The following is a 144179-nucleotide window of genomic DNA, read 5'->3' as shown; positions in this document are numbered from 1 at the left end:
CTTTTGACGTCATAGAGAAAAATCAGTTTCCCTCATTTACGGCAATCTATTTTTGGCATTGCATGTTTGTCGTTATACATACGCATATAACTCCATTTGGTATATAGTTATGTCGTTCAGATATTAGGCAGTATTTTGTTCGCTCACAGATTCCGTAAAGCTTGTAAATAAAAAAAGTCGTCGCACAGTACTTTTATCGGTGTACGATAAAAAGCGGAGATAATTACTGTTTTTCAAGGCAGAAAAAAATTCTCCGGCAACACTTAGAAGTGTAATTTTTTAAAACCGGTTCAATATTTGCAGTTAACTTTACACCATCAAATAGGAAATTTAATATTCCCCACGTCTGCGTAATTTTATAGCCAGAGGTAGATCCAGTGCCGCGTGAGCGCAATTCTCGCACAACCTTCACTTTTCCGATCTTAGGAAAATGTGCGTCAGAAAAAAAACTCGGCATCCAGAGGGTTAACGCGATATATTCATTGAACATGTATTTTAATGTATTATTAAATTTGTTTATTTTTCTTTTCAGCACGGGAAGACATGATCCGGTATCATGTCACTCCTGCTGCGAGTTTATGGCCGTCGCTGGATGAGGAATCCGACTGTGTATGTAGTTTATCTACATCTGTTTCGGATTTGGCCGCCGAATAGATCACTCAAGTGCTTTTGTCGATGTCCCCCACGCACACTATTGACATTGCAGATTTTCTCTGTGTGTTATTGTGTCCTGAAAAATAACTGCATGATCCCCCTCCTCCAATTGCATGATTCAAACAGTCGATCAGAATTTCTGTCTTGTTGTAGCGCCTTATTGCATGTGTAGCCTGTGTATCACACTGACTTTCTTTTCCACATTGTTATTTGATAACCGCCTATATACCTCGCCCACTGACCCTCCTTTCTCCCTCCCTCCCCACTCACTGATGTAGCGTCCCCAGGCTGCGTCCCCGACCCCCTCTCCCAACCCTCTGAGTGTTTTCACCCCCTTCTGGGCCCGCCCTGACCACGGTGAGACGCTCCCCGCCCCAGTCACCATCACCTACGTCGACCACTATCCTGCCCCTAGTGATGACGACAGTGACTACTGGGTCTACGAGGACGAGGATGACGACAGCTTCGTGGAGGACCGAGAGGTTCATCCTCTGAGGAAGGCGCTGAGGAGGGTGGCTGCCTTCTGGAGGAGAATCTTCTCGTAGATTTCTCATCCAGTGTGTGTGTGTATGAGTACAAGTGTAAATGTGTAAATGTGAGTGTGAGAGGATGTATTTTGCTTGTTTGACAGATAGTGTATGTGTGTATGTGTGTATGTGTGTTAGGATGTATTTTTGCATGTGTGATAGAGAGTGTATGTGTGAGATGGTGTGTTTTTGCATGTGTGGTTGAGTGTCAGTGTGTATGTGTGAAAGGATGTGTTTTTGCATGTGTGATAGAGAGTGTATGTGTGAGATGATGTGTTTCTGCATGTGTTGTTGAGTGTCAGTGTGTATGTGTGAGAGGATGTGTTTTAGCATGTGTGACAGAGAGTGAATGTGTGAGAGGATGTGTTTTTGCATGTGTGACAAAAAGTGCAAGTTTGTGATGTTGGTGAGTGTGTGTTTTGAATGTGTGATTGGGTTTAAGTGTGTATGTATGAGAGTGTTCGTTTCACATGTGTGTTAGGGTGAGTGTAATCATATGTGTATATGGTAGTTGGATTGATTTGCATCTAGTATTGTGTGTAAGTGTGTATGTGTTGTGCATGTGTGTTTGATTTTAAGAGTACATGTGCGACAGGATGTGTCTCGCGTGTGTTTTGAGTATATGCATAAGAGGATGTTGTTTGTATGTGTGTTTGTTAGAGAGGATGTGGTTTGGTGCCCCTGTAATAAAGCATTTCTCCTTTTTGGACTGTTTTGGCTACACCCTTTTGGTTTATGTTTGGACACACTCTATCGATCGTCTTTTCATTTTTTTAGGCTCACTCTTTGACTGACATTTCTAAGTTGATTCCGTTCTCTGATATAGGAGAACCGTTTTTGTGCTCACTTTTGGCCCTGCTTTAAATACTTTTTTTGGACACATACTATTCCATTTCTTAAATATATCTAAATAAAAATAGAATAATTGTATACACATAAGTCTGTTTTCCTTCCTTGGATCTAACAACGACTAGGTGACAGCAACACAGCAGTAAAGGCAGGTGACCCGAGTCTGGTGTTAATATAATTTGAAGTTGTAATAGCGAGAATATTTATTATCAAGCTAAGATATTAAGGGGACATTTGCCCTGAACCGTTGTGTTGCTGTCTTCTAGCCCAATTTACTAGAGGAATATCCCAATGGAAAGTCCGAACTCCATACGCATGGATAGTTGTTGTATAGTTTGGAAGCTGGTGTAGTAACGCTGGATATTTTACGATCACTTTTTCACTTACTGGTGGGTACATGTATGGATGAAAGATAGAGTTATCTCCCTTCGCCTTCTGCCGATGTTTCTCCTATCATCGATTCTTCAGATATATCTACAGATATTAACTTTCGTTTAGGGGTAGCTGGTTGGAAAGTAAATGTAGCAGGTTTAGGCACACATGATCACGATAAAAATGGTGACTAAAATTGAAGTTCCTTAGAAAACTAAGACTTAAAGGGCGACTGCGCTTCTGTGTCTGGTGCCAGTTTCAGTACAGGTCTACACGTTGTAAATAATGCCTAATGGACACCTGGGTCAATCAGAGTACTCGTGAACTCTTAGATTGTATAAATCATGAAATTGGAGTCAACAGACAAAGAAAGTTGTGTTTGAACGACTTGAGCCAAACTTACTAAAGTAGCCAATTTGCCCGGGGATAGTCGCCCTTTAAATATTTGAACTCGAAAATCGCATGGAACCCATATGACGGTGAAGGACACCATGAAGGAAGGGACTTTAAGATAAGCGTTTATATCTGGTATGGAACCTGGGCCTTAGGCCCGATGAGCCAACGCCTTAGCCACTCAGCTACATCCTCGCCCCCTTATGTCATCTATATGTGAGGCCCGTGAAGATCCGGGCTGGAATAGGCATTCAGCAACCCATGCTTGCTGTAAGAGGGATATATGCTTGTTGTAAGAGGTGAATACTGCATACCGAGTGCGGTGTTGAACAACAAACAACAAACAACAACATCTATGTGAAATATGATACTTAAATAAATCATCATTACTGCTACATGAACGGCCACCTTCATACCGATGCACAAGTACATTCATCAAAGTGTTCATTTCTCCACCCACACTGATTATATACACATTGTTTGTTTGTTTGTTGTTTAACGCCGCACTCAGCAATGTTCCAGCTGTATGACAGCGGTCTGTAAACAATCGTGTCTGAACCAAACAATCCAGTGATTGACATCATGAGCATCGATCCTCCCAACTGGGATACGATGACAAGCATCAAGCAAACGAGCGAGCCTGACCACCCGATCCCGTTAGTCGACTCTTATGACAAGGATGGGATGGTGAATACCTATTCTGACCCGGATCTTCACGGGTCGCCTTGACACGTGGATGAGCTGGGATGTATATGCTTTCTGACTTGTACATATTATATGTGTGTGCGTGATGTAATGATGTATATATGTTCTCTGCACGTGGCACTGTGTGTATTGTTTTAGAATAAAGTTCTGTTCTGTTCTGATATATAGATTGCGTTATACTGTAGGGCCGTCGTTAATTTCTTACTCACATCATTTACACTATAAACAAGCAAACACACTGAATGAACAAGCAGCCAAGACGGCTTTTATCTTCCATGTATGTGAGGGGAATGGGCTTCTTTTCTACCAATGAACAAAGGGAGACCACCCATGTCAGACTATTTCTTTGAGTGTATCAGTAGTGGCGATGCTTGCTTGGGATTTCCCAGGCGACTTGCTCAGTCTGTCGTTCCGCGGCAATAAAGTGCTGACGTCCCGCCAACCTTAAACACACATCGCGCATAACACCAGCAAACAGTCCCCAGTTAAGTCGAACGGTCTTTACCAGCAACCATTTTCATAATTTAGCCAGAGAATGCTCAGGGTCAAAACAAACTGAACCTGCCCTTCTTATTATCAACGACGGTAACCACGGCAACGGCCACCACAACTTTATCCGCTTCCCCTTTTAAAGTCTTTGGCTCCCATAGACATGCAGCCGTAGAGGTTTAGCTATGCCGGATATGGACGATGACGCCTCGTTCTGACTTCGTCTCGGTAACGTAGTTACCGTTGTCGTGGCCAACGTCCCTTCTGTTTTGAACAGATTCACTATCGCTCTTGCTCCCTATCGCTCTGCATTTCGTTGACTACAGCATCGTTTCAAGATCTTCTACTGACAAGATGTTTACAAGGCTGCATATTCAAGGTATTTAAGAATGCAATTATTGTATTTTAAAGTGTTTAGAACGTAGATAAGTACTGAAATTGGCCGTAGTTTGACAACAGTACCGATGGTGATGACACTGGCCGCCATTTGCAATTGATTTGATTCAGAAATGGGTGTCTTCTAAATCTCTTGTCTGCTCTGAAATGAGAGCGGTCCGGATAAAGATATATGACGGACGATGTTATTCAAACATTATAGATCAAATGTGTGACATTGTATAACTTTGATATCTATTTAAACGTAAACTACTCTTTCAAACGAACGGCCTTGGAATGACATGACTAAAACACATAAACACAATGATGAAATGCTCATAGTGTCGATAGTACTCTCTACTCCTAATCCACCTGTCCGTCCGTCCGTCCGTGCGTCCGTCCGTCAATCCATTCAGGTTCTGAAGAGTAAATAAGAGCTGTACAACTTTTTGTAGAGATGTGTTGCAAAATATCTAGATCTATATTTGTTGACTAGAGGCTGGGCAATGTCTTTTATCAAAGTTGTACAGTGTAACCTCGTTAACTCGAACTCCTTAACTCGATATATTCATTGAACATGTATTTTAATGTATTATTAAATTTGTTTATTATTCTTTTCAGCACGGGAAGACATGATCCGGTATCATGTCACTCCTGCTGCGAGTTTATGGCCGTCGCTGGATGAGGAATCCGACTGTGTGTGTAGTTTATCTACATCTGTTTCGGATTTGGCCGCCGAATAGATCACTTAAGTGCTTTTGTCGATGTCCCCCACGCACACTATTGACATTGCAGATTTTCTCTGTGTGTTATTGTGTCCTGAAAAATAACTGCATGATCCCCCTCCTCCAATTGCATGATTCAAACAGTCGATCAGAATTTCTGTCTTGTTGTAGCGCCTTATTGCATGTGTAGCCTGTGTATCACACTGACTTTCTTTTCCACATTGTTATTTGCAAACCGCCTATAATATACCTCGCCCACTGACCCTCCTTTCTCCCTCCCTCCCCACTCACTGATGTAGCGTCCCCAGGCTGCGTCCCCGACCCCCTCTCCCAACCCTCTGAGTGTTTTCACCCCCTTCTGGGCCCGCCCTGACCACGGTGAGACGCTCCCCGCCCCAGTCACCATCACCTACGTCGACCACTATCCTGCCCCTAGTGATGACGACAGTGACTACTGGGTCTACGAGGACGAGGATGACGACAGCTTCGTGGAGGACCGAGAGGTTCATCCTCTGAGGAAGGCGCTGAGGAGAGTGGCTGCCTTCTGGAGGAGAATCTTCTCGTAGATTTCTCATCCAGTGTGTGTGTGTGTATGAGTACAAGAATAAATGTGTAAATGTGAGTGTGAGAGGATGTATTTTGCTTGTTTGACAGATAGTGTAGGTGTGTATGTGTGTTAGGATGTATTTTTGCATGTGTGATAGAGAGTGTATGTGTGAGATGATGTGTTTCTGCATGTGTGACAGAGAGTGTATGTGTGAGATGATGTGTTTTTGCATGTGTGGTTGAGTGTCAGTGTGTATGTGTGAAAGGATGTGTTTTTGCATGTGTGACAGAGAGTGTATGTGTGATATGGTGTGTTTTTGCATGTGTGGTTGAGTGTCAGTGTGTATGTGTGAAAGGATGTGTTTTTGCATGTGTGACAGAGAGTGTATGTGTGAGATGATGTGTTTTCGCATGTGTAATAGAGAGTGTATGTGTGAGATGATGTGTTTTTGCATGTGTGACAGAGAGTGTATGTGTGAGAGGATGTGTTTTTGCATGTGTGACAGAGAGTGTATGTGTTAGATGATGTGTTTTTGCATGTGTGACAGAGAGTGTATGTGTGAGAGGATGTGTTTTTGCATGTGTTGTTGAGTGTCAGTGTGTATGTGTTAGAGGATGTGTTTTAGCATGTGTGACAGAGAGTGTATGTGTGAGAGGATGTGTTTTTGCATGTGTGACAAAAAGTGCAAGTTTGTGATGTTGGTGAGTGTGTGTTTTGAATGTGTGATTGGGTTTAAGTGTGTATGTATGAGAGTGTTCGTTTCACATGTGTGTTTGGGTGAGTGTAATCATATGTGTATATGGGAGTTAGTTGGATTGATTTGCATCTAGTATTGTGTGTAAGTGTGTATGTGTTGTGCATGTGTGTTTGATTTTAAGAGTACATGTGCGACAGGATGTGTCTCGCGTGTGTTTTGAGTATATGCATAAGAGGATGTGGTTTGTATGTGTGTTTGTGTGAGAGGATGTGGTATGGTGCCCCTGTAATAAAGCATTTCTCCTTTTTGGACTGTTTTGGCTACACCCTTTTGGTTTATGTTTGGACACACTCTTTCGATCTTCTTTTCATTTTTTTAGGCTCACCCTTTGACTGACATTTCTAAGTTGATTCCGTTCTCTGATATAGGAGAACCGTTTTTGTGCTCACTTTTGGCCCTGCTTTAAATACTTTTTTTGGACACATACTATTCCATTTCTTAAATATATCTAAATAAAAATAGAATAATTGTATACACATGAGTCTGTTTTCCTTCCTTGGATCTAACAACGACTAGGTGACAGCAACACAGCAGTAAAGGCAGGTGACCCGAGTCTGGTGTTAATATAATTTGAAGTTGTAATAGCGAGAATATTTATTATCAAGCTAAGATATTAAGGGGACATTTGCCCTGAACCGTTGTGTTGCTGTCTTCTAGCCCAATTTACTAGAGGAATATCCCAATGGAAAGTCCGAACTCCATACGCATGGATAGTTGTTGTATAGTTTGGAAGCTGGTGTAGTAACGCTGGATATTTTACGATCACTTTTTCACTTACTGGTGGGTACATGTATGGATGAAAGATAGAGTAATCTCCCTTCGCCTTCTGCCGATGTTTCTCCTATCATCGATTCTTCAGATATATCTACAGATATTAACTTTCGTTTAGGGGTAGCTGGTTGGAAAGTAAATGTAGCAGGTTTAGGCACACATGATCACGATAAAAATGGTGACTAAAATTGAAGTTCCTTAGAAAACTAAGACTTAAAGGGCGACTGCGCTTCTGTGTCTGGTGCCAGTTTCAGTACAGGTCTACACGTTGTAAATAATGCCTAATGGACACCTGGGTCAATCAGAGTACTCGTGAACTCTTAGATTGTATAAATCATGAAATTGGAGTCAACAGACAAAGAATGTTGTGTTTGAACGACTTGAGCCAAACTTACTAAAGCAGCCAATTTGCCCGGGGATAGTCGCCCTTTAAATATTTGAACTCGAAAATCGCATGGAACCCATATGACGGTGAAGGACACCATGAAGGAAGGGACTTTAAGATAAGCGTTTATATCTGGTATGGAACCTGGCCCTTAAGCCCGATGAGCCAACGCCTTAGCCACTCAGCTACATCCTCGCCCCCTTATGTCATCTATATGTGAGGCCCGTGAAGATCCGGGCTGGAATAGGCATTCAGCAACCCATGCTTGCTGTAAGAGGGATATATGCTTGTTGAAAGAGGTGAATACTGCATACCGAGTGCGGTGTTGAACAACAAACAACAAACAACAACATCTATGTGAAATATGATACTTAAATAAATCATCATTACTGCTACATGAATGGCCACCTTCATACCGATGCACAAGTACATTCATCAAAGTGTTCATTTCTCCACCCACACTGATTATATACACATTGTTTGTTTGTTTGTTGTTTAACGCCGCACTCAGCAATGTTCCAGCTGTATGACAGCGGTCTGTAAACAATCGAGTCTGAACCAGACAGTCCAGTGATTGACATCATGAGCATCGATCCTCCCAACTGGGATACGATGACAAGCATCAACCAAATCAGCGAGCCTGACCACCCGATCCCGTTAGTCGACTCTTACGACAAGCACGGGATGGTGAATACCTATTCTAACCCGGATCTTCACGGGTTGCCTTGACACGTGGATGAGCTGGGATGTATATGCTTTCTGACTTGTACATATTATATGTGTGTGTGTGATGTAATGATGTATATATGTTCTCTGCACGTGGCACTGTGTGTATTGTTTTAGAATAAAGTTCTGTTCTGTTCTGATATATAGCTTGCGTTATACTGTGGGGCCGCCGTTAATTTCTTACTCACATCATGTACACTATAAACAAGCAAACACACTGAATGAACAAGCAGCCAAGACGGCTTTTATCTTCCATGTATGTGAGGGGAATGGGCTTCTTTTCTACCAATGAACAAAGGGAGACCACCCATGTCAGACTATTTCTTTGAGTGTATCAGTAGTGGCGATGCTTGCTTGGGATTTCCCAGGCGACTTGCTCAGTCTGTCGTTCCGCGGCAATAAAGTGCTGACGTCCCGCCAACCTTAAACACACATCGCGCATAACACCAGCAAACAGTCCCCAGTTAAGTCGAACGGTCTTTACCAGCAAACATTTTCATAATTTAGCCAGAGAATGCTCAGGGTCAAAACAAACTGAACCTGCCCTTCTTATTATCAACGACGGTAACCACGGCAACGGCCACCACAACTTTATCCGCTTCCCCTTTTAAAGTCTTTGGCTCCCATAGACATGCAGCCGTAGAGGTTTAGCTATGCCGGAAATGGACGATGACGCCTCGTTCTGACTTCGTCTCGGTAACGTAGTTACCGTTGTCGTGGCCAACGTCCCTTCTGTTTTGAACAGATTCACTATCGCTCTTGCTCCCTATCGCTCAGCATTTCGTTGACTACAGCATCGTTTCAAGATCTTCTACTGACAAGATGTTTACAAGGCTGCATATTCAAGGTATTTAAGAATGCAATTATTGTATTTTAAAGTGTTTAGAACGTAGATAAGTACTGAAATTGGCCGTAGTTTGACAGCAGTACCGATGGTGATGACACTGGCCGCCATTTGCAATTGATTTGATTCAGAAATGGGTGTCTTCTAAATCTCTTGTCTGCTCTGAAATGAGAGCGGTCCGGATAAAGATATATGACGGACGATGTTATTCAAACATTATAGATCAAATGTGTGACATTGTATAACTTTGATATCTATTTAAACGTAAACTACTCTTTCAAACGAACGGCCTTGGAATGACATGACTAAAACACATAAACACAATGATGAAATGCTCATAGTGTCGATAGTACTCTCTACTCCTAATCCACCTGTCCGTCCGTCCGTCCGTGCGTCCGTCCGTCAATCCATTCAGGTTCTGAAGAGTAAATAAGAGCTGTACAACTTTTTGTAGAGATGTGTTGCAAAATATCTAGATCTATATTTGTTGTCTAGAGGCTGGGCGATGTCTTTTATCAAAGTTGTACAGTGTAACCTCGTTAACTCGAACTCCTTAACTCGATATATTCATTGAACATGTATTTTAATGTATTATTAAATTTGTTTATTATTCTTTTCAGCACGGGAAGACATGATCCGGTATCATGTCACTCCTGCTGCGAGTTTATGGCCGTCGCTGGATGAGGAATCCGACTGTGTATGTAGTTTATCTACATCTGTTTCGGATTTGGCCGCCGAATAGATCACTTAAGTGCTTTTGTCGATGTCCCCCACGCACACTATTGACATTGCAGATTTTCTCTGTGTGTAATTGTGTCCTGAAAAATAACTGCATGATCCCCCTCCTCCAATTGCATGATTCAAACAGTCGATCAGAATTTCTGTCTTGTTGTAGCGCCTTATTGCATGTGTAGCCTGTGTATCACACTGACTTTCTTTTCCACATTGTTATTTGAAAACCGCCTATATACCTCGCCCACTGACCCTCCTTTCTCCCTCCCTCCCCACTCACTGATGTAGCGTCCCCAGGCTGCGTCCCCGACCCCCTCTCCCAACCCTCTGAGTGTTTTCACCCCCTTCTGGGCCCGCCCTGACCACGGTGAGACGCTCCCCGCCCCAGTCACCATCACCTACGTCGACCACTATCCTGCCCCTAGTGATGACGACAGTGACTACTGGGTCTACGAGGACGAGGATGACGACAGCTTCGTGGAGGACCGAGAGGTTCATCCTCTGAGGAAGGCGCTGAGGAGAGTGGCTGCCTTCTGGAGGAGAATCTTCTCGTAGATTTCTCATCCAGTGTGTGTGTGTGTATGAGTACAAGTGTAAATGTGTAAATTGAGTGTGAGAGGATGTATTTTGCTTGTTTGACAGGTAGTGTAGGTGTGTATGTGTGTAAGGATGTATTTTTGCATGTGTTATAGAGAGTGTATGTGTGATATGGTGTGTTTTTGCATGTGTGGTTGAGTGTCAGTGTGTATGTGTGAAAGGATGTGTTTTTGCATGTGTGACAGAGAGTGTATGTGTGAGATGATGTGTTTTCGCATGTGTAATAGAGAGTGTATGTGTGAGAGGATGTGTTTTTGCATGTGTGACAGAGAGTGTATGTGTTAGATGATGTGTTTTTGCATGTGTGACAGAGAGTGTATGTGTGAGAGGATGTGTTTTTGCATGTGTTGTTGAGTGTCAGTGTGTATGTGTGAGAGGATGTGTTTTAGCATGTGTGACAGAGAGTGTATGTGTGAGAGGATGTGTTTTTGCATGTGTGACAAAAAGTGCAAGTTTGTGATGTTGGTGAGTGTGTGTTTTGAATGTGTGATTGGGTTTAAGTGTGTATGTATGAGAGTGTTCGTTTCACATGTGTGTTTGGGTGAGTGTAATCATATGTGTATATGGGAGTTAGTTGGATTGATTTGCATCTAGTATTGTGTGTAAGTGTGTATGTGTTGTGCATGTGTGTTTGATTTTAAGAGTACATGTGCGACAGGATGTGTCTCGCGTGTGTTTTGAGTATATGCATAAGAGGATGTGGTTTGTATGTGTGTTTGTGTGAGAGGATGTGGTATGGTGCCCCTGTAATAAAGCATTTCTCCTTTTTGGACTGTTTTGGCTACACCCTTTTGGTTTATGTTTGGACACACTCTTTCGATCTTCTTTTCATTTTTTTAGGCTCACCCTTTGACTGACATTTCTAAGTTGATTCCGTTCTCTGATATAGGAGAACCGTTTTTGTGCTCACTTTTGGCCCTGCTTTAAATACTTTTTTTGGACACATACTATTCCATTTCTTAAATATATCTAAATAAAAATAGAATAATTGTATACACATGAGTCTGTTTTCCTTCCTTGGATCTAACAACGACTAGGTGACAGCAACACAGCAGTAAAGGCAGGTGACCCGAGTCTGGTGTTAATATAATTTGAAGTTGTAATAGCGAGAATATTTATTATCAAGCTAAGATATTAAGGGGACATTTGCCCTGAACCGTTGTGTTGCTGTCTTCTAGCCCAATTTACTAGAGGAATATCCCAATGGAAAGTCCGAACTCCATACGCATGGATAGTTGTTGTATAGTTTGGAAGCTGGTGTAGTAACGCTGGATATTTTACGATCACTTTTTCACTTACTGGTGGGTACATGTATGGATGAAAGATAGAGTAATCTCCCTTCGCCTTCTGCCGATGTTTCTCCTATCATCGATTCTTCAGATATATCTACAGATATTAACTTTCGTTTAGGGGTAGCTGGTTGGAAAGTAAATGTAGCAGGTTTAGGCACACATGATCACGATAAAAATGGTGACTAAAATTGAAGTTCCTTAGAAAACTAAGACTTAAAGGGCGACTGCGCTTCTGTGTCTGGTGCCAGTTTCAGTCCAGGTCTACACGTTGTAAATAATGCCTAATGGACACCTGGGTCAATCAGAGTACTCGTGAACTCTTAGATTGTATAAATCATGAAATTGGAGTCAACAGACAAAGAAAGTTGTGTTTGAACGACTTGAGCCAAACTTACTAAAGCAGCCAATTTGCCCGGGGATAGTCGCCCTTTAAATATTTGAACTCGAAAATCGCATGGAACCCATATGACGGTGAAGGACACCATGAAGGAAGGGACTTTAAGATAAGCGTTTATATCTGGTATGGAACCTGGCCCTTAGGCCCGATGAGCCAACGCCTTAGCCACTCAGCTACATCCTCGCCCCCTTATGTCATCTATATGTGAGGCCCGTGAAGATCCGGGCTGGAATAGGCATTCAGCAACCCATGCTTGCTGTAAGAGGGATATATGCTTGTTGTAAGAGGTGAATACTGCATACCGAGTGCGGTGTTGAACAACAAACAACAAACAACAACATCTATGTGAAATATGATACTTAAATAAATCATCATTACTGCTACATGAACGGCCACCTTCATACCGATGCACAAGTACATTCATCAAAGTGTTCATTTCTCCACCCACACTGATTATATACACATTGTTTGTTTGTTTGTTGTTTAACGCCGCACTCAGCAATGTTCCAGCTGTATGACAGCGGTCTGTAAACAATCGAGTCTGAACCAGACAGTCCAGTGATTGACATCATGAGCATCGATCCTCCCAACTGGGATACGATGACAAGCATCAACCAAATCAGCGAGCCTGACCACCCGATCCCGTTAGTCGACTCTTACGACAAGCACGGGATGGTGAATACCTATTCTAACCCGGATCTTCACGGGTTGCCTTGACACGTGGATGAGCTGGGATGTATATGCTTTCTGACTTGTACATATTATATGTGTGTGTGTGATGTAATGATGTATATATGTTCTCTGCACGTGGCACTGTGTGTATTGTTTTAGAATAAAGTTCTGTTCTGTTCTGATATATAGCTTGCGTTATACTGTGGGGCCGCCGTTAATTTCTTACTCACATCATGTACACTATAAACAAGCAAACACACTGAATGAACAAGCAGCCAAGACGGCTTTTATCTTCCATATATGTGAGGGGAATGGGCTTCTTTTCTACCAATGAACAAAGGGAGACCACCCATGTTAGACTATTTCTTTGAGTGTATCAGTGGCGATGCTTCCCAGGCGACTTGCTCAGTCTGTCGTTCCGCGGCAATAAAGTGCTGACGTCCCGCCAACCTTAAACACACATCGCGCATAACACCAGCAAACAGTCCCCAGTTAAGTCGAACGGTCTTTAACAGCAACCATTTTCATAATTTAGCCAGAGAATGCTCAGGGTCAAAACAAACTGAACCTGCCCTTCTTATTATCAACGACGGTAACCACGGCAACGGCCACCACAACTTTATCTGCTTCCCCTTTTAAAGTCTTTGGCTCCCATAGACATGCAGCCGTAGAGGTTTAGCTATGCCGGAAATGGACGATGACGCCTCGTTCTGACTTCGTCTCGGTAACGTAGTTACCGTTGTCGTGGCCAACGTCCCTTCTGTTTTGAACAGATTCACTATCGCTCTTGCTCCCTATCGCTCTGCATTTCGTTGACTACAGCATCGTTTCAAGATCTTCTACTGACAAGATGTTTACAAGGCTGCATATTCAAGGTATTTAAGAATGCAATTATTGTATTTTAAAGTGTTTAGAACGTAGATAAGTACTGAAATTGGCCGTAGTTTGACAGCAGTACCGATGGTGATGACACTGGCCGCCATTTGCAATTGATTTGATTCAGAAATGGGTGTCTTCTAAATCTCTTGTCTGCTCTGAAGTGAGAGCGGTCCGGATAAAGATATATGACGGACGATGTTATTCAAACATTATAGATCAAATGTGTGACATTGTATAACTTTGATATCTATTTAAACGTAAACTACTCTTTCAAACGAACGGGCTTGGAATGACATGACTAAAACACATAAACACAATGATGAAATGCTCATAGTGTCGATAGTACTCTCTACTCCTAATCCACCTGTCCGTCCGTCCGTCCGTGCGTCCGTCCGTCAATCCATTCAGGTTCTGAAGAGTAAATAAGAGCTGTACAACTTTTTGTAGAGATGTGTTGCAAAATATCTAGATCTATATTTGTTGACTAGAGGCTGGGCGATGTCTTTTATCAAAGTTGTACAGTGTAACCTCGTTAACTCGAACTCCTTAACTCGATATATTCATTGAACATGTATTTTAATGTATTATTAAATTTGTTTATTTTTCTTTTCAGCACGGGAAGACATGATCCGGTATCATGTCACTCCTGCTGCGAGTTTATGGCCGTCGCTGGATGAGGAATCCGACTGTGTATGTAGTTTATCTACATCTGTTTCGGATTTGGCCGCCGAATAGATCACTTAAGTGCTTTTGTCGATGTCCCCCACGCACACTATTGCCATTGCAGATTTTCTCTGTGTTATTGTGTCCTGAAAAATAACTGCATGATCCCCCTCCTCCAATTGCATGATTCAAACAGTCGATCAGAATTTCTGTCTTGTTGTAGCGCCTTATTGCATGTGTAACCTGTGTATCACACTGACTTTCTTTTCCACATTGTTATTTGATAACCGCCTATATACCTCGCCCACTGACCCTCCTTTCTCCCTCCCTCCCCACTCACTGATGTAGCGTCCCCAGGCTGCGTCCCCGACCCCCTCTCCCAACCCTCTGAGTGTTTTCACCCCCTTCTGGGCCCGCCCTGACCACGGTGAGACGCTCCCCGCCCCAGTCACCATCACCTACGTCGACCACTATCCTGCCCCTAGTGATGACGACAGTGACTACTGGGTCTACGAGGACGAGGATGACGACAGCTTCGTGGAGGACCGAGAGGTTCATCCTCTGAGGAAGGCGCTGAGGAGAGTGGCTGCCTTCTGGAGGAGAATCTTCTCGTAGATTTCTCATCCAGTGTGTGTGTGTGTATGAGTACAAGTGTAAATGCGTAAATGTGAGTGTGAGAGGATGTATTTTGCTTGTTTGACAGATAGTGTAGGTGTGTATGTGTGTTAGGATGTATTTTTGCATGTGTGATAGAGAGTGTATGTGTGAGATGGTGTGTTTTTGCATGTGTGGTTGAGTGTCAGTGTGTATGTGTGAAAGGGTGTGTTTTTGCATGTGTGATAGAGAGTGTATGTGTGAAATGATGTGTTTCTGCATGTGTGACAGAGAGTGTATGTGTGAGAGGATGTGTTTCTGCATGTGTGACAGAGAGTGTATGTGTGAGATGATGTGTTTCTGCATGTGTGACAGAGAGTGTATGTGTGAGAGGATGTGTTTTTGCATGTGTGACAGAGAGTGTATGTGTGAGAGGATGTGTTTCTGCATGTGTGACAGAGAGTGTATGTGTGAGAGGATGTGTTTTTGCATGTGTGACAAAAAGTGCAAGTTTGTGATGTGGGTGAATGTGTGTTTTGAATGTGTGATTGGGTTTAAGTGTGTATGTATGAGAGTGTTCGTTTCACATGTGTGTTTGGGTATCTAGTATTGTGTGTACGTGTGTATGTGTTGTGCATGTGTGTTTGATTTTAAGAGTACATGTGCGACAGGATGTGTCTCGCGTGTGTTTTGAGTATATGCATAAGAGGATGTGGTTTGAATGTGTGTTTGTGTGAGAGGATGTGGTTTGGTGCCCCTGTAATAAAGCATTTCTCCTTTTTGGACTGTTTTGGCTACACCCTTTTGGTTTATGTTTGGGCACACTCTTTCGATCTTCTTTTCATTTTTTTAGGCTCACTCTTTGACTGACATTTCTAAGTTGATTCCGTTCTCTGATATAGGAGAACCGTTTTTGTGCTCACTTTTGGCCCTGCTTTAAATACTTTTTTTTGGACACATACTATTCCATATCTTAAATATATCTAAAAATAAAAATAGAATAATTGTATACACATGAGTCTGTTTTCCTTCCTTGGATCTAACAACGACTAGGTGACAGCAACACAGCAGTAAAGGCAGGTGACCCGAGTCTGGTGTTAATATAATTTGAAGTTGTAATAGCGAGAATATTTATTATCAAGTTAAGATATTAAGGGGGCATTTGCACTGAACCGTTGTGTTGCTGTCTTCTAGCCCAATTTGCTAGAGGAATATCCCATGAAAAGTCCGAACTCCATACCCATGGATAGCTGTTGTATGGCTTGGAAGCTGGTGTAGTAACGCTGGGTATTTTACGATCACTTTTTCACTTACTGGTGGGTACATGTATGGATGAAAGATAGAGTTATCTCCCTTCGCCTTCTGCCGATGTTTCTCCTATCATCGATTCTTCAGATATATCTACAGATATCAGCTTTCGTTTAGGGGTAGCAGGTTGGAAAGTAAATGTAGCAGGTTTAGGCACACATGATCACGATAAAAATGGTGACAAAAATTGAAACGTAAGTTCCTTAGAAAACTAAGACTTAAAGGGCGACTGCGCTTCTGTGTCTGGTGCCAGTTTCAGTCCAGGTCTACACGTTGTAAATAATGCCTAATGGACACCTGGGTCAATCAGAGTACTCGTGAACTCTTAGATTGTATAAATCATGAAATTGGAGTCAACAGACAAAGAATGTTGTGTTTGAACGACTTGAGCCAAACTTACTAAAGCAGCCAATTTGCCCGGGGATAGTCGCCCTTTAAATATTTGAACTCGAAAATCGCATGGAACCCATATGACGGTGAAGGACACCATGAAGGAAGGGACTTTAAGATAAGCGTTTATATCTGGTATGGAACCTGGGCCTTAGGCCGGATGAGCCAACGCCTTAGCCACTCAGCTACATCCTCGCCCCCTTATGTCATCTATATGCGAGGCCCGTGAAGATCCGGGCTGGAATAGGCATTCAGCAACCCATGCTTGCTGTAAGAGGGATATATGCTTGTCGTAAGAGGTGAATACTGCATGCCGAGTGCGGTGTTGAACAACAAACAACAAACAACAACATCTATGTGAAATATGATACTTAAATAAATCATCATTACTGCTACATGAACGGCCACCTTCATACCGATGCACAAGTACATTCATCAAAGTGTTCATTTCTCCACCCACACTGATAATATACACATTGTTTGTTTGTTTCTTGTTTAACGCCGCACTCAGCAATGTTCCAGCTGTATGACAGCGGTCTGTAAACAATCGAGTCTGAACCAGACAATCCAGTGATTGACATCATGAGCATCGATCCTCCCAACTGGGATACGATGACAAGCATCAAGCAAATCAGCGAGCCTGACCACCCGATCCCGTTAGTCGACTCTTACGACAAGGATGGGATGGTGAATACCTATTCTAACCCGGATCTTCAAGGGTTGCCTTGACACGTGGATGAGCTGGGATGTATATGCTTTCTGACTTGTACATATTATATGTGTGTGTGTGATGTAATGATGTATATATGTTCTCTACACGTGGCACTGTGTGTATTGTTTTAGAATAAAGTTATGTTCTGTTCTGTTATATAGCTTGCGTTATACTGTAGGGCCGTCGTTAATTTCTTACTCACATCATGTACACTATAAACAAGCAAACACACTGAATGAACAAGCAGCCAAGACGGCTTTTATCTTCCATGTATGTGAGGGGAATGGGCGTCTTTTCTACCAATGAACAAAGGGAGACCACCCATGTCAGACTATTTCTTTGAGTGTATCAGTGGCGATGCTTGCTTGGGATTTCCCAGGCGACTTGCTCAGCCTGTCGTTCCGCGGCAATAAAGTACGGACGTCCCGCCAACCTTAGACACACATCGCGCCTTACACACCAGCAAACAGTCCCCAGTTAAGTCGAACGGTCTTTACCAGCAAACATTTTCATAATTAAGCCAGAGAATACTCAGGGACAAAACAAACTGAACCTGCACTTCTTATTATCAACGACGGTAACCACGGCAACGGCCACCACAACTTTATCTGCTTCCCCTTTTTAAGTCTTTGGCTCCCATAGACATGCAGCCGTAGAGGTTTAGCTATGCCGGAAATGGACGATGACGCCTCGTTCTGACTTCGTCTCGGTAACGTAGTTACCGTTGTCGTGGCCAACGTCCCTTCTGTTTTAAACAGATTCACTATCGCTCTTGCTCCCTATCGCTCTGCATTTCGTTGACTACAGCATCGTTTCAAGATCTTCTACTGTAAAGATGTTTACAAGGCTGCATATTCAAGGTATTTAAGAATGCAATGATTGTATTTTAAAGTGTTTAGAACGTAGATAAGTACTGAAATTGGCCGTAGTTTGACAGCAGTACCGATGGTGATGACACTGGCCGCCATTTGCAATTGATTTGATTCAGAAATGGGTGTCTTCTAAATCTCTTGTCTGCTCTGAAATGAGAGCGGTCCGGATAAAGATATATGACGGACGATGTTATTCAAACATTATAGATCAAATGTGTGACATTGTATAACTTTGATATCTATTTAAACGTAAACTACTCTTTCAAACGAACGGGCTTGGAATGACATGACTAAAACACATAAACACAATGATGAAATGCTCATAGTGTCGATAGTACTCTCTACTCCTAATCCACCTGTCTGTCCATCCGTCCGATCGTCCGTCCGATCGTCCGTCCGTCCGTCCGTCCGTCAATCCATTCAGGTTCTGAAGAGTAAATAAGAGCTGTACAAGTTTTTGTAGAGATGTGTTGCAAAATATCTAGATCTATATTTGTTGTCTAGAGGCTGGGCGATGTCTTTTATCAAAGTTGTACAGTTTAACCTCGTTAACTCGAACTCCTTAACTCGATATATTCATTGAACATGTATTTTAATGTATTATTAAATTTGTTTATTTTTCTTTTCAGCACGGGAAGACATGATCCGGTATCATGTCACTCCTGCTGCGAGTTTATGGCCGTCGCTGGATGAGGAATCCGACTGTGTATGTAGTTTATCTACATCTGTTTCGGATTTGGCCGCCGAATAGATCACTTAAGTGCTTTTGTCGATGTCCCCCACGCACACTATTGCCATTGCAGATTTTCTCTGTGTTATTGTGTCCTGAAAAATAACTGCATGATCCCCCTCCTCCAATTGCATGATTCAAACAGTCGATCAGAATTTCTGTCTTGTTGTAGCGCCTTATTGCATGTGTAACCTGTGTATCACACTGACTTTCTTTTCCACATTGTTATTTGATAACCGCCTATATACCTCGCCCACTGACCCTCCTTTCTCCCTCCCTCCCCACTCACTGATGTAGCGTCCCCAGGCTGCGTCCCCGACCCCCTCTCCCAACCCTCTGAGTGTTTTCACCCCCTTCTGGGCCCGCCCTGACCACGGTGAGACGCTCCCCGCCCCAGTCACCATCACCTACGTCGACCACTATCCTGCCCCTAGTGATGACGACAGTGACTACTGGGTCTACGAGGACGAGGATGACGACAGCTTCGTGGAGGACCGAGAGGTTCATCCTCTGAGGAAGGCGCTGAGGAGAGTGGCTGCCTTCTGGAGGAGAATCTTCTCGTAGATTTCTCATCCAGTGTGTGTGTGTGTATGAGTACAAGTGTAAATGCGTAAATGTGAGTGTGAGAGGATGTATTTTGCTTGTTTGACAGATAGTGTAGGTGTGTATGTGTGTTAGGATGTATTTTTGCATGTGTGATAGAGAGTGTATGTGTGAGATGGTGTGTTTTTGCATGTGTGGTTGAGTGTCAGTGTGTATGTGTGAAAGGGTGTGTTTTTGCATGTGTGATAGAGAGTGTATGTGTGAAATGATGTGTTTCTGCATGTGTGACAGAGAGTGTATGTGTGAGAGGATGTGTTTCTGCATGTGTGACAGAGAGTGTATGTGTGAGATGATGTGTTTCTGCATGTGTGACAGAGAGTGTATGTGTGAGAGGATGTGTTTTTGCATGTGTGACAGAGAGTGTATGTGTGAGAGGATGTGTTTCTGCATGTGTGACAGAGAGTGTATGTGTGAGAGGATGTGTTTTTGCATGTGTGACAAAAAGTGCAAGTTTGTGATGTGGGTGAATGTGTGTTTTGAATGTGTGATTGGGTTTAAGTGTGTATGTATGAGAGTGTTCGTTTCACATGTGTGTTTGGGTATCTAGTATTGTGTGTACGTGTGTATGTGTTGTGCATGTGTGTTTGATTTTAAGAGTACATGTGCGACAGGATGTGTCTCGCGTGTGTTTTGAGTATATGCATAAGAGGATGTGGTTTGAATGTGTGTTTGTGTGAGAGGATGTGGTTTGGTGCCCCTGTAATAAAGCATTTCTCCTTTTTGGACTGTTTTGGCTACACCCTTTTGGTTTATGTTTGGGCACACTCTTTCGATCTTCTTTTCATTTTTTTAGGCTCACTCTTTGACTGACATTTCTAAGTTGATTCCGTTCTCTGATATAGGAGAACCGTTTTTGTGCTCACTTTTGGCCCTGCTTTAAATACTTTTTTTTGGACACATACTATTCCATATCTTAAATATATCTAAAAATAAAAATAGAATAATTGTATACACATGAGTCTGTTTTCCTTCCTTGGATCTAACAACGACTAGGTGACAGCAACACAGCAGTAAAGGCAGGTGACCCGAGTCTGGTGTTAATATAATTTGAAGTTGTAATAGCGAGAATATTTATTATCAAGTTAAGATATTAAGGGGGCATTTGCACTGAACCGTTGTGTTGCTGTCTTCTAGCCCAATTTGCTAGAGGAATATCCCATGAAAAGTCCGAACTCCATACCCATGGATAGCTGTTGTATGGCTTGGAAGCTGGTGTAGTAACGCTGGGTATTTTACGATCACTTTTTCACTTACTGGTGGGTACATGTATGGATGAAAGATAGAGTTATCTCCCTTCGCCTTCTGCCGATGTTTCTCCTATCATCGATTCTTCAGATATATCTACAGATATCAGCTTTCGTTTAGGGGTAGCAGGTTGGAAAGTAAATGTAGCAGGTTTAGGCACACATGATCACGATAAAAATGGTGACAAAAATTGAAACGTAAGTTCCTTAGAAAACTAAGACTTAAAGGGCGACTGCGCTTCTGTGTCTGGTGCCAGTTTCAGTCCAGGTCTACACGTTGTAAATAATGCCTAATGGACACCTGGGTCAATCAGAGTACTCGTGAACTCTTAGATTGTATAAATCATGAAATTGGAGTCAACAGACAAAGAATGTTGTGTTTGAACGACTTGAGCCAAACTTACTAAAGCAGCCAATTTGCCCGGGGATAGTCGCCCTTTAAATATTTGAACTCGAAAATCGCATGGAACCCATATGACGGTGAAGGACACCATGAAGGAAAGGACTTTAAGATAAGCGTTTATATCTGGTATGGAACCTGGGCCTTAGGCCGGATGAGCCAACGCCTTAGCCACTCAGCTACATCCTCGCCCCCTTATGTCATCTATATGCGAGGCCCGTGAAGATCCGGGCTGGAATAGGCATTCAGCAACCCATGCTTGCTGTAAGAGGGATATATGCTTGTCGTAAGAGGTGAATACTGCATGCCGAGTGCGGTGTTGAACAACAAACAACAAACAACAACATCTATGTGAAATATGATACTTAAATAAATCATCATTACTGCTACATGAACGGCCACCTTCATACCGATGCACAAGTACATTCATCAAAGTGTTCATTTCTCCACCCACACTGATAATATACACATTGTTTGTTTGTTTCTTGTTTAACGCCGCACTCAGCAATGTTCCAGCTGTATGACAGCGGTCTGTAAACAATCGAGTCTGAACCAGACAATCCAGTGATTGACATCATGAGCATCGATCCTCCCAACTGGGATACGATGACAAGCATCAAGCAAATCAGCGAGCCTGACCACCCGATCCCGTTAGTCGACTCTTACGACAAGGATGGGATGGTGAATACCTATTCTAACCCGGATCTTCAAGGGTTGCCTTGACACGTGGATGAGCTGGGATGTATATGCTTTCTGACTTGTACATATTATATGTGTGTGTGTGATGTAATGATGTATATATGTTCTCTACACGTGGCACTGTGTGTATTGTTTTAGAATAAAGTTATGTTCTGTTCTGTTATATAGCTTGCGTTATACTGTAGGGCCGTCGTTAATTTCTTACTCACATCATGTACACTATAAACAAGCAAACACACTGAATGAACAAGCAGCCAAGACGGCTTTTATCTTCCATGTATGTGAGGGGAATGGGCGTCTTTTCTACCAATGAACAAAGGGAGACCACCCATGTCAGACTATTTCTTTGAGTGTATCAGTGGCGATGCTTGCTTGGGATTTCCCAGGCGACTTGCTCAGCCTGTCGTTCCGCGGCAATAAAGTACGGACGTCCCGCCAACCTTAGACACACATCGCGCCTTACACACCAGCAAACAGTCCCCAGTTAAGTCGAACGGTCTTTACCAGCAAACATTTTCATAATTAAGCCAGAGAATACTCAGGGACAAAACAAACTGAACCTGCACTTCTTATTATCAACGACGGTAACCACGGCAACGGCCACCACAACTTTATCTGCTTCCCCTTTTTAAGTCTTTGGCTCCCATAGACATGCAGCCGTAGAGGTTTAGCTATGCCGGAAATGGACGATGACGCCTCGTTCTGACTTCGTCTCGGTAACGTAGTTACCGTTGTCGTGGCCAACGTCCCTTCTGTTTTAAACAGATTCACTATCGCTCTTGCTCCCTATCGCTCTGCATTTCGTTGACTACAGCATCGTTTCAAGATCTTCTACTGTAAAGATGTTTACAAGGCTGCATATTCAAGGTATTTAAGAATGCAATGATTGTATTTTAAAGTGTTTAGAACGTAGATAAGTACTGAAATTGGCCGTAGTTTGACAGCAGTACCGATGGTGATGACACTGGCCGCCATTTGCAATTGATTTGATTCAGAAATGGGTGTCTTCTAAATCTCTTGTCTGCTCTGAAATGAGAGCGGTCCGGATAAAGATATATGACGGACGATGTTATTCAAACATTATAGATCAAATGTGTGACATTGTATAACTTTGATATCTATTTAAACGTAAACTACTCTTTCAAACGAACGGGCTTGGAATGACATGACTAAAACACATAAACACAATGATGAAATGCTCATAGTGTCGATAGTACTCTCTACTCCTAATCCACCTGTCTGTCCATCCGTCCGATCGTCCGTCCGATCGTCCGTCCGTCCGTCCGTCCGTCAATCCATTCAGGTTCTGAAGAGTAAATAAGAGCTGTACAAGTTTTTGTAGAGATGTGTTGCAAAATATCTAGATCTATATTTGTTGTCTAGAGGCTGGGCGATGTCTTTTATCAAAGTTGTACAGTTTAACCTCGTTAACTCGAACTCCTTAACTCGATATATTCATTGAACATGTATTTTAATGTATTATTAAATTTGTTTATTTTTCTTTTCAGCACGGGAAGACATGATCCGGTATCATGTCACTCCTGCTGCGAGTTTATGGCCGTCGCTGGATGAGGAATCCGACTGTGTATGTAGTTTATCTACATCTGTTTCGGATTTGGCCGCCGAATAGATCACTTAAGTGCTTTTGTCGATGTCCCCCACGCACACTATTGCCATTGCAGATTTTCTCTGTGTTATTGTGTCCTGAAAAATAACTGCATGATCCCCCTCCTCCAATTGCATGATTCAAACAGTCGATCAGAATTTCTGTCTTGTTGTAGCGCCTTATTGCATGTGTAACCTGTGTATCACACTGACTTTCTTTTCCACATTGTTATTTGATAACCGCCTATATACCTCGCCCACTGACCCTCCTTTCTCCCTCCCTCCCCACTCACTGATGTAGCGTCCCCAGGCTGCGTCCCCGACCCCCTCTCCCAACCCTCTGAGTGTTTTCACCCCCTTCTGGGCCCGCCCTGACCACGGTGAGACGCTCCCCGCCCCAGTCACCATCACCTACGTCGACCACTATCCTGCCCCTAGTGATGACGACAGTGACTACTGGGTCTACGAGGACGAGGATGACGACAGCTTCGTGGAGGACCGAGAGGTTCATCCTCTGAGGAAGGCGCTGAGGAGAGTGGCTGCCTTCTGGAGGAGAATCTTCTCGTAGATTTCTCATCCAGTGTGTGTGTGTGTATGAGTACAAGTGTAAATGCGTAAATGTGAGTGTGAGAGGATGTATTTTGCTTGTTTGACAGATAGTGTAGGTGTGTATGTGTGTTAGGATGTATTTTTGCATGTGTGATAGAGAGTGTATGTGTGAGATGGTGTGTTTTTGCATGTGTGGTTGAGTGTCAGTGTGTATGTGTGAAAGGGTGTGTTTTTGCATGTGTGATAGAGAGTGTATGTGTGAAATGATGTGTTTCTGCATGTGTGACAGAGAGTGTATGTGTGAGAGGATGTGTTTCTGCATGTGTGACAGAGAGTGTATGTGTGAGATGATGTGTTTCTGCATGTGTGACAGAGAGTGTATGTGTGAGAGGATGTGTTTTTGCATGTGTGACAGAGAGTGTATGTGTGAGAGGATGTGTTTCTGCATGTGTGACAGAGAGTGTATGTGTGAGAGGATGTGTTTTTGCATGTGTGACAAAAAGTGCAAGTTTGTGATGTGGGTGAATGTGTGTTTTGAATGTGTGATTGGGTTTAAGTGTGTATGTATGAGAGTGTTCGTTTCACATGTGTGTTTGGGTATCTAGTATTGTGTGTACGTGTGTATGTGTTGTGCATGTGTGTTTGATTTTAAGAGTACATGTGCGACAGGATGTGTCTCGCGTGTGTTTTGAGTATATGCATAAGAGGATGTGGTTTGAATGTGTGTTTGTGTGAGAGGATGTGGTTTGGTGCCCCTGTAATAAAGCATTTCTCCTTTTTGGACTGTTTTGGCTACACCCTTTTGGTTTATGTTTGGGCACACTCTTTCGATCTTCTTTTCATTTTTTTAGGCTCACTCTTTGACTGACATTTCTAAGTTGATTCCGTTCTCTGATATAGGAGAACCGTTTTTGTGCTCACTTTTGGCCCTGCTTTAAATACTTTTTTTTGGACACATACTATTCCATATCTTAAATATATCTAAAAATAAAAATAGAATAATTGTATACACATGAGTCTGTTTTCCTTCCTTGGATCTAACAACGACTAGGTGACAGCAACACAGCAGTAAAGGCAGGTGACCCGAGTCTGGTGTTAATATAATTTGAAGTTGTAATAGCGAGAATATTTATTATCAAGTTAAGATATTAAGGGGGCATTTGCACTGAACCGTTGTGTTGCTGTCTTCTAGCCCAATTTGCTAGAGGAATATCCCATGAAAAGTCCGAACTCCATACCCATGGATAGCTGTTGTATGGCTTGGAAGCTGGTGTAGTAACGCTGGGTATTTTACGATCACTTTTTCACTTACTGGTGGGTACATGTATGGATGAAAGATAGAGTTATCTCCCTTCGCCTTCTGCCGATGTTTCTCCTATCATCGATTCTTCAGATATATCTACAGATATCAGCTTTCGTTTAGGGGTAGCAGGTTGGAAAGTAAATGTAGCAGGTTTAGGCACACATGATCACGATAAAAATGGTGACAAAAATTGAAACGTAAGTTCCTTAGAAAACTAAGACTTAAAGGGCGACTGCGCTTCTGTGTCTGGTGCCAGTTTCAGTCCAGGTCTACACGTTGTAAATAATGCCTAATGGACACCTGGGTCAATCAGAGTACTCGTGAACTCTTAGATTGTATAAATCATGAAATTGGAGTCAACAGACAAAGAATGTTGTGTTTGAACGACTTGAGCCAAACTTACTAAAGCAGCCAATTTGCCCGGGGATAGTCGCCCTTTAAATATTTGAACTCGAAAATCGCATGGAACCCATATGACGGTGAAGGACACCATGAAGGAAGGGACTTTAAGATAAGCGTTTATATCTGGTATGGAACCTGGGCCTTAGGCCGGATGAGCCAACGCCTTAGCCACTCAGCTACATCCTCGCCCCCTTATGTCATCTATATGCGAGGCCCGTGAAGATCCGGGCTGGAATAGGCATTCAGCAACCCATGCTTGCTGTAAGAGGGATATATGCTTGTCGTAAGAGGTGAATACTGCATGCCGAGTGCGGTGTTGAACAACAAACAACAAACAACAACATCTATGTGAAATATGATACTTAAATAAATCATCATTACTGCTACATGAACGGCCACCTTCATACCGATGCACAAGTACATTCATCAAAGTGTTCATTTCTCCACCCACACTGATAATATACACATTGTTTGTTTGTTTCTTGTTTAACGCCGCACTCAGCAATGTTCCAGCTGTATGACAGCGGTCTGTAAACAATCGAGTCTGAACCAGACAATCCAGTGATTGACATCATGAGCATCGATCCTCCCAACTGGGATACGATGACAAGCATCAAGCAAATCAGCGAGCCTGACCACCCGATCCCGTTAGTCGACTCTTACGACAAGGATGGGATGGTGAATACCTATTCTAACCCGGATCTTCAAGGGTTGCCTTGACACGTGGATGAGCTGGGATGTATATGCTTTCTGACTTGTACATATTATATGTGTGTGTGTGATGTAATGATGTATATATGTTCTCTACACGTGGCACTGTGTGTATTGTTTTAGAATAAAGTTATGTTCTGTTCTGTTATATAGCTTGCGTTATACTGTAGGGCCGTCGTTAATTTCTTACTCACATCATGTACACTATAAACAAGCAAACACACTGAATGAACAAGCAGCCAAGACGGCTTTTATCTTCCATGTATGTGAGGGGAATGGGCGTCTTTTCTACCAATGAACAAAGGGAGACCACCCATGTCAGACTATTTCTTTGAGTGTATCAGTGGCGATGCTTGCTTGGGATTTCCCAGGCGACTTGCTCAGCCTGTCGTTCCGCGGCAATAAAGTACGGACGTCCCGCCAACCTTAGACACACATCGCGCCTTACACACCAGCAAACAGTCCCCAGTTAAGTCGAACGGTCTTTACCAGCAAACATTTTCATAATTAAGCCAGAGAATACTCAGGGACAAAACAAACTGAACCTGCACTTCTTATTATCAACGACGGTAACCACGGCAACGGCCACCACAACTTTATCTGCTTCCCCTTTTTAAGTCTTTGGCTCCCATAGACATGCAGCCGTAGAGGTTTAGCTATGCCGGAAATGGACGATGACGCCTCGTTCTGACTTCGTCTCGGTAACGTAGTTACCGTTGTCGTGGCCAACGTCCCTTCTGTTTTAAACAGATTCACTATCGCTCTTGCTCCCTATCGCTCTGCATTTCGTTGACTACAGCATCGTTTCAAGATCTTCTACTGTAAAGATGTTTACAAGGCTGCATATTCAAGGTATTTAAGAATGCAATGATTGTATTTTAAAGTGTTTAGAACGTAGATAAGTACTGAAATTGGCCGTAGTTTGACAGCAGTACCGATGGTGATGACACTGGCCGCCATTTGCAATTGATTTGATTCAGAAATGGGTGTCTTCTAAATCTCTTGTCTGCTCTGAAATGAGAGCGGTCCGGATAAAGATATATGACGGACGATGTTATTCAAACATTATAGATCAAATGTGTGACATTGTATAACTTTGATATCTATTTAAACGTAAACTACTCTTTCAAACGAACGGGCTTGGAATGACATGACTAAAACACATAAACACAATGATGAAATGCTCATAGTGTCGATAGTACTCTCTACTCCTAATCCACCTGTCTGTCCATCCGTCCGATCGTCCGTCCGTCCGTCCGTCCGTCCGTCCGTCCGTCAATCCATTCAGGTTCTGAAGAGTAAATAAGAGCTGTACAAGTTTTTGTAGAGATGTGTTGCAAAATATCTAGATCTATATTTGTTGTCTAGAGGCTGGGCGATGTCTTTTATCAAAGTTGTACAGTTTAACCTCGTTAACTCGAACTCCTTAACTCGATATATTCATTGAACATGTATTTTAATGTATTATTAAATTTGTTTGTTTTTCTTTTCAGCACGGGAAGACATGATCCGGTATCATGTCACTCCTGCTGCGAGTTTATGGCCGTCGCTGGATGAGGAATCCGACTGTGTATGTAGTTTATCTACATCTGTTTCGGATTTGGCCGCCGAATAGATCACTTAAGTGCTTTTGTCGATGTCCCCCACGCACACTATTGCCATTGCAGATTTTCTCTGTGTGTTATTGTGTCCTGAAAAATAACTGCATGATCCTCCTCCTCCAATTGCATGATTCAAACAGTCGATCAGAATTTCTGTCTTGTTGTAGCGCCTTATTGCATGTGTAACCTGTGTATCACACTGACTTTCTTTTCCACATTGTTATTTGATAACCGCCTATATACCTCACCCACTGACCCTCCTTTCTCCCTCCCTCCCCACTCACTGATGTAGCGTCCCCAGGCTGCGTCCCCGACCCCCTCTCCCAACCCTCTGAGTGTTTTCACCCCCTTCTGGGCCCGCCCTGACCACGGTGAGACGCTCCCCGCCCCAGTCACCATCACCTACGTCGACCACTATCCCGCCCCTAGTGATGACGACAGTGACTACTGGGTCTACGAGGACGAGGATGACGACAGCTTCGTGGAGGACCGAGAGGTTCATCCTCTGAGGAAGGCGCTGAGGAGAGTGGCTGCCTTCTGGAGGAGAATCTTCTCGTAGATTTCTCATCCAGTGTGTGTGTGTGTATGAGTACAAGTGTAAATGTGTAAATGTGAGTGTGAGAGGATGTATTTTGCTTGTTTGACAGATAGCGTAGGTGTGTATGTGTGTTAGGATGTATTTTTGCATGTGTGATAGAGAGTGTATGTGTGAGATGGTGTGTTTTTGCATGTGTGGTTGAGTGTCAGTGTGTATGTGTGAAAGGGTGTGTTTTTGCATGTGTGATAGAGAGTGTATGTGTGAAATGATGTGTTTCTGCATGTGTGACAGAGAGTGTATGTGTGAGATGATGTGTTTCTGCATGTGTGACAGAGAGTGTATGTGTGAGATGATGTGTTTCTGCATGTGTGACAGAGAGTGTATGTGTGAGAGGATGTGTTTTTGCATGTGTGACAGAGAGTGTATGTGTGAGAGGATGTGTTTTTGCTTGTGTGACAAAAAGTGCAAGTTTGTGATGTGGGTGAATGTGTGTTTTGAATGTGTGATTGGGTTTAAGTGTGTATGTATGAGAGTGTTCGTTTCACATGTGTGTTTGGGTATCTAGTATTGTGTGTACGTGTGTATGTGTTGTGCATGTGTGTTTGATTTTAAGAGTACATGTGCGACAGGATGTGTCTCGCGTGTGTTTTGAGTATATGCATAAGAGGATGTGGTTTGTATGTGTGTTTGTGTGAGAGGATGTGGTTTGGTGCCCCTGTAATAAAGCATTTCTCCTTTTTGGACTGTTTTGGCTACACCCTTTTGGTTTATGTTTGGACACACTCTTTCGATCGTCTTTTCATTTTTTTAGGCTCACTCTTTGACTGACATTTCTAAGTTGATTCCGTTCTCTGATATAGGAGAACCGTTTTTGTGCTCACTTTTGGCCCTGCTTTAAATACTTTTTTTTGGACACATACTATTCCATATATTAAATATATCTAAATAAAAATAGAATAACTGTATACACATGAGTCTGTTTTCCTTCCTTGGATCTAACAACGACTAGGTGACAGCAACACAGCAGTAAAGGCAGGTGACCCGAGTCTGGTGTTAATGTAATTTGAAGTTGTAATAGCGAGAATATTTATTATCAAGTTAAGATATTAAGGGGAACATTTGCCCTGAACCGTTGTGTTGCTGTCTTCTAGTCTAACTTACTAGAGGAATAATCCATGGAAAGTCCGAACTCCATACCCATGGATAGCTGTTGTATAGCTTGGAAGCTGGTGTAGTAACGCTGGGTATTTTACGATCACTTTTTCACTTACTGGTGGGTACATGTATGGATGAAAGATAGAGTTATCTCCCTTCGCCTTCTGCCGATGTTTCTCCTATCATCGATTCTTCAGATATATCTACAGATATTAGCTTTCGTTTAGGGGTAGCTGGTTGGAAAGTAAATGTAGCAGGTTTAGGCACACATTATCACGATAAAAATGGTGACCAAAATTGAAACGTAAGTTCCTTATAAAACTAAGACTTAAAGGGCGACCTCGCTTTTGTGTCTAGTGCCAGTTTCAGTCCAGGTCTACACGTTGTAAATAATGCCTAATGGACACCTGAGTCAATCGGAGTACTCGTGAACTCTTAGATTGTATAAATCATGAAATTGGAGTCAACAGACAAAGAATGTTGTGTTTGAACGACTTGAGCCAAACTTACTAAAGCAGCCAATTTGCCCGGGGATAGCCGCCCTTTAAATATTTGAACTCGAAAATCGCATGGAACCCATATGACGGTGAAGGACACCATGAAGGAAAGGACTTTAAGATAAGCGTTTATATCTGGTATGGAACCTGGGCCTTAGGCGCGATGAGCCGACGCCTTAGCCACTCAGCTACATCCTCGCCCCCTTATGTCATCTATATGCGAGGCCCGTGAAGATCCGGGCTGGAATAGGCATTCAGCAACCCATGCTTGCTGTAAGAGGGATATATGCTTGTCGTAAGAGGTGAATACTGCATGCCGAGTGCGGTGTTGAACAACAAACAACAAACAACAACATCTATGTGAAATATGATACTTAAATAAATCATCATTACTGCTACATGAACGGCCACCTTCATACCGATGCACAAGTACATTCATCAAAGTGTTCATTTCTCCACCCACACTGATAAGATACACATTGTTTGTTTGTTTCTTGTTTAACGCCGCACTCAGCAATGTTCCAGCTGTATGACAGCGGTCTGTAAACAATCGTGTCTGAACCAGACAATCCAGTGATTGACATCATGAGCATCGACCCTCCCAACTGGGATACGATGACAAGCATCAACCAAACGAGCGAGCCTGACCACCCGATCCCGTTAGTCGACTCTTATGACAAGGATGGGATGGTGAATACCTATTCTAACCCGGATCTTCACGGGTTGCCTTGACACGTGGATGAGCAGGGATGTATATGCTTTCTGACGTACATATTATATGTGTGTGTGTGATGTAATGATGTATATATATGTTCTCTGCACGTGGCACTGTGTGTATTGTTTTAGAATAAAGTTCTGTTCTGTTCTGATATATAGCTTGCGTTATACTGTAGGGCCGTCGTTAATTTCTTACTCACATCATATACACTATTAACAAGCAAACACACTGAATGAACAAGCAGCCAAGACGGCTTTTATCTTCCATGTATGTGAGGGGAATGGGCTTCTTTTCTACCAATGAACAAAGGGAGACCACCCATGTCAGACTATTTCTTTGAGTGTATCAGTGGCGATGCTTGCATGGGATTTCCCAGGCGACTTGCTCAGCCCGTCGTTCCGCGGCAATAAAGTGCGGACGTCCCGCCAACCTTAAACACACATCGCGCCTTACACACCAGCAAACAGTCCCCAGTTAAGTCGAACGGTCTTTACTAGCAAACATTTTCATAATTAAGCCAGACAATGCTCAGGGACAAAACAAACTGAACCTGCCCTTCTTATTATCAACGACGGTAACCACGGCAACGGTCACCACAACTTTATCTGCTTCCCCTTTTAAAGTCTTTGGCTCCCATAGACATGCAGCCGTAGAGGTTTAAAATTAGCTATGCCGGAAATGGACGATGACGCCTCGATCTGACTTCGTCTCGGTAACGTAGTTACCGTTGTCGTGGCCAACGTCCCTTCTGTTTTGAACAGATTCACTATCGCTCTTGCTCCCTATCGCTCTGCATTTCGTTGACTACAGCATCGTTTCAAGATCTTCTACTGACAAGATGTTTACAAGGCTGCATATTCAAGGTATTTAAGAATGCAATGATTGTATTTTAAAGTGTTTAGAACGTAGATAAGTACTGACATTGGCCGTAGTTTGACAGCAGTACCGATGGTGATGACACTGGCCGCCATTTGCAATTGATTTGATTCAGAAATTGGTGTCTTCTAAATCTCTTGTCTGCTCTGAAATGAGAGCGGTCCGGATAAAGCTATATGACGGACGATGTTATTCAAACATTATAGATCAAATGTGTGACATTGTATAACTTTGATATCTATTTAAACGTAAACTACTCTTTCAAACGAACGGGCTTGGAATGACATGACTAAAACACATAAACACAATGATGAAATGCTCATAGTGTCGATAGTACTCTCTACTCCTAATCCACCTGTCTGTCCATCAGTCCGTCCGTCCGATCGTCCGTCCGTCCGCCAATCCATTCAGGTTCTGAAGAGTAAATAAGAGCTGTACAACTTTTCGTAGAGATGTGTAGCAAAATATCTAGATCTATATTTGTTGACTAGAGGCTGGGCGATGTCTTTTATCAAAGTTGTACAGTGTAACCTCGTTAACTCGAACTCCTTAACTCGATATATTCATTGAACATGTATTTTAATGTATTATTAAATTTGTTTATTTTTCTTTTCAGCACGGGAAGACATGATCCGGTATCATGTCACTCCTGCTGCGAGTTTATGGCCGTCGCTGGATGAGGAATCCGACTGTGTATGTAGTTTATCTACATCTGTTTCGGATTTGGCCGCCGAATAGATCACTTAAGTGCTTTTGTCGATGTCCCCCACGCACACTATTGCCATTGCAGATTTTCTCTGTGTGTTATTGTGTCCTGAAAAATAACTGCATGATCCCCCTCCTCCAATTGCATGATTCAAACAGTCGATCAGAATTTCTGTCTTGTTGTAGCGCCTTATTGCATGTGTAACCTGTGTATCACACTGACTTTCTTTTCCACATTGTTATTTGAAAACCTCCTATATACCTCGCCCACTGACCCTCCTTTCTCCCTCCCTCCCCACTCACTGATGTAGCGTCCCCAGGCTGCGTCCCCGACCCCCTCTCCCAACCCTCTGAATGTTTTCACCCCCTTCTGGGCCCGCCCTGACCACGGTGAGACGCTCCCCGCCCCAGTCACCATCACCTACGTCGACCACTATCCTGCCCCTAGTGATGACGACAGTGACTACTGGGTCTACGAGGACGAGGATGACGACAGCTTCGTGGAGGACCGAGAGGTTCATCCTCTGAGGAAGGCGCTGAGGAGAGTGGCTGCCTTCTGGAGGAGAATCTTCTCGTAGATTTCTCATCCAGTGTGTGTGTGTGTATGAGTACAAGTGTAAATGTGTAAATGTGAGTGTGAGAGGATGTATTTTGCTTGTTTGACAGATAGCGTAGGTGTGTATGTGTGTTAGGATGTATTTTTGCATGTGTGATAGAGAGTGTATGTGTGAGATGGTGTGTTTTTGCATGTGTGGTTGAGTGTCAGTGTGTATGTGTGAAAGGGTGTGTTTTTGCATGTGTGATAGAGAGTGTATGTGTGAAATGATGTGTTTCTGCATGTGTGACAGAGAGTGTATGTGTGAGAGGATGTGTTTCTGCATGTGTGACAGAGAGTGTATGTGTGAGATGATGTGTTTCTGCATGTGTGACAGAGAGTGTATGTGTGAGAGGATGTGTTTTTGCATGTGTGACAGAGAGTGTATGTGTGAGAGGATGTGTTTTTGCATGTGTGACAAAAAGTGCAAGTTTGTGATGTGGGTGAATGTGTGTTTTGAATGTGTGATTGGGTTTAAGTGTGTATGTATGAGAGTGTTCGTTTCACATGTGTGTTTGGGTATCTAGTATTGTGTGTACGTGTGTATGTGTTGTGCATGTGTGTTTGATTTTAAGAGTACATGTGCGACAGGATGTGTCTCGCGTGTGTTTTGAGTATATGCATAAGAGGATGTGGTTTGTATGTGTGTTTGTGTGAGAGGATGTGGTTTGGTGCCCCTGTAATAAAGCATTTCTCCTTTTTGGACTGTTTTGGCTACACCCTTTTGGTTTATGTTTGGACACACTCTTTCGATCGTCTTTTCATTTTTTTAGGCTCACTCTTTGACTGACATTTCTAAGTTGATTCCGTTCTCTGATATAGGAGAACCGTTTTTGTGCTCACTTTTGGCCCTGCTTTAAATACTTTTTTTTGGACACATACTATTCCATATATTAAATATATCTAAATAAAAATAGAATAACTGTATACACATGAGTCTGTTTTCCTTCCTTGGATCTAACAACGACTAGGTGACAGCAACACAGCAGTAAAGGCAGGTGACCCGAGTCTGGTGTTAATGTAATTTGAAGTTGTAATAGCGAGAATATTTATTATCAAGTTAAGATATTAAGGGGAACATTTGCCCTGAACCGTTGTGTTGCTGTCTTCTAGTCTAACTTACTAGAGGAATAATCCATGGAAAGTCCGAACTCCATACCCATGGATAGCTGTTGTATAGCTTGGAAGCTGGTGTAGTAACGCTGGGTATTTTACGATCACTTTTTCACTTACTGGTGGGTACATGTATGGATGAAAGATAGAGTTATCTCCCTTCGCCTTCTGCCGATGTTTCTCCTATCATCGATTCTTCAGATATATCTACAGATATTAGCTTTCGTTTAGGGGTAGCTGGTTGGAAAGTAAATGTAGCAGGTTTAGGCACACATTATCACGATAAAAATGGTGACCAAAATTGAAACGTAAGTTCCTTATAAAACTAAGACTTAAAGGGCGACCTCGCTTTTGTGTCTAGTGCCAGTTTCAGTCCAGGTCTACACGTTGTAAATAATGCCTAATGGACACCTGGGTCAATCGGAGTACTCGTGAACTCTTAGATTGTATAAATCATGAAATTGGAGTCAACAGACAAAGAATGTTGTGTTTGAACGACTTGAGCCAAACTTACTAAAGCAGCCAATTTGCCCGGGGATAGCCGCCCTTTAAATATTTGAACTCGAAAATCGCATGGAACCCATATGACGGTGAAGGACACCATGAAGGAAAGGACTTTAAGATAAGCGTTTATATCTGGTATGGAACCTGGGCCTTAGGCGCGATGAGCCGACGCCTTAGCCACTCAGCTACATCCTCGCCCCCTTATGTCATCTATATGCGAGGCCCGTGAAGATCCGGGCTGGAATAGGCATTCAGCAACCCATGCTTGCTGTAAGAGGGATATATGCTTGTCGTAAGAGGCGAATACTTCATGCCGAGTGCGGTGTTGAACAACAAACAACAAACAACAACATCTATGTGAAATATGATACTTAAATAAATCATCATTACTGCTACATGAACGGCCACCTTCATACCGATGCACAAGTACATTCATCAAAGTGTTCATTTCTCCACCCACACTGATAAGATACACATTGTTTGTTTGTTTCTTGTTTAACGCCGCACTCAGCAATGTTCCAGCTGTATGACAGCGGTCTGTAAACAATCGTGTCTGAACCAAACAATCCAGTGATTGACATCATGAGCATCGACCCTCCCAACTGGGATACGATGACAAGCATCAACCAAACGAGCGAGCCTGACCACCCGATCCCGTTAGTCGACTCTTATGACAAGGATGGGATGGTGAATACCTATTCTAACCCGGATCTTCACGGGTTGCCTTGACACGTGGATGAGCAGGGATGTATATGCTTTCTGACGTACATATTATATGTGTGTGTGTGATGTAATGATGTATATATATGTTCTCTGCACGTGGCACTGTGTGTATTGTTTTAGAATAAAGTTCTGTTCTGTTCTGATATATAGCTTGCGTTATACTGTAGGGCCGCCGTTAATTTCTTACTCACATCATATACACTATTAACAAGCAAACACACTGAATGAACAAGCAGTCAAGACGGCTTTTATCTTCCATGTATGTGAGGGGAATGGGCTTCTTTTCTACCAATGAACAAAGGGAGACCACCCATGTCAGACTATTTCTTTGAGTGTATCAGTGGCGATGCTTGCATGGGATTTCCCAGGCGACTTGCTCAGCCCGTCGTTCCGCGGCAATAAAGTGCGGACGTCCCGCCAACCTTAAACACACATCGCGCCTTACACACCAGCAAACAGTCCCCAGTTAAGTCGAACGGTCTTTACTAGCAAACATTTTCATAATTAAGCCAGACAATGCTCAGGGACAAAACAAACTGAACCTGCCCTTCTTATTATCAACGACGGTAACCACGGCAACGGTCACCACAACTTTATCTGCTTCCCCTTTTAAAGTCTTTGGCTCCCATAGACATGCAGCCGTAGAGGTTTAAAATTAGCTATGCCGGAAATGGACGATGACGCCTCGTTCTGACTTCGTCTCGGTAACGTAGTTACCGTTGTCGTGGCCAACGTCCCTTCTGTTTTGAACAGATTCACTATCGCTCTTGCTCCCTATCGCTCTGCATTTCGTTGACTACAGCATCGTTTCAAGATCTTCTACTGACAAGATGTTTACAAGGCTGCATATTCAAGGTATTTAAGAATGCAATTATTGTATTTTAAAGTGTTTAGAACGTAGATAAGTACTGACATTGGCCGTAGTTTGACAGCAGTACCGATGGTGATGACACTGGCCGCCATTTGCAATTGATTTGATTCAGAAATTGGTGTCTTCTAAATCTCTTGTCTGCTCTGAAATGAGAGCGGTCCGGATAAAGCTATATGACGGACGATGTTATTCAAACATTATAGATCAAATGTGTGACATTGTATAACTTTGATATCTATTTAAACGTAAACTACTCTTTCAAACGAACGGGCTTGGAATGACATGACTAAAACACATAAACACAATGATGAAATGCTCATAGTGTCGATAGTACTCTCTACTCCTAATCCACCTGTCTGTCCATCAGTCCGTCCGTCCGATCGTCCGTCCGTCCGCCAATCCATTCAGGTTCTGAAGAGTAAATAAGAGCTGTACAACTTTTCGTAGAGATGTGTAGCAAAATATCTAGATCTATATTTGTTGACTAGAGGCTGGGCGATGTCTTTTATCAAAGTTGTACAGTGTAACCTCGTTAACTCGAACTCCTTAACTCGATATATTCATTGAACATGTATTTTAATGTATTATTAAATTTGTTTATTTTTCTTTTCAGCACGGGAAGACATGATCCGGTATCATGTCACTCCTGCTGCGAGTTTATGGCCGTCGCTGGATGAGGAATCCGACTGTGTATGTAGTTTATCTACATCTGTTTCGGATTTGGCCGCCGAATAGATCACTTAAGTGCTTTTGTCGATGTCCCCCACGCACACTATTGCCATTGCAGATTTTCTCTGTGTGTTATTGTGTCCTGAAAAATAACTGCATGATCCCCCTCCTCCAATTGCATGATTCAAACAGTCGATCAGAATTTCTGTCTTGTTGTAGCGCCTTATTGCATGTGTAACCTGTGTATCACACTGACTTTCTTTTCCACATTGTTATTTGAAAACCTCCTATATACCTCGCCCACTGACCCTCCTTTCTCCCTCCCTCCCCACTCACTGATGTAGCGTCCCCAGGCTGCGTCCCCGACCCCCTCTCCCAACCCTCTGAATGTTTTCACCCCCTTCTGGGCCCGCCCTGACCACGGTGAGACGCTCCCCGCCCCAGTCACCATCACCTACGTCGACCACTATCCTGCCCCTAGTGATGACGACAGTGACTACTGGGTCTACGAGGACGAGGATGACGACAGCTTCGTGGAGGACCGAGAGGTTCATCCTCTGAGGAAGGCGCTGAGGAGAGTGGCTGCCTTCTGGAGGAGAATCTTCTCGTAGGTTTCTCATCCAGTGTGTGTGTGTGTATGAGTACAAGAATAAATGTGTAAATGTGAGTGTGAGAGGATGTATTTTGCTTGTTTGACAGATAGTGTAGGTGTGTATGTGTGAAAGGATGTATTTTTGCATGTGTGATAGAGAGTGTATGTGTGAGATGATGTGTTTCTGCATGTGTGACAGAGAGTGTATGTGTGAGAGGATGTGTTTTTGCATGTGTGACAGAGAGTGTATGTGTGAGAGGATGTGTTTTTGCATGTGTGACAGAGAGTGTATGTGTGAGAGGATGTGTTTTTGCATGTGTGACAAAAAGTGCAAGTTTGTGATGTGGGTGAGTGTGTGTTTTGAATGTGTGATTGGGTTTAAGTGTGTATGTATGAGAGTGTTCGTTTCACATGTGTGTTTGGGTGAGTGTAATCATATGTGTATATGGGAGTTGGAGTGATTTGCATCTAGTATTGTGTGTAAGTGTGTATGTGTTGTGCATGTGTGTTTGATTTTAAGAGTACATGTGCGACAGGATGTGTCTCGCGTGTGTTTTGAGTATATGCATAAGAGGATGTGGTTTGTATGTGTGTTTGTGTGAGAGGATGTGGTTTGGTGCCCCTGTAATAAAGCATTTCTCCTTTTTGGACTGTTTTGGCTACACCCTTTTGGTTTATGTTTGGACACACTCTTTCGATCGTCTTTTCATTTTTTTAGGCTCACTCTTTGACTGACATTTCTAAGTTGATTCCGTTCTCTGATATAGGAGAACCGTTTTTGTGCTCACTTTTGGCCCTGCTTTAAATACTTTTTTTTGGACACATACTATTCCATATCTTAAATATATCTAAATAAAAATAGAATAATCGTATACACATGAGTCTGTTTTCCTTCCTTGGATCTAGCAACGACTAGGTGACAGCAACACAGCAGTAAAGGCAGGTGACCCGAGTCTGGTGTTAATGTAATTTGAAGTTGTAATAGCGAGAATATTTATTATCAAGTTAAGATATTAAGGGGAACATTTGCCCTGAACCGTTGTGTTGCTGTCTTCTAGTCTAACTTACTAGAGGAATATCCCATGGAAAGTCCGAACTCCATACCCATGGATAGCTGTTGTATAGCTTGGAAGCTGGTGTAGTAACGCTGGGTATTTTACGATCACTTTTTCACTTACTGGTGGGTACATGTATGGATGAAAGATAGAGTTATCTCCCTTCGCCTTCTGCCGATGTTTCTCCTATCATCGATTCTTCAGATATATCTACAGATATATGCTTTCGTTTAGGGGTAGCTGGTTGGAAAGTAAATGTAGCAGGTTTAGGCACACATTATCACGATAAAAATGGTGACCAAAATTGAAACGTAAGTTCCTTATAAAACTAAGACTTAAAGGGCGACCTCGCTTCTGTGTCTAGTGCCAGTTTCAGTCCAGGTCTACACGTTGTAAATAATGCCTAATGGACACCTGGGTCAATCGGAGTACTCGTGAACTCTTAGATTGTATAAATCATGAAATTGGAGTCAACAGACAAAGAATGTTGTGTTTGAACGACTTGAGCCAAACTTACCAAAGCAGCCAATTTGCCCGGGGATAGCCGCCCTTTAAATATTTGAACTCGAAAATCGCATGGAACCCATATGACGGTGAAGGACACCATGAAGGAAAGGACTTTAAGATAAGCGTTTATATCTGGTATGGAACCTGGGCCTTAGGCGCGATGAGCCGACGCCTTAGCCACTCAGCTACATCCTCGCCCCCTTATGTCATCTATATGCGAGGCCCGTGAAGATCCGGGCTGGAATAGGCATTCAGCAACCCATGCTTGCTGTAAGAGGGATATATGCTTGTCGTAAGAGGCGAATACTTCATGCCGAGTGCGGTGTTGAACAACAAACAACAAACAACAACATCTATGTGAAATATGATACTTAAATAAATCATCATTACTGCTACATGAACGGCCACCTTCATACCGATGCACAAGTACATTCATCAAAGTGTTCATTTCTCCACCCACACTGATAAGATACACATTGTTTGTTTGTTTCTTGTTTAACGCCGCACTCAGCAATGTTCCAGCTGTATGACAGCGGTCTGTAAACAATCGTGTCTGAACCAAACAATCCAGTGATTGACATCATGAGCATCGATCCTCCCAACTGGGATACGATGACAAGCATCAACCAAACGAGCGAGCCTGACCACCCGATCCCGTTAGTCGACTCTTATGACAAGGATGGGATGGTGAATACCTATTCTAACCCGGATCTTCACGGGTTGCCTTGACACGTGGATGAGCTGGGATGTATATGCTTTCTGACTTGTACATATTATATGTGTGTGTGTGATGTAATGATGTATATATATGTTCTCTGCACGTGGCACTGTGTGTATTGTTTTAGAATAAAGTTCTGTTCTGTTCTGATATATAGCTTGCGTTATACTGTAGGGCCGTCGTTAATTTCTTACTCACATCATATACACTATTAACAAGCAAACACACTGAATGAACAAGCAGCCAAGACGGCTTTTATCTTCCATGTATGTGAGGGGAATGGGCTTCTTTTCTACCAATGAACAAAGGGAGACCACCCATGTCAGACTATTTCTTTGAGTGTATCAGTGGCGATGCTTGCATGGGATTTCCCAGGCGACTTGCTCAGCCCGTCGTTCCGCGGCAATAAAGTGCGGACGTCCCGCCAACCTTAAACACACATCGCGCCTTACACACCAGCAAACAGTCCCCAGTTAAGTCGAACGGTCTTTACTAGCAAACATTTTCATAATTAAGCCAGACAATGCTCAGGGACAAAACAAACTGAACCTGCCCTTCTTATTATCAACGACGGTAACCACGGCAACGGTCACCACAACTTTATCTGCTTCCCCTTTTAAAGTCTTTGGCTCCCATAGACATGCAGCCGTAGAGGTTTAGCTATGCCGGAAATGGACGATGACGCCTCGTTCTGACTTCGTCTCGGTAACGTAGTTACCGTTGTCGTGGCCAACGTCCCTTCTGTTTTGAACAGATTCACTATCGCTCTTGCTCCCTATCGCTCTGCATTTCGTTGACTACAGCATCGTTTCAAGATCTTCTACTGACAAGATGTTTACAAGGCTGCATATTCAAGGTATTTAAGAATGCAATTATTGTATTTTAAAGTGTTTAGAACGTAGATAAGTACTGACATTGGCCGTAGTTTGACAGCAGTACCGATGGTGATGACACTGGCCGCCATTTGCAATTGATTTGATTCAGAAATTGGTGTCTTCTAAATCTCTTGTCTGCTCTGAAATGAGAGCGGTCCTGATAAAGCTATATGACGGACGATGTTATTCAAACATTATAGATCAAATGTGTGACATTGTATAACTTTGATATCTATTTAAACGTAAACTACTCTTTCAAACGAACGGGCTTGGAATGACATGACTAAAACACATAAACACAATGATGAAATGCTCATAGTGTCGATAGTACTCTCTACTCCTAATCCACCTGTCTGTCCATCAGTCCGTCCGTCCGTCCGATCGTCCGTCCGCCAATCCATTCAGGTTCTGAAGAGTAAATAAGAGCTGTACAACTTTTCGTAGAGATGTGTAGCAAAATATCTAGATCTATATTTGTTGACTAGAGGCTGGGCGATGTCTTTTATCAAAGTTGTACAGTGTAACCTCGTTAACTCGAACTCCTTAACTCGATATATTCATTGAACATGTATTTTAATGTATTATTAAATTTGTTTGTTTTTCTTTTCAGCACGGGAAGACATGATCCGGTATCATGTCACTCCTGCTGCGAGTTTATGGCCGTCGCTGGATGAGGAATCCGACTGTGTATGTAGTTTATCTACATCTGTTTCGGATTTGGCCGCCGAATAGATCACTTAAGTGCTTTTGTCGATGTCCCCCACGCACACTATTGCCATTGCAGATTTTCTCTGTGTGTTATTGTGTCCTGAAAAATAACTGCATGATCCCCCTCCTCCAATTGCATGATTCAAACAGTCGATCAGAATTTCTGTCTTGTTGTAGCGCCTCATTGCATGTGTAACCTGTGTATCACACTGACTTTCTTTTCCACATTGTTATTTGAAAACCTCCTATATACCTCGCCCACTGACCCTCCTTTCTCCCTCCCTCCCCACTCACTGATGTAGCGTCCCCAGGCTGCGTCCCCGACCCCCTCTCCCAACCCTCTGAATGTTTTCACCCCCTTCTGGGCCCGCCCTGACCACGGTGAGACGCTCCCCGCCCCAGTCACCATCACCTACGTCGACCACTATCCTGCCCCTAGTGATGACGACAGTGACTACTGGGTCTACGAGGACGAGGATGACGACAGCTTCGTGGAGGACCGAGAGGTTCATCCTCTGAGGAAGGCGCTGAGGAGAGTGGCTGCCTTCTGGAGGAGAATCTTCTCGTAGATTTCTCATCCAGTGTGTGTGTGTGTATGAGTACAAGAATAAATGTGTAAATGTGAGTGTGAGAGGATGTATTTTGCTTGTTTGACAGATAGTGTAGGTGTGTATGTGTGTTAGGATGTATTTTTGCATGTGTGATAGAGAGTGTATGTGTGAGATGATGTGTTTCTGCATGTGTGACAGAGAGTGTATGTGTGAGATGATGTGTTTCTGCATGTGTGACAGAGAGTGTATGTGTGAGATGATGTGTTTCTGCATGTGTGACAGAGAGTGTATGTGTGAGATGATGTGTTTCTGCATGTGTGACAGAGAGTGTATGTGTGAGAGGATGTGTTTTTGCATGTGTGACAGAGAGTGTATGTGTGAGAGGATGTGTTTTTGCATGTGTGACAGAGAGTGTATGTGTGAGAGGATGTGTTTTTGCATGTGTGACAAAAAGTGCAAGTTTGTGATGTGGGTGAGTGTGTGTTTTGAATGTGTGATTGGGTTTAAGTGTGTATGTATGAGAGTGTTCGTTTCACATGTGTGTTTGGGTGAGTGTAATCATATGTGTATATGGGAGTTGGAGTGATTTGCATCTAGTATTGTGTGTAAGTGTGTATGTGTTGTGCATGTGTGTTTGATTTTAAGAGTACATGTGCGACAGGATGTGTCTCGCGTGTGTTTTGAGTATATGCATAAGAGGATGTGGTTTGTATGTGTGTTTGTGTGAGAGGATGTGGTTTGGTGCCCCTGTAATAAAGCATTTCTCCTTTTTGGACTGTTTTGGCTACACCCTTTTGGTTTATGTTTGGACACACTCTTTCGATCGTCTTTTCATTTTTTTAGGCTCACTCTTTGACTGACATTTCTAAGTTGATTCCGTTCTCTGATATAGGAGAACCGTTTTTGTGCTCACTTTTGGCCCTGCTTTAAATACTTTTTTTTGGACACATACTATTCCATATCTTAAATATATCTAAATAAAAATAGAATAATCGTATACACATGAGTCTGTTTTCCTTCCTTGGATCTAGCAACGACTAGGTGACAGCAACACAGCAGTAAAGGTAGGTGACCCGAGTCTGGTGTTAATATAATTTGAAGTTGTTATAGCGAGAATATTTATTATCAAGTTAAGATATTAAGGGGAACATTTGCCCTGAACCGTTGTGTTCTAGCCCAATTTACTAGAGGAATATCCAATGGAAAGTCCGAACTCCATACCCATGGATAGCTGTTGTATAGCTTGGAAGCTGGTGTAGTAACGCTGGATATTTTACGATCACTTTTTCACTTACTGGTGGGTACATGTATGGATGAAAGATAGAGTTATCTCCCTTCGCCTTCTGCCGATGTTTCTCCTATCATCGATTCTTCAGATATATCTACAGATATTAGCTTTCGTTTAGGGGTAGCTGGTTGGAAAGTAAATGTAGCAGGTTTAGGCACACATGATCACGACAAAAATGGTGACCAAAATTGAAACGTAAGTTTCTTAGAAAACTAAGACTTAAAGGGCGACTGCGCTTCTGTGTCTGGTGCCAGTTTCAGTCCAGGTCTACATGTTGTAAATAATGCCTAATGGACACCTGGGTCAATCAGAGTACTCTTAGATTGATATAAATCATGAAAATTGGAGTCAACAGACAAAGAATGTTGTGTTTGAACGACTTTAGCCAAACTTACTTAAACAACAATATGCCACCACGGCCATTTAAAATACCTCAATGTTATATGTATAACAATGTATGGGGTTTAATGAATTAAAAGTGCACCAAATGGTTGAATGTGTGACAATAGTGCTATGAATAAATTGTCATGAAAGTGGGAAAATGGATAGGTCCTGGGTATTGGTGAACCAAATCTACGTTCGAGTCAGCAAGATAAAGTACAAATGCTCCAAAACTGGTACGAACCTGATGTGAACTTTAGGTACGGGTTAACCATTTTCAGTGGGTACGAATCTCTTTGGCTATGGATCACCTACCGTATTTTCTTGAGTATAGTGCGCACCCATGTATAATGCGCACCCACCTCTAGCGGATTCAGTATTCTGGAGAAAAAAAAAGAATTCGCTTATCAAGCGCAGAAAAACATTACACCTTACCCCTTCAGCGAAGTCCGGTAAACGAACGGGCAATGAAAAACTTGGTCAGTACAAATTCGAAATTTGAGATAAAAAAATCACCAGACATGTTGATTTACCGTTTAAATTGTATTTTTTGTTCTGCTAGGCATTGTTTTCCATCCAGGGATTAAGATTACCTTGTGTAAAGAAAGCCGGAAACAGCAATCAGCTGTACACACGTTTTTTTTGGAATCTACCGGTGATTCGGTCAAGACACACCCAATGATATAACTTTACAGAATTTTAATGCAAGGTAGTATCCAAATCTCGTGGAATCACACTGTCATTGCAGGCATCACCTTCAAGCATGACTTCGGCCAGCACATCCTCAAGAACCCTCTGGTTGTTGTCAGCATGGTGGAGAAGGTCAGTCTACATTGGACATCATTTTGTTCTCAGCACTCAAAGAAATGGTTACTGGCTAGCGACCAGTTGACATCGCCAACTCCCTGTTATAGCACTTGGGCTGGGACGTGTAACTCGGGTACTTGGGTTGGGTGGGTACTGACAAGGACCCGGGTACCTACAGAACTACCCGGTCATGTGATATATATTGTTTAATGACAAAAATGATCTTGTACTATATGGTTACACTAAAAGTCACTAATGTTTGCATTTCTTTCTGACTATGCACCCAGACTTTTATATGTTTGAATAAAGATAAAACTTCAGTCAACGTCAGTGTATGCATGACCAGATCGATTTATACGTGTATCTCAATACATTTTGTCCAGGGCTACGGTCAAACTTTTCCCAATCGGACATTTTGTACCTATCTCTTGAGACCAACAGTGGGTACCTGGGTAGGGTCGGGAAATAGGTGCGTGGGTACCCCTGTAGTAAATTTGGACTCGTCCCAGCCCTGTATAGCATGTACATGATTGCATCTTGTTAGAAATATTTATCCAAAGATGATAAACAAAACTGACTCTTGTCAGGAAATATTAAAAAACACCATAAAATCACCTTGCTAAAATACAACTTTAGAAAAGACATGTGGACGATGTCATGTGACTCATTCACGTGTAAACTACAATCAAACAACACGATGATGCACTTTCAGTTGTGTCATTGCTTACCATCTGTCTGTCTTTCTTTCCCAAAATACAATTCTGAAACCTAATTAAGCTATTTCCCCAAAATGCGTAGCCAGTATATATCGCGAAATCCCTAGTACATAGTGTTAAGGATAAGCTTGTGTAAATCAAATTTGGGGAATATTGGTTCACGTCAATTTGCAAACAACTAATGGATACAGGCATATCTTATGAATATAAAAATTGAGTGCGAAACTAAAGAAAATAAAAAATGTAATTTGTATAACTGAAGCAGTGAGCGTAGTCAGGTGGCACCTGCTTTTTAGACAATGGCGATAACTGGTACAGTTGGTTGATGGGAATCTTCTATGTTCTCTGTTTTGATTCGCAATCCAACATTGTCATTTATGTTGGACTAGAGTTAACAATGTTAAAAAAAACAGACACAAAGATGTATATCTAAGGAAACTTCACAGAGAATAAGTCAATAGTTTACAAGTTGGTTGATGGAAGAAAGTGCGTGGCAGCTGATTGTTAAAGTCCCTGTGATGTTGCAGGCTGCGCTGCGGCCGACAGATGTGGTCCTGGAGGTCGGCCCTGGTACGGGCAACATGACGGTCAAGCTGCTGGAGAAGGTCAAGAAGGTCAGTCTGGACCAGCGGTCAATCATTCAAACTTTCTATGGTTGGGTTTAATATGATCTAAGATACTGGACCAGTACTTGACTGGAGTAAAGGTATACTTTGAACAAAAAGAAAATTATAAATACCCAATGAGTGAAAGAGAATGATTACATAGGAGTAAATACTCACTGAGAGTATTATCTAGAGCACTGGCGTCGGCTACTTGTGAGTGCTGCTTATTACTTAATAGCAACACTTTCTCTTTTCTACCAACTACATAATGGCCTGGCTTGCTGGAAGATCTTACAGTCATAACAATGTCAAATGTTTCAGGTGGGAGATATAGTGTCACATGTTTCAGGTGGTGGTTAACGATGTCACATGTTTCAGGTTGTAGATACCAATGTCATATGTTTCAAGTGGTGGTTAACATTGTCTCATGTTTCAGGTTGTGGCCTGTGAGATTGACCCCCGTCTGGTGGCGGAGCTGCACAAGAGAGTTCAAGGAACGTGAGTGCACCTCCTCTTAGATGTTGGGTCTTGTATTTATGGAGTTATTTCAGACAATGATAGGAGGTGTTGGAGGGTAAATATGCTTAGGTTTGAGTCTTATCAAGAGGTTCGATAAAAAAACAACCCAAGTTCAAATCAATGATAAAAAGAATGTTTTCAATGCTGTTTTTTTAGGAATAGCCCTATAGTCTGTATGCATATCACACTACACAAATGAATGCATGTTGTTTTCCGTCTCAGCCCCCAGGCCACCAAGCTGCAGGTAATGGTGGGGGGACGTCCTCAAGACAGAGCTGCCCTCGGATTCATTGTTCTGTCATAACATAGTAAGTACTGGCTTGTTGTTGCACTGCTCAGTGCTCAGATTCCACAACGGAAGTGTATTCTATTGATGTTGGACGTTCTATTTATTTTTCGTTTTCGTGATACATCTTAATGTGTCAAAAGGTGTTCATGATAGCGACTTGTCCATGTTTATTTCTAGACAATACCTGCAGATTTTGACATCAAGGAAAAAGTAGTGAAGATTCTTGAAGAGACCAGCTTTGACAAGAAGCGAGCCCGCACGATGGATATTGATGACTTCCTGGCGTCTGATCCCCTCCTCCCATACTTCCTCCTGTAGTCTCTACCTAACATTATCCAACTAGTGAGGGGTTGTCCGGTAGCCTAGTGGTTAAAGCGTTCGCTCATCACGCCAAAGACCCGGGTTCAATTCCAAAAATAGGTACTTGTGTGAAGCCCATTTCTGGTGTTCCCCGCCATGATGTTGCTGGAATATTGCTAAAACAAAACTCAATCACTACTGATTAGTGTTTGGTGTAACAGCCATTAAAGTAAACATTAATGGTATGAATCAATATTTTGTACTTAGTGTGCGACTAAGATCGATACTTGCATCAGGAAGTAAAATATAGGATCCACCGATGCATCGTCCCACCACTAGTAATAATTGTATAGCACTATGAGCATGTTTTAGGGCAAGTGAACACCTAAATTTAAATATGCATTTAGTAGTAGTAGTAGTAGTAGTAGTAGTAGTGATAATGTTATATGCATATTTAAATTGAGCAATTATTAATATCATGATTATCATGATTATTCATCTTCTTTCCAGGCTGTTGAACAGTTTCAACAAGGACGGCTTCCATTTCTCCTGATGCAAGATGTGGTTCCAGTATTGTCTGATGCAGTGTGGGAACTTTCGATGGACAACAGGCAGTGGGCTCTTCATGGACAGTGAAGCTTCATTTGTTTGTTTCTGTGAACACTGAACACTGTGACATCTCCGTAAAAGGCGACTATGCTTGTCGTAAGAGGCGACTAACGGGATTGGATGGTCAAACTCGCTGACTTGGTTGATGCATGTCATCAATCCCAATTGCGTGGATTGATGCTCATGATAATAATCACTGGATTGTCTAGTACAGACTGGGATAATTTACAGACCGCCTCATATAGCTGGAATATTGCTGAGTGCGGCGTTGAACACGAATCAACTGTGACATCTGAATGCATGAATGCCAGTTGTAGAGTACACATCGTCGTGAGGTGGAACACTCTGAAGTCTGTCATGAAGCTTGTGTCAAGGAATCACAGACACTGAATATCGTGGAACACTTTGACTGCCAACAGTGGTGGCTGTCAGTCTGACCAGATGACAGGTATTACATTAGTGCCAATACCTTGCGATACCTTGAGGTACATTGTGTGTACTGTATCGTGACCTATATCAGCAGCATGTCATATGGTATGCAATTGAATTTCATACTATTTGCTGACAGTGTGTATGTATGTGTGTGCAGGAGTTCTCAAGCCATTGTATATTTTAAAAGTTTTCACAACATGATGGGTGACGAGTGACGACAAGAATCGTTAAAAGAAAGACACGAAGCCTGTAAATCGATTCTATAAACACTTGTTTATTTGGTCAGTGCCAGAAAATAAATATGTATGTACATTTGGGTGTTCTCTGTCGAGACCGATGTGTGTGGCATGGTGGTTCAACACACCCATCTTGCAGACACTTGTTTCCCCGACACTGATGTCAAACGTTCAACGCCCAGTCTCACACACAGCCAGCCTCGCTCGCTCGCACGCTCACGCTCTCTCCAGCTTGCTCCACCTATATACAGGTGTGTGGTCCTAAGTACACAGGAACTGATGACAAGTACACATGCATCTGTATTGATGACATATCCTGGCAGAAATCACCTAATACCATCACCTGTTCCTGGAACATGATAAGAACTTTCGTCATTATGCTCCAACTTCAGATCTCAACAAATAGGTCGTTTCCTAATTGAAACCACTTACGATTTCAGAGTATGATTATTATTCCAAAGTAAACTTGGTGTTGGTTGAAATAAGGTTCCAGGTTTTTAATATTACCCGCCCACCATGAGCATGGCTGTTGTGTAATATTCCATTAGGAACAGGAGATGGTACATGAAGAGGCAATGGTTGCCATACTGTCAGTGAACTTGAACAGATAACAGCATAACCTTGCAATTATAAGAGGAAGATTTCCTTGCCTATACATAAAGTACACAGAAAGAAGTCCTAGTTAACAAAGACTGACATTAATGAATTAAGTATTGCCACTTTTCAGCAATTAAGTCCATGTCCCAGCTGGGGTCAACGGTACAACAATGTAACAGCTGATTAATATGTATCCCCCCCCCTCAGGCAAGACTGTTCTTAGTTTTCAGTTACTAATGCACTTACAAACCAAACTAATTTTTTTTAATGAAAATACATGATCAAATGTACCCTTCTGACAGAAATAAAAAACTAAAGTGAAACCCTCCTTCAGTTTAAACAGAATGTTTCACTTTGACTAAACCACGAAATATTATGCCAAAATAAAAAAATTAAAAATCGAATATTCTTATGTCAACCTGTACAAGCAAAAAATCCATTAACCATGAACTAAAAAAAGTGTGGTCTTACGTGAAACAGTACAAAGCGGCTACAGTCAAACTGTTTTAACAATGACTCACTCTATGGCATAATTAGGAGTACATTAAGGGTGGTAACGATATGGTGAAACAGTCGGTAGTTGATATGCATCGTATTGCATACCAACCATATTGTCATGGGAATTAGATGACATAATTTGTACTGCATAACCACTATATCATGTATATTAATACATACCGTATTGCATACCTACTATATTAATGGGAATACATATATTACATACTCACTATATTATTGGGAATACATTTATTGCATACCCACAATACATAATAGGAATACATACCGTATTGCATACCTAAAATATTAATGGGGAATACATGCCGTATTGCATACCTACCATATCGATGGGAATACATATCGTATTACATACTCACTTTATTATTGGGAATACATAGATTGCATACCTACTATGTTAGTTGGTATACATATCATATTGTGCTACCTGCAGCCACCATATCGCTTCGTCCCTAACAGACCAACATATTGCCTGCCTGGCTGCCTGTGTAGATGTAACTGGTCAACAATAACAGTCAGTGATTCATATGACTTGCTGTAGGCTGGAGCTACCAATAAGTTCATCCCTGAATGATTACATGACATATACTACTCAAAAGAAGTTAAGGATCACCTGATTCTTTCATATTACAATAGTTAATCTCTCATGCCATGACAGATTAACATTACCAATATGAAAGAATCGGGTGATCCTTAACTTCTTTTGAGTAGTATATTACAAAAGTGAACAGTGTGCCGCCAGTCCTATGCACGACGAGCTGATTGTTCCAAGATGAGGACATGCATACACCGATTATGGATTTCAAACTTTCTTCCGAAAATAATTATAATGTTGTTCAAACATGACCTCGTATTAGCAAATATTTAATTATTTACTGTTGCCGTGTCAAATTAAACCTTTCTTCCTTGAAACAATTACTCATTGTGTACTACACAAAACAAGTTAAAGAATACTCACAATGGAAGGCTGTGAGTTGCAATAATCACTAGCCATGACTAAGTATAGTCATATGGAAGCATTGAGAGTTCTTTAACTTCTTTTGATTTGTATATTTGAATAAAACATCAATGACACACTGAATGTCAAGCATTGTACTGGTGGTACATTGTGGCTATGTATAGTCAGACTACAGCCTGATGTTCCAGTGAGAGTCAACAAGTGATGTCTGGCTGGTATTACTGTAGAACAGATCAACAAATATCTTGAAAACAAGTTGAGCTAAATTTAAATATGTTAAATTCAACAGTAACAGCTGGGGCGTGTATACTGACAATGAACTGACCTGACCGATGCACAATTACTTATCTCCCTTTGAGAAACAATTTCCTAGCATTTCAAAATGCACATTTGTTTGTTGATTAAACACTGAACTTGGCAATATTCCAGCCATATTACAGCAGTCGGTAAATAACGAGTCTGGACCAGACAATCCAGTGATTGACATCATGAGCATCGATCCACGCAATTGGGATACGATGACATGCATCAATCAAGTCGGGGAGCCTGACCACTCTATCCCGTTCGTCGCCTCTTAGGAAATGTACGTGACTCCACCAAACTAACGATTCAGTAATACTGGAACATGAAGCAGCTTGTGGAGGAACCAACAGCTCAGTATGTTTCTTTCAGAGGGAGATAAAAGTTTTGATTAAAGAACCACTGCACGCAAGATATCATTACACATTGAAATGAATTCTATCCCAAAGATGGTAATGAGTCTATGAAATAGCTACATTTCCTAATTTGACTAAATTCAGTGGATTTGCCAGCATTTGTCCATACAACATTTTTCCTTGCCAAAAGACAACAAACTGCCACTTGTTTGACAGCACATAACATGTACCCAACCATCACAGCATTCAATGACAAGCCTATGATTCACAAGGTCAGGGTCAAGTCAGTTAAGAACATCATTCATAAGCTTGAGTGTTGGTTACCCATTGCGGAATAAAGACAAAAGAAGTCACTAGCAATGTGGGCCAGAAGTCAGACAATTACTGGCCCTGATGAACAAGAACTACTGTACAAATGGATCTTTTCCATGGGTGAGATGGCAACGTGAATGCATCTTATTTCTGATGCTAGAAAAACATCGTGGCAAGGTTGAAGGAAGTCTTGACTGCTATGAGATGATGCAGTGTGCTCATGTTAGTTTCTAATACTGCCTGCTGTGCAACATGACAGGATTGACACATCCAACCATGTTACCAGGTCCAGACATAGAAGTGCTCTGTGACAGAGTGTAGTGGGGGAGGTCCAGATATAGCAGTACTCCATGACAGAGTGTAGTCAGGTTGTGGGGGAGGTCCAGATATAGAAGTGCTCTGTGACAGAGTGTAGTCATGTAGTGGGGGAGGTCCAGATATAGAAGTGCTCTGTGACAGAGTGTAGTCATGTAGTGGGGGAGGTCCAGATATAGAAGTGCTCTGTGACAGAGTGTAGTCAGGTTGTGGGGGAGGTCCAGATATAGAAGTGCTCTGTGACGGAGTGTAGTCAGGTAGTGGGGGAGGTCCAGATATAGAAGTGCTCTGTGACGGAGTGTAGTCAGGTAGTGGGGGAGGTCCAGATATAGAAGTACTCCATGACAGAGTTGTAGTCAGGTTGTGGGGGAGGTCCAGATATAGAAGTGCTCTGTGACAGAGTGTAGTCAGGTAGTGGGGGAGGTCCAGACATAGAAGTGCTCTGTGACAGAGTGTAGTCAGGTTGTGGGGGAGGTCCAGATATAGAAGTGCTCTGTGACAGAGTGTAGTCAGGTTGTGGGGGAGGTCCAGATATAGAAGTGCTCTGTGACGGAGTGTAGTCAGGTAGTGGGGGAGGTCCAGATATAGAAGTACTCCATGACAGAGTTGTAGTCAGGTTGTGGGGGAGGTCCAGATATAGATACTCCATGACAGAGTGTAGTCAGGTAGTGGGGGAGGTCCAGATATAGATACTCCATGACAGAGTGTAGTCAGGTTGTGGGGGAGGTCCAGATATAGATACTCCATGACAGAGTGTAGTCAGGTTGTGGGGGAGGTCCAGATATAGATACTCCATGACAGAGTGTAGTCAGGTAGTGGGGGAGGTCCAGATATAGATACTCCATGACAGAGTGTAGTCAGGTAGTGGGGGAGGTCCAGATATAGAAGTGCTCTGTGACGGAGTGTAGTCAGGTTGTGGGGGAGGTCCAGATATAGAAGTGCTCTGTGACAGAGTAGTCCGGTTGTCGGGAGGTCCAGATATAGATACTCCATGACAGACTGGTAGTCAGGTAGTGGGGGAGGTCCAGATTTAGAAGTACTCCATGACAGAGTGTAGTCAGGTTAGTGGTAAGGTCCAGATATAGAAGTGCTCTGTGACGGAGTGTAGTCAGGTTAGTGGTAAGGTCCAGATATAGAAGTGCTCTGTGACGGAGTGTAGTCAGGTAGTGGGGGAGGTCCAGACATAGAAGTGCTCTGTGACAGAGTGTAGTCAGGTTGTGGGGGAGGTCCAGATATAGAAGTGCTGTGTGACGGAGTGTAGTCAGGTAGTGGGGGAGGTCCAGATATAGAAGTGCTCTGTGACAGAGTGTAGTCAGGTTGTGGGGGAGGTCCAGATATAGAAGTGCTGTGTGACGGAGTGTAGTCAGGTAGTGGGGGAGGTCCAGATATAGAAGTGCTGTGTGACGGAGTGTAGTCAGGTAGTGGGGGAGGTCCAGATATAGAAGTGCTCTGTGACAGAGTGTAGTCAGGCTATGGGTAAGGTCCAGATATAGAAGTGCTGTGTGACGGAGTGTAGTCAGGTAGTGGGGGAGGTCCAGACATAGAAGTGCTCTGTGACGGAGTGTAGTCAGGCTATGGGTAAGGTCCAGATATAGAAGTACTCCATGACAGAGTGTAGTCAGATTGTGGGGGAGTGACATGAACGGATGTGTGGGAAGGTAAGGATAAGCGTCCAGAAGACCATAAACACACTGAAAAATAACTCTCAAGGAAGAGGAGAAATACAAGATACAGACTTACTCATGAAAACCAACCTCTTAAAGGAATGTGCGATTATTATTAGTTCTTTTTTGAAAATGTATTGTTTTATGCTTAGGGAATTTGTAGTTTTTTGGGGGTGTATGGATCATGTGGATCGGGATGCTCCGCCAACTACATTGATATACACTGAAAAAGTCACAGCTGCAACACTCACTGAAGGATGTTAGTTCCATCCATCTCCTACCAATTGTGTCATGTTACAAAGACCTACCTCTTGAACTGGTTCTCTCCAAACCAGAAAGAACCAGTCTATTATGAAACATGCCAAGACATGTAGGGAATTAAAGTTATTCGTGGATAAGAAATGACATACTCATGTTATTGATGGTAATATAACATACAATTTGGTTAACATTCAATACAAATTATTTCACAAAGGAACTTTTACAAGTTTAATACTGTTGATCTCATTGCCATTAAATATGCAACATATCCTGTGCCTTATTTGGTATATTTTCTAACCATTATGTTACAAGATCTATCTTCTTGCCTGTTTGATACAAATTTGAACAGTCCACAGAGTCTGAGCTAGTAGCCTGGAGAACCATACTTTCACACATCACACACAGTTTCTCACATGTAGACCTACAGGGGAAACCCCAAACTTATTGTCACAAACATACAAAGGATGATCAGGTGCAACTCAATATACTGACAACAAACACGATAAAGCCCTATGAAATAAGATCTGTAAAGGATCTACATGCATTGATTGGAAATAATTGTCGATCACACGTCTACTCTACATGATGGCATGGTGCTACACTGAAGATGGGCAGTGGTTATGATGATGATGATGAGGATTTTGAGAGAGGGTAGGATTGAAGCTGCTATTGAAAACAGTATTGGAGCAAGGTCAGTACTACTGAGCCCCTTTGTGGAGTACTGAACCTGTTTAATGCTTGATAAACAACCCATCACCCACTAGGCCAGCCCACCGCCCCCAAGGTAATGATGACGATGATGATGATGATGATGAAATGCTTTTTAAAAGCTTCACAAATACAAGACTAACATACAATATTTACAGTAACACGTTTTGTCATGACCCACCCTCCAGTGTGACCGCACTACCATGCTTGGGCATGAGAAGACCATGGGAACAACAGATGGATAAACAGGACAAACAGATGGACCCAGGACACTTAGAGGACCAACAGATGGACACAAAGGACACTTAGAGGACCAACATATGGATAAAAAGAACATTAGAACAAACAGTTGAGTAAAAAGGACATTAGGACCAACAGATGGACAGATGGACACATGACACAGGGACCAACAAATGGACACATATGACACTAGGACCAACAGATGGACACACATAACCAACAGATGGACACTGGGACCATCAGATGGACACAGGGACCTACAGATGGACACTGGGACCAACAGATGGACACACAGGACACTGGGACCAACAGATGGACACTGGGACCAACAGATGGACACTGGGACCAACAGATGGACACACAGGACACTGGGACCAACAGATGGACACAGGGACCAACAGATGGACACTGGGACCAAAAGATGGACACAGGGACCAACAGATGGACACTGGGACCAACAGATGGACACTGGGACCAACAGATGGACACTGGGACCAACAGATGGACACTGGGACCAACAGATGGACACACAGGACACTGGGACCAACAGATGGACACAGGGACCAACAGATGGACACTGGGACCAAAAGATGGACACAGGGACCAACAGATGGACACTGGGACCAAAAGATGGACACTGGGACCAACAGATGGACACTGGGACCAACAGATGGACACAGGGACCAAAAGATGGACACTGGGACCAAAAGATGGACACAGGGACCAACAGATGGACACTGGGACCAAAAGATGGACACAGGGACCAACAGATGGACACTGGGACCAACAGATGGACACTGGGACCAAAAGATGGACACACAGGACACTGGGACCAACAGATGGACACAGGGACCAACAGATGGACACTGGGACCAACAGATGGACACAGGGACCAACAGATGGACACTGGGACCAACAGATGGACACAAAGGACACTGGGACCAACAGATGGGCACTGGGAACAACAGATGGGCACTGGGACCAACAGATGCATGAATACATAAGACACCGGGGCTGTCCCAAACCTTCTCCTTGCTCTTGGTAGTTAAACCTATTTCCTTTCACAGCCTGTCACTTGGCATCGTTGTTTTCCCCTCCTCTGGTCTAGCATAGGAGGCAACCTGAAGGTGAGGTAGTAGCCTGGTGAAGCCAGGATCACCGCTCAGGGCACCACTCAGGTTAAGTAACTCCATTCAAAACGATGGACCTGGTGTCCGTAATGGACCAGAGCCATGCACCTCACACGGGAGTGTCACACAGTTCACTCATGGGCAAAGACAAAGCCAAGGGTCAACCTGAAGCACTGCATCAATGAACTGGTCCATCACAGCACAGTCTGGAGAGGCTGTTAGTCTGGCACATACAATGCCATCAACAGAAATACTGAGCATTAAAGATTGAATCCAGTGACATGTTGAAGTTTGAGGTCCAGGGTACCGTTCCTCAAAGCGAAAGTAGCACTATGACAGTCGTAAACCTATGTTAAAGTATGGGAGTTACGATCACCTAAGCGCTAAGATCGCTTTGTGGAACGGGGTCCTGGACATGCTGGAGTCCTGACTCATCGTTCTGTCCACGAACACCACTGATTACATACGCCAACCTACCTACACTTACATAGTAGATACAAATTTGTACATGTCATTTACAGATCTGTGTCTTTGCAATAATATATTTCTCTCCAGAGTTTATAACAATCTGCCCACTATATAATAAATATAACAGTTTTCGTACACAATACACAACAATAATGCACAATATTCACAAAAAACCTTGTCTATTTGAGAGAATTTTCCAATACTTATTTCCTATTATTACATGGGCCGCATCATACATATAGAGTTTCAACACTATATACACAAATTATCTACAGTTAAAACTGAGCAATATTTACACTACAATGTCAGTCCACAGTCCAGCCACAACAAAACTTGGAAATTGGTTGATGAAAATGTAAGAGTTAGTAAGTTGGTTTTAATGCGACTTTAGTTTCAGCTTACTGTGGGAGGAAAACACTAAGTGACATCATCACCACTTACGACTTGGGTGAAATCAAGCAAGAATGGGTATGGTGCTGACAAACCAAGGATCATCAGAGTGATTCGTACCACGACCTGCAGATCCTGGTAGGGTAAGGTATGCAACTCTGCACAGCAAATTCTGATTTCTTGGACAACGGTCTTATCCACATCCCGACTGTCAATGGGCTATCACTGATATTACTGGTCTGATTTGTGTACTGTGTTTTATTAAAAAACATTATTAGTGCTGAGAGGATGATTAAAGAGAAAATGGAATATTCACAACGTTGCGGCTTCACACACCATACAGGACTATACATTCTCAGAGGTAACTGAAAAATTAAAACTGTGTCACAAATCCCCACTCTGTACACAGGGCAATGAAGTCTACATCAAATGTGCTTCATCTTAAAATATATCTGTTGCCCACTATAAGATGATCAAATATACCATACTGTAGTATCTCATTTCTAATCTTCATATCATCTTTAGAAGCACTTGCAATGAGCATGGATTTGAATATTTTTGTTCATGGCAGGAAGCAGCTAAAATCAACCTGTAATTGTTCAGTGTAGTCACTCTAGGACATAGAATACAAGCTCTAGGACAATAGGACCGTCCTGACTCTGTGACACTGCTCCATGAATCACCGGAATCAGACCACTGTCAAGGTCGTTCATGTAGAAGTCGGCCAGCTTCTCGCCATTGGATCCAATCTCGTACCCAACCTGCAAGTATACAAATCAGGCCACTTCAGTCTCTTTAGAGGACTGAATTTCTATTGGATTTATTGATTTGTTCCCCCCAAAACATATCTGAGTGTGAGAAACAGCTAAGGAAATTATCATTCCATACTTCATAATGATGCCTTGTACACTGAACAGTGATACATAGCATGTCTACTGAATGTGGTAGGAAAACCAAAAGTGAGGTGACGTGAAATGGGGTTTAATGTCGCCTCCAAGATTATTGCACTTATATAGCGACGTGCATGTACATGTGTGTTTGTGTGGCTGCTTGTACTAGTCCGGACTGATGCCGATTTATAGTGCTAGCTCACTGAGATACCATGCCCCAGTTTAACATGAATACCCCACTCAGACACAGTATACTGACTCCCGAGTATACTGACTCCCGAGTATACTGACTTTTAACCCCTTAATGCCGAGCGCCAGACAGGGTAACAACAAGTACCATCTTTTAGCGTCTTTTGGTATGACACGGCCGGGGATCGAACCCCGGACCTTCCACTCTCCGGTTGGACGCTCTACCACGATATCACGGAGGCGGTCACCAAAAGTAATGTAGGAGTCGCACACATACTGCTGACCTAACATAACAAGCATGAAATACTCATATCCCCCACCAATAAGACATGTCCGGTTGTGTGTAAGGCATTAGCCGTCCGGAAATGAGCACAACTGCCATTTCCAGTCAAAGTCAAAGTCATTGCTATGGAAACACGAAAAATATTTTTTTAAAATTCCCAAACTACAATTGCCAGTTCACCACTAGACCTATCAATGTGCCAAGTTTGGTTAAGATATCTCTCATAGTAATTGAGTTCTGCTCCAGAAATGAAACGTGATGGACGGACCGCACCCATTCCTATATCCCCCTTCAACTTCGTGGCAGGGGATAATCAACAGTGGATAATTCTACAGCGTCAATAATTTCAAAGAAGCGGGTCAAGGCGGATCAGGTTTGTCATCAATCAGAACAACGATGCAGGAAAGGCCTCAGAAATCACTCATGAGAAATAGCTTTAAAAAATATGGTTATTTTTGCAGAATTTATATGTTATCAACATGACAGTAATTTCCAAAATTGTACACAAAACATGAAACCTTTACGTCCAAATCATACCCGAAGTCTACCAAAGTGTGCTGCACCCACCTGTTCTGTGTCCAGCGTGACCCGGAGTCCTATCTTGATGGTCCCTGCCTCCTTCAATCGGTCCAGGTGTTGTGTGAGGCAGATGCACGTCGCTGATGCTAGCGTTTCCGCCAGTCGACTCAGGTCCACCGGCTCCCAGCGTGCTCCACTGTCCTCGTTCTGGATGAAGAAGACATCTGTCCAACGGATGGCGCGGTGCTCCCCTACGTAGTCGGTGGAGTTGTGGATGTGGATACTCTCGACTCCATCGAGGGACATCTTGTCAATAGGACTCTTCACACTGAAGGTGGATTAACAGACAAAATAACATGAGGATGGAGACTGTGAGTATAACAACAACAACAACAACAACAACAACAACAACAAAAACAACAACAACAACAATATTGGCGATCTTGTCCTGACATTTGTGATCTTGTCATGGTCCACCTACCCAACATTGGTATTCTTGTCGTCGTCCACCCATTGAAGGACCACCACCTCCTCCGGCTTGTCAATTGTGGCGCTGCCACAGCCGATGGTGTAGTCTGTCATGTCTTTGATGGCCTGTTTCACTGCCACCATACATTCTGGCAGGATCTGCACCATCAGGCCGTCCTCTACTATGCTCGACTTTGCTCGTAGTCCTGAGCTTGTCTTCAGTGCACCATTAAACACCACAAAACTAGCACCAGTCACTGCAAAGACAAGGTTTGCTTTCTAATGACAATTTGGTTTATTACATTGACAACACTATGATAAACCTGGTTAACAATGTGTGGCAGCAAAAATTATTACAACACAACCATAAAAGGTTAAAGCTGTGAGTGCTGTTGTACATAACAACCTTAGCCCTACGGCTGTAGTATGTAAGTCTATGTTAAAGTATGGGAGATATGATCACCTTAGTGCTACGATCGCTCTGTACAACAGCACCGTGATGATTAAACAGGGTGTGATACAGTGGATATAAGTTCCTACAGGGTCATAGGTCATAGGTCACAATGGTGGAGGTCGTGGACAGTTGGAGGAATGAAAACTGACCTTTGCGAGGTTTGTTCTGGATGTTGATGGCCTGTGTTTGATAGTTGCCCTCGTCGTTCTGAATACACACCAGGTGGGAGTCCGCATCCGCACTGAAGCTGGAGCCCAGGGCCATCACATGCTCATTACTGCTGTTCACCATCTTCATCAGCTGCAGCAAAAAGAGACATCATGGCCTTAATCCACAAGGCAATCTTTGCGCTGTCATAGGTCTATGCTAATGCATGGCAGTAACGATCATCTTAGCGCTGTCATAGGGCTATGCTAACGCATGGCAGTAACGATCATCTTAGCGCTGTCATAGGGCTATGCTAAAAAGCATGGCAGTTACGATCATTTTAGCGCTGTCATAGGTCTATACTAAATCATGGCAGTTATGATCGTCTTCGCGCTGTCACAGAGCAATGTTAAAGCATGGGAATTACGATCGTCTTCGCGCTGTCACAGAGCAATGCTAAATCATGGGAGTTACGATCATCTTAGCGCTGTCGCAGGTCAATGTTGAGGCATGGGAGTTACGATCATCTTAGCGAAAAGATCGCGATGTCAAACAGGGCCCAGATGGCAAGGTGACCCGACTTGATTTTTCTTTTTTCTTTATTGCACTGGTCTGACAATTATTCATCTCATGTCTACAGACCATACCCTTTTGGGAGGCTTTCTTTATTTATTGCAAGTTTCCTGAGTGAAACAACACTACCTTGAAACCACAATCAGCTTTACTCGTTCACATGGCTGAAGGGTAATATGTTATGTAGCTCACCTCATCGTATCTGTTGCGAGGGAAGTTGATGACGGTCTTCTTGTCCTCCATGTGTATGTGGACCCCTCGAATCTGTGGCAGCATGTACTGGTAGTTCCGGAAGTCGGCCAGCAGGTTCATGATGGTGTGGCCAATCTCGAAGAACACTGGCTTGCGGTTGCGGATACTCACCAGAGGGCAGGGGTAGTCTGTGGATTGAATTAAAGACTAAATACACATGGTGGACCTTTAGATGTGCCAGGTGACTCTCACCACCTGCAATTCTTCCATGTAAATATAATAAACTGTTAATTCAAATTAGTTCATTTCAATATAAAAAAAACAGCAAGTGACTCCGTGGCATTTGATTGGCTAACCAAACAATTTTGGGCTGAATGATGTCACTGGCATTGACTTACTTATATATAACAACCGATTTTGTGCAGACCGCTTTTTATGTTTATACCTCCATAAATGCAAAATAAAATTGAAGTCAGTACAGCAATAGAGCAGTGCTTACATCTGTATTCAGCCCCCAGTCGGAGCAGGAGTCGTAGGGGGAACACTTTGGCCCAGGGCGTCTCCCACTTCTGTAGCAGGACGCCAAACAGATGTGGTGGTGATGGCAGCAGCAGCTTCTGCAGACACTGGAAAGTTGGTCGCAGGTAGAGGAAGCCTCCGTGGTCTCGACTGTCCAGGAAACTCTGGTTGAAGATTGTGTGCCCCATGTCTGACACAGTGTTACCTGTAGCAAGCAGATGGGGATTAGTGGCAGCAAGTAGCAGAACGCCATCTACAACACTGTCATGCTGCATGACAATTACTGGGGCAAGATTTTTGTGCTGACACTAGTGATACACTTGGATATTGTCACTAGGCTGTACTGTCTGTTAACAACAACCAGGGTATGCTGTGAACTTGTACCGTTGTACTGTAGTCACTGTCACTAGCCTGTACCTTTATGATGAAATTCTTGACAAATGCTTAAAGCTCATCTAGAAATGTCTGCAATATACCCATCTTTCCCGGCCTCCTCTTACGTGGTGTATATAGAAATGTCTGCCATATACCCACCTTTCCCGGCCTCCTCGTCTGTGGTGTGTATAGAAATGTCTGCAATATACCCATCTTTCCCGGCCTCCTCTTACGTGGTGTATATAGAAATGTCTGCCAGTGTACCCACCTTTCCCGGCCTCCTCGTCTGTGGTGTGTATAGAAATGTCTGCAATATACCCATCTTTCCCTTGTACATGGTGTATATAGAAATGTCTGCCAGTGTACCCACCTTTCCCGGCCTCCTCGTCTGTGGTGTGTATAGAAATGTCTGCAATATACCCATCTTTCCCGGCCTCCTCTTACGTGGTGTATATAGAAATGTCTGCCAGTGCACCCACCTTTCCCGGCCTCCTTGTACATGGTTTGTATAGAAATGCCTGCAATATACCCATCTTTCACGGCCTCCTCTTACATGGTGTATATAGAAATGTCTGCCATATACCCACCTTTCCCGGCCTCCTCGTCTGTGGTGTGTATAGAAATGTCTGCAATATACCCATCTTTCCCTTGTACATGGTGTATATAGAAATGTCTGCAATATACCCATTTCCCCGGCCTCCTCGTACATGGTGTGTATAGAAATGTCTGCCAGTGCACCCACCTTTCCCGGCCTCCTTGTACATGGTTTGTATAGAAATGCCTGCAATATACCCATCTTTCCCGGCCTCCTCATACATGGTGTATATAGAAATGCCTGCAATATACCCATCTTTCCAGGCCTTCTCGTACATGGTGTATATAGAAATGCCTGCAATATACCCATCTTTCCAGGCCTTCTCGTACATGGTGTATATAGAAATGCCTGCAATATACCCATCTTTCCCGGCTTCCTCGTACATGGCGTATATAGAAATGTCTGCCAGTGTTCCCACCTTTCCCTGCCTCCTCGTACATGGTTTGTATAGAAATGCCTGCAATATACCCATCTTTCCCGGCCTTCTCGTACATGGTGTATATATAAATGCCTGCAATATACCAATCTTTCCCGGCCTCCTCGTACATGGTGTATATAGAAATGCCTGCAATATACCCATCTTTCCCGGCCTCCTCGTACATGGCGTATATAGAAATGTCTGCCAGTGTACCCACCTTTCCCTGCCTCCTCGTACATGGTTTGTATAGAAATGTCTGCCAGTGTACCCATCTTTCCCGGCCTCCTCGTACATGGTTTGTATAGAAATGTCTGCCAGTGTACCCATCTTTCCCGGCCTTCTTGTACATGGTGTATGTAGAAATGCCTGCAATATACCCATCTTTCCCGGCCCCCTCGTACATGGTTTGTATAGAAATGTCTGCCAGTGTACCCACCTTTCCCGGCCTCCTCGTACATGGTTTGTATAGAAATGTCTGCCAGTGTACCCACCTTTCCCGGCCTCCTCGTACATGGTGGCAAAGTGGCAGAAGATGTCCCTGGCAGGTCGGCTCTCGTCAGGGAAACACTCCAGGATGATGACAATCTCGTCCTGACCCACGGTGCACAGGCCACGCGTCGTGAAGGACCAGCATTCACGGTTCACGCAACAGTCCACTGTACCCATGGCAACAAGTCACTAACATCGCATCAACATTCCAGTATCCATACTAACATTTCTCAACATTCAACAATTAGCCGAGTGAAGGAATAAATCCTGTGTTTAGTTTGCTAAAGCTAAATAGCTTCAGGAATTTGTCCAAACCAGCATTCTAATTTGTTTAAATTCTGTCAAACTGTCTTCAGTTCTCACTACGTCATTTACATACAAACATTGGAACTTGGTGACCTTGATCATGAGTCCAAGAAAACATCCGGGATATCGGGCGAGTTTTCAGACCAAGTCCACGGGAGTAGAAAGTGGTGAGGTGAAATGGGGTTTAACATTGTGTTCAAGGTTATTGCAGTTATTGCATGCTAGTTGTTTGTTTATTTGTTGTTTAGCAATATTCCAGCTATATGACGGCGGTCTGAAAATAATCGAGTCTGGACCAGATAATCCAGTGAAGGACATCATGAGCATCGATCCACCCAATTGGGGTCGATGACATGCATCAACCAAGTCAGCGAGCCTGACCACCTGATGCCGTTAGTCGCCTCTTATGACAAGCATAGTCACCTTTCACGGCAAGCATGGGTTGCTGAAGACCATATCTACCCTGGATCTTCACAGGTCTTTTGAATGCACGTGTGTATGTGTATGGCTGCTTGTAGTAGGCCAGACTTAAGCTGATATTATAGTGCTAGCCCACTGAGACTCCATGTTGCAGTTTATAATGGTTATCCTTCGTGGACACAGCATACTGACTCTGTGCAGACCAGTCCTTGTTTTATTGTTACAACCCACAAAAAATCCATTCTGTTATAAATGAGCTTTGCCCAAAAAATCATACAGACTTTGACAAGTACAACTAATAGCCATGTTTGTAAGGAAGAAGTGATTAGTGGTGGGGATCGAACCACCAAACCTTCCGCTCTCTGGGCAAATGCTCTATCCACTTGACCACTAGATACCATCTAAACATAAGTTACACATAGACTGTATTGTTACAACCCAAAAAAAATCCATTCTGTTATAAATGAGTTCTGCCAAAAACATTCATATAGGTGGTGAGGTGAAATGGGGTTAAACGTTGCGTCCAAGATTATTGCACTTATATAGTGACGTACATGCACGTGTATGTGTGTGTGGGGGGCTGCTTGTACTAGTCCAAACTGATGCAGATTTATAGTGCTAGCTCACTGAGATACTATGCCGCAGTTTAACATAAATACCCCACTCAGACCCAGTATACTGACTCCGAGCAGACCAGTCCTTGTTTTAGCCCCTTAATGCCAAGCGCCAGACAGGGTAACAACAAGTACCATCTTTTAACGTCTTTTGGTATGACGCTCTGGCGGTCAAAATTCACATAGACTTTGACAAGTACAACTGATGGCGCAAAGCCATGCTTGTAAGGAAGAAGTGAAAAGTGGCTAAATGCTACTTACACATGAGGATCTTGACAAGCACCTGCAGGTTGCTGTTGATTGCAAATATGATGGGTTCAGCTTCGTCATCTGGAAACAAGACAAGAAAAGATGGCTTTAACACCATGCACATGGGCACAAAATGTAAAGCTTTCTGTTGTTTATACATCATCATATGATGCTAAAAGTTGTGAAAAACATCACTTGTGTTACAGATGCTACTGAAGTGTCTTTGGCACAGACTTCCAATACTTTTTGAACACAGGAATATAGTTGGAGGTATAAAACACCATTCACTCACTGAAATCACTTGTCCCTGCAAAACCTTTCTCCCATTCAAACAATATTCAACATACTTCATTTTATTCGAAACCCCTAAAATATTTGGTCCATTAATATAATGATTAATGTGGATTTCAAAGTATCTGTCCTTACTTTTAATCTGTGGCAAATGCTTGTCTGGGTCATAGTTATCTTCCAGACTGACATCTGCAAAAGAAAGAATGGATTCTTTTAATGCAACAGCCAGGCTAAACATCAACCAATCTACTGGAGCTAGTCAAGAAGGCTATCAAGGCGAATGAGTCAGTTAGCACTCTACTGCAGCTAGTCTCACCTCCTGCATCTGTGAGAGAGTACAGTGGGGGCAGACCATCTTCTGGGATAAAGCACCTGTTCCTCGCATTCTCACTTCCTCTCAGCCTCCTGGTCTTGGGTGAGGATTGTCCACCTAACATAACACATCACTATCAGTGTTAGAGATTACAAACAGAAGATTTGTCAAATGATTTGCTGCTCAAACAAATCGACAGATGATCCAAACATGGCTCATCCTGTTGCCATGGTTACAACATCACTAAGAACAAATATTCTATAATTTACAAAAGAAATGACAATTTTTTCTCTCAAGTAACAAATAACATGCTTTTTACACAAAAGAAATCTATAAAATTCATTAAATTCCAAATATATTTATTAATCCTCCATTAATTATACGAATACTAGCTTGAAATAATCATTTCCTCCACCGATCATATGTTCCATTGAGTGCAATGCTCAAGGCCGAGACCACAAGCACTGCCTGGGACAAAAAGAGCCAATGACACCACTCATATACTGATTGCTTCTTGCCAACTGATGCCCTTAACCATATCCTCCAACCACTTCCTACATCCCCCTTCTCCCATCCATTCCTACATCCCCCTCCTCCTATCCATTCCTATATCCCCCTTCTCCCACCCATTCCTATATCTCCTTCTCCCACCCATTCCTATATCCCCCTTCGCCAACCCATTCCTATATCTCCTTCTCCCACCCATTCCTATATCTCCCCATTCCTATATCCCCCTTCCCCCACCCATTCCTATATCCCCTCCTCTAAACCATTCCTATATGCCCTTCCCCCACCCCTTCCTATATCCCCCTTATCCCACCAATTCCTATATCCCCTCCTCCCACCCATTCCTATATACCATACCCTCCTCCCATCCATTCCTACATCTCCCTCCTCCCATCTATTCCTACATCCCCCTTCTCCCACCCATTCCTATATCCCCCTTCCCCCACCCATTCCTATATCCCCTCCTCTAAACCATTCCTATATGCCCTTCCCCCACCCCTTCCTATATCCCCTCCTCCCACCCATTCCTATATACCATACCCTCCTCCCATCCATTCCTACATCTCCCTCCTCCCATCTATTCCTACATCCCCCTTCTCCCACCCATTCCTATATCCCCCTTCCCCCACCCATTCCTATATCCCCTCCTCTAAACCATTCCTATATGCCCTTCCCCCACCCCTTCTCCCACCCATTCCTATATCCCCTCCTCCCACCCATTCCTATATACCATACCCTCCTCCCATCCATTCCTACATCTCCCTCCTCCCATCTATTCCTACATCCCCCTTCTCCCACCCATTCCTATATCCCCCTTCCCCCACCCATTCCTATATCCCCTCCTCTAAACCATTCCTATATGCCCTTCCCCCACCCCTTCCTATATCCCCTCCTCCCACCCATTCCTATATACCATACCCTCCTCCCATCCATTCCTACATCTCCCTCCTCCCATCTATTCCTACATCCCCCTTCTCCCACCCATTCCTATATCCCCCTTCCCCCACCCATTCCTATATCCCCTCCTCTAAACCATTCCTATATGCCCTTCCCCCACCCCTTCTCCCACCCATTCCTATATCCCCTCCTCCCACCCATTCCTATATACCATACCCTCCTCCCATCCATTCCTACATCTCCCTCCTCCCATCTATTCCTACATCCCCCTCCTCCCACCCATTCCTATATCCCCCTTCCCCCACCCATTCCTATATCCTCTCCTCCAAACCATTCCTATATGCCCATCCCCCACCCATTCCTATATCCCCTCCTCCCACCCATTCCTATATACCATACCCTCCTCCCATCCATTCCTACATCTCCCTCCTCCCATCTATTCCTACATCCCCATCCTCCCATCTATTCCTACATCCCCCTCCCCACAACCGTTCCTATATCTCCCCATTCCTATATCCCCCTTCCCCCACCCATTCCTATATCCCCTTCTCCCACCCATTCCTATATCCTCTTCTCCAAACCATTCCTATATGCCCTTCCCCCACCCATTCCTATATCCCCCTTCTCCCACCCATTCCTATATACCATACCCTCCTACCATCAATTCCTAAATCCCCCTTCCCCCACCCATTCCCATATCCCCTCCTCCAAACCAATTGCTATATATCCTCCTCCCACCCATTCCTATATCCCCTCCTCCCACCCATTCCTATATACCATACCCTCCTCCCATCCATTCCTACATCTCCCTCCTCCCATCCATTCCTACATCCCCCTTCGACCACCAATTCCTTTATCCCCTTCTCCCACCCATTCCCATATCCCCTTCTCCCACCCATTCCTATATACTCTCCTCCCACCCATTCCTATATCCCCCTCCTCCCACCCATTCCCATATCCCCTTCTACCAACCCATTCCCATATCCCCTTCCCCCACCCATTCCTATATACTCTCCTCCCACCCATTCCTATATCCCCCTCCTCCCACCCATTCCCATATCCCCTTCTCCCACCCATTCCCATATCCCCTTCCCCCACCCATTCCTATATACTCTCCTCCAACCCATTCCTATGCACCACTATGGGTCAATATCAAACGTGAACATCAAACACACAACAACAGAATTTGTTATGATGTAAGCCTTGTAACCAAATGTGATATAACAATCCTAACGTGAGCGGTGTTGGATGTTCAACGCTGTGTCAAGTGCTGTGTTGACAGCTATATTCAGCATAATTTCCAGCTGTATTATGTATGGCCTGCAAATAAGCAAGTCTGGATCACCCGGAATCCCCACAGTACAACCAGCATAGGTTGTTGGGGACCAATGAACACCCGGAATCCCCACAGTGCAACCAGCATAGGTTGCTGGGGACCAATTCCCACCCTGAATCCCAATTGTATGAGGGCCATAGGTTGCTTGGGACCAATTCCCACCCGGAATCCCCACAGTACAACCAGCATAGGTTGCTGGGGACCAATTCCCACCCATAATCCCAATTGTACGAGGCCATAGGTTGCTTGGGACCAATTCCCACCCGAAATCCCCACAGTACAACCAGCATAGGTTGCTGGGGACCAATTCCCACCCATAATCCCAATTGTACGACGGCCATAGGTTGTTTGGGACCAATTCCCACCCGGAATCCCCATGTCAGTGCCACATGTGTCATGGACAAAGACACAGAGAAATATGTCACACCAGCAGCAATAAGAATGAAAGCAGTGAAAAAACCCAGCAAAGTACCACTGTGGTAGGACTGATTGTTATGACTGAAGAAGAACTACTAGAATATACTTGTCCAGATCGTAGCCACAAATGTAATGTTAAAGCATCTCTGTAAGACACTTCAAATTTATCAATTCACTGTTTTGATTACGTAATTATACTTTCACATCATCACTGATAAATCATTGACAGAAAGTATTAAAACTGATCCCTCCTCACTTCAAAGGTAACAAAGAGATTGTTCAATCTCAAAATATGACAAGGCAAGAACATGCATAATCCTACACAAAAGCCACATTTTGATAAATTTCACCTTGTGCCTTCTCCACCTTCTTCTGAAGTCGTCCCGTCCGCCGGGGGGGAAGTCGAGCTTCACTAGACCCATCCAGCTCTGTCAAATCTCCGCCTGGCCGAATCCCATCCGAGAACATCACTTGTTTAGGCTCCGCTCTTCGCTGGCTCCCTACACAAGGAGTGGGAGAAAAATTGGACCAGAGCGACACCCACAGACAGCATGCAAGTCACTATCTAGCTAGCTACCAGGCCACAGCAACATTCAACACAAATCATAGAAAACACAAATAAGGTGAAAAGGAACAATTAAGCCATTCAAACTATAAAAAAACACATAAAATGAATGAAAACATCACTTAAACAATTTTGAGACCAGATACTAAAATGCAAAAGGGAAGTAAAAATGGTAGTCGAAAAATTCCCGAACTGTATTAATCGTGTGATGAAGAACAGAGTGAAACGAGTGCAACTGAATCAACAGAAGAGATGATGGAGGAAGCCGAAACTAGGGGTGATTGGAGAGCTGGGTACATAACACACGCTTCTCAGGATAAACACCGTATACATCCTGATTCTATGCATGTTGGAGAAGAGCTATAATGAAGTGGGCAACAAACTGAAACACTGTTTCACAGTAAACAAAACAAGAACATCCACCATTAAAATTATTGATATGTGTGTTTATTGATTTGGCTTGAAAGTTCTATTAACATGAGCAAACAATCGAACATCTGGATAAATCTGTTGATGAGTTGAGACTGAAGGCACCAGCATGGCTACAACTCACCCTCTCGTTTAAGGACGCCCACCGGTACCAAAACAGTGGGCAGGGGGGCACGTGCATTAGCCTGCTGCTGAGGTGGAATAGTAGAGCAGTATTCGCTGGGGTTATTGGGGTTGGGGCTCCGGCGAGACGAACCACCGGTCGGCGACCAATCAGCTGGGAACACCAAGCAGAAAGCAGGATGAGCCAGCCGCCACACGTGATCACATGATGACAGCAAGCCAATCACATGCAAGCATTTGGAGCAACCACCAATCCAATAAAGGCACAAGTTTGACAATGGTCCCATATTATTTACAGAAACTATTAGTTATCAACTTCATTGGCATGTTCCACAATGAAACCCTAGTTTCAAGTCTTACCTCCCCACAAAAAAGTTTTTTTCTCTTTCTTTTTCTGGAAGTAGTTACAGGAAGGGAATATTACTTTTGCACTATTTCTATATGTTTTCTCAAAATATGGCCAGACAAGTTTGTATAGTTTCATTGTTATAAGGGCCGACACACACAAACACTGGATTAGGCACCGACACATGCGAGAAAGCTGAAGATGCAGTAGTCTAGGAACATGCTCACTAGATGTCAATCAAAGAAGATAGACAGGTGGTCTGACAGTGCCCCGCCCACATGTGACTGACAGAGGAGGATATGAGTTGAGAGGCCTTCTCCAGGTTTATCAGGAAGCTTGAACGATCAGTGACCATCAAGGAGATGGTAGTGGTGAGGGTGTTGTGTGTCTATAGAGGCATTAGTCAAAGTTAGGTGAAAAACTCTCTAGGAAAGAGGCTGTGATACAGTGTCCTCCTTCTTCATCCTCCTCTTCATTGGCAACCCCACTTTGCTGTCAAAATGAACACACCATGTCCTGAGTCTATCTCACAGTTTGTGTGTCCTGATCGTTGATAGTCGAGTGGTTGATCGTACGTCCTGCTGGTTGATTGTCCTGTTGGTAGAACTGTCTGTCAATCGTGATAGTTGACTGGCTGTCCTGGTAGTTGATTGTCTGTCTGTCCTGGTAGTTGATTGTCTGTCTGTCCTGGTAGTTGATTGTCTGTCTGTCCTGGTAGTTGATTGTTGAGTGGTTGACTGTACGTCCTGCTGCTTGATTGTCCTGGTGGTACAACTGTCTGTCCATCGTGATGGTTGTCTGTCTGTCCTGGAGGTTCATTGTCCGTCTGTCCTGGTGGTTCCCTGTCTGTCCTGGAGGTTCATTGTCTGTCTGTCTGTCCTGGAGGTTCATTGTCTGTCTGTCTGTCCTGGAGGTTCCCTGTCCGTCTCTCTGTCTGTCTTGGAGGTTCCCTGTCTGTCCTGGAGGTTTCTTGTCTGTCTGTCTGTACTGGTGGTTCCCTGTCTGTCCTGGAGGTTTCTTGTCTGTCTGTCTGTCTTGGAGGTTCCCTGTCTGTCCTGGAGGTTTCTTGTCTGTCTGTCTGTCTTGGAGGTTCCCTGTCTGTCCTGGAGGTTTCTTGTCTGTCTGTCTGTACTGGGGGTTCCCTGTCTGTCTGTTCTGGTGGTTCCCTGTCTGTCCTGGTGGTTCCCTGTTTGTCCTGGTGGTTCCCTGTTTGTCCTGGAAGTTCCTTGTCTGTCCGTCTGTCTATTCTGGTGGTTCCCTGTCTGTCCTGGTGGTTCCCTGTCTGTCCTGGAGGTTCCTTGTCTGTCTGTCCATCTGTCCTGGTGGTCCCCTGACTGTCCTGGAGGTTCCTTGTCTGTCCATCTGTAAGTCCATCTGTCTTTGAGGTTCCTTGTCTGTCTGTCCTGGTACTGTGTCTCACCTGACTGCAGAAGCTGATGACACTGCTGACACACCCGGGCCTCCTTCAAGTCCATGTAGGCCAGAGCACTCTTCTGGCTGCAGCATGTAGAGCAGAACACCTGCAGAACAGACAACCACTGCATACACCTACACATCAATATAACAGGTGAAAAGAGACACGAGTCTTGCCCCGGAGACTAAGATGTTCTACCTCATCAGCGGATATGCTTTTATTAATTGCTACCTATTTTGGAAGACATCACACAGAAACTACAGACCTAGTCAGAAGAAACTAGGCTGCACATATGATGGTTAATAACTCGTAGCTTCACAAACATAAATGTTAAACAATTTGTTTTTTGATTAGAAAGGTCGTTACACAGAATTCTCCTACAATATGATCATGTAACTGACTTGGTATCGGTCTAACAAAGTATTAAAACAATTTTCGCCTACTCAGCCAATGCAAAACACTTCTGACTCAACTAGCGTAAATCTGTATCTTGGCACAATTATCTGCCTAATTTACTATGATCATATGGACTATGATAAGATGGATGGAAACGTGAGTTGACCTGGCTTGCTTCTCGACTCCTCACAGTGACCTAACTGACCTTGCCACAGGCTCTGCAGTGATGCCGCCTCTTGGTGAAGGTGAATTTGGACAGGCACTGCATACAGTTTGGTGCCTCGTGGTCCGGCACCCAGGTGGGGGCAACCCGACCCAGGTTGGAGTGGATGATGGAGGGCGGGGGAGGCTCACTGGACATGGGTAGAGAACCCTCCTCCTCTGTTACCCCAGAAGCCTCCATGAGCCCCTCGTCCCCTTCACTGTACTCTTCCCCCACTGCAAGCACAACATACAATCAGATGCTGACCTGTCGGTACATACACATGAACAAGGAGTGCCATTCAGAAGGAATAGTCGACTTATATACAATAATGCCATTTTTGTTACTTTTTTTCTGTTAATGAAAATTGATGAAATTATATCACATGTTAACAAATTGTTGTCAGGAATGTTACAATATTAACATTGTTTTCAGACAAAAATAGGAGATCCCCATATCCAAATATGGGGGATAACATCAAGGAACCTATAATACTCTCTTATTTGTAACAATGTTTACATATTTTCCATGACAACCGTGGACTGTGTACTTACCTGACTGCTCTGCAGTCTCCTCCTCGGGGATTTCCTCCTGCATCATGCCAATGCCCCGCATCCGCCCACTCGTGTCTGGGGATCGGTCTCCGGGCATAGCCAGCTCTCCCCGAGGGGGCAGATTCAGACTGGTGGGGCGCCTTAGCTTGCCAGGGGGGGCTATCTGACCTGATCCTGGACTCCAGGAGTGGGGCCGGGCAGGCATACCTGGAAACAACCAACTGTATCAACAGGTATCCTACAACTGTACTTATGTATCCACATACAGAAACAAATCTGCTGTTATTAACAATAAAGCCACAGAGCTAAGTAATTAATCCTAAGAGCATGTGTCAAGGCAATAACAGGGCCACTTACCTGCCTGTACGTTGAGCCCTGGCTGGACAAGCTGCTCCTCACCCCGCCTCATTATCGGCATGTCGTCCATCGTCTCCCCAGCTCCAGCAAGGGCAGTCACCTCTCCAACCACCTCATCTTCACTAGTCTCCCCCTCCATCCTCCCATCATCAGGATGTCCATCTTGTTGGTTTAGCTGGTTATTGTGTTGCTCGGCCGGCATCCTGTCCATCCTCTGTCTCTGCTCCTGCTCTATCTGTTGGCGGATCTCAAAGTTTGTCAGTTGCTTGTGTTCACTGCCAGGAGCAGGATCCTCCCCAACCAGTCCTCCAGGAGGCTGCGAGAAACTACCTCCATACTGACTCCCACTGCCAGGGGCAGGCCCCGTCACCTCACTAGCAACCATGTCACCACTCTGTGATGACTCTGGTTGCAAATGTCCTTCAGCCATTTGAGCTACAGATTCAGAAGTTTCAGAAACCTCATGGACAATATTATATGGAGAATCCATATTGATTTTTGAAAGTCCTAATAAACTATTAGGGCGATTCTTTTTAATAGCGGATGGATCTTTAGGTCTGGCTCCTACCCCGACAATGGGGGGACTGCCCTGCTCGGTGGGGCTGGAGTTGGCCTCTGGAGACCCACCAGCACTGCCAGTTCTCCCAACATCACTTAAAGATGATTCTTCTGATGTAGAGTTCTGATTTCCAAAGGAACCTTGTTCTGCCCTGGAATCAGACGAAACTCTGGAGTTGTTTTGAAGAGTGGGAACAAGATTTGAAACTGTCACCTGACCTTGACATTCAGTCTGTGGCAACACATCAGAACCGTTGTATGCACTTTGCAACTGTTTACTATTCAGTGATTCACAGACTTGATTCTGGTTCCCTGTCACATCCGTCCCCTCTGACCGAGGGATCTGCGAAGGAACGTTTGCCATGTCACCAGCTCCTGGTGGAGCAGAATATTGCACATTGCCCTTTTGATCATGCATGAAGTTTTCACTTCTTCCGATGTCGAGCACAATGTCTGGATTTTGAATAACCTGTTTTGTTATTCCATGCTGAGCACTCAGCTCATCAGTATTTACAACAGCACTTGGCTGGTTTTGTTGCTTGGAGTCAGACGAGTCCAATGAGTCATTGAGATACTGATCGATTTCATCTTCATCAATATCACCACTAACACTGTCAAACCCCACAGTTGTTCCCCCTGTGGACTGGAAATGACCTTGACCTGATTGTGTCCCATTTACATTATCAGGAATCTGCATGCCAGTTGGCTTATCTGTTGGTTTGCCGTTGGAATCCTTCTGCACAGGGTCTGCCTGACTCTGTCTTGTTGGCACACACTCAAGCCTTGCATAGGGCGCAGAATGCTGATAGGGGGCATGTGGTTGAGAACCAATGGGTATTGAATTATGTTCATGGAAATTAGCTATAACATTAACCTCAGAGTTTCCATGTCCAACAACAATGATGTCAGATTTTGGAAACGGTACGGAATCGAGTTCTCTCTCAGTTCTTGGTGTCAAGGCGTCAGTCTGCACTGCTGTCACCTGGGAAGCCACCAAGCCTTTAGTCGAGTTCTGGAAGTTGTCATTAACTACTACGCCATTATGTTTGGAATACATAGAATTATCAATATCATTATCACCATGCATAATGCCCTGATCCGAATTGTTCCAGTGCTCCTTCTCCGCCTCTCCTGAAGCTCTCAATGTCAAAACTGAATTTGGTTCAATACACAGATCATTACTCATGGAGACTAGATCAGCCTCCTTGTCAGACAAGCTATTCTTGTACTGAAGACCATCCTGCCTGCTACCACTGCCATACTGGATGCTACCTCCCAGGTCCAAGTCACCTCGGCCAAACTCCACATTTGTGACATTCTTCTTCAGATTAGCTAGATGTGTGGCATCGATGAAGTCGTGTTTCCTGTTACCTCCAGCGTCATATGGAGTATCATAGTCGTACATGCTACCTTCCAAGGTCCCCTTCCCTGCCAGGCCGTACCCCATCTGCAAGCCAAGTCCAGAGACAGGAACTTCCGCCACGGACTCCCATGGCTTGTCTCGGTGGGACTCCAAATACTCGGAGTATCCGCTGGGCCTCACTTCCTGGCCTGGGGTCAGAGAGTCTGCTGCCTTCTCTGCAACACAATACACAACATGGGAGGAACTTGCATCAGACATGAGCACAAGTCTAACTAACAACTCATTATTCCAAGTCTTGTTTATTTCCGAAATAACCCCTTTTCAGCACTTTCCTAATAATGACGAACATATGCTGTTAAAAAAACAATTATCCAAAGGATATCTTTGGTCTCGTAGGCAAGTGTCCAATATTTTTCCTGCATTAGCAGAGGGTACAAGATATTATAGATGATTTTTTCATTTGCACATGAACTCATTGACCAGCCGATAGCCATTGCAGACGAAGAGACACAACATATACTATCTGTTTCCTTTGATCAAGTATTCAAACTTCGGCATACATCATGGAACACACCAACCTCCATGTTACAACGGTCAACAGACCTGTGTTATGACATCTTGATGCAACCATAACAAATGCATAATTGTCATAACAGTCAAAACTTATAGAGTTAGGGGGTAAATATATTAACATATTTAAAGCAGCCACTCTCAATGACCATAGGATCATCATTAATATCTACCATCATAGCATCTTACCAAAAAAGAACAAATTTACTTCCTTCTTTCGCCAAAAATCCATTGCTAAGTCAACTACCTTGGCCGTGGAGTGCAAGTTGTGTGTGTGTGGGGACAGTGTACAAGGACGAAAGGCTGGCATCATAAGCTGCTTGTGCTGCATGACAAGGTTGCATGCAGAGACAGCCTTGGACAGTGACATGCTCTGACACAGCAGACTGATGACTCTGTGTTTGTATTGATCCGAGCTATCAATCTCCATTAGTTACAGCAAGTGATGATCATACACAAAACATTGTAGTTGCATAAATGCAATTAAACATGAACTAAATGTCAGCTTGAGAATATGAAAGTGATTTCAGGTCTAGGTTAAGTCGCGTCTATGAAGATGAGTCTTCACTTCAGATCCTAAAGTGAAGGCATGGGTGGCTCCAGTGCTGCTTCCCACAGACAATAACAGATCAGCCTGGCAGCTCCAAATGGAAGGTTCAAAGTGGAGGAGGTTGTGGACATTTATAGTAAAGGAGCACAGCCGGGGAGATAAAGTTTTGTTCAACACCTGCTACATGAAAGGTGTGACTAAAGTTTGGTCCAGTTGTGATTCCTGAACATTTTTAGGTCCCATGTATTAGGGCTGGGACTGGTAACTCGGGTACTCGTGTCGGGTGGGTACGAAGTAGGACCCGGGTACCCACAGGACTACCCAGACCCGTGGCGAGTCATTTGATATACTGTTTAATGACAAAAATTATCTGGAACTCCGTGGTTACACTACAAGTCACTAATGTTCGCATTTCTTTCTGACTATGCACCCATTCCTTCTGACTGTAATAGGTATGAATAAAGATAAAACTTCAGTCAAATACTGTATATGCATGAACAGATCGTTTTATACGTGTATCTAAATACATTTTACCAGGGCTACGGTCAAACTATTCCCAATCAGACACTTCCTACCCAACTCTTGAGACCTATAACAGGTACCTGGTTAGGGTCGAGTAATAGCAGGGTGGGTACCTGGTGGTAAAGTTGCACTCGACCCAGCCCTACTATGTAATCCTAAATTATAGGTAGCCAAAATGTCTAGTATGCTTTCCTGGACCAAACTGTATCGTCAGACCTTTTAGGTGTTGAACAACCTTTTTTCTAAGCCTTCTACAAGCCTTAGCCTCTAGACTATTAGGATGATTTACCCTGATAACCACAACATGGCTATGGTACTGATAGATCAAGGATTAAATTCAGTGTCAGTCAACTGCTGGATCTAAGGAACACAACTCTTGATGAGATAAGGCACACTTGGACAATGGAACATCTGTGCCAGCTACCATCACACGACCATCTTACATCATGTGCCCATCTACCACCATGTGTCCATCTACCATCATGTGCCCATCTACCACCATGTTCCCATCTGTGCCCATCTACCATCACACGACCATCTACCATCATGTGCCCATCTACCACCATGTTCCCATCTGTGCCCATCTACCATCACACGACCATCTAACATCATGTGCCCATCTACCACCATGTTCCCATCTGTGCCCATCTTCCATCACACGACCATCTCCCATCATGTGCCCATCTACCACCATGTTCCCATCTGTGCCCATCTACCATCACACGACCATCTACCATCATGTGCCCATCTACCACCATGTTCCCATCTGTGCCCATCTACCATCACACGACCATCTAACATCATGTGCCCATCTACCACCATGTTCCCATCTGTGCCCATCTTCAATCACACGACCATCTCCCATCATGTGCCCATCTACCACCATGTTCCCATCTGTGCCCATCTACCATCATGTGCAATTCTACCAACGTATACCCATCTGTGCCTATCTACCACCATATCGCCATCTACCATCATGTGCCCATCTACCATCATGTGCCAACGTACCACCATGTGCCAATGTACCACCATGTGCCCATCTACCACCATGTGCCCATCTACCACCATGTGCCAACGTACCACCATGTGCCGATCTATTACCATGTGCCAACGTACCACCATATGCCGATCTATTACCATGTGCCAATATACCACCATGTCCCCATCTACCATCATGTGTCGATATACCACCATATGGCCATCTACCACCATGTGACAACATACCACCATGTGCCAATGTACCATCATGTGTCCATCTACTATGATGTGCCCATCTACCATAATGTGCCCATCTACCACCATGTGCCCATCTACCACCATATGGCCATCTACCACCATGTCCCCATCTACCATCATGTTCTTATCACCCACCATGTGCCCATCGTCCATGATATGCCCATCTACCAACATATGTGCCAATGTACCAGCATGTGCCCATCTACCAGCATGTGCCCATCTACCACCATGTGTCGATATACCACCATGTTCCAATACCATGATGTGCCAAAGTACCACCATGTGCCCATCTACCATAATGTGCTCATCTGTGCCATGTACCATCATATTCCCACTGATGAATTAATCTATTTAGAGTACAATCTCTGTGATGTTTCTTTTCATCATGACATATCTGTCTGTAAATGTTCCTGAAATGTCGAAGAGTTCAAAACTACTGTTGGTCACCAGTAGTCTGTTTGTACTTGTACCTTGAACTTAACTTCTTAAGATCCAATAATTAACAGTCTAACAATATCCTCCCAGGTGACCTTAGCCATTGAAAGAGACAACACCAAAATTAGTTACATGAAAACATAGAGTTTCATGTCTGTAGAGTTAACTAAGCCTCCGAAAACAGACATTGACATTAAAAAAAACGGAACACCGACCTTGATCTTTGAAAAAAAATATTCATTTTTTTAACAAAGCAGGTCCCTATTCTAGTGAAAGTGCTTACACAAATTAATGATAGCATTGATACAGTCATTAATAATTTTGGAAAAGTGCAACTAGTCGGTGATTTCAATATTGTGGCCTTGACCATGCTGACCATGATATGGCCAAAAGAATTCCCCAGGGCCACTTGGAAGATGTTAATAATCTTTGTGTTTGTTTATGTCCTCCATGTGTGGTTATGTTCGAGCATAGGCCGCAAACAATCACTACAACTGCGTAGGGGCCAGCATGGAAGTTCATGTTCATGCTGGTGGAACTAGTTGTCATACAAACATACTTTAACTAAATTTTTTATCAAAATGTTTATCATTAGGACACAGACTTTCATTTTTTAGATTTACATTTGTTTATGAATTCTTTTTGGGGAGGTCAGTCATAAACAAAAAAATTAAAACGTTACAGGTTTTAAAACAATTTCTCCATCAAACCTAGCTGTGGGTCAATGAAAAGTGCTTGACAATGTCAGGCCGACTTTCAAGTGAGTGTCAGTTGGACGTCATTCCGTTTCAAGAATCAGACAGGAATCAAAACAGAATTTTTAAAGTTCATATATATTTTCCTAACAGCAGTCTAATCAGCAGATCTGTACTTATATTATTAAAATGTTTCCTTACTCATGTTACTAGACATGCTCTTCAGAAAACCATGACTGAGACTGATGTGTTGATGCAGTGTATGCAGACTTGGTTTTACCAGGTATACAGGATCATAATGAGCTGAGTAAACCCTGCTAATGGTACATCTGTCAACTCATTATAGAAAATGGTGGTGGGGCTGGTGGTTAAAGTGTTTGCTTGTCACACAGAAAACCTGGGTTCTATTCCCTATATGGGTGATATGTGTGAAGCCCATTTCTGGTGTCCCTCGCCTGATATTGCTGGAATACTGCTTAAATTGCCTAAATATTTTAAGACAATTGATAAAAATGCAACAAAATCGCAATAATTCTTTTCACTGTACTTGCCCTGTAAATCTGGAGCAGTGGTGCACCCAGTGAGACTTTTTTCCATGTTAACAGCATTTGCAGGGTTAGAGACTAACAGTTTTCGTCCACTAGTCCTTATAATGATAACATATAGCAAAACCCTTAAAAAGGGCAAATTTCTACTAGTCCTTATGATACCTTTACAATTGGGCAGTTTGGCAAGGACTATAGGACTAGTGCCAATTTCTAACGCTGCATTTGATGTTAAAGATACCATTTTTGAAAACAAAAGTTAAATATTCTTAACGCACACTGGTAAACATCCTCATTAAAGGTATATGCTTGACACACTTCAAAAGTGTGATTCCAGTCAATGTACTTAGATACTTTTGTTTGTTTGTTTGTTTGTTGTTTAACGACGCACTCAGCAATCTTCCAGCTATATGATGGCGGTCTGTAAGTAATCGAGTCTGGACCAGACAATCCAGTGATTGACATCATGAGCATCAATCCACGCATTTGGGATATGATACTGATTACTTGCTGGAATTGGTTTTTTAACCATTTTAGATAAATGGTAGGAACTCCTACTAAGTAAACTAGACTAGACTGATATTATTGGTGCAACCTCATGCTGGCTTCTCCAGAAATAATTCAGATCCAGTTTTCTTCAAGTTAAAAGGTGACTGCAAGTTCAAAGACTAGTACATGTTGGATGTCTTTCATTACACTGAGATTGATGTTCATATAGATTTGGTACTTTATGAGAGAAATTGTGTTTCCATGGAAACCGAATTAGGAGTGATATTGATCGGGGTATTTAGGGACATCTGACAGTGTTGTGATGAGGCAGAAATCAGTGTCAGCTGAGAGTGCATGCCATCAGTGCTGATCTGACCGATGACGCTGGATGCGGTGCCTGCTGCTGAGCCTGCTGCACTCTGTGACTATGGTGACTGCAAACAGGGAGCTTTTGCAAACCTTGACCCCGTTCACATCCTTAAATGTTGTACTGACCTAATTAGCACCCTCCCCTAATAAGTGCTGACTTGTCATCATGATTCAATTAATTAATTACACTTTGAAAAACTGCCCCCTTCGGTTTTGTTATTCAGATCTAGTTATTTCATGGTCTGGATGGTAAAGCTTGATTAATGTGTGTTTTTTCTGTTTAACGCCGCACTCAGCAATATTTCAATATTGTAAATTATCGAGTCTGGACCAGATAATCCAGTGATTGACATCATGAGCCTTGATCCATGCAATTGGGATTGATGACATGCATCAATCAAGTCAGCGAGCCTGACCACCCAATCCCGTTAGTTGCCTCTTATGACAAGCATAGTCGCCTTTTATGGCAAGCATGGTTGCTGAAGACCTATTCGACCCCGATCTTCAGCTTGATTAAAATTGGTCCAGAACAAGTGCCTCAATGTCTAGCTGGTATCCTTATATAAGCACCTACTTTGGCCTTTGTCTTCGTTAGGGTGATAATTGTGATAATTATAATTACTGTAAACATAGTGGCAAGTGTACAGCAACTCTGGCTCAGATTGGATAATCATCTGGTCTAGCATATATTGGGCAGATCCATTTAGTATCCTGAAGAACAAATATTGTACATCTAAAATATCTAAAATATGCAAGAAAACTTGATTGAAGTAATATGTTACATTTAACCAATTATACCACAGGTTGGATAGCATACCTTCAGTATAAGACACAAATTAGATGACATAACCGTGGTGTGTCTTATACCACAGCAGGGGTCCGGAAACAGTCATATGCGCAGGACGTGTCCGACTGGGAATCTCAAATGTCCGGTTAAAAATATTGCTTACCGGACATTTAAATTTTTCTGTCCGGACATTTTAAAAAGTATTGTCCGGACATTCTTAAATTTTGACCGGACATGATCAACAGTTAGGACTGAGCAGTTTCTGTCTGCAGTTGTAACACATTGAAGATTATCTACACTAACAAGCTTTGTTTGTTTTGATGGCTGTAAATACATTGTACCTACAATGATAGTTTATTGCCTATTACAGTGATTGACCGATTAGACTGAGTTGACACTGATTAATCGAGGATTAATTACTGAGAACATCTTGTTAATTTGAGTAAAATGTGTTTACAACTGTACATAAATACCTTGCATCATCATTGTACCTCATTATCCTCACAATGCTACGATACGTAACCTCAGACAAGAAGCGAAAGCGTGACGACAGCCAGTCGACCAGATCTGCCAAACCCTCAAAGTCTGAATGATCATTTTGTAAGTCGTGGCTAACGACTTTCACTTGGTTGACATACTATGAGGATTTGCAGATTTTATTGTTTTCAGTAGCCAGTCGTATATTGAATCTTGATTGACCGCCATTTTGCTTTCTGTGACGATCGATATCAATTTTTTTTACGGATGAAAAAGTATTCAAATAACTATTGCTATCAACGATAGTTTAGGATTTTTGATTATATTATCTGTCTTGTTTTTAAATAATCTTTAGTTTAAAAAAACAACTTTTCCCGTGAGGTCACGTGATAACCAAATATGGGATAATAGTCTCGATCCAAATGTTACAACGCGTACACTTGAGCAGACTCATGAATATTAATTAGACCGTTCACAACGTTGACAGATCGTTATTATAACAGAAACAAACGTATGTTTTCCATATATATCTAAAATGATATTATTTGTTATTAATTGTCCAGTGAATTAAACAATTTAAATTGAAACAATTCATAATTCATCATATTATGAATACGTAACAACTTGTAATTTGTGTTAAAAGTCGTACTAAAACACGCTGCATAAATGTAAATGTCCAATTGGGATTTTAAATTTTCCGGACCCCTGTACCACAGTACCAGCGAAGATCCAGGGTATAATAGGTCTTCAGCAACCCATGCTTGCCGTAAAATTTGACTATGCTTGTCGTAAGAGGCGACTAACGGGATCGTGTGGTCAGGCTTGCAGACTTGGTTGATGCATGTCATTGTATCCCAATTGCATGGATTGATGCTCATGATGTCAATCACTGGATTGTCTGGTCCACACTCGATAATTTACTGACCGCCGTCATATAGCGGGAATACTGCCACAATCAAATAAAACTTATACCACAGGTGAGTTAACCCATAAATGCCATATACCATACATAATTAGACTATATACATCTATATGTACAATATCTATTTAGAAATACACTCGTTAGTAATCAGCATGTAAGTTCTGTTGCTTGGCCTACTGCTGTCAGTGTGTCACAGCTCAACACAGTCCAGGTAGGTTCTAATCATGTGTGATACAATTTACAATGTGCTGTTAGAACCAAGCCACTTCAGCTCCATGAATATGGAGACACACATGACACTGCCTGTGACTCACGGGCATATATCATGTAACAAATCTGAAACTGGTGGTAGAGAGTGTCAGTCACAGTGACACTGCTTATACCATGTGGGAATACATGGATCGGTCGACACTGAGTATCGGAGTAAACCCTATGACTTAGTACCAGAAATAAAGTTATCTATCTAAAAATAAATATCTACAAAATAATAAGAATAAAATCCAAATGGAGCCCAGAACAATCCATAATTTCCCAGAGTTGAGGCAATCGAGACTTGCCAAATCATTCTCGACTTGAATTGTTTGATAGGCATGACCAAGAAGTTGACAAATGTCAAACTAGACACAATTTATGAATAACAATTAAATAAAGATGTTGTTATCCATAAAGAGTGTCTATTTGTCATTCTAGACTTGAGCTGGACTCCTTTTTAATTTCTTACTCTAGGGTCTGGGAGACAGGCTCACTCCCATTTTGTGTACTAGTTTGGGGGAAAAGGGAACAGTCCTACAACCTGCACAAGGCTGGCAAGTCTTGGACTGGCTGTATGTGTAGTTGTGGTGAGATGTGATTTCGGACACAAAATACACTGGATAATCAAATGATGCAAAGAGAGCTAGTATATCGCAAATAGAGGTGTAACGATTTGGTGTAACAATATGATTTGTATCCTGATACAGTACTTTGTGTTATAAAAGTTGATACTCTTTCTTTTGGCATATACGTAAATGACACACTGTAGTAGGTGTTCCACAGATTTCTCTGGGCATGTTCAAAGGCTGATATTCGGCACCAAGTCCATTACAAAGGTCATGAAAAATTCCAATTTGAGATTAAGTTTTTCTTATTTATGCTAATCATGTTAATATACATGATACCCATAACGATCCGGGGTAGATCAGGTATTCAGCAACCCATGCTTGCCGTGAAAGGCGACTATGCTTGTTGTAAGAGGCGACTAACAGGATCGGGTGGTCAGGCTCGCTGACTTGGTTGATGCATGTCATTGTATCCCAATTGCTTGGATCGATGCTCATGATGTCCGTCACCAGTATGTCTTGTCCAGACGCAATTATTTACAGACTGATGTCATATAGCTGGAATATTGCTGAGTGCGTTTAACAACAAACAAACAAACAAATAATATACATGATATAGTAATATCCAATAGTATTTCACTGATAACAGAGCCAATACATAGGAGAGACACTATTGTATTGAATACAATGTTAGAATAGTTCTGAATTTGACAAAACAAGAACTTTTAAAAATTCCTAAATTTGCACAAAATAATCATAATTTTCCCAATTTGCCTGTCAGACACTTCGTTTACTCCTAGAAAATTTCCTGTTTTCAGTATACACCATGACAAGGTCTGACAATATGTCAGGCAGCTGAAACAGGAGACTAGGGCGGGGGACAGATGTAGAGGCTGCTTGTGTAGGTGGGCAGGTTGTGTCAAATATATGTGTCTGTTGCAGCCAGTTGACAGACTTTATTGCACCTTGGGTTGAGGGGATCAAAGGCAATGGGTTTTATTGGACATCATGTATAACAATTTCCAGATATACTTGAGCATGTTATTGGTGTTTGACGTTAATTTTTGTTTTCACAGTTCGCAAAGATGATCTGCTACACAGTTGACATCTAACTTATAGTAAACGTGGTAGCCCACAAGGAAATGTCACATGTCCCTGGTACTTCCTACATGTTCCTCTTCTCGGATGAGTGGACTTGTTACTTGTAAATCCTGGTTACTATTGTCACTACTTTATATTTATAGGACAAGCAAAATTACCGTGATCCAATGTCTTGAACAAATCTAGTATATTATAACATTATCCTGATTTAGATGAATATGGTTTTAAGCTCCTCGAGAGAGAAAAATTCACAATATTCGTAGAAAGCACTGAAATCCCATGCTCCGTAATCAGCTTCCAAAACAACTGTTTGGGGACATGGCCTAAAGGTACCGCCACAGTTACAACTGTTTTCAAAGGCTGATATGTTTGCACATTTATCTATGTTGTGATTCTTAGCCGTTATACATATTCTGTTTCTGTTATTTCTGTTAATTCTGTTAATTAAAATAACAACTAAAATTGGTAAGTACCGCAAGCATTTTATTACTTACATCCTGTTTGGGGGATAAAACACCAGCTGCCCTCGGCCCTATTCCACACAATGAATGTCTGTCAGGGATTAATCCCCTCAGTAAACAACCGAGGCACCTTCAGTGTTGTTGCAAAGGTGACATAAGTTGTGCACAAGTAATCAAATAGATGAGCAGCATAATGTACTAAAAAATCCGAGGCAGAAGCAGACAAACTGGGCGTTAGCCAAATCATTGAAACACATCAAACACCCGAACCTGTTTTAACCCCAATAATGGGATTCCCCTTAGTGGTGGAATTTTTTGTTTATGGGATGATCTACATAAATCTATAACCATGATAAGAAACCTTCATAATATCAGTATGTTAATGTGATACTCAATTCATAATTTGCAGTGATATTCAACTGACAACTCCTTGCAGCCCATATTATCATGCTAACTGTCAATTTGAAATTAATGAATTTGAAGCCAATTAATTCATTACTGTGAATTGACTGTGATTGCAGCATGTTAACTGTGAATTGACTGTAAATGCAGCATGTTAACTGTGGATTGACTGTGATTGCAGCATGTTAAATGTGAATTGACTGTGATTGCAGCATGTTAACTGTGAATTGACTGTGATTGCAGCATGTTAACTGTGAATTGACTGTGATTGCAGCATGTTAACTGTGAACTGACTGATTGCAGCATGTTAGCTGTGAACTGACTGTGATTGCAGCATGTTAACTGTGAATTGACTGTGATTGCAGCATGTTAACTGTGAATTGACTGTGATTGCAGCATGTTAACTGTGAATTGACTGTGATTGCAGCATGTTAACTGTGAACTGACTGTAAATGCCGCATGTTTACTGTGAATTGACTGTAAATGCAGCAAATGCAGTATGTTAAGCTAGTCAAACTGGGAGTCATGTGATATTGATGAAGTTAATGAGTGAGGAGAGGATGCAGAAGACACAAGTCACCACACAACGCAGGGTAGACCGTCCAAATCACGTCAAAATAGTTTATAATTTTATTAACCTACTTGTCATATCAATCATTTATTAAATCCATCACATTTCACAATGTCTGAAATACATATTCCATTTGATTTTATCATTTTTTATCTATAGATAAAAAAATTAATCACTATTTCCCCCAATGTTATTGAAAATAAAATTCTCGGACACACTTCGACAGCGGGTCCTCATCGAACATGTCAAACAGCAAAATAAACACGTTTCAAGCAAATCTTTAAATATATTATACAAAGTAATAAAATCAATAAAAATATATCTATGTGATTATTTCCATCTTTTCGTGAGATCGTGTGTTAAGTAAGTCAAATGACATGTCAGCTTTCGTCGCCTCGATTTCTCGGCTCAGACACGATGTGTTTATGCCAAAATATATGCATATGAAGTCTTTGTCACAGATCGTAACCTATCACAATGCATCCATGAAGTTCCATATTTTTAATATGGATTTCAACATGTTCAATTTCATACTTAAAACGTTCAGAATAACATGATTTAACCCAAACCTTTCGTCAAAGTCTGAAAATTATCAGTACTGTTCCTGTAATTTGATTGGCTGCCTTAGGTCACATGCTTAAATTTGGCTTATCACTAAACTTGTAGCAGATTATGTCGGTGAACAATATAAGTTTTTTTCATGTATACTGACATGGCAGCCTTCAACGTATGTGTTATTCATACGAAGCTTCGAAAACGGAGGTATTTCCTCATGTTAGTGAGCGGACAGCCACTATCATCGGGAAATAGGTGATGACAGATATTATTTGTAATTCTTTATAAAATAATGTTCTGACAACATTAACATGATTAACAAATGAAAAAAAAGAAGAAATAGGTAAGTGGATTTTATAAAATGTTATATTTTTGCCGAAAATCGTTAAATTTTCGCTTCCTTGGTCCTTAATCTGGACGTTATTAATGATTTAGCTTACATAATTTTTATTTAAAACAAAACTTTTATGGTTGTTAATGAATTATTTAAATAATGTAATACACATAACTTTCAAATTTTAAAACAATAGGATTAATTAGACCTTTCAAATAGTGTATGACCAAACATATAGTAGCAAAGATGTTTTACAAGTAGATAATTTCCTTGATAAATGTTGGCTTCATCTATCACACAAGAGTCTCCCAGAACTTGGTGTCACAACAGTAATATTCTGGTTGGCTGGTGTTGAAAGAGTCAAACGCCGCCCATGCTGCCAAAATTGCAGTGTCTTTCATGCATTTCAACCCATGACATGAATATTGTTATATTGCCATTTGTGCCAGGGATATGATAAAATGTTCTTGAAAAATTTACTTGTTTTAATTTTGTTACTCCAGAATATTTTTTTTATACTTATCTAACTTTTTAGGACAAAATAAGTAAAAAGTGAAAAATATCTCTGAGGATTTTTTTTTTAAACTGGCCTATCTCACTATTGAAATGAGTTTGAAATCTGTAAACCAAGAAATAAAAAGAAATGTCGCCTTATTCAGACTACACAGAATTCAAAGAAAATGTCCAGCAGAAGGCTATCTGAGATTCAAACCAAAATATGTTGAAAGTGGATGACCACCCAATCCTGTTAGTTGCCTCCTACAACAAGCATAGTCGCCTTTTATGGCAAGCATAGGTTGCTGAAGACCTATTCTTCACGTTAGATGCAGTACAGTATTGATATAAAACTGTGATTTATGACATGCAACAAACTTCCTGACACATGCATGCAGGTAAGGATCGTGTACAACTAAATGTCAGCAAGTACTGCTTCAGTCATAAATAATCATTATCAAGGGTTATACAGACTACCGGTACACAGAATTCGAACAAAATGTCCACCAGAAGGCTATTTGAGTTTCAAACCAAAAAATGCTGAAAGTGGATGATGATTTTTGCGCTGGATAACACATTTTCCTCCAAGAGGTAATAGTCATTGTGACAGTATCAGGAGGGGTATATGTGGTTTTGTGGTATAAAACCTAACGTGGGACGTATAAAACACATCGCAATACTGATACAATGAATTTATCTTGCAGCATGTTTCAATCTGCCATTGTAAAAGAATAAAAACAAATGGAAAATTGATACCAAACAGCTGTTTGATTGATCTGAGGTCAACTCGTGCGGTGTTACGTGACTTTCATTGACTCATAAGCTTCGTAGAAAGCTCAGAAATATATTTCCCTCCCAAGCAGAATAAGTAGTATTTTATCAAGATCACATGAACCGATCAGATCTCAACATTCTGGCAAAGGAGGTAAGAAAATGTTAATCAATAGCATCCAAGACCTTGCATAAACAACAACTAACAGCCTGTGATTTCATGTAAGACAGGGATGACACAACACCAGGTCGGGTTCATGTAATCTTAGCAAGTTTTGATTTTACAAGCTGGATGACCTCTGCCAGTGACAATCAAAGAAGATTGACATCTGGAACTTTCATTCACATAACAGTGTAACCATGGTAACAAGAACTCACCTTCTTCTTCAAACTCATCAAGAACTTTGTCGAGATCAACAAAATCCATGGTCGATGATACCAGAAGAAGATGTCACTGAAACACAAAATAAAGCACAGCCATAACTTGTCAGGTCTCTGTCTTTGGTGTGGTGCTATTCGTTTGTGTTTGTTTGTTTGTTTGTTTGTTTGTTGTTTAACGCTGCACTCAGCAATATTCCAGCTACATGATGGCGGTCTGTAAATAATCGAGTCTGGACCAGACAATCCAGTGATTGACATCATGAGCATCGATCCGTGCAATCAGGATACGATGACATGCATCAACCAAGTCAGCGAGTCTGACCACCCGATCCCGTTAGTCGCCTCTTATGACAAGCATAGTCGCCTCTTACACCAAGCATGGGTTGCTGAAGACCTATTCTACCCTGGATCTTCAAAACATTCACAACACACCCATGAAGCTCTACATAATCATTGATAAAATCCCGTCAAGGTAGAATTGGCTGGTTTGACGGCGGCCTGTAGGTAATAAAATCTGGACCAGGCAAACCAGTGATTGATATTGTGAGCAATCATCCGTGCCGTTAGGGGTACATTGACATGTCATCAACCAAGTCACTGGTTATACCACCCGATCCATTCGGTCACCTCTTACGACCAGCATAGGTTGCTAGGGAGCTGTTCAAACCCAGAATCCCCATGGTATGACCAGTATAGGTTGCTGGGACCTGTTCTAACCCAGAATCCCCACGGTACGACCAGTATAGGTTGCTGGTACCTGTTCTAACCCAGAATCCCCAAGGTACGACCAGTATAGATTGCTGGGACCTGTTCTAACCCAGAATCCCCACGGTACGACCAACTCTCTAAAATATTACACAGGTACTTGAATGAAACGAATGAAAACGTTAGAGTTGACTTCTTTCATACCAAGATGAGATGGATGAGCAGACATAGAACTCTCTCATCATGCTCATAGACTCTGTCTACCGGTCGTCATCTACATCAGCATGGGGCACATGTCAAATTTTATACAGCTACACAAATTACATTTTTCATACCTCTAGTACTACATTCATGTTCATTGTTGATCATAATATGAAAGACATCTTATCAATTTGTCCTCTGCCAATGGATGCCAGCAAGGATCTAGACATGCATATGAATAACATCTGCCGTGGATTTCTCATCTCAGTATATATGCAGGTCATGCATATTGGACAAAAAGGGCTATGTATGGTCACAAAATCATATTTTCGAGAAGACATTCCTGAACTAAATGTGCATCCCCTTGTTGACATTTTGTACATGGAAACAAGTCACATAACTTTTCCTGCTCTTTTCTTAAGTCATATTTGGACATTTCAGGTGTATATTTTTATTTAGCTAACAACAATCTGTTTGACTCAGATATCACGTACACAATATGTGTCGCCATTTTGATGAAAATAAAGGGTAAGTGAAATGAGTTGCAACCCTGAGTGTGCAATAATGAGTTGTTGGCAATAACTGGCCATGCGAGAACTCATCTCTAGCCAGTAGACCCGTGCTTGGGAATGACATTTTCAAGTCCAATATTTCAACATTTTATGGGCCATTTTTTTCAAGTCTGAGCCATTTACTTTACTATATTATTGCAATGAGCCATAAATTCAAAAAACTTAAAAATGATTGCAGCTGAAACACATTTTATCCTTTCTAATCATAGTCTTCAAACAATAACATGTCATTTCATCAACAAATATCCCTGTGCCAACTTTCATGTATGACCTGTGAAAAGTCAAATTTGCTGCAGTTTGCCTATTATCATAATTATATGTCAACATAATGTTATCTTGATTGAAATAGCAAAACAGCGGGATGCCAAACCAGTGACTTGTCTAACTGTTCCATACATGTGAATCAATTGGCAATATCAGCTTGAATATCATTTGTGACAACTCGTGTCATCTTGCAGATTTCGGAAAGGGGTGAGTGGTGACAAATGACGAAAGCATGGTACCACCCACCCCACATTCCATATTAGGAACAGCTCTGAGCAAATGCGTGATGTAGCCAGTTCAAATCAACGTTATCGTAATGTTTGGAAAGAATTAGAAAACAAATAAATTTGTAATAATGTCTATTGTAGTGTAAACAAAGATGGCCGCATTAATCAGGGATTTATTGGTCGTGATGACTAAATTATATTGTAATATGTCAGTCGATGTAAATTTGGTGGTGCAGGTTACAAAACTACTGCTTTTGCAGGCCCTTGTCTGCATTTCTTTCAGCGCAATTTAAAAAAAATTATGCATGAATTGTGCATGAACTGTCCTTGAACATGCAAGCAATGTCAACTAAATGTGTACAACTACCATAGACTCTTCAGTTGCTCTGGTCCTACAATTGTTTCAAGGGAGATTTTTTCACCAAGAATTCTAGTATTATTTTCATTCCTGATTTTGCATGACAATGGTTCAACACATGGGAAACAGGCAAATGTCTCCTTGTAGTGAGGAAATAGCCTTCCACTGAGAGCAAAATGGCTGATCTTATGACATTTAATCTTCTTCTTCCACAAATTGTTAAAGTTATTATTATCATGATTATGATACAGAAGCTCAAAATGAGCAGGATGGATTCTAACTTCAGGTACTATTTTGCTGAATTGTTAAGTTCATCATGTGTTCATGACAAAGTCAAATGAAAATTTGGATAGATCTAGGAATTTTCAAATATAATATTCCTTGACATATTTGATTTAAAATAGCAACACTGTTAAAACATACAGTCTGTAAAAGATAATACTTAGGTTTTACCAGCTAATAACAAAAAAGCTACTTTCATAATCATGTAATTCAACGTACATAATCAATTATCAATTAACAATTATCAATTTCCTGAAAGTGAAACATCTTCTTTCAGTCTTTTCTTAGAATAGTCATCATGTAACTTATTATTGTAAGATAAATTGAGTAACTTAAAGTTAAATAACATAGAGATTGAAAATATGAACTAAAGGCACTCATTGAATTTCCTTATCATGCTGGTATACAACATTATTATCATGTCGACACAAAGGGAGGGAGTTCACAATGTACTGTACTTCCTCATATGGTGTATGGAAAATAGGGGTGAAACAATACAGCAAGATCACGATACGATATGTATCGCGATGCCCATATTTACGTCAAATCGCATGGAAATTCAAAAGGAAAAGTTATCTGTAGACACATGGTCGTAGCGGCTATTTTTAGTAGTGAACTTGAAACAGCAATTACAACACATTTTACTCTATCTGACTGACCAAAACTCCAGGGATCATTAAATGAGTAGCAAGTCATTTATTTCAGCAAGTGTATCATCTAGTACCGATACAAAAAAATGTATCATGTATTGTATCGTCACATGAAAACTCACAATGCACCGCTGCACTGATGTATCGTTTCACCCTTAATGGAAAAATCTATATTAAACATGAAATGTATAAAAGATCACTTCTGTCAGTGTTTGAAACTGAAAATGTTGAAAAATTATCAGTAAGTTTGGTCAAATACTAGATAGTTACGAGATACATGTTTTTGTCATAGAGCAAACAAGATCGTCAAGACAAACATCTTACCGAGACAAAAGCATGAATCCTATCAATACATGACCTGGGTCAACTGAAAGGCAGAGAATCAAACTCATGTGGGATTCGGGCTCAATAATGTCATCCCGAGAATTCATGTAACTGCAGGTTCTTGTTACATAACACGAACCCTACATTTGATTTGAAAGGTATCAAATTCTCATGTCCTCTGCAAAATAGAGTTCAAACCTACATGATTGTTCTAAAACATAATGACCATAATATGATCTTTAACCATGTTGTGTGCAATGAACGTTATCACACATGCATAGTTTCAGACATTGAGTTGAATCTTAGATGTTGGAATCTATCTGTGATGTGTGAATACTGTGGACAAGTAAATACATGCAAGTGTTATTATAAAAGCTTGACAGGAAATATTAGTTTAACTTGAATAATAACATTCATGTTTCCGGACAGGCTTTTTGTTACAGAAAGTGATCTTATCATCTACTGTCACTTCCTGGGTCAAAGTTAATCCAGATTGTCACTGTACCAGGTATGTCTCCCTTGCACATCGGAAACATATGCCCTTGTACACACTCAATCATGGTGTCAGAATTGAAAAGTTTTGCAAAAGTAAAAACATAAAACTCACACTTACTCTTGTTAAAAAATTTGATTAATTGTCATGATTGTTGAGTGCTAATAGTCTTAGACACACATGTCAACATTTTGTAATGTAACCACATTGAGAGCAAAAATGATGATCTGGCGTTCTCAGGATAATAGAAAACCACATCCCCTATCTCCTCCATGAACATATACCATCAAACAAGACAACTTTAAGACTTTCAGCATCACCAGGAATGGCACCAAATATTACGATGGTGTCTTAGATGTTGACCTATCCCCGAAATTGTTGTCAATGTTGACATCTGAATAAACCTGCTATTTATATATCTACTGGAAATTGTGATCGTAACCAAATTAAATAGTTAATATGATGAATAGAAGAAGGAATACCTTAACTAAATATCATTTCGTTGGTTTCTTGAGGCACTTCTGGAGACCAAATCACAACAAATTTTCCCTGACTCAGTGGAGGTAGCCTCTTGCAGTCGCCATATTAGATAGCCCATTTCCATTCGTGACTACTCGTGATTTGTCGGAAGACGTCGGAGTTTTATTCTGTTTAATTTGCTTATTGATAACAATCATTCCATGCCTTTTAAGCGCCGAACAGGGCAAGTTGTATTATAAAATCTGCATCTAATCGCGTTTCAATAACCTTCTTAAAATACCAAACTCTGAACAACGTGCTACTGCGCATTTTTTACGCCGTGAGGAGCTTTAAAAATTGCATTTACTGGGCTTCTGTCTACAAATTCAATGAAGAAAAGTTAGAGCACAATCAACTGCGTGTACCAACTGTGGACCCAGTTTGTTAAAGGAAACTACCATGTAACAACATATTGTAGATGTTAATGTGTTCCGGTGTAGCGATTTGATTTGTAACATATAGTTTTTGAATGCCATCTAATCTTTTGATTACTATACTTATAATAGCAGATGAAATAATGTACATGGAAATACCGCTCGATGGAAACACCAAAAATATGAAAGTACCGTGTGTGAAAACATACGTTTATAGTATCATATTTTATTAAGTGTTTGAACCATATCTTTCTCGTCCACAAAATTTATCACGTATCTTCCTTGCAGAATGAATGTCTAATGAGAAAAGACAAGTTGACAAATAAATGATTTTTATTTTATGAAGTACATATGAAGGAGTAAGTATTCTCTCCGAAATGTCCTTAATATTTCAGTTTTACCCATAGCAAAAAATACGCAGTGACCTCGGCTGTACTTCGAAAACACGACGGATATATTGTTAAATCAAAGTTAAAGTTAAACATGTTGTGTTAGTTCTTTTAAATTGAATAATTAAAAAGTAAATATTTACTTATGTGTTATAATCCGTGACGTAAAATGAAGTATACAAATTAGTGAGTTAACTGTTTTTTTCGTCGCTTTGAACCGTATTTCAGTTACCTCATAGCACGGAATCAGGGATAGTCTGATATTGGAACACACGACCCGCGGATCCCGGCACAACCAAGGGGCGCAACTGTGCACAAAAAATATACATGACGTCTTTAACTAGACCAGCGGGTCACCCGTGCTCACACGAACTCGAGTCGACTCAACAACGTACCGAGTTGATTTTACACCATAGTAAACATTCATCGATGTCATGGGATTCGGGATTTCTTTTTACCTTTTAACTTGTTAAGAGCGAAAAACACACACATTGTAATAACGTGTTCACGGTAAAATAACTGTCTATTTGTAAATGTATTCAGGGAATATATATTTGCAGATTATGAATTCTAGATTATCACCAGAGAACCGCATCTCCTTTTTTGGATTGTTATTATGTGTCAAGAGAATAGTATCATCGTCTAAAAGCTCCAAACAGCGCTTTATCCATTTTACTGTTAGTGACAGACGAAAAGTGCTGTTATGGAGCTTACCGGGATTTCACAACATGCGTACATCTATTTTCGTTTCATCATATACCCTGAATATTCTGCAAAGTGTCACACTTAGAACTGGGTTTCGTTCTGTCTACAGGAAGATGGCTTCCTTTCCGCAAACATCTGGACAGCAGTTTGATTTTCTCTTAGTTTTAGATTTTGAGGCAACATGTATCGCGAGGTAGGGCTTATTCATCACCCCTCAATGTACCAACCACTAACACTATTTGTTTTCATACAAGACAAATTCATGTCAGTATATCTACTAAGGTTTTTTTTCCATTGCTTGGCAAAGCCAAAATAGCCTCACAAGAATACATAATATTACAAGTTTATAACACGGCTGTCCTATGAACACTTATAACTTCATAACGGTGTTTATAACTCATATCTGGAGTTACGAAGGACATCTATCATATCTTGTACTCTTTCTATTTTGTTTTTATGAGAAGCATTTGTTAGTGGGGGCCGTTAGTGGAAAATAGATATTAATTTGTGATGTCTACTGGTATAACCTATATGAAATATGAGTACATTAAACGTCCCTGAATTTCATCTGTAGGCTTTTGTTTCTGAATTACCTTCTGAGTTATTTTCTTCTTTTTTTTTCTTGACAGGGGAGAGCGACTTCAACCTCAGGTAAATCTGCAGTTCTCTTAATTGCAAAGAAGTGATTACTTCTTATTATTTTTATCTGTATATTCTCTGTGTGTATATATTTTTAAAATTTCAAACAAAATACAACACTTGAGTACTTCTCTGACATGTTTCATTCGTATCTCTGATCTCTCTTGTGCTTTGTTTTAATTTGTAAATATATTGGACTGTACACTCGAATTGTGTTACCGAGTGGTTCTGGTCCTGTCGTAGGCATCAATCCATCTCATCCCATATGGACAGCTTTTTTAGATTTGACTTGGGTCAGTTGCTAGAAGCAGGGATATATCTAGAATTCCACTCCAAGTTCCTTCGGCAGCCAAATTAGTAATAAAATCATGATATTGTTCAAAATTTGATTTGTTTTGATATTCTTAGTTTTAAAAATCCTGAGAAATTGGGGAATAGTTAATTCAAATTGGGAATTTTTACTGTCATTTGCTGCAGACTGAGGGCTGAATATCGGACTCTGAGTGGGTCTAGATAATCCCTGATAAGTTACTAGGTTTTGAACTAGCATGCAGAATAAGGGTTGAACTTCATTACCAGCCTTCTATAGCTATGGTGACAATGGCCAGTCTTCAGTCTTCACGTTGTAGGGTCCGCTGTCAAAATAATAGTGCAGTATAATCAAATTTACTGTCATAGACATGAAAGTTACTAAAAAAATTAAAAACACCAAAATCCACCCTCTCCAGTCCCTCCAGTCATTTTGAAAAAATCAAGAAAAACAAGACATAAGCTGGCTAATGTCTTTTTTCGTACGCCAATCTCAAATCTCCCCTCAGTGAAATGGTAGTCCCATTCCTTCATACTGTGACTTAATTACACAGATATGGAAGCTGTTAAAACTAGCGCTTGTGTTAAAATGTCATATCTGTTAATAAAAATCACATTAACAGGACATATGATTTCTGGAGGCGTGGAACAAATCACCGAAATGTTCAGTGCATCCTGGTACTAATGTACCAAGTGTCACATCATGTGATCATATATACCGTATTCAACGTAATAAGTGCCCCTCTGTAGTAAGCGCCCACAGCAGTATTTGCTAATATATTGGCTAGTGAACAATCCCACCCCTTCCGATTGATCAATGCACACAAGACTTATTTATTCCATATAATACGCACTTGTGTGTTATATGCACCCATAAATATGGGCAATTAAATTCTGGAAAAATATATCTTTCGTATATAAACATTTCAGGCTGTCAGCATAAACCACAAAATTTATCTTTCAACTTGTTTTTTTCATCAAAATAATATTTTAATAAGAACCCCCCTATTTCTAATTTTGAGAGCGCCCTGGGCGCTTATTACGTCAAATACGGTAGATACAATAAGATTGTGTGTTTTGTGTCTAAGGGTGATATGTTATATTGTGTGAAAATTTTTTTTGAAATTTCTGCCAGTATGTCCTTGGGATCCACTTCTTAAATATACCAATTAAAACAAGTTAAGGACCACTCGATTAACTTTCCTTAGAAGAATATATTACTAAGATCTGCTACATGTAGTAAATATGTTTTGATTGGGCTTTTTATTCAGTCTGGCTGATTACAGAATATGTCTCCTTGCAAGGCAAGTGTTGTTTTCATATTATGTATCGTATCGTGTATCTTATCACGTCCAGGGGCATGGGTGGCCCAGTCATCTAAGGCGCCGCGATTCGCTGTGCAGGGTAACATCCCTTGGGTGCGTCAGAAACCTATGATTATGGGTTCCAATTCCAGTTCGCCCCGATTTTGTTTCTAGGTTTGTCAGCACCATACCCGTGTTCGTGGGTTTCACCGAAGTGGTAAACATCTGAGACCTGCATCCCTTCAGGATTTCCTCCCACATTAAGCTGACACGCTGCTATATAACTGGAATACTGTTAAAAGCGGCGTTAAACCCAACTCACTCACTCTCTCAACATGCTTAAATCACATCCTCACTATCAATATATGGTATTGCATCCTGTTGCATGATAGTGTATTGTTACAGTCATTAGTTTGTGTACATGTTCAGTTCCTTTTTGGGGCACACTGACAGCAGGTGAAGGTGTTCATTCCTGTTTTGGTTTCCATGCAAAACTTTTCTTGTTTGTAAAGTATGAGACTGTTGTTTGTCAGGAAATCATTGAGTTCCCGTGCCTCAAGGTGAACGCCCAGACAGGAGATATCGAGTCACAGTTCCACCAGTATGTGAAGCCGCGTGTTCATCCTCAACTCACAGACTTCTGCACAGAGGTGAGGAGGCAACGAACATATGCCCTAGGGATCGGACGAGTCGGATCGGATATGCCCTAGGGACCCATCCCCCTATTTCCCGACCCTACCCCCTATTACCCGACCCTACCCCCTATTACTCGACCCTACCCCCTATTACCCGACCCTACCCCCTATTACCCGACCCTACCCCCTATTACCCGACCCTACCCCCTATTACCTGACCCTACCCCCTATTACCCGACCCTACCCCCTATTACCTGACCCTACCCCCTATTACCTGACCCTACCCCCTATTTCCCGACCCTACCCCCTATTACCTGACCCTACCCCCTATTACCTGACCCTACCCCCTATTACCCGACCCTACCCCCTATTATCCGACCCTACCCCCTATTTCCCGACCCTACCCCCTATTACCTGACCCTACCCCCTATTACCTGACCCTACCCCCTATTACCTGACCCTACCCCCTATTACCTGACCCTACCCCCTATTTCCCGACCCTACCCCCTATTATCTGACCCTAGCCCCTATTTCCGGTAGGGCTACCCCCTATTTCCCGACCCTACCCCCTATTATCTGACCCTAGCCCCTATTTCCGGACCCTACCCCCTATTTCCCGACCCTACCCCCTATTACCCGACCCTACTCCCTATTACCTGACCCTACCCCCTATTTCCCGACCCTACCCCCTATTACCTGACCCTACCCCCTATTTCCCGACTCACCCCCTATTTCCCGACCCTACCCGGGTATCCGCTGCTGGTCTCAAGAGATAGGTACAAAATGTCAGATTGGGAAAAGTTTGACCGTAGACCTTGCAAAAAGTATTTAAAAATACATATAAAATGATCTGGTCAAGCATACACTGAAGTTAACTGAAGCTTTATCTTTATTCAAGCATATAATGGTCAAAAGGAATGCATACATAGTCAGAAAAAAATGCGAACATTAGTGACTTTTAGTGTAACCATGGAGTTCTAGATTAAACAGTATATCATGTGACTAACCAGGGTCCGGGTAGTCCTGTGGGTACCCGGGTCCTACTCAGTACCCACCCAACCCGAGTACCCGAGTTACCCATCCCAGCCCTAATCTGCCCACAACCTTCGAAATAAGCAGCACAAGTGAGATTTATTTTGGTTAGACTCTTTCGTATTACTATTGTTAATCTGTGATGGCACGACGCATTAACTATGATCATATGAAATAATCGTGTGATCCTTTACTTCTTTAGAGTAGTATATGTTCATCAGGCATGCGGTCCTCGTTTTGAGGGGCTGATTATATATACAACAAAGAGCACCATACCAGTTGCTCTCTGGTTGTTCCGCAGTTTGCCTTGCCGTGTTCACTGGTGTTTTAATGCTGACTTTATGTTGCCATGGCAACAGTTTTAAACCCTTATGTCCACAGGTATCATGCTTCACAAGCAGTGAAATTATGCCACATAAAGCCTTTTTATACATGCACCACAGCTTAAGGGTTGCAAGTTGTGACAATTTTACATTTTTTACCTAACTCACCTTCCATGAATTTGTGTTTTTATTTCTAAAAAAGTACCTGTGAAGATCCGGGTTAGAATAGGTCTTCAGCAGCTCATGCTTGCTGTAAATGGCGACTATGCTTGTGTAAGAGGCGACTGACGGGATCAGGTGGTCAGGCTCGCTGACTTTGTTGATGTATGTCATCGTATCCCAATTGCGTAGATCGATGCTCATGCTTTTGATTGTTAGTTTATGTCAACGAAGTCATAAACATCTTTGGACTGGGCCCAGTTCCACAAAGTGATCTTAGCGCAAAGGTGATCGTAACTGCCATATGTAGACTTACAACTGTCGTTATGCTACGATCACTTTGTGGAACAATGCCCCAGGTCACTTCAGGCTTTCCTGATGTAGCCGGGTGGTGGTGCTAACTCTGAATGAGTTATAGCCACATAAGTACCACCCACTTATAACCCCCCTTAGATTCATTCTATACATATATACATACATGTTCATCTATTATCACCATCACTTCATTCTGTGTTCATTATATGTTCATTATATGTTGTCCTTGTCTGCAGTTGAATGTCAGCCAACTAACACCAACCTGATACCCTTCTGCAGCCACTGTAATTTCTCCAGCTTCACCTGGACTTCCCCCTATCTATTTTTAGATATGTCCACCACTTCATGTGACTGAAGCATCTTGACTTCCTTTTAATACCTGTCAGATGCTACCTTTCTTCTGATTGGCCCTTTGGTCCACTTCTTTAAACTTCCTTTCTCACCTGCCCTCCTCATGCATTCTGCATGAACTCTTTATGGAGGGAGGATTCTTCTTTACAGGTGAGAAACATTTCAATATTCTTATCTCTTTCCATCCTGCTTTGGACATGTTGGAAACAAATATATTCATAGAAGGGGTATCACAGCTTTTCATTAAAGTAAAATATATTTAATTGCATTATTATTTAATTTGTTATATCTAAATATTTGCCAGCTAACACATTTTGTGTTACATTAATTGAGCACATGGTCTCCAACCATGTGCTTCAACCATGTGCTACCCAACATATTCTTATAAATTAATCTGTTTCCTTTTTGGCTTAAATTAAATTATAACAATTCTGCATGAACTCTTTATGGAGGGAGGATTCTTCTTTACAGCTTCCCTCCCACCATCTACTCCAAAGGAATAAATATCATCATCATCCAAGAACTGCCTCATGTTTTGACTAGCAGCCCAGTGGCTGGACACATCACACCACACCCGGCTACACTGACATTAAGATGGCAGTGTGCATGGTGTGATAGGACTGAAATAAGGTTCAAACAGCATTAACTGACTCTCTCACTCACCCGTTAGAAACAACACAAATATACCCAAATTCTGTAACATGAGGGACGGTGGGGTAGCCTAGTGGTTAAAGCATTCGCTTTTCACTTTGAAGGCCCAGGTTCGATTCCCCACATGGGTACAATTTGTGAAGCCCATTTCTGGTGTCCTCCACATTGATATTGCTGGAATATTGCTAAAAGTGATGGAAAAACTCATCGACCCACTCCCAATACAGCCATTATTGATGCGGTCACTGTTATTGTTGTTGCAGCTCACAGGCATAATCCAGGACATGGTTGATGGACAGCCCCATCTTGAAGCTGTGCTTGAGGTAAGACCCTGCTCATACATTCTCAGTATTATGGCTTTGTTGTTAAACTCTTTCTTGTTGTCCTCTAGACACTGAAACTGAATATACAATTAATACCCTCACTATATCTTGAATGTCTGCGGAGTAACTGACAATAGAATTAAGCCACTCACAACTTGCTGTTGCAGATGTTTGACGAATGGATGACAAAGGAAGGGCTGCTCGACGGGAAGACGACATCGGCCTTTGTAACCTGTGGGGACTGGGATCTCCGCACCATGTAAGATCTTACAGTGCAGTCATAATTGTGTCACGAAATTTAATCCTAGACTTCAATTTGATCATGTCTATTATCTGGTGGTTATAGTATTCACAGTCGTGGCGTCAGCGTCCCTAACAGGATGAAATAATTGTTATTGTTGTTGTTGTCATTCAAGGCTGCCAGGACAGTGCCGCCATTTCAACATTGAACCGAAACCGTACTTCAGCCAGTGGATCAACATCAAGAAGGTAGATACATTACGCTTTTTTTATTAATAGCAACTTCTTTTATTCTTTGTATGACGTTTCAGAGCTACGCTTTGTACGACATTTCAGAGCTACTCTTTGTACGACATTTCAGTCAGAGCTACTCTTTGTACGACATTTCAGAGCTACTCTTTGTACGACATATCAGAGCTACTCTTTGTACGACGTTTCAGAGCTACGCTTTGTACGACATTTCAGAGCTACTCTTTGTACGACATTTCAGTCAGAGCTACTTCATGAAGGAGTAAGAAGTAGCTCTGAAAAGTTTTACAAAGAATAAAAAAGTGTCATGTGTTTATGTTCTCCCATATTCTTAATGCCTATCAAAGACACCAAGAGGGTAGTTGCTTTGTCTGGAGTACAAGGTGTTAAATGATGACAAAAGTCAGTACCAGGCAGCTTCGACACAAGACTGGAAGCAGTTTCTATTTCAAAATAAATAAAAAATTATCAAACATCTGAGGTTTCTAAAACTCTGATCCTGATTTACCTGTTGTCCCTGTTGGTCAGTGTTGATCTACAAGGAATGGTACACCCAGGTTGTCAGCTCCAGATCAGTGTATATTGTTCAACACTTGGCCGAGTGACTCGGGGCTACAGTAGACTAAGCTTATTACCAACGCACTTATTTTCCCCGGCCATTTGCTGTATATATGCTGTATATATGCTTATAACAAACTACGGTTATAACCAACTAAAATAAGTGGTCCCGTTTAGTTTGGTTATAGCCATAGTGACCGCCTCTGTGGTCTAGTTGTAGAGCGTCCGCCCGGAGAGCGGAAGGTCCAGGGTTCGATCCCCAGCCGCGTCATACCAAAAGACGTTAAAAGATGGTACTTGTTGTTACCCTGTCTGGCGCTCGGCATTAAGGGGCTAAAACAAGGACTGGTCGGCTAGGAGTCAGTATACTGTGTCTGAGTGGAGTAGTCCTGTTAAACTGCGGCATGGTATCTCAGTGGGCTAGCACTATAAATCGGCATCAGTGTGGACTAGTACAAGCAGCTACACACACACGTGCATGCACGTCGCTATACAAGTGCAATAATCTTGGACGCGACGTTAAACCCAATTTCACCTCACCTATAACCATAGTTTAATGTATATGTAGCCCCAACAGCTGATACTGCTGACATGGTGTGCAATCCTGCTACAGTCTCACTACAGTCAAACTCTGATTGCCCAATCAAAAGAGGTCAGCTTTCTACAACAATTTGGGTTCATTTATTTACAGCCTTGATTCATACATTTTGGTCTTAGCAAAGAATACTGCTGCAGAACTAAGACACCGGAAGACCCTCAGTTGTGCATTCTTGTGGGTGTACTTGCCATGCGTTCAGAAGTGACAGGATGTATAAAATATGCAAACAATCCATTAGCGCAGCAATATTTTCTTGCATTTGGTACTTCCCCATTACATTAATTTTTCGAGATACAGAAATGAAATATGGATGTTAGAATGCATTGTTCACGCTTATACAGAATAGTTTATGCTGATTGGTCAATTAGAAAGATCACCTGACGCAACCTCCTGTGACAGTGTCCTAGCTTCACGATCATGGGTATCATGTTAGAGTAAAAGATCTAATTTGCTGTTGCATCTTGGGTAGGCAGGACAGCTTTATTGTTGTTGGATGTTTGAGTTGTATTTTTACAGAGTTGTGCGGAGTCCACGTCGGTGTTCCCCAGGGGGATGATTGGAATGCTGTCCCTGTTACAGCTGCAGCACCAGGGCAGACATCACAGTGGAATAGGTCAGTTGGGAAAAACAGTAACATTGTCTTTTGGAATATGTGTGTGTGTGAGTTGGGTTTAACGCCGCTTTTAACAGTATTCCAGTTATATCGCGGCGTGTCAGCTTAATGTGGGAGGAAAGCCTGAAGTGATGCAGGTCTCAGACGTTTACCACTTCGGTGAAACCCATGAGCACGGGTATGGTGCTGACAAACCTAGACACATACAATCATAGGTTTCTGGCGTGCCCAAGGGACGCAACTCTGCACAGCGAATTGCGGCGCCTTACACGACTGGGCCACCCGTGGCTCTCTATTGAAATAAATACTAGGCTCATAGATTATTTTTCAAAAGTAGGTGGTCAAAATATAACACAAAAATTATTGCAAAAGGGAAATAGTCATGGGACATCTAAAAATAAACCTTGTTGCTTGCCGAGTGTTGCTTTTAATGACTGTAACAGAGTTACTTCTCTTCCTGTATCAAGCATCGCTGGAGACATTATTATTAGCCTCTGCCACGAAGTGGAAGGGGAATGTAGGAATCGGTGCTGTCCGTCCGTCATGTTTCGTTTCCGGAGCAGATCTAAAAAAATATGAGAAATATCTTACCCAAACTTGGCACAAAATACATCTTGTTGTGAGCTTGGGCCTTTTGATAGTTTTGAATTTTTGAAAAAAATGTTTTTCGAGTTTCCATGGCAACGACTTTGACTTAGACTGAAAACTGCGGTAGTGCTCCACACCTCCTAACATGTCATATTGGCAGGAGATATAAGTATTTCATGCTTGTTTACAATTTGCTATCAGAACATGAAAGGATTTTCTTTTAATATAATATTTTCATGTTCACATTTGGGGTACGGGTGGCCCAGTTGTCAATTCGCTGTGCAGAGTTGCGTCCCCTGGGCAGGCTTGAAACCAATGATTGTGGGTTTGAATCCCAGTTCGCCCTGATTATGTTTCTAGGTTTATCAGCCCCATACCCGTGCTCGTGGGTTTCACCAAGGGTAAACGTCTGAGACCTGCATCACTTCGGGCTTTCCTTTCACATTAAGCTGACACGCTGCGATATAACTGGAATACCGTTAAAAGCGGCTTTAAATCCAACTCACTCATGTTCACATTTGTGTCAATGTGTTTTGGTCAGGCCATGGTGCAAGTTATGACAAAGCCTGAGGTGATTTTGCTATATAATCAAGAGTATCACCTTCGGCATGCTGGTTGTTGTTTCAGACGACTGCACCAACATCGCTGCCGCCGTGAAGGAGCTGATCAGAAGGAAGTATGTGTTCAAGTACACGGGCCAGCTGAAGTAGTGGGACTACAGTCACAAGCTGACACAAGATAACCGAACTGCGAAGAACTGCTTTCTGTGATACCAATATTCTTGTTTGGGGAGTATTGACAACTCGTTTGAATGAGTGAGAACCTATATTTTCCACTTCATGAGAGATGTCGCTGTCCACCTTAAGCAATATCAACATGAATATCCGACAGCTATGACCTTATCTGCTTATGTTGATTCACTGAAGTAATGTGTGTCTTCCTATCATAAGGGTGCTGCAGTGCAATTACTGCTATGAACCAGTCTGTATCATCTAATCTTGCAGCATGAGGGTAATGTGTTGGCCACATTGTTAAAGCTGTAGATCGGTAAACACCTCTTGCTGCTTTGTACCTTAAGCAGAATAGTAACATGATGTGCGTATGTGATGTGGCGTGAATGTCCAAGAGTCGGGTTTATTGAGAAATGTGTGACAGGTTGTGTAACAGGTGAAGAGTCGGTGAACTTGCGGCTGTTTTTTGTGAACAATATTCCAGTTATATCACGACGTGTCGTCTTATTGTGGGAGGAAAGCCTGAAGTGATGCATGTCTGAGACATTTACCACCTTGGTCAAGCCCACGGGCATGATGCTGAGAAACCAAGAACCATAATCTAGGTGAACAAGGATTCAAACCCACAATCATAGGTTTCTGGCACACTCAGGAAAAGCAGTGCCTCAGACGACTTGGCCACCCGTGCCCTGACAGGCCAATGAGATAGCGAGATTGAATGAGATATTCTATTTGCAAGTCATCCCGCTTCCTTGGAGACTTTCTACTTTAGACTGTATTTATCATATTTGAATAAAACATTCAACCCAAGAATATACTGTCGTTACAATGTCAGAGTTATCCGACTCACATACATGAACTGCCTTACATCCCCAGCTGTTTGTAAGTGGAATTTTCATATATTTCAGCTGTGAAAAAGCAGCTGTATGGTATTATTTGCATGGAGATGTGTGTTTCAGAAGGCACAGTGGAGATGTGTGTTCAGGTGGAGACAGGAGATATGTGTGTTTAGGGACCAGACATTTATTATAGGCAGGGTCAGAGGGAATCAGGGAAGGGACTTAAAAAAACCTCATATTTGGGGAGGGCCATGGAAAAATGGACATTTTATTATAAAATATAAAGTGCATTTGCATGTTGTCTTTTCAGGGGGATCATGTAAATAATTTACAAGGACATAGGGAGGGTCATCCAAAAATATGACTAGCGTTAGGGGAGGGTAATTATTTTCAGTACACGCAGAAACTGCTTCCAGTCTTGTGTCGAAGCTGCCTGGTACTGACTTTTGTCATCATTTAACACCTTGTACTCCAGACAAAGCAACTACCCTCTTGGTGTCTTTGATAGGCATTAAGAATATGGGAGAACATAAACACATGACACTTTTTTATTCTTTGTAAAACTTTTCAGAGCTACTTCTTACTCCTTCATGAAGTAGCTCTGACTGAAATGTCGTACAAAGAGTAGCTCTGAAATGTCGTACAAAGCGTAGCTCTGAAACGTCGTACAAAGAGTAGCTCTGATATGTCGTACAAAGAGTAGCTCTGAAATGTCGTACAAAGAGTAGCTCTGACTGAAATGTCGTACAAAGAGTAGCTCTGAAATGTCGTACAAAAGGCACAGAAAATTCAATGATATAAATGATTTTATTGGAAGCACCAAAAAGGACAAGTTCAGGTTTGTTGGCCTGGATAGGTCTGAGGCTGTATAAGTGCCTATTCCAAAGATTTTTGTATTTATCATTTTCCATGACGCTTTCTACATATTCCGGTGGGACGTCTGTGTCAAAACCACAAACATGGCGAAGACGGTAATAAAATGATCGAGCAACTCCATCATGTCGCTTAAAATACTGTGTTTGAGCCAAAGCTGGGCATCCACTGACAACGTGTTGGACAGACTCATTAAATTCATCGCATAATCTACATTTCATATTTACATTTTGATGCAAAATCACACATTGACGGTTTCGAGTGGGAAGTTACTGGTCCTGAGCAGCTTTTCAGGCCAGGGGACTTCATCCAAGCAAAGGACTGCAGGATTGCTTATTGTCTCAACACACTGCACATAAACTCACTGCAGTGGTCGTTACCATGCTTGGAGCATCAGGAGAGGCGTATAGTAATGGCATCAAGTGGGTTCTCAATGAACTAGTGCAATCAGTGGGAAAAGTTATGTGGCACTTCAAAACGCACTTATTATTCGCAGAAATATTCATAAACATTTTTAAAATCATGTAAACATAAAAACTACCACTAGCTGGTAATCGGTAAACCGATACCAACTATTTCTTACCAACTTTACTTAACTTTACAACTGCTAATGGATATTACTCAGTTTCAAAATCGAGGCTCACAAACTGCACATATCACACACACGCACGCACAGGCACGCACGCACGCACACACACACACACACACACACATTTCGTAAAATGCATCACCATATTCAACATACCTAAGGTTCTTCAACACAATCTGAAACCCGTCATGCACCCCATCGTATCTCATGATGCCATCGATCATGTTTCAGTATCCACGCCGCTCTTAGATGACTGTTGTTGGAGTCATTATATCTGACAACACCTCTGAACCTCTCGCTCGACACCCGCGGGGTTTTCAGTATTCCGGTGCGTGGACAGACACACATAGCGGTTTCGACCACCACATGTTACTTTTTGCCTTTACGCAAAAGAGAGTTGAATGATGGGTAAAACATGTCTTTCCACATCAGACGTTCATTACAGCTCCCGTGTGTACTAATACCCACAACGAAAATAGACTTCTGGTTCCTTTTGCTTTTCAGTAAACAGAGTAATCTTGCTCCATGTTCGTGTGTGAGAAGTCCTTCATGGATGACGTTGGTCGTGCCGTCACACACGGCATCCACGTAGTTTAAGTAGGAGAACCACAGCAGTTGCATCCACCCTTAACAGTACTCCAGCCACCCTGGAAACATACGACACAATATGATACAAACAGCAGTTCTACTGGGGAATTGATATGAAATGTCTTCTGAGATCAATGTTTTGACCCTTGAAGATCCGGGGTAGAATAGGTCTTCAGCAACATGCTTGCCGTAAAAGGCGATTATGCTTGTCATAAGAGGCGAGTAAGGGAATCGGGTGGTCAGGCTCGCTGACTTGGTTGATGCATGTCATTGTATTCCAATTGCATGGATCCATGCTCATGATGTCGAGCACTGGATTGTCTGGTCCAGACTTGATTATTTACAGACCGCCTTCATATGGCTGGAATTTTGCCGAATGCGGCGTAAGACAAGAAACAAACCAACTAATCACAGATTTGGGAAAATGGGGGAATGTATCTGATTTTATAGTGAATGATATTGTATTTGGTCAAATTAAGTATATGGAAACGATATCATGTTTATGAAAAAATGGATGAATGAACGAAATAATATTGCTATCCATCGTATCATCAATTTAGACAGTTTGAGAGAGTGAGTTCGGTTTAACAGTACTCTAGTTATATCACATCGTGTCAGCTTAATACAGGAGGAAAGACGGAAGTGATGCAGGTCTCAGACGTTTACCACTTTGGTGAAACATAATCGGGACGAACCGGGATTCGAACCCACAATCACAGATTTCTGGCGTGCCCAAGGGACACAACTCTGCAAATAGTCAACCTTATGCATAACAAGAACAATTATAAAATTATTAAATGACACATCAGTCCAACATGACAGAAAATCTATGTTTATTAAAATCTATATCTTGTCATAAAGATTTATTTCTTTAGGAATGCTATACTCGTATTGTTTTGAAAGAATATATAGATTAAGCGTTTCTTTTCAATCTGTTTTACTGTCGGAAATTCCTCTGATTGTTTTACGTCACAATGCGTTTTTTCATGTGCAGCAACGTGGAGTCTCACCATGTGCGTTCATCATGTGCTCTGTGTTCATTACTGCGTCTTTTGTACGTATGCCTAATCGAGTTTGTACGTCAAGGGGACAATCCATGACACCAAAACACACTGCATACCGCTAATGATCAACTGTCATTGGTAAGCATAATTCCCCAACCCCTGACAGAGTCAAGTCCAGTTTCTTGTCTGAGAAATAATGCATGAATTACACAACTTGTGTATAAGAGTCATTTTCTTCCAGCACACAAAAGTTCGTTGATGGTCTCAGATACTCACCTTTAGGGATCTTGACATTGTTTGTCCATCATCACCAGCGATAACATCAAACACCCTTCCAAAATCCCAGTGTGCCCGCGGCTGGTTGTTGACAACAATAAGAACCAGATCCCCTTCCGATATTGCTGGATTGTCACGGCTCCATCTGTGTTGAACTCTTTAAGCCATTGTTGACTTACGAGGTCGCTCCTGCGTCCTACTATCTATATTTTCTGATCTGTGCACATGTCTTTGGGGAGAAAGGTATCAACTCCGCCAAGCTGAAAGTGGTGGGGTGTCAGCAGGGTATAGTCCTCAGGTGATGGCTGTTGTGAGTCAATGTGCGACTGTTCAAAACAGGCTCAACTTCAATCAGTGCAGAGCGAAGCACTGATTCAGATACAAAGGTGTTACCAAGAGTTGCCTTGCATTGAGAGCCGTCTTTGTAGACTAGTCTTTCCCATGCCCCACAAACGTGTGGACCTTCAGGTGGGTTAAAATGCCAAAGGATGCCTTAAGGAGCTAGAAAGTCATTGACATAATCTTTTGTGACATCACGAAGGCATTGCCCTAGTTAACACCTTTGCAGTTTGTCCCGTTGTCACTGTCTAAATGTTTCAGATGACGTCGTCTTTCAATAAGGCACCTGACAGGAAGAGGAGAATGAAAGCTCTAGTAGATAAGCAGACGAACAAACATTCCCAGCACTTGACTGAGCTCCTGCGAGCTCACTAACATGGGACCAAAGCGGTAAACTCCAGTTCACACAAAGGGACAATAAAGTGCACCAAGACGACACCCGATCCCGTTAGTCGCCTCTTCTGAGTACTCGTGGTTTGACCTTCATTTTCCGACAACCAAGACAAGATTATCATGATTGAAAGATGGGAGCTTCAGGAGCTTCCCCGATGACAGAAATGATGTACAGCACGCACTATTCAGGCAGTATGACGACATAATCTGTGCCAGCAGGATTGAGCAAGTTTAATATTTTCAAGTCACAAAAGAAACGTTTCTCTGAGTCCTAAGTTTCGCAAATGTTTGTTGATATATGTAGTGCATACTTTCCCTTGACCTCAGGGTAAATTTCACAAAGTTGATTTTAAGAATCAAGTGTTTCCGAAGGCCATGTGTTTGCTTCTCTTTTTAGGAATTCAGGTGCTTGAAACCAAGAATGAGGAGCCATTAGGTGTTTACGTGATTATCCGTGTGAACAGTGGTCAGTCGGGTTTCCAACAGACATTTTGTCGACTCTGTCCAGAACTGTACCCTTGCAACAGGTGTAGTCAGTTCATCTTTCAATGTGTTAGGGAGACAGACACACTGCCAAGACTGTTTCTTGTAGTCCGAATTTAGAAATAGTCAAGGATGGCTGCAATGAAGCAACATGCGTTTTAGACGCCACAAGAGAATAATCCCATTTCGGACGCCTCAGCAAACAAGTGAAGTTCAAACCATTTCAATGAAGTCAGAGAACAACTTTCTAAGAGCCATTCTTCTCATTTCTTTGCCAAAATTTTAGGAAGCGGGTCATCCCAAAATAACTTCGCCCTGAATATGAATCGAGTGAGAAATCGACAAGGGTCGAAGGCTGAACTTGACTGTGCTAACAACTTCTCGTTTCAAAGGTAAGCCATCTTACTGGATGGGGTCAAAGGCAAAGTAGTCATCAGAGACATTCCATTTGAGACCTTGCGCTCTTTGAATGAGTGGATTGTCTTAATTTAAGTTCACGACTTACGACTCTTGCTCAGTAGTTGTTTGTTGAAGGTTACAACAATTGAGGTATCAGTAAAGCTTTCAGAAATGTTTTATAAAAAAATACGTCTGGTGCCATGCCCTATTTTGACTTGTACTATGTGTTCCCATGTTTTTTGCAGGTACACAATTGACTTGGCTTTGAATGCGTTTGTGATGGATGCCACTGGTAAGGCTGGATACACTCACCTTTTAGCGAATACCTAGAATAATATCACTATCGGATAGCGATTCATTAACACATGATTTAGTTTGAATCGTACACTCGACACGGCAGGAAACTGCCCCCACTATGTTGCGAAACGAACATATTTCTAAAACGTGTTTCTTTACTAAAAAGCAGTGTAATCTCTGCACTGTTGCACAACAGACGTAATTCAAAATGTACATATCATTTTTATGATGTTTTTTATGTTTCAACAATATCAGTAAAAGCACTTTCGTGTCATTGCATTTTCTGGTCCATCGATCACTAGATTGTCTGGTTCATTACAGGCAATAATTATGTACTTTTTATGGAAGTCGCGTGAAGGGCGGGTCCTACCAGTAGGGCAGGACATGCTTACCTTTTTAGTCAACATCTGATATTCAGTGATAATATATATAATTTTCACAGATATTTTGCCTTTTACACACAATGGAATCTGTTTTGACGGATGGCTATTCTCTGGCGTTACCTAGTTAAGTAGAGATTTCTTATGATTATGGGCATGTATTTGTCGGTTTTATTTTATTGCCTCAGTTAAAATGGATATTACAGTCCTTGTACGCCATGGCGCAATACATTGCTCATAATCTCAACTTCAGTTTTTTTTCTGATCCAGACACGAATGTTTTGAGGCCTTTCAGGCATGTGTTGAATACCGCAGACTGCAACATAACACAACATTCTCTCATTTTTTAATAAAGATAAAATTTAAATTCCTGATGACACGTGACGAAAATATATGTGCATAACATTTACAAAGCAGCAGTACCTGGTTTGTGTGTAATGTAGACGTGGCTGGACATCTGTTCTACCTTTTGTAAGTGAAATACCTCCTGACAGGACTCTTGGTACAGGTAAGCTCACTTGTGTTAAAGGTACCACTAGAAGTTTGAATGGGAAACCACTCTTTGTTTATAATGCATCAGAAATCCATTTTGTTTGACTTCAAAATTGTGAAAAATAATAAGGATTTTACTTGGCTTCAACGGTCACAAACCAACAATCATCAAGTGGGATATATATTATTGTAGATATGTGCGAGGATAAATTGTCATTGGTATAATCCATGTTGCTACATATAGTTCACTTTTAAAACACAAACAGATCAATAATATACATTACAAACACTATGCTGAGTAGTACCTATGCCTATCCCAGTATATAACGGGGGAGAGTGGCATTCGCTACAAATGCTTTGGCTCACGTTGGCTCTGGTTTTGTAACGAATGAATTTGTACCCCGTAGTGGGATAGAGAAAAGATGATAATAGATACTGCACCGACAAGGGGATACGGTATTCGGTATCTCCGCAGCTACTTATGGTCGAAGAGCCAGTCGGTGTCTTGGTCAGTACCCTATCTTGACAAGGGTAGCGATTTTTGAATCCATGCGATCCCTTTTAAGTTCAATAACAATAAGTACACTTTTCAAAAAAAAAAAGGAACGCACAGGTAGTATGTTGTTCATTGAACCTGACTACACAAAACATCGGGTATATAAATTGGATATATATTATTGGAAATTGATCATGGCCTGATATTCGACAAACGGTGCGTCAAAATGCAGCCATTGTCGATTTGCAATGTCTTAAACCGCATTGTTTTCACACTTGTTCAGAAATGTCATGGAGAAAAGTGGCTACAAAAAGGCAAGCATAAGCCAATAATTTGTCATTCAATTGTCAACATTTTTCAAGTTCGAAAATGCCGAGACTCAGCGCTGCCGATTGGAACATCACCATAGGACATATCCAAAGAGGGGAATCGCAGTCTTCTGTTGCACGCCACTTCAACGTCCACCACCTCGCCATTTGCCGCCTTTGGGACCAATACACACAGTTTAATTCCACTGCAGACTGTCTGAGAACCGGCTGACCACAGGATCGCTACATTCGCCTGTTCCACCTACGTCATTGCAATGCCACAGCTACGGACACTGCAGGCCGCATCCCTGTTTTGAGGAGGATATCGGACCAGACTGTCAGGAACCATCTTCGCGAAGCTGGAATCCGACCCAGAAGATCAGTTATCGTCCCTGTTTTGCAACAGATCTATCGACAGCGACGCTGGCGTTGGTGCCATACCTTACAGCCTTGTAATTTGAGAAACTGGAGTGTATACTAGCAGGGAGCATAGACGCCCCTTTAAATCAAACTCTGTGATAAGACGCAACTTGCATTTGGCGAATGACAGTGTGCATTCAAAAGTAAATTGACATAATTGCACTGAAGGTATTTGTCATTCCATATAAAATCGTTCACAAAATAAAAATATAAAATATAGAAAATAGTGCTATTAATGATCTCTCTTAACATACTTTTGGGAGTGGAACACTGCATTTATTCATAGAGTACCAGGGACGTGGTGTACATTTAGCAACCTGTATTAACAGTTGTTTAGCATTCCGAAACCATCTACGAATAATTATCTTAGTTATAAAACTTCAGACTTGCATATTGCGTGATTTTGATATTTTTATTGCATTGTTTCGTGAACATTCTGCTTAGAACTGTCAGTGAACATGCCATTTTGTTCAAGATGTCACCGGAAGTAAAGTCATGCGTAAACATCGCTGTACATATTTGGTATGTTCAATTTGGTGAAGGTCCGGTGAATATAAGTGCACACACTCATTCTAACTTGTTATTTACAGTTTCATTCATAATGTAGATTTTGCACATCATATAAATGTTTTGTATCATAGTTCATACTTAACAATAATGATATATTACTCATACCAAAAGCAACACATTATAAGATTCTTCTAATGTTTCTATGTACGTTGTTTACAGAATAGGAAAAAATACAATATCATCAGCAAAGAGAAGGAGCATTATGTCCATTATTTCTTGTGTTACAAATATCCAATGTTGACAACTATTTTGCAGCTCACTCATAAAGTTCAATTATGAAAAATATAAACAACAACGGACTTAAAACACAACCTTGTCGTACACCGGAGGCTGTTGTAAAGCAGTCCGTACATTCATTATTGACCTTTATACATGCGCTGACTGATGCATACACGGTTTTTAAAAGTACAGACATTTTACCATGACAACCCTTAGTAATAAGTAAATACATCATATTTTTCCTATTAACATAGTCAAAAGCTTTTTTAAAGTCAATAAATACACAATATAAACGACCTCTGGTTTTGCACAAACATTTAGAACAAAGAGCTTGTAAAACAAACAAGTTATCAACAGTAGAGTAGTTTGGTCGGAACCCTGCTTGAGACTCGGACAGTATATCATTTACTTCCATCCATATTCTCAAACGTTTTTCTATGATTGACGTGAAGATTTTTCCTATAACATTTAGTAGTTAAATGCCTCTATAATTACTTGGTTCACCAACTGACCCAGATTTATATAATAAAATAATCACACTTATATTCCAAGATTCTGGAAATACACCCATGTCTAAGTATGGTGTAAAGAGATTCGATGGTAGTTTCAAGAATTCAGGGAGTATCCCATCTTCACCTGCGCACTTGCCCGTATTCAGGTTATTGATAGCGTCCGTGACCTCTCTTTCAGTGATCTCACCTGACAGGAGCTCATCCAAAAAGGGTAAATCATTGCAGTTATCACACATGTATGAGAGAGCAGAAACTCCCCCACAACACAATCAAACTCATTATTATCAATTCCTTGTTAGGGATTAAGAAGATCTCTAAAGTAAATCAGCCAGTCACTTTTAGATACTTAACTACAAAAGTTCCTGTGACACCAATATTTTAGTGTATTTTTCAAACAAGTAAAGTTTGGGTTTCAATATTGTAGTACATGTATGGAATCAAGTCACAAAAACGCAACTTCTACAGAAAAGCATGTATTCCATGCAAAAGTTGACTTTTATGCAAGCCCCATACATTTCACTACCCAAGAATGGATATAAAAACATGTGCGTTAACGGGATTCCATATGCGTTGTTTAGCATCGTGCTGACAACAACCACTCAGAAAAACAACAAAATACGCAATTATTCAACATTACGAAATGCCACGCCTGTCCGAAAATGAGCGTCTGCGAGCCATTGGTATGCTTGAAGCAGGATCCAGTGAACGTGATGTTGCAAGACAATTTAACGTCCACAGAAACACCATTTGGTGTTTATGACAACGTTGGCAACAGACGAATGCAGTCATCCTCGGAGTGGCAGGCCACGCGTAACCAATAATCGACAAGACAACTGGATTCGAACAACACACCTAGGAAATCGATTCCAGCCACCAACAGTGACTGCGAAAAGCATCCCTGGCCTTCGACGAATATCTTCACAAACCGTACGTCGTCGCCTCAGATGTGCAGGGATTGTCGCCAGACGTCCCATTTTGGCAGGAAACCACCGTCAAGCTCGTCTACAGTGGTGCAGACAGCGTCTACGCTGGACGGCCATGCATTGGGTACAAGTTCTATTCACTGACTGGTCTCGTTTTCACCTCAGCCACAGTGATGGACGGATTCGAGCGTACCGACGTCGAGGTGAACGTTACGTCAATCATTGTGTCAAGGAAGAAGATCGGTTCGGGGGCGGCAGCGTTATGGTATGGGGTGGGATTACAGCAAGACAAAGGACCCGTTTGATAGTGGTAGAGGGAAATCTCAATGGACAGCGCTACCGCGACAAGATCATCAGCACTGTTTCAACATGACAACGCCCGGCCTCATATTGCTCGACGTTCAGGATTCTCTTCAACAAAACAACGTGAATGTCATCCCCTGGCCGGCTTGCTCCCCTGATCTCTCACCAATCGAGCACATGTGAGATGAGATGGATCGGCGCCTTCGACGTCAACCACGTGTTCCACAGACACTCCGGGAACTTCGAAACATGCTCCAGCAGATATGGACAGATATCCCACAGGATTTTTGCGACGCCTGGTCCATCCCATGAGACGAAGATGTGTTGCATGCATCGCCACCAGAGGTGACACACACGCTATTGATTTGTAAATTGACATATTGACATGGTCATGTTTTTTTTTAATGAAATCACGCATTTTCTGAAGTCACTATGGCAAATTAAACCATTTGAACACTTACAGGAGTCTTTTATCTGTTGCAAACCAAAATGATGTGTAAAACTGAACTGTATTTGATATGACAGGGTAAAATTGAACCTATACTTGATATGGGCTCAAATATTGATATGATAGAAAACCATACAGTTTAAGTCTAAATGTAGCTTTTTTTATATGAATACTTTGTTCACAGCGCCAATGGAGTCTCACATGTTTGGAAAATGGGATTACACAGTGTTTGGTATCATGGTAGCCGCCTCGGTGAGTACTGGCATATACCACGCCATAGTCGGCAGACATGATAGACTGGAGGAGTACTTCCTGGCTGGACGCGCTATGCCCTTCTTCCCCATAGCGTTGTCGATGCTGGCTTCGTTCACGTCCATCATTACCATGCTTGGAGCATCAGGAGAGGCGTATAGTAATGGCATCATGTGGGTTCTCAATGAAATAGCGCACTCTGTGGGAAAAGTTATAGACATGTGCCTCCTGCTGACCCTTCTGAAGAGACTGAACTTATCAAGCCCATTTCAGGTAGTGTTGGTTTCAGTTTCTCGATGACCATGAACAGTCAGTCGACAGGGGAGAGCGTCTTTTGTAGCGCATGCATTTGTCTGGCAAAGGGGAGGTTATGTTTCCATTTCATATCCCCACCATATTGTTACTATAACAGCAACATTATGGGTGTTAGTTGTTCCTCTCAAAGTTTGTCTGAAATTATAATTGGTTATTCATCAGTTCTATTTGCACTGGCATTTGACCATAATCTGTTCAAGATTACTTGTGTTGTGTTTGAATCTCCGCCAAATGCCAAGCCCATTATACGCTCCCGACTGTATCACACATTTCACAATTTGACGCATCAGTGACACAAATGATGTTCAGTACTATTCCTAATTTTGACTTGCACTAAATGCCCTCTTGTTTGTTCAACGTTTCGTCGAATATGGATGTCTGCCAAACACCTTTATATTATTTTAACTGCACAACTGACACAGCTGCTTGCAGATATTTTTGTAGAAATGATTTCTTCATTTTTATTTTTGGTGAATGCACAAATGTTATATTCTGTCCATTAGATGTTATATTAAAATAAAGACACGTCTGTATTATTTCAATGCATTTATTTCTCTGAGATCGAATAAACAATCAGTAAAAACATGTGTCAAAATATAAAAATTATGGTAAAATTAGTAATACATTGCATTTGTTGTCAAATGAAATGATCCCACTTTCAATAAGTTTTTTAATTATTAATAATTTCTTATTATGAAAACAAAACGCCCGACTAATACTCTACGTAAAATCTATGGGTTTGCCAAACCCCTGTATCAGGTAAATAATCATCACAAGTGTACCCTAGTACATGTCATATGATACACAGGTTTTTTGGTCTCGAGAATAAACATTTTTAGACTAAAAGTTTTAATCTTTTCAGTACTTAGAAGGATATACAAATTATATTTTTGAAACAGATTTCCATTGTTCTTGTCTTTTCCAGTATATCGAGGGTCGCTTCAAGTCCAGACTTCTCACCCTCATTGTGACGGTGGCGTCTTGTGTACACAATGTAAGACACCTGTGGAAATCAACAGTTTGACCTCTGACTAAAATCAACTTCGTGAAGCCAAGGACAGTTATTTATACGTTAATGTCTAGACATGGTATCATATGTATTTAAGGACAGTTTGTGAATACACAATGCCATTTAGAAAATGGTCAAATGTAACAAATGTTATATTTGGGAGAACACTTTCTTAGTAAAGTACAGATTCTCATACTTTTTATGGGTTGAGTCCCGTCCGGGATTCGAACCCACACTTGCCAGAGTGAGGCACCTAATAGCCAGCACACGAAGTCAGCAATCTAACCCACTCAGCCACCGAGGCTTCCACAAAAATGGTACTCCTCGTGATCCTGCTACAACTTATATTATTCTAGCCAGTCTGGGTCTGTTGCATAAACCGTGTCATAAATGGAAAGCCACGTGGCAAGATTTGCTAGGCTTCGCATTCAGGTACACAGTGTACACATGTACTATACAATGCCGCTCTGTATTGACGTCGCGGCTCCAATCCTGTGTCTACTTGTATGTCGATGATGGAATCATCTCACAGTGAAGAGAAAGAAGAGTCCAAATGTCTGTAGCTAGTTATGAAATATACAAATACAATTAATAACAGGATAAGTCAAGACAAGCAAGGGGTATCCTCTATTTATATGCAGCAGAATATCTGCACTTGTACACAATGGACGAAGTTCTTATCCGACTTATTAGTTACACCAAACACAATGAAGGTGTTTTCATGTGACTCGATTGTCTGGTCCATCGATCACTTGTTGTAGGGTTGGTCAGTTGTAGGGTTGGTCAGTTGTAGGGTTGGTCAGTTGTAGGGCTGGTCAGTTGTAGGGTTGGTCAGTTGTAGGGTTGGTCAGTTGTAGGGCTGGTCAGTTGTAGGGTTGGTCAGTTGTAGGGATAGTCAGTTGTAGGGCTGGTCAGTTGTAGGGTTGGTCAGTTGTAGGGTTGGTCAGTTGTAGGGCTGGTCAGTTGTAGGGCTGGTCAGTTGTAGGGCTGGTCAGTTGTAGGGTTGGTCAGTTGTAGGGTTGGTCAGTTGTAGGGCTGGTCAGTTGTAGGGTTGCTCAGTTGTAGGGATGGTCAGTTGTAGGGATGGTCAGTTGTAGGGCTGGTCAGTTGTAGGGTTGGTCAGTTGTAGGGTTGGTCAGTTGTAGGGCTGGTCAGTTGTAGGGTTGGTCAGTTGTAGGGTCGGTCAGTTGTAGGGCTGGTCAGTTGTAGGGTTGGTCAGTTGTAGGGTTGGTCAGTTGTAGGGCTGGTCAGTTGTAGGGTTGGTCAGTTGTAGGGTTGGTCAGTTGTAGGGCTGGTCAGTTGTAGGGCTGGTCAGTTGTAGGGCTGGTCAGTTGTAGGGCTGGTCAGTTGTAGGGTTGGTCAGTTGTAGGGTTGGTCAGTTGTAGGGTTGGTCAGTTGTAGGGTTGGTCAGTTGTAGGGATGGTCAGTTGTAGGGTTGGTCAGTTGTAGGGCTGGTCAGTTGTAGGGTTGGTCAGTTGTAGGGTTGGTCAGTTGGAAGGTCGTCAGTGTTATCTCTAACACAAAGTTGTACAGTATTGAACTCGTTGCTTACTATAAACAGTTAATAAAGTAATAGTAGAAGTGAATTACTTTCTTATCCATCACTACTATTTTTCACTACTACTGTGATGTGTATTTGGGTAATCGCTGTGCATGTTTGGAGGCAAATATTGCAAACTACTGAAAGGATTCCCTCGTTCAAAATCGCTGAAAGTTTTATAGATAAATACATGTTTCAACAAAACTAGTATTCAGATGGTATATGTTTGCTTCTACATAGAAGGATATTATATCAGTGAAGAATATTTTTCCATCATCCTGTCTCACAATGTGCATATTTGTAATGCAATCTTTTACATCACGCATAATTGATTTTACTATCAACACGAAAATACTGAGCACAATGCTCGTAAAATAACTGATTACAGTATATAACCATGAACATGCTGATGTTTCTACCTGTCTATTACCAGTGTTATTATCAAAGGAAAACAATGAAAACTTATTTCACCGTAAACTGAACATTTAATCTAAATACATCTGATCTATCGGCTCATACTGTTTATATGCAGACTTTGGGGGGAGGAAGAGGCTACAGAAATACCTTTTTGATATACTTATCATTGTTGCCCCTTATCACAGCTGCCCCTTGACTATGTTGGAGATGCGGCGGTTAAGTTACTTGCACTTGGTCTTGATGGCGCGAATGTTGTTGGCTCAGCGCCATTCGAGCCACGGTGGCAGCTGGGCAGCTCAGGGGGATGTATAAGAGGTGCTGATACACACTATCAAAAGTCCTTGGAGGGGACCCGACACAGGTCGATGGAGCCGAGGTGCAATATTATATACAACCTGCATGGGCTCCTCTCCTCGATCAGCTTCTCAATCCGACCCTTAAGGTCCTGCCATCTAAGGCCTCCCTTGGCCGACCTCACTACACCCCTATCCAGGCCCAGGTTGCTGCGCTGAGGCATAAGGTAGCTGTGCAGTCTGGCCGCGTAGTTGGACCCGATTATCCAGGCTGGCCCTTTAACCAACAAAGCAGTGATGTTAGTATTACCTAAGTAGTGGAGGTATTCTGATGGAAGTTTTGAATGTAGCTGATGTCCACGCCCTAACTGCTGCATCTTCTGCGGCGGATACCCTGTAAGGTAGCTGTTGTCACTGCTCCGATATGGAAGGAATGTGAAGAATAAAGATTAGCATTTATATCGTCTTTTGGTGGCATTAATGTTTTTCTCAGCACGGTCTGAAATTGAAATTTTGTTAAAGGTGAAGAGTTTACATGTAAGAATAAATATCCACTTTTTGCTGGCCGAACTGTCAAGAAAGATGCCAGGGCATAGTGTGGACTGAGGAGTGGCCTGTATAGAAATGCGAGTGCCACGGCCTCGCTGGTCTGTCTTCAATGATCTTAGGACAACCTCCATGTAAGATAGATCGCTGGCAAAGGACAGGTCAGATAACAAAAATGCCCTTTGTGTTGTGTCTGTTGCTGAGCCAGCCACTACTTCCCTTACCCTGCAAAAGCCAAAGAAGGTTAACAGGTATGCCGACGAGAAAGGTGATGCTTCATAAGATTGCTACTTACTGTGGGGAGGAGCTGCATGATGCGGAGTAATAATTCCACAGTGATAGGTTGTCTTTCGTCAGCGTGCAGAGAGAGCCTGGACATCCCAGCAATGGCCTTCTGCTCTAGAAAATGGTTACACATGCCCTGCAAAGAATTTGGCCTCTGCACTGATGCCAAGGCTGAGACATAAGAGCGTGCTGTACAGGGTGACCTACCTGACAAGGAGAGGTGTGCAATGAAATGGAGTAAGTGGTCTAACTGTACCAGCCAGATGTCTGGCAGGGGGTACACTGCCCTGAAGAGTTGTAGCGATTTAACCACTGCATCATTAGTCCTCCATGTATTAGGGGCAACTGAGCTGGCCACTGAGCCGGCCACTAAATTGCTTACTTCTGTAGTCAGACGAGCCAAATGTCTGGTGGGATCTGGGTTGCCTGCTGGTCCACTTGAGATGCTGCTGCTCGAAACCGGGCCCACTGAAATCTCGAAAGAGTGTCTGCAATTATGTTTGCCTGGGTTGGTATGTAATGAGCTTTGAAATGTATGTTGTTTTTTAAACATAAAAGTACCATTTGCCTGATGAGTTTCATGACCCACTGACCCTTTGTGATATGTTTATTGATGATACTCACCACTGCCTGGTTGTCGCAGAATAGTAATACCCTTTTGCTGGCTAAGCTGCTGCCCCAGATTCTTATGGCCAGCACTATTGGGAAAAGCTCCAATAATATATTGTCTTTGACCCACCCCTGCTGTATCCATTGCTCCGGCTAACCGCTGTTAGTCCAGTGACCCTGAAAGTATGCTTACTTACTTACTTATATTGGAGATTTTACGTGCGCTTTCCGACTGCAGCGTATTTCGCACACGGGCCCGGCCAAGCCATTTAATGTGTTTCCGAAAAGGGGAAAAAGTTGTTTGGCAATCCAGTGGGGGTGTTTTAGTGGTTGCTTATATAGAATTTTGGAAATTTTGAAATTTTGAAAAAATGCCAAGAGGGTTTGGGGGACGAACAGTATGCTATCATGGTTACAATTTATACTAAGTTATCCTATAATAATTAGATCCACATAAAGTGCTTTTATGTGTTACCATGGTGTAATATTTATACATCATTTCATATAATAGTTTAGCAAGTAATACTTATCATCAGGTAAAATGCATATATAAAATATCAGTAGTTTCAGTCTATAGCTTTTTAGACAGATGCTAGCCTAAGGTAATGGGAGCGCATCTCCTAGACATACTATTCAATAAAACAAGAGTAACGTCTACATAGTTTAATTGATTTGAAGCTTTTAGATAAATGCTAGCCTAAGGTATCAAGATCCCATCTCCCAGACAAAGGATATGTCTACATAGACTTATAGATTACCTTGAACTATTTTATTTAAGTATATCTGTAATCACCTACCGGGGTATATTAGAATAACATTCAGCAATTACTTCAATTAAGACTCATTAAGGATTAGCCCCCATACAAGCTCGTCTATAGGGCATTAAGGATCAGCCCCCATACAAGCTCGTCTAAAGTGCATTAAGGATTAGCCCCCATACAAGCTCGTCTATAGTGCATTAAGGATTAGCCCCAACACAAGCTCGTTTATAGTGACACCATAATCTCTTTCAAAGCATCCAGTAAATATGTCAACAAGATTAGTGCCAGTCCAACAGGATTAACAGGATCAAGTATTCCCCTATGTCTAGCCATTCATTTAGCATAGGGCACAACCAATCGTGTATCAACCAATCATATTCGTTTTTATTGTTCAAATTTTTGTTAAATACATACTGTAGCAACATGATAGGGCAGAGAAGGGGTTTGACTCTCTTACCAAGCAGACCTCGCTCCCACTGCCCAGAGTGTTGTACCGACTCTCTGTGGCCCCCTCAGTTACTTTCTAAGATATTTTAACTTGCTCATTGTTAATTGTTCTTGTAAATAAAATTGTGATTAGTCTCCTGTGACTCCGGCTCTTTGCTGACTAATTCCCCAAGAAAACCAGCACGCCATTTGGAAGGTATTTTTCACCCAGAACAGTCCATGATAATGCTCTGAAGCCTTGGCTGCCCGCTGCATCTGTATATAGTTGAAGGTGTGGGGTGGTGAGCCACTCCTGTTCCAGAAATAATGTTGTGTCGTTGTGATTTATGAGGAATTGTAGCCAGAGGTTGAGGACGTCCTGCATGCCTGCTGAAGTGCTTATTTGATGATGAGTCTTGCGTGCCCCTTTCTGAGCATCTATGAGACGCCGTAGGAATGGGCGGCCCATGGGGATTGCCCTGCATACAAAATTTAGCTTACCTACTATAGATTGCAGTGTATGCAGTGTAACCTTCCTGCTGGTTCCTTCTCGTATTTGTGACAGTTGCTGGACCAATTGAAGCACCTTGTCCCTTGGTAGCCTGACTTCACCCTTCAGCGTATCTATGGTGAGGCCGAGAAATCTAAGGCAGGTTGTGGGAGATACAGTTTTATGGTGTGCAACAGGTACCCCTAACAGGTACGTCAGGTACGGCAGCCTCCCCTTGCAGTGTCGCATCAGATTTCTTTGGCACAGAGCCAATTGGGGAAACTATAAGGTTATGAAAAGGTTTGTGAGAGAATGGACCTGCTTTGCATTCTCGTTCAATTTCTTTTTGTAGCTTTTCCTTGACAACTTGTGGGAGAGAGTAAGCGGCGTTAAGGTTCATAGCATCGCGTGGTTCCCGGGGATACTGATACTGTAAGCTAAACCCATGACTGAAGCCTAGTTTTAGTAATAAGGCTGCTCCTGGATTGATAAACTGGTAACGTTGTAGCCATTGTTCTAACCGCGAAATATTAATTGGGGTTGGTGCCTTACAATGTGTTTTTGCTGGTTGCTTTGGTGCTGGTGCTTACATTGGCTTAGTCTTTTTTCCATGAAAACAAGATGAAGCTACATGGCCGCCAATGTTGCATGACAGGCATTTGTGCGCGTAATGGCATGACTGCCCTCTGTCCTATCCTTTGCGATTGAATTTCGGCTGGTGTTGACGGGCGCTGTACCTGGTTAGAAAACCTTGAGGGTGTTATGTTGTGCTGCCTCTGGTTGGGTAGTATCAGCTGCAGCCATAGCTGCCAATGGGGCGAAACTGTATGTCGTATTGTGCCCAACAGTCGCCCCCAAAGCGTGTCGCAGCACCGCGGATCGTCTCGACGTAGGTGAGCAGCTCCTGCATTTTGTTGATGTGTGTGCTTCGCTCTGTGATAATGCTGATGTAATTCCAAGACCCGATATGAAGAGGCTTGGATGGCTGTTGCCTTGGCTTGAAGGTTACCTGGCCTGATGAATCCAGTTCCATGATAAAGTTTGATCCTTCCTGTGTTGGCTGTCTATCTACAATGAGGTCTCCCCAGTATATTTTTTCCCTAATTGCCTGTTTGACGTGAAACCCAATGGTTTCGGCGTTGAAATTTAGCTGTTGATTACTGGCTAACTAGGTTGCGGCGTTCATAATTGGCTGATCAGCAGTTTGAGAAGCTGTGATGGTTCAGTAAGGCTGCTGCAACGTGGCCACATTTTGGTGCCCTTGACTAATGGATTGTGCGTTTAGCATTGGTTGATTGGCTTTTGATAAGCCGTGTTGAATTGTGTGATAGGGTCGGCGACAGGTATTTGGTTAAACTGTACATACGGGTACATACCTTGATTGTTGTCACCCCTGCAATGGGGGTGACGATTGATGGTTAAGGTGAGCCGGATCCCTGAGGTTCCCGTGCCCCCGTGACGGCTGTGGGGCGACTTTGGGGCGCCATGGTCGAGGGAGGAGCTGTTGTTGCACAAGGAGTCGCGGGGATGGCACCACTCCTGCGAAACTTCCCGGGCGCCTTTGTCAGTACAGTATTTGGGCGAGGAGCCGCGGTCAAGGGGATGGCACCTAAACCGCGAAAGTCCCCCACCCTCTGCTTAGCTACCTTGGCCTGGCCTCTGACAAGCGTATTATTGAGAGCCGCTCTACGCTTGGGAGGCATGGTAGTTGTGCGCAGGAAGAGCGAGAGTTTAAGAAAGTTTAAGAAAGAATTTAAAATGATGTGCTGAACAGTAACAGATTAGAAGTTAAACACATTAGTAAACAATGCCACGAGCGATAGAATTTCAGCAATAAAAATGAGAATGCCAAAAGTGATAGTAAGCACAGTACGATGCTTTGGTGAAAGGAAGTGACGTAGGGTAGAGAACGTGACGTAGGCCACTTAAATGTAGGGAAGTGACGTAATTGCCATTGCTGATAAAAACGGAAGTAAATGGGGGATTACATGTTTGAGGTGAATTTTGTCTGTTAAAAGTAGGCTTACTTATAGGGGGAATAAATGGTAGAATGTAAGATAAATGCTGCCTATAAACCCATCTATCGAATTACTGCTAAATTTTAATATGTGAGGGTTTCTTGGTTGCCCTGTTAGGACTAAATCAAGGACAATGAAACAACGTCATCGGAAGATTGTAAGTAGTAGAATTGCAGTGGACGGTAGCTGGTATATTCAATTTGTCCTAGAGTACCATCTCAAGAGTTTTGTATCGTTAGCAACAGCACGATACACCATATGACTGATCCAAGTCAGACTGACATTGGTTGCCCAGAGCATTGCAGACCACGTTCATAAATCAGGTCAAAGACGCAAGTCAGAGGTAATGTTTTGGTGCAAAGACATGGACATCTACAACGTCATTCTTTTCAATTATGCAGATTATGGCCTAACCATCAATGGAGCACTATTTGATTCAGCTCACGGCGTCTTTCGACAGAACAATGCTAAGGCATACAGTACATGCAACAACTGAATTCCTATGGGACCACACTGATCAGGTAGTTACGTGGGCCTCTAAATAGCCAAATTTGAACACCTTAGGATCAGATCACTGCGTCCGACAAACAAATCCTTAACCAGCAAGAGCAACAGCTTGCACATGCACAACAGGACGGCTTGGCTAACATCCCCCAACGTGTTGTCCGTACTCTCTTTTCGTCCATGGGCAGGAGGTGCCAGGCAGTAGTAAACCCTATTTCTCATAACCTGCATCTTTGTCATTTTCCATGCATTGTCTTTGTATTGGACACATGTCTACTGACGTCTCGCTTGCAATATATCATAGCCTGGTATCATAACTATTTGATAGTGATTCATAAACACATGATCATAATATACTTCTGGAAAGCGTTTTGTTTCTTTTATAACCCTCGTGTGCTGTAAATGCGTGTTACTTCCCACATCCAACATCTTACCTGGAGTACACTTTATTAAAAAGATATATTGGGCAATGAACTGCTTTGCAGTTTGCATACATATGCTGACCAATTAAGAGCCATTAGAGAGATGAATAAGGAACTAAGTTTTAGTTTATGCGAATGACAGGAACTTTGTAGATTATGGAACCGGATGAAAGTTTTGTCAGGTAAATCGATGACAGTACATGAATGTTTATCCTTTACAATCTGCAGAATAAGTGATACTCACTGTTTCCATGAGGAGATGAATTTTAAGGTTCCTTTTTTTTGTTTTCTGAAAGGTGCATCTGTCTGCAGTTTAATTTCAACATGACATGTTTGTGTACAGTTAATCAATGAGTTCTATTGGATGAAGTTTTGCTTTCCTATTTGCCAAATAGTGATACAAATGTTACCTTGACTCCAGTCCTTGGCCTTTATTTTGAATTGAAACATGTTTCATCTCAGTGAATACTTACGTACAGATAACGGTCGACAACGCCTTTGACTACACGTACACATGCACGTGCAATAATGGCGGTGCCATCCAGTGAAACCCAGGTTTAGCGCTATTATACAGCAATGAAATATCTGTAGTATTAAATTGTTAGGTTTGCAGGTTGGAGAATCACTCCTCGCTCTCAGTTTTACTCATCAAATCTCTCCTACTTCAGGGTTTACAAAACCGAGTCTTGTTTTACCCCTACATGCTTTTATCTTATTCCTTATTGCTTATTTTTCAGATGTTCTACATGAGTGTAATCTTGTTTGGACAGGGAATGGCATTGCAGGCCGGTAAGACAAAAGGACGACATTGATTAAGACATCCTTTGTTGTATATTTACCAAACAACGATGGTGTGCACAGTTGAAACGTTCTAGCCTTAACCCCATACTTATACACCTACAGCTACGCTAGCTATCCTGCCACACAAACTGTACTCATAAACACTCAAGTGACATCCCATAATTGTGCTGACACCAACACCATCGCTACCACGTTTGTACACTGTACAAAGTTTGTACTCCCTTTGTATCAAACCTGCATACAACATGTACCACGCATGTTTCGCGTGACCACCACATTTCTACATTTATGGACCACAACCCTACCAGTTCATAACCTACCTATAGTAAATCATCTGCATCTATGATGGAAAGTATATATTCAGTGATGTCGTGAGTTGGTCCAATTTGTATGCATCTCTAATAGCGTTTTAATAGAGAGCGAGGGTAATCAGGATCGGGACCCTGATGGCGACTTACAGCTGAAGACCGAAGTCTCTACAGACTGGTGAATGCATCCACCGATCAGATACTCAGTCTGGGAAAACATGAAACAAATTATAATAAACTCAAACAATCGTGTCAAGGTTTATTATTTCTGGAGAGAAAACGTAATACAACGAAACTGGATTGGGTGCACATCTCGATCTATCTGCATAAATGTGTCTTGGAGACATGTGCAAGAACAAATGGCCCAAATTGATGCAGACCTTGGACGTCAGTAAGGAGATGTCTCGAAGGTTTAGAGCCCATATTGCTCATGTAAATACTAAAGGATGAATCCGGCAAGTTTATGCATTGAGCACATCGCACCGAGGTTTTGCAACGCCCACGACATAGTGCAGGTCTATGATGAAAACACCTGTCTGCAAGCCAGCCACACGGTGACCGCGCGTTGACTGCTCGTCCATGATGGAAAACGACCAGTAGAAATGAAAACTGCCCAGTCAAAGAGGGAAAATAAACAAAAAAGTAAAAAATCAAATGAATCCTCTTGGTGTATAAACACAAAAGAGAATGAGTTTGCTGGGGAAACCACGTATTCAGCACGTGTGGGTCATCGGCAAGAAAAGCATGACCATAGTGATCAGTGTTTGAGTCAATTTGTTTTTTAAAGAAGCTGGAAACCTTTGTTTCCACATAGTATCAAAAGAAGAAAGAGAAATGCATAGTGTGAGATAGGATAAGTTTAAAGATTATTTTTTTAATGCCAATTATTTCTTAATCCTTTTTAACTCCACTTAAGAAAATGCACTGATCATGACCGCCGTCGTAAAAAACCTCAATTGTTGAATGACGTCAACACTCTTCAGCTATTACGTTGTTTCTAGTGTGACATCATCCAAAATTTATGAAACAGCAAGATTCGAACGACGACAACAATGAAGCTCGGATGAAATAAACAGATATTTGAATAAAGTGATATTTGCCCTTGTGGTGGTTATTTCTTACCAAATGGGTAATAAAGCAGTCTATTTCCTTTTACAAGAAAATAAATTTTGTGGTTTTGGCGAAATTTTTTATGTATTATTTTGCAACCCCAACCCCAAATTCACACCCAACATCGCAACACCCGCAAAGTTACGGCTGAAGACTCAAATTGTTTGTCAGTTGTTTAACTGTTCTCTTTAGCAACATTCCATATATATGACAGCAGTCTGCACATAATCGAGTCTAGGTTATGTACCAATCAACCAAGTCACCAAGTCTGACCATCACCAAGTCATTAAGTCACCGTTTACGACCTGCATAGGTTGATGTGGGGCTATATTCTTATCCCGATTCCCACAACTGTGACGACTCAAGACAATTTACATCTTGTGTATATCTTCCAGTGACAGGGTTCTCCACACTGGCATCAATCTTAGTGACGTCAGCGGCAGCTATTCTCTACACTTCTATTGTGAGTTATTCTTTGGCCATGGTCACTGATCATAACGTGTATTTGTTATTATTTCAAAACAAAAACTATTGTTTCCGAAAATGAATTTATATTTTGAATCCTCTTTCCGAGGAAACCATTGTATGTATTGGAGCTCTGACTGACAATCAATTCGGTCCCCCAGCCCCAGAATATCAAATTTGTTGTTTCCCGATTGGTTTGACTTTGTCATTCATTGTTTACTACTTGAGCAATGCTGCTTAATTGATAAATATATTTTGATTTAGTGAAATGTAACTTGGAAATGCACTATTTTCATTTATAAAAGTGCTTTCAATCTAACACTCAATTTCAAGCAATGTCACGTCAGTATAAATGAATAAGTCAGGCCCAGGCTTTCATTTACTGGATAACTTTCTAGAGCAACGATCCATTCCATCAGGTCACACTTTATTAGCACCTCTTCCTCGTTTCTTGTCTGATAATGGCAGTGACGTGGAATTGGCGGAGTTTTTAAGCATCGCATATTCACTAGTTTCATGTATCCCGAACACATTTCACTTACATTGTTATCTATAATAATGTAATTATTACGTTCCCAGGGTGGCCTGAAAGCGGTGATATGGACAGATGTTCTCCAGTACACCCTTATGTTTACTGGGATACTAGCAGTCACAATAAAGGTGAGAAGTATTCACATATAAGTAGAAATTTCACAAGTAGCAAATGATAACATCAAATATTGCTAGAATCATATAAGGGATAACGTCACATCACGTCACGAAATACGGACGTAGTCTTCAACAAAGTCTTTCATTGTCAGAGGTATGACAAATAAGTTCCTACAATGTCCAAAATTCTACTGTGATGTTGTTTAGAGTGGTGGGATAGGTTCGTGGTTATTGCATTGTCAAGTGACACTTAAGGCTTGGGTGCCCCCCAAACCCAACCCAAGTCATAATATTGCTTTACTGGGATATTTCCTTTATTGATTTGAATTATATTCAAATCTTAAATGAAATGAAACAGGGCACCATTGACGTAGGAGGAGTGCAGGAGATATGGAGCAGGATGAGGTCTGGAGGAAGACTTACTTTCATGTGAGTACTGGTTTTGTCATAAGCGAAAAGGGGTGGAGGAGTGGAGTGCATCTGTTGCAGGGTTGTTGTTAGAGGGAGTTACGCCTTCTACTAGATGAACTGCTGTACATGTATTCACTCGCAGCAAGTAATTGAAGCGCTAGTAAAATGTCGACAGTTGTTGATTTTAATAACAGTCATTGGTGGCGAGTTGACTTAAGAGTGACCTCCCCTGGTTGTTCATGAACATGACAGGTTTAATCGATTGAGAAGTTTCGGGGTGGTTCAGTTTCTTGAAGGCTGTCTTTACCAAGGTAAGAGCGGTGGTTTGAGGCCTTTTTCCACATGAATTGCGACCTATCTCGTAGCCAAGTGATCATTCGATATCTTTCTAACCCCGCCGTTTTCCTGCCAGCTTCCAACACTATCCTACATTCAAGAATGGAGACAAACCTACATAGTCTGAACATTCATGGGTGTACTTTCATTGTTTCTAGGGTCTGTTATTAATTGCTGCTGGCACTTATTTGACCCGTTGTCTTGCCTGTTTTGTTTGTAAACTTACAGTGGTGTGTTTGAATGTATCCTACGATTCATCATTGATCTTGTATGGTCATTTACTGATTTTACAATTTTGTTCTGTGCCAACTGAATAATGGGTTAACCTGTGGGTTTCAATGTTGAAATCACCTCGTAACACTTCACATGAGTACAGGGCTAGAGGTTTGGGTGGATCTGCAGCAGGGTTATGGACAGAGGAAGATTATCCTTTATATGACCTCAGTGGCTAGAGGATAATAAATAAAAGCAACAAAACCCCTTCCATATTCATACGATTGTACGATTCCGACAATATCATGAGTGTGTGAATAGTGATGATATCAGGTTTTCACGAAAAGGTGAGAGTATCCTGCCCCTCCAGTGGCACCCATCACAAACACAGGGTAACGGTAAGTCAATTGTTCACCTGAAAAACATCTAAGGAAAGTGTGCAGGAGGGTATAGTGTTTTAAAGGTTTGAGTCATGTCACCATGTAACTAATCTCAACAAATATATATCGGCCGATTTGTCTGGTTAATTTACTCAGCCTTACGATCATGGTTATTATACATACACACCATCCATCCTGTGTTGTGGTGTTACTGCCCAGTTACTAATACCGCTCATACCATTGTTTGAACCTACTCGCACAGGAAATAATGAGTTAGCCTACATATCAGGTGGGATTGTGATCCATAGCTATACCACTTACTGGTGAAAGATACCTCGTTCATGTCCATCATGTAATGCCCACCCATTTTGTTTGTGTTTTCAGATATGACTTTGACCCGACTATCCGCCACACTGTGTGGATCGTAGGATTTGCCGGAATATTTAATCCACTTGGTCTTCTTTTCCGACCTGCCTATCTTCAGCGTATTGCCGCCACGAAGTCACTCACCGACGCAAGAAGGTATGAACACATGTTTCCAGTTTCTTTTGCTTTCATAATATGATAATTGTATACTAACAGCATCATAACTGGAGTGGACGTCTGGTTACAGCCTTCAGACAGGAGCTACAGGCGCGTTAAAACATACCAACTCATAGTTTACAGTTTCTTAATGTTTTTGCAATATTAAGTGCCATTAAAACAACATTGGTGGTGCGACGTTACATTTTAATTCATTCATTCATGCAGGGGTATTATACCATTTATACATACATCCATACACTTATATGGATTTATATCATGCTAGTATCCAGTTATATCAGGAATGAATATTACTTTGACTGATGGTCGTGTACGAAGACAGCCTTATGTTATGATCAGGTTGAATTGTCTACCTTCTTCACGTTGATGAACGTGCCATAAAAACAGTACCGAATGTTTATGTTAAAGGGCGATGATGATTGGCCTTCTCTGCAGTCCCTTATTCGGAATCCTTTGCGTCATCAGTGGCCTTGTGGCATATGGTTACTATGACTACAAGAGATGTGACCCTGTAGCATCCAATCAGATCGACAAAAGTGATCAGGTATTGGTTAAAGCAAAGGTTAAGCACCTTAGGGTTTAACATGAAAGAGTACAGTCACAACAGCGTCAGTTCAGTGGGTCATCACTATCGAATTTTTATTCAGTCATACATGCACTGTAAATACTGAAAACCCTTTTATATATACACAAAGAAAAAAGTTAAGAACACCCCTATTTCTGAACCATGACAAATGGCAAAAATCATGTCATGGGATGACTGATCACAGAAGCTGGGCGATACTAATGTCATCGGATAGAACGAACATTTGACAACAAAGAAAAAAAGATATTGGTGAGTTGTGATTGAAATTTACTGACAAAACCATCATGGTAACACAGGTACTGTTTTTGACCTTAGACAATATCTAAAAAATGTATGGAGCTGAAGGATTAAGTAAACGAGTTACGTTAGATGTTTCATGTGAAAATGTTCCTTAAAGGCTCTTCTTGACATGACACGGAAACAGATCTGTAGCGAGTATAACCGCCATGTGCCCGGATGACGCATTCCACCCTACGACTCATGCCTCCAGTCAGACGTTGGATCTGTTGATGGGTCAACAATAACCACTTCTGATGCAATGCTGCTTCCAACTGGCGTAAATCTTGTACAGGAGGATCTCGTGCCTGTATAGACCGCCCCAGAATATCCCAAACATGTTCAAGGGGGTTCAAATCAGGGCTCACTGCTGGCCATGGTAGAGTCGTTATTGCATTGGCCCTCATGTAATCCACGACTGCATGCGAACGATGAGGCCTGGCATTGTCATCCATGTACTGAGGTCGAGTTGCAAGAGGGTGGTTTACATCTGTTTCAGACGAGTACTTGTTGAAAAGGGTTCTCGACGTATGAGACGAAGAAGGTCCCTGTCTTCGCGATGAGTCGTCACAGGAGGTCTTCCGGATCTTGGACGGTACTGTACATCGGCGGTCTGAGCATGTTTCTCAACTAAAGGGCTTACGACAGTGTGATGATACCCCAAATTCCGACCAAAGACATTCCTGCGTTATGCATGCTGATTATTTGCCATCTTGTAGCATTTGATAATCACCTTCGTGCCATGAGCTTTCGTCATGCATGAATGATTACATCATCTCGAGGAAACACAATTCTTCCCGCAATTATATATTTCATGACTGTTACACATACTGGGACCAAACAATAATGAAATATATGAGGGTGTGCTTAAAGTTTTTCTTTGTGTATATGTTGAATAAAGAAGAACAGGTTTAAGAATGCATCCACGTGGTCCTTTCGCAAATATTTAAAGATCTATGTTACTGAAAATTGTTGCCAATGTTCACCGAAACTGTGACGATATATTTAAAACTGAGAAAGAAAGTGCTGAGTGAAACACATTTGACTTGCCCTCTTTCTTTTCCATTCACTCTCTCTCTCTCTCTTCCCTAGGTATTACCTTTCATGACGATCGACATTTTCCGAAACATGCCAGGAATGCCAGGACTGTTTCTTGCAGCACTCTACAGTGCGTCTCTCAGGTCAGTTTTGGTGACATGGGTTATAGGATCATAGGGACCTGCTACACGGCCACACAGAGGGTGTATGACGTCGTTTTCACAGATGGATAAGCTTAAAACGAATATATTTTACCACCTTGCTTATCACTTTTCATAATATGAAAACAAATGGATATTGAGGTGCCAAAAAGACTGGGTATGTTATTTCCTTTATTTAAAATTCAAGTATTGCATATAAAGTAAGATAGTAATAAATAAAGTCCATTGTACGATTCCTACTTCATCATAGGTATGTGTTTATGAAATAGTCATGATATCCGATGTTTGCAGAAAGGTGAGCGTATCCTGTAACGTGTAAATAAATAACCATATCCATGTAACCTGCATCTGTCTATCGGCGATATCTATAGGTGCCGGAATGTGCACACGTTAACTGTACAACCACGAACACGTTCACTTGACCTGGAATTAATAAAGTTAAATATTGTCATTTTTCAGCTCATTATCATCAGGACTATCGGCCCTTGCGAATATAACATGGGAGGATTTCGTAAAACCACGTGTTTCTGCAATGTCGGAGTTCAAACAAATGGCTGTTGCCAAAGTCTCAGGTATAACAGAGTAAAACCAGTTATTGCTTCTGAATTATATTTTGCATTCAAGGACACACAGTCCGAGTTGGATGATATGATCTGCTGTTGGAGATACATGTTGCCGGACATGTAAATGTTCATTGAAACACATATTGTCTCTTTTGAGACGTTATGTACAGCAGGGTATCATTCATGACTTGTCATGGCCGGTTTAATCAAGACAACCATATTCGGATGGTGCATTCACGGAATTGATAGCAAACCTCCACATTATCACTGCTATACTGCCGGATGACCACTGCCCCATAGAACATGTCTAAAATGAGATGGAACGACGTTTACAGCGGGACCAGAACTAGCTCATAACGCCAGCTCATTTGTGCAGATCTTTGGTTGATATTTGGATTAACATCCCCCAGGCTGTTTTCCGTCATCTTGTGTGTTTAGTGCGCCGCCACCGCCTCGCCTATATGAACGCAAATAGTGGTCACACTCCATGTTGACATTGTTAATAGAGTGGTTACAGTACCCATCTTTTAGGGCGTGTCGCTCTGTCTCCTGTTACCTGGTATGGGTTTGTCAATGAATTTGTTATGATGAAACATTGATCAGACGAATAACCAATTATTATGTGGTTTTTTTTTCAATAACAAAGCATTTACATCAATTAATATGAAGCACAGTTACTTTTTCCATCAGTACATATCATTAGCATATGTTTATGAATCACTTCAATTAACTAAAAGTTGAGAGTATCCTGGCACCCGTCGCAAACACAAGTAAAGACAAGTCAAATGTTCACCTGAATAAAACAACATGTTCCTCACGTTCGGGCAACTTGGGATACAGACGTTTCCCACCTCTATCGTACCACAATTGTAAATGTACGCCTCAACGGTTGCTTCAGTCAAGTCATTATTTCCCTTATTTCTGTCGGTAGCATATTTTGATATACCTAAATGTTATGATCGCTCATATGTCTGCTTCTCTTTTCAGTGGTGGCGTGGGGTGTTGCTATTTGTTGCGTGGCGATATGCGTGTCATCCATGAAATCCATCCCCCTACTTCAGGTGATAACAGGATAAAGCGCATTATTTTTCTCTCAACGTATTGAAGTAATATTGTTAAATAGTGTATTGATAATTAGTCCGTCACTTTTTTCATCTTCCTACTCTAGGTGAAAAGGTTTCAGGACAATTATCTGTCTGAGAGGGTTGAATTATATGTGATTTAATCATTTACATATTATCATTTTTTAAAGTTTTGCTTTGAATAAAGACAAGGAGGAACTTTGTTTCAGATCTATTACAGCGCCAACTCAATCATTGCTGGGCCAATGTTCAGCCTATTCTACCTCGGTGCCATGTTCCCGTTTGTCAATACAAGAGTATGTATACATTGCTGATTTGCCCACATCAATGCACCGAAACTGTAAATATGTGGTCAGCGTACAGGTTCTAGTAAAACATGATTATAACATTGTTAGTTTCTGATTAGTTTACGATCTACACAGTTTCTTGTTTGTTGTTTGTTGTTTAACGCAATATTCTAGCTATATGACTCTGAAGACCAATTTTAACCCGGATCTTCACGGGTGTCATCTACACCTACGAGATAACAATTTATGTTCGCATGTATATTTATAAATCCTAACATATATAATGTTGATGCCATGTTTATCAAAGGTCATTTTCACCTTTGAGACTATTGTGAAAGACGGGTGTATCATTCATTGCCAGCTATTGTTTCACTTTTACTTTACAATCCTGAGAATTGGCAGTTGTTGAATCTTAAGGAATTGCCTTGATTAAGGTCAAGGTCTGGACAAAATGATTTTGAACTGGAAGGTATTTGGAGTATTTTATGACTTTGCAGGTTTTAGGATATGGTGGTGAAATGCTGGTTCTGTGTTTGCAAGACCTAGTTTCTATATATCTTATGACACACTATTTCTCATCTACTTCGCTTCTTTACATATTATGAAAGTAAACTAGACTGTATTATCAATTAACACTTCATCCATCTCGGAATATGGAACTTTTTGGCAGTCTGGTATTCCGATAACCCTTGTATGGACAGCCGCTAGTAGGACACGCTTCCTTGCTGGACTATCATAATTACTCCGATATGCGATTCCTCTCTATGTAGTCACACATTCACAGAAGGTCGCGTTAAGTGAACAGTGAGCAAACTTTGACCACCCAAACAAAATGAAGGAAGCATCGGTTCTTCGGCCAATCAGAGGTCAGACTTCTTAAAAAAATCAACTTCATGTCTCAACTGCCTCGCTTCGGAATTTTCGATCTCAGCAAAACACAACCTTCAATCCAAAGTATACCCTCCAAGTAAACCCTGTGGGACTTGATGTCGTGACGATCAAAGACTATTTGAACTATTGAGTTTGTGTTAGAAATCTTACAGAATGTGTCTGTCCTCTCTTCGACTGTAATTGCTGCACTGATGGCTTGGCAGAAGGCTCATAGTTTATGTTCGTTATGTTCAGTTTACTATCTTCAATTGTAACAACTGGCGGATTAAATTGGCTAGTTTAGCTTGTATTAATATATATAGTATCCATCCTCTCACCCTAGAGCGCTTTTGTTGCACTGCTGGTTGGGATCAGCTTCCTGACGTGGCTGGTGGTAGGTGCTAGTATTTCCCCAGGGGTGAGGAAGACGCCCCCTCTACCACCTGCCCCGACAGATCACTGCCCGATTGTCAACCACTCTCTGCCATACCCCATGACGACACTGAACTCAACCAGTGATGATCTACGCCAATATACGGGGTAACACATTTTGCTATGTTAAACAAAGAAACAAACAATGTATACTCTGCAAAAAATGTCACACATCATTGTCATTGATGTTACATAAAAAATTATCTTGAATTGTTGATATTTGTTTTGAAAAGAGGAATTACGTTTGTTATGATAATAAGGAGGATGAAGTCAAATACGTCTCCACCCTGAGAGGTATCACCTCATGAAATTCGCCCCTAATGATTACATATTCAATGTTTTCTTTCTGCCAGTCTGGTTATTAAGTAATCTATGATTTCCTGCCAGGTCAGGTCTTGACGCCTTCTACAGCATCTCTTATATTCTGTACCATGTGTTTGGATTCCTCATCGTGCAGGTGGTGGGCGTTGTTCTCAGTCTGGCCACAGGTAAATGCCAATATGACCAACTAATATACTATCTTCACCCTTCCAGGCTGAATATCATTCTAGTCCTATACTGATATGTTTCATTTTATATATGTTCGTAGAACATATATATTCGAAGGGAAAACGAATCAAAACATCGCTATGAAACACACTTTTTGACTGAATACTGCAGGTGGAAACAAGGATGGAGTTAACCCTCTCTACGTCAGAAAGTTCTTCTTCTGGAGGAGTGAGCCGGAAGAAGAACATGTGATGGTCAGTATCATGGACCAGAACCCTAGGTCGCAGAATTATAACCTTGTGAAATGGGTACCAACTACTCTACCTTTAATATACAATTCACCTAATCTGATCCTTCAGAGATAAAATCAAGGAAACAACTGTGAAATCGTATTCAGCTTCTTATGTAGACCTGTGCAAAGAAATTCAACATACCAAGCTGGATAACGGGATGATTTTGATTTTCTAATCGAGAATTTCATCGTCATGCTATGAAATATACCGTTAGTTCCAACTTATGACGTCTCCATTTCTCAACTGTTTAGGTACTTTAAATCATGTAACATGTATTCAAATTTCATGAAAAGCCACATTTCGCTTATGACTAAACTTTCTAATTAAGGCTTCATCATCTGGGGCCTCGTTAATTCATTCCATATAAAGTCTATGGTAGACATCAATCAAACACCAAACTTAACGGATTTGATACTTTACTCAGGTTCTGCTACGTTTCATCGTATCCGAGGCTTCGGACGTTGTATATTCTGTCAGTAACTGGTTCGTCTGGTTATTCGAGTATTTCCCGGGCTTTATTTTAATATTGCTCACTGCAGAACAACAAACAAATAAATGACTAGCATGTGACCCATGCATCCTGTCCTAATACCAGATACTTCATGTGCGCCTGTAGCTATGAACCTAGGCTTCAACATGTGCTTCTCTGTTTTTGTTGCAGACTTCCGGAAGGTTTGCTGACACATCAGATGCCCCGGTGGAAGGACCAAGTGGCTCAAACGATGAGGAGCAAACAGAATCGTTCATCACGAACAGGGTTTTATGATTATTGGAATTAATTTTCATATTATTTACACATTAAGGACACGGGATCCGCATTCACTTTACTTTTCTCAGCATTTGTACATCCTATTCAAGTAATTAAGACAATACTTAGTCGTTACTCTACTTTTCTAACATCCTCTTCCAAACACAATTATGTTTAATTCACCTGTCTTCACTGAAGGTTTCTCTGCGTATATTTAGCTAATAATAATGCCATCAACCAAATGTATTTTATATATTATTATTAGTTGTAGTAGTATGTACAGATTGAAATAAAAATAAATGCAGCAAAGAGGGTTTGGTTGATCCTGGCACAGACAGACTGGTTAGGCTCATCATCAGTTCATGGCCCTTGCCCCCTCTACACGCAGTCCAAACAGCGAATGGGACTTCTCCTAGGAAGCGCTGCCTAATCAAACCAACCCACAACTTTTCGGAGAATGTGAAGACTCCCCAACTCTGCAGCCTTCTGCATTACCCAGATTGTCAGAAGGGCTGTATTCCTTGTAGCAAACCCGGGTATTCTCCCAATGTCAGTCAACAGATTGGGGTACCAAACCTAAGACACCGACGACAGTGGCTTGACAGAACGGAGACCCTGAGGCCTTGAGAAAATCGGGAAAAATCAAAAGTTTTAGTGCCAACGTGGTGGGAGGGTCCAGGCCGACCCGCCTGTCGAGTTTCAAGACGTTATCACAATTTTTGATTTTCAGCTTCCATACGTATTTTGAGTGAGCCGGAAGAAGAACATGTGATGGTCAGTATCATGGACCAGAACCCTAGGTCGCAGAATTATAACCTTGTGAAATGGGTACCAACTACTCTACCTTTAATATACAATTCACCTAATCTGATCCTTCAGAGATAAAATCAAGGTAACAACTGTGAAATCGTATTCAGCTTCTTATGTAGACCTGTGCAAAGAAATTCAACATACCAAGCTGGATAACGGGATGATTTTGATTTTCTAATTGAGAATTTCATCGTCATGCTATGAAATATACCGTTAGTTCCAACTTATGACGTCTCCATTTCTCAACTGTTTAGGTACTTTAAATCATGTAACATGTATTCAAATTTCATGAAAAGCCACATTTCGCTTATGACTAAACTTTCTAATTAAGGCTTCATCATCTGGGGCCTCGTTAATTCATTCCATATAAAGTCTATGGTAGACATCAATCAAACACCAAACTTAACGGATTGGATACTTTACTCAGGTTCTGCTACGTTTCATCGTATCCGAGGCTTCGGACGTTGTATATTCTGTCAGTAACTGGTTCGTCTGGTTATTCGAGTATTTCCCGGGCTTTATTTTAATATTGCTCACTGCAGAACAACAAACAAATAAATGACTAGCATGTGACCCATGCATCCTGTCCTAATACCAGATACTTCATGTGCGCCTGTAGCTATGAACCTAGGCTTCAACATGTGCTTCTCTGTTTTTGTTGCAGACTTCCGGAAGGTTTGCTGACACATCAGATGCCCCGGTGGAAGGACCAAGTGGCTCAAACGATGAGGAGCAAACAGAATCGTTCATCACGAACAGGGTTTTATAATTATTGGAATTAATTTTCATATTATTTACACATTAAGGACACGGGATCCGCATTCACTTTACTTTTCTCAGCATTTGTACATCCTATTCAAGTAATTAAGACAATACTTAGTCGTTACTCTACTTTTCTAACATCCTCTTCCAAACACAATTATGTTTAATTCACCTGTCTTCACTGAAGGTTTCTCTGCGTATATTTAGCTAATAATAATGCCATCAACCAAATGTATTTTATATATTATTATTAGTTGTAGTAGTATGTACAGATTGAAATAAAAATAAATGCAGCAAAGAGGGTTTGGTTGATCCTGGCACAGACAGACTGGTTAGGCTCATCATCAGTTCATGGCCCTTGCCCCCTCTACACGCAGTCCAAACAGCGAATGGGACTTCTCCTAGGAAGCGCTGCCTAATCAAACCAACCCACAACTTTTTGGAGAATGTGAAGACTCCCCAACTCTGCAGCCTTCTGCATTACCCAGATTGTCAGAAGGGCTGTATTCCTTGTAGCAAACCCGGGTATTCTCCCAATGTCAGTCAACAGATTGGGGTACCAAACCTAAGACACCGACGACAGTGGCTTGACAGAACGGAGACCCTGAGGCCTTGAGAAAATCGGGAAAAATCCAAAGTTTTAGTGCCAACGTGGTGGGAGGGTCCAGGCCGACCCGCCTGTCGAGTTTCAAGACGTTATCACAATTTTTGATTTTCAGCTTCCACATGTATTTTGGCAAGTCATGGCTTGATAGAACGGAGGCCCTGTTTTAGTGCCAACGCAGGTGTCATGTTAAACAAACGTAGAAATGCAATCGTGTTTCTCAGAAAATCAAATGATACTTGGTCTGGGAGATTGACAGACCTTAAAAACTGACAGTGTTTCATGTCACAGATCGCATGCTATCGTTACACAGGTTGTACAAAACACTCGAAGTGGATACAAATTTAGATGAGCCTCTAGAAATAAAGCTACATAATAGCCAAATGTGTGAATGTTTCAATTTTAACCCCTATGCTTAAATTAGTGACTGTACGTGTATAACATCTTTAAACACACTGATAAACCTCTGATGACGTCATCATATTGTTGAACACAATACCATAACCTGTTTGTTAGACCTCGGCGATATCCTGTTTGAGATCTTTAGCTGTCGGAACTAGCTTTGATACTTACAGAAGGCTTCGAAATGAATTTAAGTTTATTTTTAGCAACAAAGAACTGTTTAATAAATTCAAGAAAGCATGCCTGGTGTGTTTGGGGGAGGGGTTGGAATCCTTAAAAGAGGGAGAAGCATTCGTAAATTCACCATGAATATATCAGTGGAACAGCGGTGTAACCGTTTTTATATTATTCTGTATGTCAGGGACACTGTATTTTGATTATTCAACTATGATTTACATTAATTTGTATCTCCATCTGACAGAACATTTTAGAAACGTTAATGATCTTAACAGACTATTTACAGAGGAAGAAATATATTCTTGTTTGAAAGTGTTGAAATCAAAAAGGACTCCTGGACCTGATGGTCTTCAATGCGAATGGCTGCAAGTAACAAAGAACTGTACACCAGCTCGAAGAAAACTGCTTAATAAACTGGTTAACCGTGGTACATTCCCTCCCCAGTGGGGAAACAGTATTATTTGTCCACTGCACAAGGCAGGAAATATCAAAGAGCCCAATAATAATAGAGGAATATCCCTTATTGACTCATTTTGTAAAATACTCTCTGTTGTATTCAAGAAATGACGGGAGTTGTGGTGTGATAGAAAGAACATGTTATCTCAAATGCAAGCCGGTTTTTCGGCCAAAACGTTGACCAGATTTGCAGGCCATGATCCAAAAATATTTATCTGAAAAAGGGGAAGATTTTATTTAGTTTTTATCGATTTTGCAAAAGCATTTGATCTTGTCAATGATAAAGTTCTATTCCAGAGGTTTATTAATATTGGTATCAGGATGGAAAAAATTCTAAATTTTGTTGTATTATATATATAAACGCAAACAATGAACGATTCTGTATCTAAATAATATTGACTCTTGTCTATGAAACATGAATTGATCGTGACAGTGTCAACACAAGTGACTATCTCAGGCTGTAGTGGCGTGGGGTCAATTGTCAATTTACAAGTCAGCATTACATATGACGCCATTTAAAGAGACAAAGCTGTGTTTCCAGGTCTTGACCAAGGCCTATCGCACTAGTTGGTTTGAACGTCGGCGCATACAACATTTCATTTCATCCCACACAAGCATCAGGCCAAGGGTGTGCCAAATGAAGTCTATGACCACACACACAACGTGACGCAGTGCATTGTCCTCCTGTAATTCTTTTCATGAGATTTTGTGTGATTGTGGAAATGGTTTGGTCACGTTTATTTCTTGTGAATGCACAAACGATTTATTCTGTCCATTAGATGTTATTTTTAAATTATGACACGTCTGTATTATTTCAAGGAATTTATTTCTCTTTGATCGTGTAAACACAGCAGTGTCTTTTAACCGAAAAGCAGATTACACTATTGGAAATTATTACATGAAATATCACATTTGTTGCTTCAAAACAATTACCAGTGATAACAAATAGAACTCTACCAACTTGACACATGTGCCTGTCAGACAGCACAACAATAGTACAAGTCCTTAGTACGAGGTCCAAGGGAGTAAGCCATAATTACACCATAATTAAATCGCTCGCTTTATAACGTGTATGTATGTATATTATAAGTTGTTGCAGGATCACGGGGGTTCATGGGGTTTATGCGTCCAAAGTAAGGTTTTATACAAAGAACCGGAGGCCCATGTACCCCGAACCCCAAGTACCCCGAGTGAAACTGCAACGACGAATTTGTCTTACGGACATGTTTCTACTGCTTTTGTGAATGTACTAAAACAAATTCAAAATTGACAGAAAACAGCTGATCGACTGAGCTGTTAACTTCTGTTATGTCACGTGACTTTTATTTAAAAGCGTGCGGCGTTTTGTATCGAAGCGGGGCAAAAGGGATTTATTCTACCGCTGAGATATCCACGTCCAGCCTGTTCTTCGTGGCGGGGTAAATGTATTTCCCTAGCAGGCGGGATAAATAAGTACAAATGTACAATGTTGCTGAGTGCGGCGTTAAGCAACAAACAAACGTATTCATTAAAACGTCTAAGGCCGTGTTGATGCCAGGTGCTATCTGTACATGCACAAAAACAATTGCGGTAATCATGAGTGAGAGACGAAATGCAGGTCAGTAGGAGCACCGGCGTCTAATACGCAGCACATAAGTTATCTTTAGGCGCCGAATGTGACATTACATACGTCCCAATCATCTCCGTCGTCCTATCGGGCGTAGTGGGACATACACTTACATGCATAGGAACACGGGTACGAGGGCTGGTCAAAATGTTCTAATTCTAACAAACAAAACCAACAATTGTGAAAGTGTTTTTAATTATATTTTTCTACATAATCTCCCTGCTTTCTAATACACTTCTCATATCGATAGTAAATCTTTTCTATTCCAGTCAGGAAAGTGTTTCTGAAGCCAGCCTGAAAAACCCATGCACTGCATCTTTAAGTTCATCGTTGTCATCATAGATTTTTTCCACGAAGGTGTTCTTTCAGTTTAGGAAACAGGTCTGGCGAGTATGGAGGGTAAGGAAGCTCTTCGAACCAACATTATCGCAGAGCAGCCTTTGCAAAGGTGAGGTGAAATGGGGTTTAACATCGCGTCCATGATTATTGCAGTTATGTAGCGACGTGCATGCACGTGTGTGTGTGCGTGCGTGCGTGCGTGCGTGCGTGCGTGAGTGCGTGTGGCTGCTTGTTTAGTCATTTTCTGATAATGATGTGTTGGGGGTGTATGACACGTCATCGCTTAATACCCTAGTGTATTATGTGAATGTACACTATGTCTGTGGACACAAAACAAGCCCATGTTACCGTGCAATCTGGCGGTCTCAATGTTTATCATCATTAACCCCGAGATGTGTTGTTTATATGAATCATTTTTTCTCTTTTTGCTTTCAACAATTAATTTCGAAACGTATTATCTAAATATTCTGAGACTCGTCAATCCTATTATTTCGTATAATTATTGTTTATTTGATTAATAGTCCACATTCATACAATTGAAAGAATTTATCAACATCATTACATACGAATAGGGTACGCAGAACTGAACGACAGGTCTAGGTATAACTGTGCAAACAATATTTCACTATCATTGTAAGTACTAACACCATGAAAAGTGTTCACCTGGATATATGACGAGAGTTAACGCATTTTGGCGATTGTTGCATGTTTCATTAGCTCTCATTAGAGATCAGTTTAGCAGATGAAACATCTGGCCTCAAGTCGTATTCATCACAATGTTCCGTTATAAGTTCTCATTACTGGGATGACCGCCTCCGTGGTCTAGTGGTAGAGCGTCCGCTCGGAGAGCGGAAAGTCCGGGGTTCGATCCCCGGCCGCGTCATACCAAAAAGACGTTAAAATATGGTATTTGTTGTTACCCTGTCTGACGCTCGGCATTAAGGGCATAAACAAGGACTGGTCAGCTCGGAGTAAGTATACTGTGTCTGAGTGGGGTATCCATGTTAAACTGCGGCATGCTATCTCAGTGTGCTAGCACTATAAATCGGCATCAGTCCGGACTAGTACAAGCAGCCACACACACACACGTGCATGCACGTCGCTAATAAGTGCAATAATCTTGGACGCGACGTTAAACCCCATTTCACCTCAACTCACCTAATTACTAGCATGTTTTCACGGAAGACGCACGCCCTGACCCGGGAATTAGTCAGCCCCTTTTTTCACTGTGTTTGACACAACACAACACAACACAACTCAGCCCACAGTACCGATACATATAAACAAGTTGTCATTCATACATATACACATTGAAATCACCTCTGTGCGCGAGCCTACTATTACCACACAACCCAAAGAACAAAGCGAAAAAAAACTTTCACTAATCATGAGAGTCAAATGTACTATATCCGACTATATAATTAGCATCGCTTTATGAATAACTATGAACAAAACACTTTTAACGCCAAACACAATATACGAACACACTTGTATGCACCAGAACGCTATAAACATCAACAACAATCTATGCACACTGATGTATGCACAAGAACGCTATTTTCAATCATTAATCTGAACACTTATGCATGCACCAGAACGCTATTACCACCAAACATTAACCAGAATACTAATGTATGCAGCAGAACGCTTTTACCATTAAACGTTAACCATGAACAATAATGTGTACACGAGAAAGCTGTTACCATCAAACATTAACCATGAACACTGTTTAAGTATATTGATTAGCATGTGTGAAAAGAATACATTATCCATGGTTGAGTGGTCCTTCCGAAATCCGACTTGTGCTTCACTTAAATCTTTTTCTTACATATAGGCTTCATATGCCGGTGGACCACGCCTCTGATATGTGGCCTGTATTGAGAACATTGTTAAAGATCAAAACGTAAAGAGTACCCAAAGAATCTATGGTATCAATCAGATAGTTGTTTTCAACGAAATCAAGAGCTGTAGCTATATTACTTTTTAGGTTTGTAATGCAATATTTAATTTCTTGCAATTTTATTTCATTATTCAACATAATTTGTATCATACTTGTTAAAATGATCATTATTTTCATTTTCAAAGTCATTTTGTGTATCATCTACATCAGTATTCAATTTAAAAAAGTATTCATAAAATACGCCTGCATTAGGTTGTGTTTCAGTATCATCGTTAGATTTTGGGTTTAACCATCTCTTTAGAACGATCACGTAACGACTGACTTGATGTATGTTTCTGTTTATTTCTGAATTTGTTGATTATTTACTTATATGATTTGGCATGTTGTCTTAAGCTAAATTCAGTTTGGGTGTTTCTTTTCTTTAAAAATTGTTTCCTTGACTTCTGATACTGTTTGCGCGCTGCTCGGCATTCGTATCGAAACCACGGTTTTTGTTGTCTATTACTCGATTTAGAGCCAGTTGTCTTAACACGCCGGGTAGATTTCACACCGAAAGTATTGCGTGCGGCCTCGCAAAGCACATGCGCGGTGTCATTGACAAGGCTGTCGATAATATTCTTATCCGGGCCACCGTTACCTTTTGGCACTGACTCAGTACTTTTTGTTATT

General features: G+C 41.8%; 4 protein-coding genes across 6 annotated transcripts; 3 read left to right on the top strand and 1 right to left on the bottom strand.

Annotated features, from left to right (window-relative positions):
- The first annotated feature begins 42474 nt into the window (after nucleotides 1-42474).
- On the top strand, nucleotides 42475-49242 carry LOC124142223 (probable dimethyladenosine transferase). Its single transcript, XM_046510564.2, has 6 exons — nucleotides 42475-44535; nucleotides 45764-45850; nucleotides 46278-46339; nucleotides 46583-46668; nucleotides 46827-46933; nucleotides 47460-49242. Exons 1-4 carry the CDS (start codon nucleotides 44416-44418, stop codon nucleotides 46662-46664), a joined length of 351 nt encoding a protein of 116 aa, XP_046366520.2. The 5' UTR covers nucleotides 42475-44415; the 3' UTR covers nucleotides 46665-46668; nucleotides 46827-46933; nucleotides 47460-49242.
- Nucleotides 49243-52529: 3287 nt separating this feature from the next.
- LOC124142222 lies at nucleotides 52530-92408 on the bottom strand. 2 transcript variants are annotated; one of them, XM_046510562.2, is made up of 18 exons: nucleotides 92254-92408; nucleotides 87693-87768; nucleotides 72289-74424; nucleotides 71932-72138; nucleotides 71381-71613; nucleotides 70786-70885; nucleotides 69021-69173; nucleotides 68253-68402; nucleotides 64749-64862; nucleotides 64568-64621; nucleotides 64154-64222; nucleotides 62555-62719; nucleotides 60656-60880; nucleotides 60157-60344; nucleotides 59394-59544; nucleotides 58804-59047; nucleotides 58371-58650; nucleotides 52530-57202 (listed from the first exon to the last, which is right to left on the bottom strand). In XM_046510562.2, the coding sequence occupies exons 2-18, from the start codon at nucleotides 87739-87741 to the stop codon at nucleotides 57050-57052; spliced, it is 4671 nt and encodes a 1556-aa protein (XP_046366518.2). In that variant the 5' UTR covers nucleotides 87742-87768; nucleotides 92254-92408; the 3' UTR covers nucleotides 52530-57049. The 2 variants fall into 2 exon arrangements, with proteins under 2 accessions (XP_046366518.2, XP_046366519.2); XM_046510563.2 differs by lacking the exon at nucleotides 69021-69173.
- Nucleotides 92409-93729: 1321 nt separating this feature from the next.
- Nucleotides 93730-104186, top strand: LOC124142221 (ERI1 exoribonuclease 3-like). Of its 2 annotated transcripts, XM_046510561.2 has the most exons (9): nucleotides 93730-93951; nucleotides 94388-94409; nucleotides 95978-96010; nucleotides 96544-96660; nucleotides 99740-99799; nucleotides 99967-100058; nucleotides 100216-100288; nucleotides 101961-102057; nucleotides 103273-104186. In XM_046510561.2, exons 3-9 carry the CDS (start codon nucleotides 95996-95998, stop codon nucleotides 103353-103355), a joined length of 537 nt encoding a protein of 178 aa, XP_046366517.1. In that variant the 5' UTR covers nucleotides 93730-93951; nucleotides 94388-94409; nucleotides 95978-95995; the 3' UTR covers nucleotides 103356-104186. The 2 variants fall into 2 exon arrangements, with proteins under 2 accessions (XP_046366517.1, XP_046366516.2); XM_046510560.2 differs by lacking the exon at nucleotides 95978-96010 and having other exon boundaries at nucleotides 93731-93951.
- A 4895-nt stretch (nucleotides 104187-109081) lies between these two features.
- On the top strand, nucleotides 109082-133668 carry LOC125381956 (sodium-coupled monocarboxylate transporter 1-like). Its single transcript, XM_048399340.1, has 14 exons — nucleotides 109082-109152; nucleotides 109405-109451; nucleotides 114712-115052; nucleotides 116020-116088; nucleotides 125152-125203; nucleotides 127029-127096; nucleotides 127678-127758; nucleotides 128105-128175; nucleotides 129471-129608; nucleotides 130038-130173; nucleotides 131584-131672; nucleotides 132150-132262; nucleotides 133241-133314; nucleotides 133545-133668. The coding sequence occupies exons 1-14, from the start codon at nucleotides 109082-109084 to the stop codon at nucleotides 133647-133649; spliced, it is 1455 nt and encodes a 484-aa protein (XP_048255297.1). The 3' UTR covers nucleotides 133650-133668.
- The last annotated feature ends 10511 nt before the right edge of the window (nucleotides 133669-144179 follow it).

Source organism: Haliotis rufescens, unplaced genomic scaffold, assembly GCF_023055435.1.
Source record: "Haliotis rufescens isolate VD_foot unplaced genomic scaffold, xgHalRufe1.0.p SCAF_2, whole genome shotgun sequence".
NCBI lineage: Eukaryota > Metazoa > Mollusca > Gastropoda > Lepetellida > Haliotidae > Haliotis > Haliotis rufescens.
This window is presented reverse-complemented; position numbering and strand designations above follow the sequence as displayed.

Coding starts and splice junctions, on each gene's coding strand:
- LOC124142223 (XM_046510564.2), top strand. CDS start 44,416: ATGCAAGGTAGTATCCAAATCTCGTGGAATCACACTGTCATTGCAGGC. Junction 44,536..45,763: donor TTGTCAGCATGGTGGAGAAG/GTCAGTCTACAT, acceptor GTGATGTTGCAG/GCTGCGCTGCGGCCGACAGA. Junction 45,851..46,277: donor TGCTGGAGAAGGTCAAGAAG/GTCAGTCTGGAC, acceptor CTCATGTTTCAG/GTTGTGGCCTGTGAGATTGA.
- LOC125381956 (XM_048399340.1), top strand. CDS start 109,082: ATGAATCGAGTGAGAAATCGACAAGGGTCGAAGGCTGAACTTGACTGT. Junction 129,609..130,037: donor TCACTCACCGACGCAAGAAG/GTATGAACACAT, acceptor TTTATGTTAAAG/GGCGATGATGATTGGCCTTC. Junction 130,174..131,583: donor AGATCGACAAAAGTGATCAG/GTATTGGTTAAA, acceptor TCTCTTCCCTAG/GTATTACCTTTCATGACGAT.
- LOC124142222 (XM_046510562.2), bottom strand. CDS start 87,741: ATGGATTTTGTTGATCTCGACAAAGTTCTTGATGAGTTTGAAGAAGAA. Junction 60,881..62,554: donor GTACGAGGAGGCCGGGAAAG/GTGGGTACACTG, acceptor TGCTTGCTACAG/GTAACACTGTGTCAGACATG. Junction 57,203..58,370: donor TCACGCTGGACACAGAACAG/GTGGGTGCAGCA, acceptor GTATACTTGCAG/GTTGGGTACGAGATTGGATC.
- LOC124142221 (XM_046510560.2), top strand. CDS start 93,782: ATGCGTACATCTATTTTCGTTTCATCATATACCCTGAATATTCTGCAA. Junction 93,952..94,387: donor GAGGCAACATGTATCGCGAG/GTAGGGCTTATT, acceptor TTTTCTTGACAG/GGGAGAGCGACTTCAACCTC. Junction 99,800..99,966: donor ATCTTGAAGCTGTGCTTGAG/GTAAGACCCTGC, acceptor TTGCTGTTGCAG/ATGTTTGACGAATGGATGAC.